The following is a 144179-nucleotide window of genomic DNA, read 5'->3' as shown; positions in this document are numbered from 1 at the left end:
ACTTGGCCAATTAAAAACTTGAAGTGACCCTATGTCACAAGCGACTCCTGTAAAACTACAAAACCGATTAGATATAAAATATCCAAAATCATATGTATAATTAAAGTAATATAATATTATTAATATAAATTATAAATTAATTTAAAACTAAAAGTAAATATCAATCAATTATTATAGCATATTACTTTATAAATATTTATGTCTGTGCATGAGCACGGGAAAATCACCTAGTATCAAAAATATGAAATATCAATACCATTATAAGAATATTTTACATATTTTAATGTACAATACCTGAAATCCAAAAATAATTTTGATATATTGATCTAAATTTGTTAGGATGTATATTATAACCTTTTTTACAAAGATAAAATAGACGTTCTAATTTATTTTATATGTTTATGATTATAATTAATATTGTAAAGTCTTCTCTATAATCTATCCAAATATAGAATATGTCTATCTCAGTTCTAACTAAAGGGTTTTGTTATTTATAAAATATAATATATATATATTGTAGGATTTTTACTTTATTATGGAAATACCTGGAAACTGTTAACTTGTGTTCAATCTTTTACTCTGTTATGTATCTTTATATATAAAGTACACTTTGCTTCACTCCTAAGCTGTCCACCTCAGCAGACAGGTCAGAAATTCGAATTATATGGGCGTGACACGTGGCAAGGAAATCAAATCCGCAGCGTTTCATTAAAGATTGTGTTATGTGGATTTCGTTTTTGTTCTGGGCCTTAATTTTGCTCCAGTCACAAAGCCCATAGCCAGTATCCCTAACTGTAAACCAAATCTAGCGTTGTTTTTGATATTAGGTTTTTGTTTGCTTTCATCTCCGCCATTCGAGATAGATAAACAATCGAGTTCTGCGATCCCTGTTTCATCTTCTTCCTTAAAATCCGAAAGCTACCAGTTACTTTTCATCTTCTTAAAGTCCTTATTAAATCCTTCACCCACCCACGATCTACCTTGAATGCGAACTTCCTCCATGAAAGACGGTGGAACTGCGACTATAAAAAGGTAAGCTTTCCTTCCCTTGAACATCATCCCCTTAATGTAGCCCAAACAATTGTTTAGTTTACTGTAGTAGTTAGATGCTCACTGGATGTATGTACTATTTCATCCACCTTCAAATCTTTTAGGCTTTTTATTTACTGATCCGTGAACATGCAATTCTGCTTAATCATTTGAACATTATATTATTTGCTTTGTTACAAGGTTATGTTATACGTACTTTCTAATATTGCGTATGAACTTTTTGTGGTTCAAAGGAAATGATTTAATCTGTTTTTTCATTCTACGGATTTTGAAGAATGGTCAAGGACGTACAGTAGTGTGTTCCATCCACGAGAGGCTGAAACATGGAGTCATTCATTATACAACTTCAAAGTCTCTTGCATCACAGCTTCCTCTCTCGGTGTTCATCAACAGGTTTTGGTTTTGTTCCTTATATTGATGTATATACCCGGTTTAGTGGTTTAGTTAGAAGTGTGGTTATCTTAACCAATTGTAAATCCTAACTATATATACTTGTAAATGCTCATTTTAATAAACAAGAGATATTTTTATATTGTATCTCCTTCTTCTCTCCCAAGCAACCATGTTCGTAATATGGTATCAGAGCTAATATTGAGCTTGATTTTTACTTGATCTATCTTGCTCGAGCTCGTGCTTTATCGATCTACAAGTTGCGATGGTTTCTGTGAAGAAGTTAACTCGTCGATCGACTCGTTTGACGACCCGTACAGCTCCGATAGCTTCTCCGGCGATCTCTGGTCCGGATTCTCAGGCTTCGCAGGCGATTACCGGTGTCGATCTTACGAACTCGATTCACTCTCCGTTCTTTATGCATACTTCCGATCATCCAGGTCTGATTCTCATTTCCCTGAAGCTTGATGGATCGAACTTTGATGATTGGGAAGCAGCCATGAAGATAGCTTTAGATGCGAAGAATAAGATTGGATTTGTAGATGGATCGCTTCCTCGTCCTCTTGAATCTGATTTAAACTTTCGTGTATGGTCTCGTTGTAACAGCCTTGTTAAGTCGTGGATTCTTAACTCGGTTACAACTCAGATCTATCGGAGTATTCTTCGTTTGAATGATGCGACGGATGTTTGGAATGATCTACATAGCCGATTCCATATGACTAACCTTCCTCGGACTTACAACCTCACACAGGAGATACAGGATTTGCGTCAAGGTTCACTTTCCCTCTCTGATTACTTTACTAAGTTGAAGACATTGTGGAGTAATTTGGAGAACTGTGAAGAACCTGATGATCCTTGTGTGTGTGGGAAAGCTCTTCGTCTTCATCAAAAGGCAGAACGAGCTAAGATTGTGAAGTTCCTGGCTGGTCTCAACGAGTCATATGCAGTCATCCGTCGTCAGATCATCATGAAGAAGACTTTACCTTCTTTAACAGAGGTGTATAACATTCTTGATCAGGATGATAGCCAGAAGAGCTTCACCTCTGCTATATCACCTGCTGCATTTCAAGTCTCTGAGTCTCCTACTCTACCTCAGAATACTTCGACCATATGCTATGTCCAGTCTGGTGCTCACAAAGGGAAACCAATTTGTTCTTTCTGCAACAAAGTTGGTCACATTGCTGAGAGATGCTACAAGAAGCATGGTTTTCCACCGGGTTATAACATGAAAGGAAAGACACCTGAGAAGTTTCAGAAACCTTCAACTTCTGTGACTCCTCAAGTGAATGTTTCTACTCAGTTAGACGCAAAACCTGCTCCACTTGACAACTTGATTGGGAATCTTTCTAAAGATCAGATTCAACAATTCATTGCCCTGTTTAGTTCTCAACTTCAGAGTAATGCAGTTGCTGGTTCAGGTGATGCTTCTACATCTCAGACACCTACTGATCTCCCGGGTATCACTTTCTCTCAGTCTACCTTTTGTTTTGTTGGCATACTTACTGTATCTCGGCATACTCTTAATACCAATACATGGGTTCTTGATTCGGGTGCTACACATCATGTTTCTCATGATAAAGCATCTTTCATTTCTTTGGATATGAATGTGACTAGCTCTGTGAATTTGCCTAATGGTTCTTTTATAAAGATCAGTGGAGTGGGCAATATTCAATTAAACAGGCATATTCTTCTCAAGAATGTGTTGTTTATACCGGAGTTTCGGTTAAACCTCATCAGTATAAGCTCCTTGACTACTGAACTTGGTTCCAGAGTTATGTTTGATCCGTCTACTTGTGAAATACAGGATCGTATCAAGGGCTCGACGATTGGTCAGGGTAGAAGAGTGGGTAATCTGTATGTGATGGATGTCAATGAAGCTTCTGTGATGGTGAATGCAGTTGTTGATATTGGTACTTGGCACAACAGACTCGGACATGCCTCGTTCTCAAGACTTGATTTGATCTCTGAAGCTTTGGGAACAACAAGATCCAAGAATAAAGGGAATTCTTTCTGTCATATATGCCATTTGGCCAAGCAGAAGAAACTTTCTTTTCCTTCACCAAACAACATATGTAATTCAAACTTTGAGCTTTTACATATTGATGTTTGGGGACCATTTTCAGTTGAGACAGTGGATGGATTTCGATATTTCTTGACTATTGTGGATGATCACTCCCGTGCCACTTGGGTTTATTTACTACGTACAAAGGATGAAGTAATCAGTGTGTTCCCTGCTTTTGTGAATCAAGTAGAGAATCAGTACAATGTGAAAGTTAAATCTGTGAGATCAGACAACGCTCCAGAATTAAAATTCACTAAGTTCTTTCAAGAAAAAGGGATTTTTGCTTACCATTCTTGCCCGGAAACACCAGAGCAGAACTCTGTGGTCGAGCGAAAACATCAGCACATCCTCAACGTAGCCAGAGCTTTCATGTTTCAGTCTCAGCTTCCGCTTGCCTACTGGGGTGATTGTGTACTGTGTGCGATCTTTGTCATCAATCGTACACCGTCTCCTCTACTTGGTAATAAGACTCCACATGAAGTTTTAACTGGTAAGATTCCTTCTTATGATCAAATGAGGACTTTTGGCTGTTTGTGTTATGGCTCTACTTCTCCGAAACAGAGGCATAAGTTCCAGCCAAGATCAAGAGCTTGTGTTCTTCTGGGATATCCGTCTGGTTACAAGGGTTACAAGCTACTTGATTTGGAGACTAACAAAATTTCTATCTCGAGAAATGTCATCTTTCATGAGGAGATATTTCCATTGGCTTCGTCTCCTATGAATGAAGCTGCGCTGAAACTCTTCACACCATTTTTGTCTTCCGGTAACATTCCTTTATCATCACCATTCTCTTCAGAAATTTCTCCATCTCCTGTTCTTCCACCACAAATTTCTTCCAGACCACGTAAACAACCTGCTCATTTACAGGATTATCATTGTTATACGTTGGATTCTGATCTACAATATCCTATTTCGTCTTCTCTTTCATATTCTAAAATCTCTCCATCTCACTTATCATATATCAATACCATCACAAAAATCCCAATTCCTCAATCATTTTCTGAGGCAAAGGATTCTAAAGAATGGTGTGAAGCGGTTGATAAGGAGTTTAATGCTATGGAAGATACAAATACTTGGTCTGTTGCTACTCTACCTGCTGGAAAGAAACCGGTTGGTTGCAAGGTTCTTTATTCTCTGAAGTTTAATGCGGATGGTACTCTTGAAAGGAGGAAGGTTCGTGTTGTTGCTAAAGGATACACACAGAAAGAGGGTTTAGACTACACTGAGACATTCTCACCAGTAGCTAAGCTCACTACTGTTCGGTTTCTATTGAAGGTAGCTGCATCTCGAAAATGGTTTCTTCATCAACTTGATATTTCAAATGCATTTTTGAATGGTGAGTTGAATGAAGAAATTTATATGAAGATCCCTGATGGTTATGCAGAGCGGAAAGGTCTTATTTTGCCTAAAAATGCTGTGTTTCGTTTGAATAAATCGATTTATGGGCTAAAGCAGGCATCACGGCAATGGTTTCTGAAATTTTCCGCTGCTTTGTTGAGGTTGGGTTTTACCACAGGCACTGGAGATCATACTTTGTTTCTGAAGTCTTGTGCTGATGGTCATTTTCTGGCAGTGTTGGTCTATGTTGATGATATCATTGTTGCTAGTACTAATGAATCTATCTCCAAGTCTCTGATTCAAGACTTATCTCAGCAATTTAAACTCCGGGATCTTGGTGTTTTGAAGTACTTCTTAGGGTTGGAGATCGCTCGTTCAGGTGAGGGCATTTCTATTTGTCAACGGAAATATGCTTTAGAGATCCTCACCTCTTCGGGTATGTTGGGTTGTAAACCTACATCTACACCTATGATTCCTAATCTTCATCTGTCCCTTAAAGATGGTGAACTGATCTCTGATCCGGCGATGTATCGAAGTCTTGTTGGTCGTTTGATGTATTTGACGATCACACGACCAGATATCACTTATGCGGTGAATCGGTTATGTCAATTCTCTTCAGCACCACGTTCCCCTCATCTTCATGCTGTGTATCGAGTTTTGCAGTACATTAAAGGAACGGTGGGTCAGGGGCTCTTCTACTCTGCTTCTGATGACTTGACTTTGAAAGGTTTTGCTGATGCGGACTGGAATTCATGTCGTGATAGCAGACGTTCAACAACTGGTATGGCTATGTTTCTTGGTGATTCGTTGATCTCCTGGCGTTCAACAAAGCAAGACACGGTCTCTTGTTCTTCTGCTGAAGCAGAGTACAGAGCATTGTCTAATTCTTCTAAAGAGATGGTTTGGCTTATCAAGTTATTGAATGATCTAAAGGTTCCTCAGATTCACACTCCTATATTATTCTCTGACAGTACAGCAGCTATATACATCGCTACTAATCCGGTTTTTCATGAGCGGACTAAACATATTGAGAATGATTGTCATTTTGTTCGGGAAAGGCTTGATCGTGGAACTCTCAAGACTCTTCATGTACGGACTGAAGATCAGGTTGCTGACCTATTCACGAAGCCTTTGTTTCCTTATCAGTTTGAGCATCTTAAGTCCAAGATGAGTATTCATAATATCTTTGGAAGCTCATCTTGAGGGGGCCTATTGATGTATATACCCGGTTTAGTGGTTTAGTTAGAAGTGTGGTTATCTTAACCAATTGTAAATCCTAACTATATATACTTGTAAATGCTCATTTTAATAAACAAGAGATATTTTTATATTGTATCTCCTTCTTCTCTCCCAAGCAACCATGTTCGTAATACCTACTTTACTTTCTCCCTGGAAGTTGGTGTCTTAATAGCGTTCTCACGGTCTTCTAGCTGTCAATCGAAAGATGTTCAGTGTCTCTTGGATTTTGTAAAGTGATGGTTTTTGTTCTATTTTGGTGTAACTTCTAACCCGAGGCTGAGAGTTTCTAAAGCAGTTCACTTTTGTTGATCTAAAACCCATTACCATAGAATCTCAAGATTAAGACTTTACATGGGACTAGGTGTTTTTAGTTAGTGGTTCCTATAGGATATATAAACTTTGCTTTTTTTATTTGGTGCTAGCTTCGTATATATGGTCTTAACATATTTTTGATTGAGTTTCAGATGATAGCCGTCAATGGGCAGTTTCCAGGAACTCTGTTTAATGCTACGACCATCTACAATGTTGTTGTTAGAGTCTAAATTGGATGGGCCTCTTCTTTTAACTTGCTGAGTCCAAGAGCTTTCTTTCTATACCAACTGATCAGTTATCAATAAAATGTATTGTTCTCATTTGCTATGTGACTACTAATATGCTTCTTTGAGTTCTTTTAATTTGTTTTTTGGAATAGGCATGGGCCACCTGGCATCCAAATGCGGCGTAACTTGTGGCAAGACGGTCTTCAGGTGGAAGATTAAATTGGAAGCTTCTTCTACTCTCCCTGACTCAACTCTCAGAGAGCATATGGTAATTTTGTTCATGTTGTGATTAGTAACCGGAAAATTAATCTTATCCTTTTCGCACGGCCTGACTGCGAAATGGTACACTCATGACCATAAAGTATGTAATCATCACTTTGGTCTTTTGTCTGCGTTTCATCATCATTGCCCTTTTTAATCTATACCTTTACTTTTCTGGTTTTAAGGAGAACACATGACTATGGGAAAGAACTTGGGATGCCGGATGGAGTCTCATCATTGGGAAGGGCCCTTAAAAGTACAACAGCGGTGTACCTGTTGGAATTGATCACTTATCCGTTCATGTTGAACTAGGTACTAAGAGTTTTTCTATCACTTTGTCTCATGAGATGGATGACTGTTCTAATGTGACTTTCCCTTTGTGGGAAACCCTTCAAAGCTTGAAGCTCACATCGTTTACTTTCTCTACAATTCTAGATTTTAGTACAACTTTATTGTAGCAATAATTTTGTTTCGACTAGATTCATATAAAATATTTTTCTGCTAATTTTTCATTCTCTGTAGTTTGACACCATAGAAAATGATGGTAAATTTGTGCACATGCAAGAATAATCAAACTTATTACTCTAATTACTCACAGAACTTAATAAAATATTCATGGTTGTGAATTTCATTACATACAGTACATGTGTTTGTAGATAGCCCGAACTTGACGTATCGGCGAGTGTGTTACTATAAACTGCAGACTTTTGTAGATTGTCTCTAAGCTTCTCCACCGTTAGTCTGATTGGTAAAATTATGAATTTTAAATTCTTCAAGTACAAACTTGCATGAGTACTTAGAATGTTAATGGTGAGAATGAGATTACAACAATGTGCGTCGTAAATAAATTGGTATTTTAGTCTACGAATTTCTGAGTATTAGTTGATTTTATTTTACATTGACAGTGTCCTAAAAAGTATTAAAATGCATTCTACTTATTATCAAAGTCTAAGTAGAACTAACAATGACAATTAACAATGGCAATACAGTGAAACATTACATTTTCACATATTTTTAATGGTTAAACAAATATATGATTTCAAAAGTAAAAAAAAATAGATAACAAACAATGAAAAATAATTTACTTTAAATTCAAATTTTTTTTGTTGGTCAAAATTTTTAGATTGAAAAAAAATTAAAATATTTATTTTGATGATTTGATTACCATCCCATAGGAAATAATATCAATTTAAAATATTTCATGTAAAATTTTGATAGTTGTAAAAAATTCGTCTTCGTTACATGTCCAAATTTTTAATACTGGTAAACGAGAAGATGTGATGATGACTCTTGGGGTAGTGGTGCTAAGATATAGTACATGCTTTCATTTAGTGCTTCCGCACATAAGAACATCTGGTACAGAAGATACTATATTGAAAAGACTGAAGAAGTCGCTAACAGATTCACAAGAAAGTAGCAACAGAAAAGTAAGAAAAGGGGGATAGACCAGTAAGGCACACTTGATCACACCCCTGTTGCCATTAAAATTTTGAAACCTGCTGGGAGCTTTAAGGAAAGACTTTCAAAATAAATTACAATAAGTGAAAATTCACAGTACAATTACAAATTATTAAAACTAGATCAGATTAAACTCCTACAACGTAGACACATTTCCCATAACATATTTTTTTGTAGTCCATTTCCCATAACATATATACTCTCTTCTCGATAAATGACATCTGCTAACCTAATAAAAAAAACTCAGAGCGTTTGACACATTTGAAAAACATTTCGTCCAACCGCACCTCCTATTTCGGATATAAAAAATTAGAACTAATACAATATGAATATAATAGTTTCAAAAAAAAAAAATCTTACACAATTAATAAAGCTGAATCCTTCATTTTCGTGATGACATTTCATCAAGAAAAGTTGTCTAAAAATTCAACACTATAATTTTTAAAAGTTTATTAAATATTCGACATTTTCATCATCTTATTGTCTTAAACCAAATTTATTGGTAAAATATTTATTAATACATAATATGTTTTTGATCAATATTTTATTTAGATCTAACAAAACACTTGATGTTAATTTAAAATAATATTTTAGCACATAATTAATAATATATTATCAAATACATAAATTATAAAAATATTCATAAGAAAAAAAAATAGTCCAAGATTTTTTACTAAAATAATTATTTTACTTCCTCTAAAAATTATCATAATTACAGTAGAATAAACAAAGAAACTATGTAAAACTTTTAGACAAGAGTATTTTTGATTAACAACATAACATCCTAGGCCAAGAGTATTTTTGATTAGACAAGAGTATTTTCTTTTTTATTCATATGAGTATTTTTGATTCATTCTAGGAGTCCTAGGCCATAACAGTCATAGGCCGTGATCTATATAATTGTATATTTTCATTCATTTTTCACATTATCCAAATCAATAGGTTTAAAAATGGATAAAAAAATATCAACGCATTCAAAAACAAATATATAAGAATGAAAAGTATTTCATAATTTGTATTGAATTTCAACCGTAGTGACAAGTATTTTTCTTTTACTTACTTTTATAATAAAGATATAACAAACACTAAAGATAAAAAATAATTACATTAATGAAAAAAATAAAATCTTTTTATTAATTTATCAAACCTTTGATTTCTAATAAGAACAAAATAAATAATAGAAAAAATTAAAATTATTCTTAGTTTAGAATAAACTACATATTTTTACACGTATATGAAAATACAATAGATCTTTTAATTGATGTTCACTTGCTTTACAGAGATTAATATAGGCAAAGATAAGTTAATAACAACATCAATTATAATAATTGATGTTAAAACAAATATTTGTATCATTTATTAATAAGTGTCTCAAATTGATATCATTTGTTTTTCTAATACTATTTATGTAATATAATACGCTTTTTTTAGTGTTATCATACACATCTCTTACAAATCTATACCATTAAAGCATAATTTTTCTTAGTATTATGACCCTCACTTATCCAATTAATTACAAAAATTGACTTTACTTTTTGAATTTTTTAAAATGGTTTTCGGAAATGGAAAGCCCAACAAATTAGAAAGTAGCATGTTTGAGTCCAACTAAAGAAGACTGCCCAATAATTTAGACAATTTATCCATCAAATTTTTAAGTCCATTTCGTGTATATTTAATAACCCATCGAAATCGGTTTGTGTTCTAACCATATACCCTAAAACTCTATTCAAACTTTAACTCTATTCAAACTCTATTAACACCATCAAAAACCTGTTGTCCAAAAAACTATACTAAATATATTGGAGTTCATTATAATGCCTATGTCTTATTTAAAATTTTCTTATATGAAGTTGCCAAAATATATTTAATATATCTTTCAATAATATTAATTATACTATTATAGTATAGGGTTAAAATAATTTGAAATCATTGGTTTTCAATGTTATTGACCTTTTAAACATGCAATAATATTTAAATATAAATATATACCAAATTTGGTATGTAAATATAAAACATAATAAATAGAAACTCATAAATTTTTGGATTCAAATCAAATAAATTCCAAGAATATTCTCTATAACATCCATTTTCGTAATTGCTACATACAATAAATTCAAAAGATAATATATAGAAACAAGATTTTCCGATTTAACTAAATTAACTTGATGAACACGCATAGAATTTATTTTGCTTGACATGGTAACTGAATTTTCTGAATACTAATCTTAAAAGGTAGAGATATTCGATAATAAAGAGAGGATCCCACAACTTTCTCCCAAAGTTTCTCCTACAACCTAAACACCTCGCTTTAAAACAGATAGATATTATAAATAGGCAGCACCATTATCCTATTCAAACCCACACAGTTTAATTTAAATAATATTACAATTCGTTTAAATTTTTAATAATTTTACAAGCCAATGTACAGATTAATTTTACTGCAAATAATTTTAAATTTAATTTCTTACTGTAGTTTCCGATAACAAATTAATTATTTCACAATATTAACATTTCGTATAGATGAAAAATGAACGTAAACATAAAAAAAAAACAACTGCTAACAAAAATCATTAATACACTTGATATACATTTTATGTATAAACACATCTGTTATAATAATAAATATGTCAAAGGAAACTTAAAACACAAACCACAAAATCATACAAAAAATAATAATTTAGATCATAAGTAAAATATATTCCGCCCGTAGGGCGGGCCGACCCTAGTTGTAGATAAAACAGTGAGTTCATACTTGTATGCTATGTTTTAAACATGGTGGAATTTAAATTCTAACATTTTCTCTATTTCTTATCTTTTTATAATATGTATTCTAACCTTTTGTTTATGTTCTTTTTTACAATGTGCATTCTATATTTTTGTATATTCTATGTTTTTTAATTAGAGAAAATCTAGGAAACAATCCTAACTGATATTATTCAAACTTATCTTGTTCTTGATGAGAGTTGTATCGAATCACGCTGAATTCAATTTTTTTTATTCAACAATCTTTTTCCTTTCTTCTTCTACCATATCTCTTTTGAGAGAGAAAACTCGGATGAAGACGAAGAAGAAGGAGCTGTGATACCCGGCAAAGACAACACTGGAGAGGGCGTCAGTGAAAACACCGGAGTGATTGCCGAAGAATCACTTTGGTCTACTTTTTTTGTGAGGAGATATATTGTAAAAAGGCATAATAAAAAAGGGAAACTCGTAATATAGGCCGTAATGTGAATATTTTTGTCCCTTTATACATTTGCATTAATTTGTCACTTTTGGACATAATTTCCCTCATCATAATGAAAATAATTATTAAAAATTATATAGAGTTCAGAAAAATATGAAAAAAATCAATACAATCATGAGAATATGAAAAATATGAAAAATTGAATTCCAAAAAAATTTGGATGTGTTGATCTAGATTTGTTAGAATCTATTCTATTAAAACGGAAGCAGTTTTGAAAAATCTACTTATCCAAGGTTACTGCACCATTTCATTTTTACTCCAACCTATTATATATAACTAGATATTATAACTGAACTCCTATTATATAGCAACCAAATAATATTTTCCAACATTTAGAAATATATTGTAATCTCTCTTTTAATTCTTGGATCCACTTTTTTATCTACATATAATACCAAACGTAATTGACCTTTATAGGATCTACAACTTATAACATCTACCATTAACTAACGTGCTATACCAATATCAACACTATTAACAAAACAAATTATATCAGACACTGTGGACAATATAGAAGGTTTCATATTATGTTATTAGATTATATATTTGGGACTGCAATACTAAATTAAAAAAATATGCTAAATAAATCTTAAGTCTTATCAACTCAACAAATAAAAATATTATAAAATGCACACCAAATATAATGAGAGAGAGTAAAGTTTAATATTTGGGTCTTCGGGCCGAGTTGGATCGATTCCTTTTATGTCCTAGACATTTAAACCAACTAGATATTTGAAAATTTCAGTTCGGATTCGGGTTGGTTCCGGATCGGTTCAGATTCGTAATTCAAATAACTATAATTTTTGGTTACATGACGGGTCTGCCGATTTGAATATTTAAAACCCGAAAAGATTTGAAATACCCGAAAACACAAAAATACCTGAAACATGAAATTTTTTGAAAACTCAAACAAAACTCTTAAAAGTTCAAATAGTTTATATAACCCAAAACTTTACCCAAAATATGAACTAAAAAACAGAAAATATCCAAAATTTTACTTGAATACCTGAAATATATAAGTAAATTTTGATAGCATCACCTTTTAACTTAAAATATCCATAATACCAATCTTAAATATCCAGATATGCCTAATATACACCAAACAATTGGGTACTTTGTTTAGCCGATCGAGTTTCAGATAAAACTCGGACCTAACCGAGACCCGCGGGTTCAAAAGTATACCCAGTAAGTACTTTGTTTTAGAAATTGACCAAACTGAATGTATATTTTTGGATCAGTTTTGGTTCAAATTTTTGGGTTCGGATAAAATACATATGCCTAATAGAAATTTACATAAAAATATACATAGATAATCTCAAATAAGCTAATTAAATCTAAATAAATATCATTCTTTGATATAATACGAATATGTAACGTAATAATGTAAAAAAATCTCAAAATGATCATTCATATCAAATTGTGTTTTTTCTTTATAATCCAAAAACCTGCGTTTCAGAGCGCGGGTCAAAATCTAGTATGTATTATAACCCTTTTTACAAGGATAAAATAGACGTTCTAACTTGTATTCAACATTTTATAAAAGTAAGTATTTGTATTATATCTATCTAAATATAGAATAGGTCTACCTCAGTTCTAACCAAACCAATTTGTTATTTTTACATAGAATATATATTGTAGGCTTCTTATTTTGTTGTAAAAAAAATCTAGAAAATATTTACCTTTGTTCTATCCTTTAGTTTATCATATATCGTAGATAAAAACAACTATTTTTACCTTTACGCTATGTTCTAAAAAAGTTAGAATTTATATTGTAACCTTATTTCTGTGTTTTATTCTATTTAGAATATGTATTCTATATTTTCGTGTATTTTATGTTTTTAAATCTGAGAAAATTTAGGAAGTAATCTTAGCTAATTTGAGTCAAATTTATTTGTTCTTGGCGAAATTTAAATTGAATGGCTTTGAATCCATCCCTTTTTTTTATTCAACGATCTTTGTCGTTTTTTCTTCTTCACTATCTCTTTCTTATCAAATCAAATGGTTCATATCTATGTAGCATGTGGTGTTTGGAGAAGGGATGCAAAGAACGAGTGGCGGTTCATTGTTGATAACGAAAAAAGAGGTAGAATTCCCCTTGGAAGCGAGTAAGATGTTAGAGCAATTGAAGATGATGGTTTTGGAGGAATTTGGAATGGACCAGAGGATTGTTAGTGCTAAGTTTAGTTATTCTCCAAATTCTTTGACTAGTAACTTAGGAGTTCCCCCGATTGTTATTTACAATGATCGACAAGTTAGCAGCTTTATTAGATACTAGCTTAAGACCCGCGTAATTACGCGGGATGAATGTTATATATAAAAATAATTTTTATCTATTATTATTTATTTGTATTCATTTACGTATTATGTATATAATTAAATTAGAGTAAACACATAAATCAAAACAATACATCTTGTTTATTTAAGATACCTTTTAGTAAATAAATCAAAACAATAATTATATTTATTTTATATGGTATATAACTAAATTTCAATAAAATGAACATAGATATATAGTATATTTTAATATAAATATTTATTATTGAGAATTCATACTCATGTGATAAGCACAAAATTTCTAATGTGTGATTTTTTTAATGCAAATTTCAAAATTAAAATATTAAGGTTTCAATACTTTTCCAATACAAATTTTGAAATTATCATATTTAAGTATTTTTCAATGTTATATAGTTTAATTTGAAATATATTAATATAATATGAATGTCTAGTAAATAAGACGTCATATTCATAGATTTATGATCATTTGCATCTTGTTGTTAAGAAAAAAAGTTAAACCAATGATCATAAAATTTTAGTGTGAGACATTTAACGTTTTTAGTAATTTATAGTCGTTTTAAAAATTCAAAATATAACATATAAGAAAAAAAATTAATTTTGTATTATATGGTTAATGTGGTTATTTAATACTTTTTAATAATATAAAATTAAATAAAAAAGATCAAAGATAAAAAAATTATTATCAAATATTTATTATTCATAATCCTTAATTGTCATATATACGTTAACCATATTAGACAATTCTGTAGCTTTTATTTAAGGAAAGTACGAGAATATTCTTTTATATACTATTTATCAATTTAATAGTTAGTTTAATAAAAAGTATAATATAAGTTAAGATGAACCAACCTATTTCTCTATGAATTCTGAATTGCATTCTCATGATGACACGTGGCTACAAAAAAATATTGTAGTTTCTCAATTAATATATAAGAGATGCGAAGAAGAATTCGTCAATCTACTTATATGTGTCATTTGTGGATATGATTGAGAATCGAAACAACAAATTTGATCTGAATAAGGAGCCTTCTAACTCAAGTCAAGATGATTGTAATGTTAGGGAAAATCATGATGAATTTTTCCATTTGTCAAATATGAATGATGATTTCAAAGGCAAAGCAAAAGACATTAACTTTCACGGTGATTGTGGTGCTGATGGCTTGGGTTCAGAAACCAAAGAATACCATGGAAAGAAAGGTGACTTTTGGTTGGCTGGTTACATAAAGAAGGAGCAAGTTTTCAAAAGTAAAGACGTACTGAAATTAACTGTGGAAATTTATGCTATGTAATAACTTTGACTAGAAGGTTGTAAAATCGACAAGAAGATGGTGAAGTGGTTTCTGTAAAGATCGCAACTGTCGTTCGAGTCTTCGTGCAGAATGTTTAACTGGATTTACAAGCTACATAATCAATAAGTGTGTGGGAAAACATACTTGTGCTCCTTCAAACTAAAAGCATATATGGAAAAACAACTTATGCGAAAACAATTGGGAACCGGATCATGCATAAATGTGAAGGTATTAAAGAATGGCCAATACCAAACGAAATTATAGAGTTTATGCGCAACGAGCATGGTTGTGAAATCTCGTATTCCCAAGATTTGGAATCTCGTGAGTATGCAGTTGCAGCAGTAAGAGGAATGCCAGAGAAAAGTTTTGGTAAAATACCAAAATACGCATACTCACTACAAAACTGAAACTGATGGTAGATTCAAGTATTTGTTTCTTTCATTTGGTCAATCTGTGAGAGGGTTCTACAAGGAAATTTGGAGGGTGGTTGTAGTAGATGATAATTTTCTTAAAAGTAAATACAAAGGAGTTCTACTCCTTGCTATAGTTGTAGACCCTGTTCTAAAACTCGGACGCCTAGCCGAGTAGGCGTCCGGCTCGGCACTCAGCGGCAAGCAACCGCAGCGAATAAGGCCAATACGGCTCAACTACTCGGTTGACCAACAAGTCGGTCAATTAACCGATTAATCGGTTTGATTAACCGCCTAAAAGGCCAAACAAATTTAAACTATTGGGCTTCTTGTGGACTTGAGATTGAAACCCAGATGCAATTTTCGAAGCCAACCCTGAATGACTACTTACAGGCGTCTACATTAGCTTCCCTCTTTATAGTTTACCGATGTGGGACTCTGTTTCGTGTGTTTCTAAAATTTTTTTACCTAAAATTGGATAAGCAATACCCGAGGTTTGAACCCGGTACCTTATACAACATCAACATCATCAAACACCAGCAGACCAAGGCGTGTTTTGAAGTTTATGCATATATTTCCTTGTATATAAACATTGCTTCAATAAAAAATAAAAATATGACACTCATCTTTGCTAATAATTAGTCTTTGTTAAACAAAATAAATATAAATTTCGATAATAACATACCAAAAACTATTACATTCTACTATATTTATATTATATATCTAATTTAAATATTATAATAAATAAAATAATAATAAAACCAGTCTCCGCGTATACCCCAATTAATCTCCGAGTTTTCGATAAATCGCTAGGCCCGGGATTGCCGCCCGACTAGCACCTAGCGTATTTCCGAACAGGGGTTGTAGATGGTAACTCTAATCTTTATCCAATTGCATTTTTTGTTGTTTGATTCAGAGAATGACAATTTTGTGGGAGTGTTTTTTCATGTAGTTGAAGGTTGTTATTGGTGATTATCATGGTTTAGCATTTGTTTCAGATGTAAACTCATCAATTGTCAAATCACTCAGCAATGTTTATCCACAAGCTAGACATTGAATTTTCATCCATCATTTGCTAAGAAATGTCGTTAAAAACTATAGGGTAAGAGGAGTATCAAGGTTTGTTGAAAGATCTTCAAAAGCATATACGGTTGTCGATTTTTTGGAAATTTTAGATGAAATTTGTAGAATGAGTCCGACTGGTGGAACATACCTTCGGAGCGCAGATGTGAGAAAATGGGCTAGTTGTCACTTTCATTGATTCAGGTATGACATAAGGATGAATAATCCAACATAATCAATAAATTATGTATTGAAAACTTCTATGGAGTATCCTGTGATTCTTCCGTTAGACAGTATAAGGTAGAGGCTAACAAAATGGTTTTTGATTGTAGATTGTTAACTTCAATACATAAGGATCCTTTAACAATAAAGGTGGAGAAAAAATATTGATAGAAGGATACAAAAGGCTAAAGGATATAAGGTGTTCCAATTAATGAGTGCATCTCTCTTGTTAAAGGTGACAAGTATGATGGTGTCGTTGACTTGGCTAGAAGAACTTGTACGAGTAGAAAGTATGATTTAGGAAAAATTCATTGCAGATATGCTATTCCAGCTATTTTCAAGAGGTATGGAGATACATCCATTCATAGATGAATCATACACGACTACTGCTTGGAGAAATGCTTACGGAGAAAGCATTAATCATATACATGTCCCAAAAGATGAATGGTGTGTTCCTTAAAGTGGTGAACATTCAAAAGTACTACCACTTGAAACTCACAGAAGTGCTGGTAAAAGAAGTGCTGGTAAAAGAAGAAAAAGAACAAATGGTAAAAGAGTACAAGTGTAGTCGTTGTGGTAAAGGAGGACACAACAGAAGGTCATGTGATGTTGCAATCTAGTTGTCATTAGTTTAGTTAAAGCATGGTAATGATTATTGTTGACTTTTCGGTTTCAGGAGAAAGCTGTCCGCCAACCACGTCTTCATCGACCATAAGATGCTTGTCATTGCGAGGCTTCGACCTGTCTCTCTTCGTCTGAGGCACATATGGAATAAACCCATCCATACTAGACTCCGACCCTTCTTCGATCGGCAGGTCCGGCTGAAACTGAGAACGGTAGAGCGCGACAGCACGACAGACCCGCTTTGAGGAAAAGTACGCCCATAAGCATGGACGTCCGTGTAATAACTCTCGAACGGTGAGCAATCCCTCGGGCACTGGATAGAAAGAGGCGGACACTAAAAAACAAAAAACACAAGTGAAGATCAGACATCGTCGAAACCAAAGATAGAAAACGTTCGAAATCAAGAATACCTTTTTTCTCCCATCCAGTCCTAAACATGGGGATGGCGCTCGCTTCCACCGAGGCATTGCTAACACGGACAAAGAAGAACTGCTCCTTCCAAAAATGGTATTTTGATACGAACTCCGAGATGATCGCCATGTTCGTACGAGGCCTCACTTGGACTATGAGTGAAGTAGACCATCGGGGCTCGACTAAGGCCTCGAGATGATCAGCGTCAAGGGTGATTCCCAGTTCGTACGAGGTGCAAGATTCCAACAAGGTGATGTAAAACGCATGGATTAACTTGGCTGATCGACAAGTTGAAACGGTTAAGAAGCTGTACGATAAGCTCCTGGATAGGGAAGCATAGATGACACTGCATCAAGTACACCTCATAGCACGTGAAATAGCCTTCGGGCGGAGATTGTGCATGTTCCCCACCTTCTGGGATGCGAAACTCGACTGATTCAGGAATCCTGCAGAAACGTCTAATGGCCGCAAGCCCATTTGGACAACTCCTGCTCGGATAGCCGGCCATAGGGTTTGTTTTAAAAGGGGGAGGAGCCCATAGCACAGCAATGGGAGGTTTCACTTCACCCCTAGCCGTCCAGTATGCATCCATCTCTTCAGGATCGATCGAGTCAGCCGAGAATTCCACCTTTGGCACAACACTGACATGCTGCGAGCTAGAACCATTAGGAACAGAACGATCGCAACGAGACTTGGTGGAAGATTTTCTCTTTGAAAGCATGATATTTCCTTCTCAAAAAGAAAAAAAAAGAGAGGAAAAGGAAGAGATTTTTTCAAAGGACGAGAAGAGAGCAAAGAATATTCTTTGGGAGAAAATTTGTGGGAATGAGAAAGTAAAGAATTTGACAACTTACTCCAACTATTTATAGGCAAGAAGATTCACTATTCATCTTCGGATTTTCGGATAGTCGATTTCCTCTAACTTATTAAAACATGTCTAAGCCACTCGCAAGAACCTGACGATCCTCTGGGGGCCTAATTGTTGGGGTCAAAATCGGTTACGACGAAATCAACATCGGAAAAACTTCCGATAAAAACTTATCTTCCATAAAAACAAAAAAGAAGTCAAGAATGAACGGAAAAAACAATCAAAGGTCTAATGATCAGTTCGTTGAATCGAACAAGCTAGATCATCTGTGGAATTCAGCTCGGCCGTTCGCTTCACCCCGAGCTGGACCAAGTCTAGTTCGGCGAACGGCCGAGCTGGATCAAACGCGGCCGAGCTGGAACAAGTCTAGTTCGGCGAACGGCCGAGCTGGATCGAACATGGATTAAGCTCGGCCGTTCGCCGATCTGGATCGATCGAACTCCGTCTTCACCTCGTCCTTGTAACTCCTCTCTCGAGATTGCATCGAACTCATTATTGTTTCGTCTCGATCGGACGTATCATTGGAACTTTACAATTTAAAAACCGCAACAAATTCGTTTTTTCTTGAAGAACATTCAGATTGATCGTATAAAACAGCAATAGTTAGCTGAACACCCAAGGTTGCCTACTCTATACGAGGAATTTGAATGTTCTTCGGAATTGACGTCGTTTCTGAAGCATTCTTATTATAAAATCATAAAAACGCCAAAGTCAGAAAACGGCCCACAAAAGGCCAGAACACGGCAAAGAGCCCACTTATGATTTTATGAAACCAAGCCCAGTCGTTATGATGGTTTATCATTTGTCGCCCAAAAGAAGATAAATGTCAAGTTTCTGAAGATAAATGTCAAATTTCCGAAGATAACTATAGAGATCGAAGAAAAATGGAATATTTCCCGCGAAGCGATAAACTGTCTTAGAAGGAGTATATAAGGGGATGGAAGCTGAAGGGACGAGAGGACACAAGAATTTTTACTCAGAGCAATACTTAGAACGATTTAGGCAAGTTTTCGTTTTTGTTATTCGAGCTGCGATTCAATTAGGTTTTCTGCAATCTTAGGTGCTAGAACTAGGGGATTTCGCCGACAGCTCTAGCAGCCAAGATCTTTACCTTGTTGTAACGCTCATATACAGATTCGGAATAAGACCAATTTCCTTCTCTTTTCGATTCTCATATTTTTCCCGTCTGTCTTTTGGTGTTCTTGATTGCTTGACGTGTGGTTTAGCAGATATTCGGGACCTCTGGGAAATTGGGGCTTTCCTAACTTTCCTAATTCAATAGAAATCGACGTTGCGAATTTCGGTTCCCACACACGTCCCAAGTGAAGTGTGGCTCGAATATCAGTCTTAACTTGACGAGTTGGTCGGGAAATAACTCATGTGGGTCAGTCAGTTCCATCGTCAGGTCGTGGATCAATCCTTAGCTCCATTGCGGTAGACAGCATGGTTGGTACGGTCGGCCTGATCTGAAGAGGAAACCTCGGTAGGGCTGAGATGAGCAACATGATCGCCATCCTGGTTCGGATCTATGTACTGAGGCGCATCATTCCCTTCCTCTTCCTCTTCAAAAGGATTTGTCCACAAATCTGGATCATTTGCAACAAAAGGAGATATATCAGAAAATTGAAACTTGGAGAAATATCATACTTACCTTGCAAATCAAGCAGATAAGCATTGTCACTGGTTTTCCTAAGGATCAGAAATGGTCCATCAGTTCGAGGCATGAGTTTGGACTTTCTCTCTTTCGGGAACCGTTCCTTCCTTAAGTGAACCCAAACAAGATCACCTTCCTCAAAAACGACCTTGTTTCTCTTCTTGTTTGCGTTTCTCATATAGATCTTTGTCTTGGCTTCAATGTTGGCACAAATCTTCTCATGCAGCTTCTGAATAGTCTCCGCCTTCCTTTTACAATTTGTACTAACTCTTTCACTCAAAGAAAAAGGCAAAAGATCAAGTGGAGACAAAGGATTGAAATCATAAATAACCTCAAATGGAGAAAATGTAGTAGAAGAATGCATGGAATGATTGTATGGAAATTCTACATAAGACAAATATTCTTCCCAAAGCCTAAGATTTTCTTAACCAAGGACCTAAGCAAGGCTGACAAGATCCGGTTCACAACCTCAGTTTGACCGTCGGTCTGTGGGTGACAAGTGGTAGAAAACAACAACCTGGTTCCTAGCTTAGACACAAAGTCTTCCAAAAATAGCTTAGGAACTTAGAATCTCTAACTGAAACAACTGTCCTAGGCATTCCGTGCAACCTAACAACATCTTTAAAGAATAGTTCAGCAACATGCACAACATCATCGGTTTTATGACAAGGTATGAAATGGGCCATCTTAGAAAATCTATTAACCACCACAAAGATAGAATTTCTACCAGCTTTAGACCTAGGCAATCCAAGAACAAAATCCATAGATATGTCGACCCGAGGATATGATGGAATGGGTAGAGCTAAGTACAAACCTTGGTTTAATGCCTTTGATTTGGCTTTCTTGCAAACCACACATCAGGCACAAATCCGTTCCATGTCCCTCATCATCTCGGCCAGTAGAATTGCTCATGAACCACCTTGTGTGTCTTTTTGATTCAGAAATGTCCCTCAGGCTTCCTCCATGTGCTTCCCTGACAAAAAAATCCATCAAAGAACATTGGGGGCATACACAAGCGGTTATCAAATAATAAAATTCCAGACATTTGATAATATTTTCGAGAAGCCGCCTTGGAACATTTTCTGAAAATGTCTTTAAAATCCTGATCAGTTGCATATAAATCCTTGATAAATTCAAAACCGAGCAACTTAGTCTCAATAGCTGAAAGAAGAAGATACCTCCTAGAAAAGGTATCAGCCACCACATTTTCCTTACCTTGCTTGTACTTGATAACATAAGGAAAGGTCTCAATGAACTTGACCCAACGTGTGTGTCTCTTATTCAACTTCTGCTAGCCCTTGAGGTGTTTCAAAGGTTGGTGAATTGTGTGAATCACAAACTCCTTCGGCCAGAGGTAATGCTGCCATGTTTGAAGAGCCCTTACCAAAGCATACAACTCCTGGTCGTAAGTGGGGTAATTGAGTGTGGCTCCTCCAAGCTTCTCACTGAAGTACGCATTGGACTTCTTTTCCTGGATCAAAACAGCACCAATACCCACGCCTGAGGCATCACATTCAATCTCAAAAGTCTTAGAGAAATCAGGAAGAGTAAGCAAAGGAGCTTGAGTTAACTTCTCTCTAAGAATTTGGAATGCCTCCTCTTGAGCTTGTTCCCACTTGAACCCAACATTCTTCTTGATCACTTCTGTGAGTGGGGCTGCTATAGTACTGAAGTTCTGGACAAACCTACGGTAGAACCCAGATAAGCCATGAAACCTTCTTACGTCACAAACGGGCGATGGACTAGGCCTGTCACGGATGGCTTTGATCTTATCTTCATCCACTTTGAGTCCATCAGCACCTACAACAAAGCCTAAGAAAACCACGTTATCTGTTCCAAAAGAGCATTTACCAAGATTTGCAAACAACCTTTCTCTCCTAATGACTTCAAGAACAGATTTCAAATGCAGTTTATGATCATTAAAAAAAATTTTGTAGATAAGAATATCATCAAAGTAGACAACAACAAAATGGTCAATAAAGGACCGCAAGATATGATTTATCGAAGGCATGAATGTGCTAGGTGCATTAGTAAGATCAAATGGCATGACAAGCCACTCATACAACCCTAGTTTAGTCTTGAATGCAGTTTTCCACTCATCACCTTCTTTCATGCGAATTTGGTGATTGCCACTTTTCAAATAAATTTAGAGAAAACAGAGGAACCATGCAACTCATCTAGCATGTCATCAAGCCTAGGGATTGGATGCCTATACTTTACCGTAATGTTGTTGATGGCATGGCAGTCAACACACATGCGCCATGAGCCATCCTTCTTAGGTACAAGTAAAACAAGCACGGCACAAAGGACTAAGTATTTCCCTGATGTAGCCTTTCTCAAGAATCTCTCAAATCTGCCTTTGAAGTTCCTTTGTTTCCACCGGGTTGGTTCGATAAGCTGGACGGTTTGGAAGAGAAGCACCTGGAACAAAATCAATCTGATGTTCTATGCCTCTCACCGGTTGCTATCCCTTAGGATTCTCATCTGAAAAAAAATCAGAAAATTCCTGAAAAATATCTATCAAATCACTCGGAATCTCTGGTGCAAGGTCAGAAGAAGCCATTAGAGTTTCTTTATACATAAGTAAAAGAAATGGCTGCTGAGAATACAAAGACTTCCTTGCCTAGCTTTTCTCGATAAAGAAATTAGACTTCTTAGGAGAAACCTCAGGTTCGGCTATTTAGGTTCTTTCCCTCGAATCTTCTTCAACTGGATCTGATCTTGATGAACCTCCAAAAAAATTAAAGGAATCAGAGTGGTTTTATTTTCCTTATAAAGGAGTGGCGGTTGGTGTAACCATCATACATTGCTTTCTTGTCGAACTGCCATGGCCGTCCTAGAAGAATGTGGCTTGCGTCCATGGGAAGGACGTTGCATAGGACTTCGTCCTCATAGCGGCCAATGGCAAGAAGAACTGTGACTTGCTCCCTCACGTACTGCTCACCAGTATCATTTAGCCATTCTAGCTTGAAAGGTCGCAGATGTGGTCGGGTCTCCTTTGCTTTGGTCGGAAGCCGCTCAGTCCAACTGGCGTTTCGGGCTGGCTTAAAGGGCCAGATCTTTTATTTTATGGGCTTTGCAGAGGGGTGTAACCCATTTTCTATGTATATGTTTGGCCCTGTTCGTTTCAGAACCGCTGCGGCAGCAGCAGCGACAGAAAATATAACAGTGATTCTATTAATTAATGGAGTGAAACGTGGGTGACGGAGCTATTTAGTGTCGCAGCGGCAGATCTATTACAAACAAGAGACGTCGCTGAAAAAATTGGCGTCCATAAAAAACGTCACGGAGTTATCCGGAGATCACTTCCAGCGACTATTTCTGTTCCACCATAGTTACTTCGCTCTTCATTAGTGTTAATTTTCTGGTCGCTGCCGCTGCCGCAGCGATTCCGTAACGAACAGGGCCTTTATCGACTTCTTCTGAAGATAAGAAAGTGCACAGGTTGGGCTTTGTTCACGGCGTATTCTAGATAAAAAAATAAAAAATAAAAAAGAGAATCCGTGTGATTCCGTGTTGTAAGGCATGTGTCGTACTTCTTCTTTGTTCCCAAAATGGCTTTTTTCTTGGTTCAAGCTTAAAGGTTGGTTTACTTCTCTTATACTAACTAATTCATTCCAAAAAAGCATAACGTAAATCATATTCGGTAGTTATACTGCATTATTCCAAGGATACATATACTAATTATGTATATAAAGTGATACTTGAATGAAAAATTACACATCTTCATATTACAAAACACAAATTATTTGTTGCTGCCTTCACTTCACTTCGAAGAGTTCTTTGCTACACCAGCTTCAGCTGTAGATTCTGTATACTATCTGACCGGCTACTCAGTATTGTATTGAGATACCTTTCGTCAAATCGATCTCAGCAACATTTGGCAAAGATAGCAAAGTTCAGACAAAAGAAAGAGTGGTTCAGATCAAATGGTAACATCCTCCCAATAGGTAACGGGCAGATCTGGTGAAACAGGCATGGTCGCAACACACTCGAACTGTAACAAAAGGAACAACATTAACGATCAACAATGCTTATTCAAATGATCTTGTTGAAAATGCTGTTATCACTTTAATGTTGATTACCTTGTGGTGCTTGTATTTATCTCTTACAGCTTGTAAAGCACCTCCTCTTCTGCTCAGATACAAGTCATGTATGATTCCCACACACACTTGTAGATCAGCCGCTTTGTACTTTGTGTATTCTTCTAACATTTGATTCTGTTGTACATCAATCAAAACAAAATAAAATTAGTATCTAATTCAAGAGACTTAAATGTAAGACAATGAGAAGAAAATGCTTACCCAAGGATGCTGTTTTGGACGGATGATGAATCTAGCAAGAAAGACAGCAGAAGCAGCCAACATAGATGGCACAAACTTCACAGCTTTGTAATCTAATAGACTCAGTTCTGATAAATAGCAAGCGAGTGGCTCCAGCTGCAAGTGTGGCACCTGCAGCAAAGGCGTGGAAGGAGAATACTATTAGCAATTGACTCTCTACAAGTTACAAAGCGCAGGTTTCAAATCTTTTTATGTTGAGCTTACTTTGAAATCTTCTTGTGCAACCCTTGTGAATCGTCTGCACATAAAAAGGCAAAACACACACAAAATGAGGACAATGAATCATACAATACAAGCCATCGAAAGCACAGTGTCTCATCACCAATCTAACCTTATAAATGAACTGATTGTAAGTCTTCCTAGTTCAAACTGGAGTGCAAGAAGTATACCTGCCTCCATCTTCACCACATCTTGTTTTGAAAATGTATTATCAGTGATGTAACAGAAATCTTCCACTTTAGGAGGACTTATCTCTTCATACTTCCTACTCATTCCGATAACAAGAAAAAGAATAAGCTCATAAACTTCATACAAAGACAATGACTAGCAACAAGAGATACTTACGAGGCAATAAGCATTGCAGATACTCCCACAAGCTGAAGCCTCTGCTTGTTGACAGTCTTCAAGGACAAGAATCTATCAATGTAAGAGACAGTGAGATGAAGAGTTTCAGACAGGAGTTTGTACTCCTCAGCGACTTCCACTAACCAATCCACCAAAACACCTCTCATGCTTGGTGTTACGTCTTTCTGAACCTTTTCAATATAATCAGGTAATGGTCTTTGTTTTGGCTTCACCTTAAAAATTTCACCAATTCAAAAAAAAAAAAAAAAAAACAAAAGCTCTTTCAACTTCACATAGCAAACCAATAATAATCATCATCAATTTAAAGAAAATCTTGAATTAAGACTCTTCAGACCAAACCCACAACTTCAAAGTGAAACTAATCTATGCTTAAGTCCAAACAGAGAGTTGAGAATACCTCAATTTCACGTAGATACTCGTAGATGTCGGAGACACAAGGCCCACACATCTTAGGATCATCAGATCGAGCATCAATGTCAGATCCTGACTCCACCGGGGCAGTCTTTCTCTGCTTTGCTGGAGCTACAAGACTCTTTGTGGGCTGCGGAATCACTCTTTTCTGATTGAGATTAGCTACATTGGGAAGCTCACCAAGGACCACTCTCTTCTTGGTGACCCGTTCCTCCTCCGTGGCCATAGCCTTTCTTTTGGCCGCAGCTCTCGTCATCCTCACACAAATCTCTTTCTCCATCATGATTTAGGGATTGGAGAGATTCCGAGAGAAGAGAAAGTAATTGAGAGAGAGAGAGAGATTGAGATTTGGTGGGGAGGAAGAAGTGAGGGTGTGAGAGGGGGATGTAAAAGGAGAGAGCAAAAGCGCCATTTCTGAAAAACTTTCGAGTTGAAATTCTCGCGCTCAGTGTGCTATTTTTAGTTTAGTTTTGGGAGACGCAAAATTTTGGTGAGGTACAAAAATTGATTGGCGGGACTATTTTCATCGGATTTGTCTCTGATTTTGTTTTTACCGGCAAGATTGCTAATTTGCTATGGTGGTGCCACTTCTAAAACATATTTCACCTTTTTAAAACATCTCTCGTCTATTATTTTCTTTTATTATTGGGAAAATTATTATTTTAGACCCAAAAAATAAAGACATTGTCCCATTAGACTCCATTTAGGTCCATTTTTTCCTATAATGCCCATTTTTATTTATAAAAATAAACCAAATCAATAGTTTTACAAACAAAAAAAATAGGAAAAATAGGAATTGCATCGTAAATACTTATACCAATTTAGAGGTATTTTTTTTGTTCTAAAAATGTTAAAATAAAAATTTTAAATTTCGTTCTACGAACTGTAGAATGTATATTCTACAAAGTAAAAAATGAAATCCATATTTTTCATTAGATCTACAATGGTTAGAATATGTCTTCCACGTTTTTCACTAAATCTACTAAAGTTAGAATACATAATATACGGAAATAACATTAATCTAAAAATATTTAGAATACACATTCCGCCCTAAGCGTGCAATTCTAAAGTATGTACAACCTACAATCTACACATTACATAAAATCTAAAAGCTATAGAAATCAATTTCTAACGGATTAACTATATTCTACACATAGTAGAATGCAGATTCTACGGATAAGTATGAACAGTTCCGAAAATATGGGAAGTAGATTTTGAAAATATTTGAAAAGATTTTGTTTCCATTTTTTTAAAAATTGATTTTTTGCACAAAAAAAAACTGGCTACGTCTTCTTCAAACACGTATCTGCCCCTTCAATAACCCCTTGATTTTGACAAAACATTTCACAAAAAATTCTCAAAGTGTCTTCCATGATTCATATATATGCCTGTTATGGGGTATGAGAATTGGTTTTGTCTATTTGGTTTTATTAGGCCAAACAAGAGACAGTTGAGAAAGTGTCTAAGATCGTCAAGAAGCAGCTATCACTCAAAGATGATCAAAGGGTCGTTGCAGAAACCAAATTCACCGATATTGGAGCTGATTCTATCGACAAGGTAATTCATCGAACATTCTCTTATGTGAATACATAACTTGTTGAGCTTTTTATTTTAAATACTCATTAACTGAGTGTTTTTCTGCAGGTTTAGATAGTGATGGGTTAGAGGAAGAGTTTCACATCAAAATGGCTGAATAAAAATCACAGAAGATTCAGTGGAGGAAGCTGCTGAGCTCATTGATGAGCTCAAGCCAAGAAGCAATTTAGTATAAGAGATCCGACTATCTGAGGCTTTGTGTTTGTTGTTTTCATAATCTTTCTGTCATTTTCTTTTAAAATGTCAAGTCAAGCGACTCTTTGCTAGTACTGTATGCCATGGATCTCTCTATTTGTCGACTGAAACTTTTGGTTACACATGAAGCCTTGTTCTTTTCATTTCTTAAATCGAAATGCCAAATGCGAAATTAGGCAAAATGCGTGCAAGAGAGAGAGAGATAGAAGTTACTTATATCACTCATGTATAGGGAGTCTTGTATTAACACCTACATAAGTCAAAGAGTAGGCCCTAATATGACAATTTGTAAACAATCCTTTTCACATTGTATATGCAGGTTCTTATTATTCCCAATCGGGGTCAAAGAATCCAGCATCCTTCATCTCTGAATAGTAGACATTCTCCATGTTCAGATCTTCCTCCTGCATCAAAACCAGCACCAAATCATTTGAACATTGCAATAATCACATGCCTAGAGGGATGCTTTGGTGTAAACGAGTTAAGAAACATTTTGGGATAAACATGAAGGGACATGAGTGTAAACGAGTTAATAAATTGTCCTAAGCTACAGAAGGTGGGATTAACAGAGATCAAACACGGTTCAACAACATACAAAGAAGACACAACATTGTGAAAAATCTAATCTTTAAACAATCCCGAAAGGTAACAAGAACACAAACATACATAATAATTAATAATCAAGAAACAAGACACAACAAAGCTAACAGAGACAACAAGAACACAAACACATTAAAAAAAAACCTACATTCTTAAATCGATTCACAAGAACACAAGAACATATACATAAACACTAATCTATATGCTTTTTACAGAGACTAACCACGATCAAAACACATGCAAAGAAGAATAAAAACAAAATTTCATACCATGAAAACAAATTAGGACTGAGAAGTGTGTATGTTAACTTCGATTTGGATGGGAGAAGAACTGAAGAATAGATTACGCCGGAGACGAAGAGAGTACGCCGGAGCCGACGAGATTATACCGGAGAAGAAGAGACTTATGTCGGACCCGGAGAGATTTGAGTCGGTGTCCGGTTGACTAGTGACGATAAAACCTGCGATTTTGATGGGAGAAGAAGAGATTAATAATAGATTAGGCCGGAACAAAGCTCAGTGATTTTGATTTCAAGGAAACAAAGCTTTTGAATCTTAAGGAACTTATCAAGGATATAAACTGGAGAAGAACGACGTGGATGTAGATTCCAACCGACAGAGGAGACGAAGGAGGCGATGTTGGATGGCTCCGAGCTCGACGAGACAGAGGAGACGCGAAGGTGATACGGAGGAGACAACGCCATCGAGAAGAAGAGGAATTAGGTTTTGATGATTTGGGAATTTTCTCCTTTTCTATTTTTTTTTGCAACGTATAATAAATAATAAACTAAATTAATTTGTTACCTTTAATTAAGTTAATTTAAGGTTATAATAGGCAATTATAAAAATATTAGCCTAATGAGACAATTATATTTTGGGATTAGTCTAATGGGACAATGTCCCTATTTTTTTGCTCTAAAAAAAACAAGTTTCCCTTTATTTTTTTGTCGACATCTTTGTATTAAGGGTCAAAACCGTTGACAAAAAAAAGGGAGTCAAAGCCCAATTTTTTTCAAGCAGTTACAAACCCCGTGATCCAAATACTTAAAGCCCAAGGATGGCCTAGTTTAAAAGATAAGATTAAAACGCGCGTCATCATACAAAGGTAACTTCGTTTACTAACTCCTTGCATGAGGTACACGTGTCCTCTACTGTGACCATCGAACGTTCTAGAGATAGTGGTCGTGCGACCAGAGGCTTCACCAGAAACTAGCTGGAAAAGTCTTCTATTTCCATCTCCGATCTGAACTGCTTACTTGCCTTTCCGTTCTTCATTGCTGCCAGCCTGAAAGCTTCTTCTTTTTTAACTCGCTAGAGTGTAATTCCAGTAAAAAACTTCAACGAGTCAGTAATAAAGTCTCGCCAGAACATCTTCATAGACAAACTCCGACTAATCTGAAATCTACTCTGGCTCACCATCACTTTCACTTTCCGTCTTGGTTCTTAACCCTTGGAGATACTCCGCTCAAAAACTAAAAGTGAAGATTGATTCTTACCTAAATTAAGAAGCAAGGATGAATAACAAGTAACGATAGAGAATCAAAGCCTCCAAGCTTAACGGAGCAAGAGTCACCACCAAGAAGGAGAAGGCGAACAAACTCCGATTAAATAACCAGAGACTTTATTCATCTTCACTCAAATCAGAGAAAAATGAGATTGATACGCAGAAACTACTCTGATTTAGATTAGAGAGGAACACTTCAAAAGCTCGCCTTGCAAAGTAGATAATCATGAGAAAACAAGTAAAAAGGAAAGAGATTCATACAACAATATTTTTTTGCTTTAGAAAAGAAGGCTTGTACAGCTCTTTCTTTAATTTCTTGGCTTTAGCTTTAAAAACTACATAAGGTAATTTTTATGGTTGAAGATAGAAACTAAAGCTAAAGTCCCTTGCTACATCCTAACCAATCACCACCAATGTATTACATTTTTTTGGTAACAAATTACTACATATATTCAAATACTCTTCTAGTTATCTATAACTAAATTTGAACAACTGCGTCTGACGGCTAGGGCTTTGGCGATCAAGATGGCGATTTCCAGATCGTGCCACCTCTGTACCGGAGATCTCCTCACGACGGACGTGATACTGCTTGTCCACCCACAAGGAGACTATCCTACACTCCTTGTGGTTCTCGATCCAACCTCTCTCCTTGGAAGATCTTCAGTTGGCCTCTTTCACAAGCTTCAATGGATTGATCTGCTGTTTCATCTCGCGGATTGTGGTTTCAATTGAAACCTCGATTCTCACATAATCATAACTCCCAGTGACGTCGTGATTAGCCGCTCTTTGTTCTTTCATCCGCTCTTTTGAATCGCTATACTGCAACACTGACGGACAATCGCTCCAGTATGGGTTCAAGGTTTCAATCTAGGTCTGCTCATATGGCAGATTTAAAAGGCAAGAGAATATGCTACGAAGATGACGAAGCCCCGATCCAGTTAACTGAACAGGGTGATTCATTTGTCATAAAATAGTATCGTATGTCTCTTATCAGCAAGATCTTAAATCCAAAGAAACAGAACGTTGAAAAACTGATTCAGGCGATGCCTCATCAGTGGGGACTAGAGGATCGTATCACTGCCAATGATTTAGGGAATGGAAAGTTTCTGTTTAACTTTTCATCTGAGGAGGATCTTAATTCGGTTCTCAGGATGTGTCCATTTCATTATAACTATTGTATGTTTGTACTGGTACGACGGGAACCGATAGTCCACGATGACTACCCTTGGATCATTCCATTTTGGGTTACTCTTACTGGTATCCCTCTGCACCTCTGGACGGACAAAAACTTGATGAATATTGGGGTGAGGCTAGGTCATGTCGATACAGTTGAGCTAATGGAAGGACGTATGCTAATTGACATTGACTCTCGGGTTCCTTTTAAGTTCAAAAGGAAAATTCAGTCACCTGAGGGAGAGGAGGTTACAATAGAGATTAAATATGATATGCTTTTCAAGCATTGTACAACGTGTGGCGCTCTTTCCCATGAGAAAGGCTTTTGTTCGACTAATTCAGTTAGCTCGCAAACGCAAGGGCAACATCAAGGGAGAACTGGTGTCTTCGCTCGGGTTCAGCTCCCATATCAGTCTTCTCGCCAACCTTTGTTGGGAGAAAAAGGAGCTTCTGATTATCACTCTCGCTCAGCTTACATGGCGAGACATGCTGATAACCGAAGAGGATATGATGATCGCGAGGGCTTGAGAGATTCTTATCATGTGAATCGAAGTCATCACGAAGGTGCGACTTTTCATGCTTGGTCTCGGGATGGAGCTAACCAATACAGTCACTCTGATAGGATAATGCGAAGGAGAGATGGGAATGGAAGGACACACTCGTATGGTGGCTCACGACAATATTCAAAACCTTATCACCGTAACGTTGAGCAGAGATGGTGTGCTAAGCAATACAATGGTTCGTATAATATGAGGAGGGAAGAGCCAGAGCGGGGTTCTCAAGCTACGATCATCCCTGATGGTTCAGATATAAACGGCAATAGCGGTAATGATCAACACGTAGCGCAACATAGTGAGGATGATGGGAAAGATGCTCGCCATGGAAATAAACTTGCGAGTGAGATTGTCACTCCAACTTCTCCACATTCACTTCATATGAGTGATAATGTGACTGTAAGAGATAGAGGTGTATCAAAATCTCTATCCTTCTCGCCCAAGGCTGGTGGTGATGATGCCATAATACGAGCCCTAGGTGATATGGACTTAACTGTGCCACAAGATGAACATATGATAGATTGTGAGGTCAATGATGATGATATTTTGGGGATGGATCTTATGGAAATGGAGAATGGTAACTCATCAGTGATGTGGTTTCTAAGGTGGCTACACGAGATTCCCTTAATATCTCCAAGAGTCTAAAGGCGAGTAAAAAATGGGAGCTCCTTTGGGTTTTCATAATAAGAAGGTTGAGGTCCTCCGTAGAGGTTCTCCACGACAAAGATCACCTAAGCCTACTGATAGATCAAACCACGGAGATGCTGGGAAGGAAAGGAAAAAGCGACATGGATCTTCAAAAAGGGCAAGGACAAGTTCATCACACAAGGATGTTTGATGGGTTCCAAAAACCCATCCAAACATCATTAATGCGGACAATCAGTTAGAACTGTCGAGGGTTAGGGAACAACTCACAGTTCGACGCCTTACGAAGATGTGTCAGAAGCGTCGCCCATGACATGTGTTCCTTTTTGAGATGAAGAACAAGAGGCTGCTGTTGCAAAACATTCAGGCCGACTTAGGATTTAATCATGTGTTTACTGTTGAGCCACTTGGACTCAGCGGAAGTTTAGCTTTATTTTTTATGGATGAATTTCAAGTTAATGTTTTATTTTCGAATAACATAATGATTGAGACAGTCATTGATGGAATAAATGTCTATATGACATTTTTTATGAGAATCCTGTGTTAGAAAGACGAGATCAAGTTTGGGAACTTCTTACGCGTTTCTCAACAACAAGAAATGGACCTTGGTTCATGATAGGAGATTTTAATGAAATCACAGGTCATAATGAGAAAGAAGGAGGGAGACAACGAACGGATAGCTCATTTATGCCCTTTAAGTAGATGCTTAATGACTGTGGGATGTTAGAGTTTCCCGTCACGGGGGACATGCTCTCATGGGTAGGGAAGAGAGCAGGTCAGGACACTGTTCGCTGTCGTCTAGATAGGGCAGTAGGAATGCGGATTGGCATGAGAAATTTCCTCACTCTAATGTAAAGTATTTGAGGTTATGGGGATCAGACCATCGTCCGATTATTGTAGACATACTCATAAAGCCAATGAGGAGATAAAAAAAAATTCAAGTTTGACAAAAGATGGTTGGATAATGAGGAACTACGGCAATCATTCTAGACGGTTGGAAATCTCCCGATCTCCCACCCAATGCGACCATTATCGAACATATTTCTAGCTGCAGAAAAGCTTTGAGTGAGTGGAGAAGAAAACATAATATTAACTCGGGAAAGCTAGTGGAGGAGCTTAAAGAAAAAGTGGAAGGTCTATACGCAGATGATAATGCTACCACTGAGGAAACTGGAGCAGCATTAAAGGAACTTTCTGATGCTCTTAAGGCAGAAGAAATGTTCTGGAAACAGAAAAGCCGAGTGTTTTGGCTGAGAGAGGGGGATAAGAACACAAAATTCTTCCATGCCTTGACAAAGCAAAGACGAGCACGAAACAAGATCACGCCACTTCTAGATGAAAATAGAAATATTATTGAGGATGAAGAAGGGTTAGTATCCATTGCTACTAGCTACTTTAGACAGATCTTTGAGTCCTCTAATCCAGAAGACATTGAAGAGGCACTATCTGAAGTTCCTACGAAGATCACTGCATCAATGAATGACAGTCTCACAGCTCCAGTCTCTGAATGGGAGGTCAAATTAGCGCTCTTTGCTATGCATCCGAAAAAAGCTCCAGGTCCAGATGGGATGACATCGCTCTTCTACCAGAAATTTTGGGATATAGTAAAGGAGGATTTAACTCTTATGGTTAATAAATTCCTTACTGAGGGAACAATGCCGAATCGACTGAATGAAACAAATATTTGTCTCACCTGCTAGGCCAGCTACACATGTAGCACCAGTTATGCATCCAAATATGAGGGTAAGTGATCTCATTAATAAGGAATAGAAGGAATGGGATGTTGAGTTGCTGGAACATTATGTCATCCTGTTTATATACCCTTTATAAGGAGTTTGACCATAAGCACAACTCATCGGCGAGACATGTTCTGTTGGAGCTACACAAGGAATGGCCAATACACGGTTAAATCTGGATATTGGGTGGCTCAGAATCTATTAAGGACAGATGAAGAAAAAGAAATGTTGGAGCCAAGTATCACTAAGCTCCAAGCTTTTTCTTGGAAATTAAAGGCGCCTAAGAAAATATGCCATCTTATATGGCAATTGTTAACCAGTCATGTGGCAGTAACGAGGAACTTAATAAGGTGTAATATGAGGTGTGATAACTATTTCCCAAGGTGTGGTGACCAAGAGGAATCTGTAACTCATGCCATTTTTGAATGCCCGCCAGCTCTACAAGTTTGGTCACTATCATCAACTTCAACAAGTCCTGATGTTTTTCCAGTACCAAGCATCTACGCAAATATGTATTACCTGTTATGGAGGAAGAACAATATAATCGAACCAGAACAAGACAGGGACTCTTATCCATGGACAATATGGTATATTTGGAAGGCTCGAAAAGATAAACTCTTTAGGGGGATAAACAGAGACCCTTTGGAGCTTGTGCGGTATGCTGAAAGTGAATGTCAGGAATGGTTCAATGCGAATGAGATGGTACCACCAATCATACAAGAAAACAATAGGGAGGAACCCCAAGACATAAGCATGGGTAACATTTGCTTGCTAGATGGATCTTGGACATCCTCTGCTCAATTCAGTGGATGTGGATGGGTCTGGATGGACAGTGGTGGGAACATTCAACTTATGGGGACACGGAATTTCCCTCGACGGGAATCAGCTTTGCATTCTGAAGTAGAAGCACTACGATGGGCGATGGAGAATATGCTTCAACATTTGTCATGCCAGAACTTTGGGACATACTGCAAGGAGTTGATTGCAATGATTAAGGAACCTCATGCATGGCCAAGCTTTGCAACGGAATTGGAGAGGATAGAGACGCTACATATATGCTTCCCGGATTTCAATATCTCTTATGTTCCACGAGCGCATAATCAGATTTACGACTTTATAGCTAAAACAGCTAGATCCTTCCATAGGAAGTTACATTTTATTGGTTGTTCTGTTCTGGTATGGCTACCCAGACCACCTCAAGTTTTAGTAATATAATAGCCGTTCGACGAAAAAAAAACACTAAATTTGAACAACTTTAAAGTATTTTTTCATTTCATATCTTCTGTTTTATAATTCTTCGTATGTAAATCTTTGATATCACTCAAATTACACTATGAACAACTTTCTCTCTCAAATAAGAGGTCCAGTTGTAGTATTTAGGGATCAAATCCACATGGAGCGTGGACACAGAATAGACTCAACAATATCAAGATTAGGCTAGGCTAGGCAAAAAGTTGTAAAGCTGTAAATAAGAGCAAACAGTTGATTGATTGGTAGTGAGAATATTAGACAAAATATCTAGAATTAGGGTTTCAGGCAATCCAGATTATAATACTATAGATGCCAAGGATGTGTGAATAATCATCCTAGAACTCGAATTCTAATACAAAGATATCTAGCTCTCGCTGCGAGTCTAACCAGATGACTAAGTCCTATGTTCTTGCTCTCGCATGTGAACAAAGATCAAATGTCGATACTATTGACTAAGTATCAATTGATACTTCCTTAGACAAGCGTTATCGTCCTAATCGATATGTTCACTAGATTCCTAAACCATCTCTCGCATGCATCTAACAACCTGGCTCAACAAGATTAACTTAGGGTATGAACTACTCTCGTAGTTGTCAACAACCTAAAATAAGGGTTTTAGTTAGATACTCTAGAACACAAGCAGTTCGCACAATTCTGATGTAGGAAACCTAATAATTCACCCTAGTTGATCTATGGTTCATTAATACATCAAAACCTTAATTAATCCTAAATCTAACATGGTGAATCAGAAATAATTAAGCATAACATAGCAATAGTCTGAATATAATGTATAAAATAGATAAGGTTAGAAAACTGGAATTCCACTGCAAATCTCTGAATGAATCTTGGATCTTCTCTCCAAATCTATTAAAAACCCTAGAATAATAAGTTATGGAAAAAAGATGTGTGTGTTGCCTAAACAATGGGAAAACACATGAATAGTAGGTATTCGGTCGGTCAGGGGCAATCTTGTAAATATGTGGATTTTTTGGGTTTCAAGTCGGTCACGAAAAAGTCGGTCCGTCTACTTGCGTCGGTGTTGAGTTACACTAAGGGATCAGTGTCGATTGACACTACTTTTGAATATTGACTCTAGCTGGTTTCTTGAACAGCTACAAGTTTCTTCATTTTTTAGTTCAAAAATACTCTATAATCTCCACATTGCTCCAAAACATACTTGGACCTGAAAGACCCTAAAATGGACTCCAAACATATATAATAGACTCTAAAAATTTTATATATCATGGCTGAAAACTGGTAAAATTTGTGGTCTATCACTCTTATTTGAGAAATTTATATGTACAAAGATAATTACAATTAGAGTAATTAGATAAATACCTTTTTCATCTTATATACATTGTTACGCTTTATAAATCCCAATTTTATCCGTCATAGCATACTGACCTATAAGATCTATGCTAGGATTTGATATCAGTGTGTTTCTCTCCCTACAAACACGTAAAACAAAAACATACTAGGTAGTAACTCGCGCCGTGCGCGTGCGCGGAGTAAGATCCTTATTTCAAACTTATAAACAAATTTTTGTGTTACATAAAATATTTTTATTAGAATTTAAATTTTTGTATATTTCATAATAGTGGTTCACAAATTTAACTTTGTGTTAGACAATATTGTTGTTGTACATTTATTTGGCCAAAGAGGACATAAATCAATGAAATGGACTATTATGTCCATCTTCCTTTTAGAGCTATATGTCGAACATGCATCTCATCGGTTCATAAACGTTAATTTTTGAATAGATTGATTTATAATTCAGTTATACTTGCGGTATTTAGTTGATGAGAAGCATACTGAGTTTATATTGTTTTATGTCAAAATGAAAAGTCAAGTTAGAATTAATGAGAACCATTTTAATGGTTATATATACCACCCGCAACAAAAAAAACTATTATTCCCAAAGACGTATGATTTTCACCTGATCTTCCACATTATTTTTTGAATGGTTTCAAATCGGAAACAAAGATGAAGCCCGCCATTAGTGAATCTAGAATGAACTCGGATATTGATATGTCTGTGAGTGTGAATTATGATGAGGAGGTGTCTTTCACGACACATATATACATATACATATATATATATTGAGCAAAGAGTATATAGGGTTTTGATGTGAAAAAAATAGTTTTAATGTCAAAGATATTTATCCCCATAACAACTTTTACTTACATAAATCGGAAAGCTAAGCAGTTATTTCTGAAATTAATATGCCTAAATTAGTGGAAGTACGTATACAGACTTTTCTTAAAACATATTCAAATCATTACACGATCCACAAGAATCCACAACAGTATATCACTGTATTAACTCAAATGCTTAAAGTTAGGAATCATTCTAATACCTACTTATCTTTTATTCAAAAATTGATGTTGTAAAAGAGAACTTGGACACTACTCCAAGTAATCAGTAATTAATAAGATCTCAAATCACGTTACGGGTCATTATTATAGTGCACCGAATAAAACTCCTAGATTTATGATTTTTGAAATATTTCATACAAAATTATTATATATACTATATTTACGCTAATAAATATAAATTTAACAGTTCGTTTGAATATGTGCTACCTAACTACAGAAACTAACATAATAATTTCTACTTAAAAAAAAAAAGACCGAGTGAAACTCCTAGGTTTATGATTTTTGAAATATTTTATATAGAACCTATATATAATAAATTTACACTTATAAATATACATTTAACCACATTGTCGGTATGAATATTTGTGCTACTTACTATAGAAGCTAACATCCCTTATATATTAATTGAGGAACATTTGAAAAGATGTAACCTCAATTTTGTATTAATTAAAAGAGGCCCCAATGCATAGGTGGCACTCAATTAGGTAGTCAATTACATTCAATTGAAAAATAAGTAGGTCCACATTCGATTTTTATATGTTGTTAGATACATAAGTTGGTCAAACTATATGATATAATGATATGATATGATATTTTCTTTCCTTAAATAAAACCTACGGAATTACCTTAAATGACTAATATATATATGACAATTAATGAGTTTAATAATAAAGATTTGATAACAATGTATATCTCCTCCATCATTTTTTGTTTAATTTTATATTATTAAAATAAATTAAACAATCAAATTAGCTATAAAAATAAAATTTAGATTTTTTCGTATATGTTATATTTTGAATTTTTAAAAACGACAATAAATGACTAAAACTATTAAAATTATTATGTTAAAAATTAATGATCAATTGGTTTAACATTTTTATTATAAGAAGATACACATGATTTTAAAACCATATGAGTAAAAAATATCATTTAATAATAAAATAAATAAATAAATATATATATATATATATTAAACACTATATACCATAAGATTACATAAATATTTTAATATTAAAACTTTCAATGAATTTTCAAGAACATTTATAAATTATAAATTTATTAAAGATTTCAGATTGAAAATTTTGTTATCGATGATTTAAATATTTTGTTATAAAACGATATGAACGATCATAGAACTGTATGATTATAAATTCTTATTTAATAAATAACTATACAAAATATACTATTCCTAGAAAAATAGGTTGGTTCATCTTAACTTATATTACACTTTTTATTAAACTAACTATCGAATTGATAAATAACGTACCAAAAAATATTTTGCACTTTCCTTAAATAAAAGCTACGAAATTACCTAATATGATTAACGTATATGTGAAAATTAATTATAATGAATAATAAATATTTGATAACAATTTTTGTATCTTAGTTCTTTTTTTAATTTTATATTATTAAAATATATTTAAAAATCACATTAAATATATAATAAAAACATTTATAATTTTTCTTATATGTTATATTATGAATTTTTCAAAACGTCTATAAATTATTAGAAATTTGAATATCCCCACTCTGAAAATTTTGTGATCAATAGATTATTTTTTTGTCATAATAAGTTACAAATGATCATAAAATTGTATTAATATGAACTTTTATTTAATATTATAAGAAGATACACATTATTTTAAAACCATATGAGTAAAAAATATCATTTAATAATAAAACATATATATATATATATATATATATATATATAGATTATACTATATACCATAAGATTACATAAATATTTTAATATTAAAACTTTCAATGAATTTTCAAAAACATTTATAAATTATAAACTTATTAAAGATTTCACATTGAAATTTTTGTTATCGATTATTTAAATATTCAGTTATAAAATAATATGAATGATCATAGAACTGTATGATTATAAATTCTCATTTAATAAATGACTATATAAAATATACTATTCTTAGAAAAATAGGTTGGTCCATCTTGACTTACATTATATTTTTTATTAAACTAACTATCTAATTGATAAATAATCTACCAAAATTTTTTTTGCACTTTCCTTAATTAGAAGCTACGAAATTACCTAATATGATTAACGTATATATGAAAATTAATTATTATGAATAATAAATATTTGATAACAATTTTTGTGTCTTAGTTCTTTTTTTTAATTTTATATTATTGAAAGATATTAAAAAATCACATTAAATATATAATAAAAACATTTATATTTTTTTAATATTAAAAAGTGTAATATAAGTTTGGCTGATCAATTTAGTCGTCCAGTTGAAATCTTTCAAAAGTATGTGAAAGACTAAAGTCAAAGTAAATATTGATTTAGAATAGTAGTTATATTTTACTAACCAAATACCGAAAAAAACCGAACCGAACCGAAACTAACCCGATATCCGGGTTGAACACCCGTAATCCAAATGAAGCCAAACTATTGTTTCATTCTCCAAAATATAATAAAAATAATAACTTAATCCCGCGCAAGGCGCGGGTCTTATCCTAGTAATAATTATTCCTTTAAACCAGTATTGTCTAATTGTTCATAAGTAGGCTTACTTAAAAAAAAAGAATATTTTTTTCTCACATATGTTAGGAAGCATTTGAATACATGTAAACGAAATGTTAGGAAGAAAAAAAATTCAGAAAAGCAAAAATTGAATACTTTTAAAACATATTATTGACGGATTGTTCATGAGTAGGCTTACTCAAATAGAGAAGATTTGTTTTCTCACATATGTTACAAAGCATTTGAATACTTGTAGACGAAATGTTAGAAAGATAAAAATTTAGAGAAACTATTTTAAAAAAATCATTTTGTAAATAATAACTATATTTGAAAGTTTGTTTATCTATGAATTATTCTATCTTTTGTATATGCCATTCCTCTATGTGTTAGTCATGAGTAAGAGGTTGACATTTGAAGAGCTTTTCATGTTCAATTATATGTTTGGGGGCAAACCATTAGACAAAAAGTATACGTTAATGGGGACTCTTTAAATGGTTTGAATTTTTTTTTTTTTTTTTTTTTAAGTTTTATGACAGTGTACATACCAACCAATAACTAAGTTATATGTTTTTTATTATGGCTACACCAAAATTGGATGGTAATGGAATTTTATATAATTAATCTAGTGAAAGAGGATATTTTATTTAGGGCTTATTTGCTAAATAGCCAAAAAAAAAGTGAAATTAGATTTTTAGAGAGAGAGTAGAGAGAGATGGGAAGAGAAAGTAGGAGAGATGGGGTGTTTTTAGTTAGTTAGTGAATTTTGTTTTTTTTGTGTCTACTGGATGCAATTTCCCTTTTATTTAAGCCTATAAAAAAGATTCTAAAGATGACACCTAAGTAATGACATTTTGGTTAATCACATATGAGGATAAGGTTATTTAATAAAAGTGCTCGTCAAATAATATAAAGGGATAGATATACATATTTAGAGACTCCCGGTATTTAATTTATGTTAAAATTTCATTACTAGTTTGAAGATAAAATGAAAAGTTACGAGTGCAAATTAGCTAAATCCTATTCAATCCAGGAATTTGAAAGAATTCATAAGGAAAAACTTTTGCAGTATTTTCAAATATTTGATGAGATCTTCATGCATTTATCTAATTCCTATGCTTACTTCTATTATTGATTTTAAAAGAATATACATAAATTTGATAGAATACTAATTCCTCTAAATTCTATGAATTTTCGAATCCTTGTATATTTAAAAAGGTAACAAAAATTATTTTATTCTTAAAACTGAAAAAATAGTCATTAGTACTACATAGTTTACGGATTGTAGCAATTTTATTAAAATCATAATCTACTAATAAATAAAATATATGGATCATCTAAACCCATAGCATCTCTCCACATATCTTCTAAGTTCTGCTATAGTTTTTCTCCAAGTATTTGCATTTTCTTTATCTTGCTCTAGTGTTCGTAAAGGCTCTTAACAACGACCGAAAGTCTAAGAAAGGCATCTTGATTTGGTTAACAGACACTGGGTTTCTTCAGCAACAAGACAACATTGACTTTATATTTGTTAATTCTTGTTCTTTATATTTGCTGGTAACTCATTAATTATCATCCCCAAAGGTCTCTTCATATTGTCCTACGATTCATTACAAATCTCTACATAAGAGCAAAGAATTGGCCATTTACATTTATACATGACATTTTCCATTAAATTCTTATCAAATACCATTACTACAAAATCTATCAAATATTGAATAATAACAGAATTTAAAGTAATTAAAAGAATGATTCCAAATGATTAATTCAATAACAAAAGAATTTAAAAAAATTGATGAAATCCATAATTGAATAACAGTGAAATTTAATGGAAACTATAATTCCTTCTAATTCTATCAAATTTTTGAATCCAATACCCCCACCAATTGTATCTGATACAAGAGTGTAAATTAAAGAGGTCTAAGTAACTTAATCATTTGGATCAATTTTGTTGCTTCTGATATCTCTCTTCTATTAGTTAACAATTTTCAACTGTGTCCGATTCACCATCATATACGGAAAAGTTTTGCTTCCCAAAACGCCTCTTTGCCGCTGGAGATGCACTTTAAGCGGAGGAGATGAAATTCATGCACAACTCACTTTTTGGAAAAATCATATCTACCATTGGTAGTGCTTATATTTTATTTGGTAGAAGAAACAAGTTCTATAGCGATAATTTTTTTAATTAGATAGTAACTTGTATTATAACAGTAGCAATTTTGCCTTATAGTTAAACAATGATAATATATGTTGTTATATGTCGTAGTCGTGAAGGTGCTGTAGAATAAGTTCTGTAGACGATAATCCATTGTGTAATGGTAATAGTAGTGACTGTAACATCATAATATGCGTTAGCTTAAGGCGTAGCAAGATGTCAATGGAGAACCTGTGGGATGTGATGTTCTGCAACGCATCTCTTAAAAATGACAGCCTTATGAAAAGGAGCCTAATCTAATTCTGAATATGCTACCACACATCCTCAATGCATTTTGATTCATCAAACAGTTACAAATTCTTCACTGTATTAAAGATGAACAGGATTCCCCAGAACCACACTCCTACAGATTATGCCGTCAACACTGCATTTCTCGTCCAGGCTCATGCATCTTCTGGTCTAGTCATCTGCAAGCTTATCACTCAGTCTGCTTTGCCTGGTGCTGCAAAGCATCCAGTGGCAATGGTGTATCTAGATGCCACTGCTGCGAGATTGGAATCATATGGTCCTATGATTAAGACCGTGTCCGTTTGGTCACCTCCTTTGTTTGGATTTTCTCAGTAAATTATCTATGTCATAACCTACTTTTTTATATATATAGTCTTGCTATGTTTTATACATTCCATTGCCTCAAACTCCTTTTCCTAATTGCAAAACCATATTGAACTTCTTTAATGGTCAGGAATATCCTCGTAGTATTATTGTTAGTTCACATATTGTGATCGTAAACTAATTTGTAATATGTCACCACCACCACCTCATTTTTGTTTTGTATTCTAATAATTATTGACAATCATAATAATTTCTTTGTTATAAAAATTGCAGATGACATCTAATAGTAACTTCAACATTTTCTAAGTATCATGGAAACTAATGTTATCAGAGTTATAAATTTGCTCATATTTACCTTTACATATCCAATATAATCTCTATTTTATATATTAACAACTATGTTTTTCACTATCAGATACATTATATTTTTTTCTCTTACCCCTGTATATTATAGAAAAATATTTAAAAATTGTAACCTTAAATTTGTATTAATTAAAAAATAACCTTGCTTAGGTGTCAATTAATTAGGATGTCAAATATTTTTCCTTGCAACATAATTAGGCAGATATTGTTCCTTCCTCGCCTACATGAATTTATATAAAGAGTAATACATAAATTAAGCTGTTTTGTTATTACCAAACAAACTTATATATCAAATATTTTTTTTTGCAATACAATTCTTTAGAACTTAAATTATGAAATTTATATTGAAGATTAAGAAAAATTTTGGCACCTGCCTAATTATTTTCCTTAGTCTAGGAAAACATTAATAATGATATTTCATAGTAGTACTACAAGAAAATGTTAATATTGCTACAGATTTTTGTGTCAAAATAATTTATCACAATATTATGACGATTTGCTGACAAATTTGTCGCAAAACTATCATGTTACAAAATAGTAACTATTTAGTCAATATAATACTGGAACATAATAAAAAGTAACAAAATAATGTCATAAATGATGACAAACTAGTGACGAAAAGTTCTGTCTTACATATTGTTAGTAATTGTGGAAGCACCCTAGCCTACTGATTAAGGTTTAAAGGCTTCTACACCCAGGTCTGGGGTTCGAATCCCAGACTATACAATTTATTGCAGATTACAGGAAATCCAGGTTTCAAGTCCCGGAGAGAACGGTTTATTAAACAATTATGCAGACTACAGAAGAAATGCTTACAAGGGATCTTCAACATGGTGCAAATAAATCTGGCCAGGCGTGGATCTTCATAGGACGGCTCAGGTGATGCAGTTAGGCGTAGGTCTTCATAAGGCAGGTAGTATTGTCGGTTGTCGAATCGTCTATGTAATCTTTTTCATATCGTAATTGTAATATCTTAATAAATCAGCGTAACAAAAATACATATTGTTAGTAATTATGCGACCATAACTTGTCACTAATTCGCATATATTTGTTATTAAGTGATACAACGCCATCAAATTTTCTGACTATTTTTGTTAAAATTAGTTTCTTTATAATAAAACATGTAAATTTTATTCACGTGAATATAACATGGTGGAGAGTCATCGATTCTTACTCTAAAAAGTTTTTTTTTCTCAGTTTCAAAAACTAAACCGTTACTTCTATTTGCAAACATGAGATTTGATTCTCTATATATGATCAAATTATAAAATTTAATCAAACCATTATATCTGTGTGTGTTTTTTGCTAAGAATCTTAATATCATCGGTGATTGAGATTTGCTACAAAGTATTTTAACCTTTTGTTTTTGGTACAATGTTAAAGTATTATACCAAATTTTAATTTTTTTTACAGACAACATAAAAAGAACTTGTAGCAGATGAAACATAAAGAGCTATTCTTGAGTTATTTGTAGATTCGCTAACCAATAGGAATTATTTGTTTTATGTTTGATATCTTTTAAAAAACGAAACAAAATATTGTTAATTTATATCATAATTTTAAAATAAATAAAAATTAAAAAAATAATACTAGTTGCAAAAAAAAGAAGTATATTTTTAAAAACCGTCAGCAGAACATTAAACTCTAAACCCTTGGGTAAACCATAAACTCTTGGATAAATCTTAAACCCTAAATAAAAAAACACTAAACCCTAAATCTTAAAAACACTAAACCCAAGAATAAATCTTAAACTCTAAATCAAAAACCTTAAACCCTAAATCTTGTGTGTGTTTGAAGTCGGTCACGAGGATTTGAGGTTCATAAAAAAAATTGCAAAAAGGTTTATAATAATTCACAAGAAAATCCTCTTTTTGTATTTTATAATTATCTTTTATTTATTTTCTTGGCAATATTATGTATTTGACAAATCATTGTATCTAAGTTTATTTGATTACACTAGACGTACACGTATACGTTTTTTTTTTTTTTTTGATAATTCAGGTATCCGGACCTCTCATTTAGCCTGACTATCCCACCGCGTCCAACCGGAATTGGCGAGGAAAGTCCTGAAGGCCAAACGGAAACCATGTTAAATCCGCTGTGGCCGGAGCTCGAACATACATTTACGTGCACATATGTCTCTGTAGAAACCCCATAAGTAATTAGCTTAAGAAAAGATCCCTCCGTTGAGAAGTAGAGGGAGTCTTACGACTCAACCAACACTAGCAAATTATTTAGTTTAGCATAAAATTTATTTTATCGTTTGTGCATTCAAAAGATCAAGCCGACAAGCACTTCCCAATGAGGGGTATTTTCCTTGTCAAAATTACTCAATGTAAATAAGTAAATCAATACTATTAAAAGTGAATGAGTTTTAATAAATCTACTTAAAAAAGTTGTTTGGACCCTTTTATTAACTAATAATATTTTGGTCTTATTTTGATTTGGACAAACAATATGTTACCTTATATTTCTCTAACAATCATTTAGTCAAAGCTTTTATTTATTGGACCCATATCTTTTTGTAAACGAAAAGATTATACCATATATATACTACCACATAAATTTGGTTCACGAAAATATAATATCACATACACTTTATTATATTCTTCTCTAAATATGTCTCATTAACTTCATAATTAAGATAAGTTTAAAAATTATATATTATGTTAATTTTATTTTATTGATAAATAACAATTTAATATTTAAGATATCAATACTATTAAAAGTGAATGAGTTTTAATAAATCTACTTAAAAAAGTTGTTTGGACCCTTTTATTAACTAATAATATTTTGGTCTTATTTTGATTTGGACAAACAATATGTTACCTTATATTTCTCTAACAATCATTTAGTCAAAGCTTTTATTTATTGGACCCATATCTTTTTGTAAACGAAAAGATTATACCATATATATACTACCACATAAATTTGGTTCACGAAAATATAATATCACATACACTTTATTATATTCTTCTCTAAATATGTCTCATTAACTTCATAATTAAGATAAGTTTAAAAATTATATATTATGTTAATTTTATTTTATTGATAAATAACAATTTAATATTTAAGATAAGCTTAAATTATCAAAAACCAAACAAATCTTTTTTTACTGCTCAACAAAAAACCTACAAATCTATGCTATTAAATTAGTCAAAAACCTCTCAAATAAATCTTAAGCTTCACCAACTGAACAAATGTAACTTTTATAAAATGCACAAAAATATAGTGAAATGTTAGATTTGGTCATTTGGATCTTCGGGTCAAATATAAATCGGTTTCTTTCAGATCCAAGTTCTTTGGGTCTTGGGCATTTATATCCAACTAGGTATTTGAATGATTTTTGTTCAGATCGGTTCCTTTTACTTCCAGGTCAGTTTGAGCCAATAATTCAAGTATCTATAAAATTTACTATGTAATTTGGCTACGTAATGAGTCTAGCTCGGTTCGAATATTTCACACAAAAAGATTTAAAGAATCAGAAAAGTCAAAAAATCAAAACATGAAAAATACCCAAAATAAAAAAAAAATACCAGAAATAACTAAATATCAAAAGACCAAAATCTTACCCACGAACCAAAAATATCCAATATTTTAAATATATTTTGAAATTTTACCCAAAACCTGAAACTATAACAGAAAATGCGAATCCAAATTTTACAATAATATTTTTATACTAAAAACATATATGAATTACTCAAATATACATAATATGAACAAAACATTCTAGATACTTTAGGTACCCGACAGAGACCCACAGGTCCAAAAAAATCTAATAGGTAACTTTTTCCCAATCCCGAACCTCAACCTGTATTTCGTATTGGTTTGGTTCGTTTATCAAATTTAGGTAAAATGTTCATACTTAAGAAAGATTTACAGAAGAGTGTATATAAAAAATCCCGAATAAACTTATACATAAGTTATATAATTTTAAACAAATTTATGTATTCGATATAATACTAATTTATAACATAATAATACACAATATACTCAAAATACTATCACATTTTCAACTTCGTATATAACCTATAAAACCCGCGCTTTCGAAGCGCGGATCAAAATCTAGTATTTTTGTTAAAATTAACACACAGCTTAAAATCAGGTAGTGGGTTTCTAATTTTTTTTAATAGACCGCGTTAAAAATTTTAAGTGTTGCCAAGTATTTCACGAACTCAATTATAACACCCAAAAAAACCACAAATACCTGAGGCATTTGATAACTTCTGCCCCTAACAAATCTATAAACGAAATTATCTTTGTAGATTTCTCTCTTATTTGTTTCTTTCTCTGTCGCCTTCAGTTAGAAAGGTAATTTCTACATGATGTTGGATTTTGAGAAGTTGGTTTGAAGTTGAATTGCTAAAACTGTATCAAAGTATCGTATCCTTGCTAAACCTGTACCAACGTAACGTATCCTTATAAATTGGTTTTCTAGATGGCTCCACCAACAATAGGTGGACGCTCTTATGGGAGATCACCGAAAGCCAAAAAGACAACTGCTAGTGCACGTGCTTCTCGATTGTCTAATCGCAATGGTTTAGATCTACATCAACATAGAGCTGGTTTATGTTCATATGCCAAAGTTCAGGATGTGCTGGTAATGTTTATATTTCCATTCTTAGTTTCTCTTGATAATTTTGTATTATTTATTCTCAAAGTATTTTTTTAATTGTTTGTAGGAAGCAAACAACGAAGACTTCTCTTTTATTGCTGTGATAAAGAAAATACATCAAAAATCGGACGGAACTTACGTTGATGAGCGAGCTCGATTGGTTGCAGAAACTTATGAAAAGCATGTAGAAGAACGCCTGGGACAACTTGAATCTTCTGGTCTACAGAATGTGACACCTGAGAATCTTGATCAGTGTGAGAAAAAAGAATTTTTTATCAAGGTAACATTCTAACCTCTTGTACTACTGTAATGTTTGAATAATGTTTTGTGATATATATCAATGCCAAATATTTACAGTTAGTTATATTATTTATTATTTCTCTTATTTGTCCTTAATGATAAACAATATATAATTGACGTACGATTATAAAATAGTAGTAGTGATATGTGTTTCTTAAATGTCAAGTCATTGTGGTTGTGGTTTGTTTGTTACTCACTAACTGAACCTGGATTTTTTGTGATGTACATAGTGGTAAATATTACTACTCATTAATTATTACTACAATTTTGCATGGCTTTAGTTTTTGTTCACATGTTTGTTATTTTTATTAGGATGCTGGAACATCTAAACAAGGACATGTCTTTGGACTTGGAGCACTACACAGTAAGGTTTTACCATCTATTGAAGCTCCATCGAATGAATCACATGCTTCTGAAGAAGTGGAAATAATAACAAAAAGATTGTAAGAGGTGGAAGCAGAGCTTAAACAGAGCTGTAAAGAGAATCTGCAGTTTGAAAAAAAAAGACTTGAAAATATGGAAAAGCTGTTCAGTCAATCACAAGTTTGAATGTCTAGGTCTGGATCCACCACCAACGCTATCCAGTTTCCATGGAGTACGTTCACCACATGTTCTTAGTATCTTTTATTATGTATTTTGTTAAGGCTTTTTTCTTCTTGTTATCTTTGCAAACCTACTTTGTTCTTTGATTTGGATGCTAGTTCTTATTGTATATATTTGGTGGTAATTTAACGTTTTATTATGTGTTTCATTGTATGTATTATAGATATTTGAATAATAATTACGTAGTCACAATATATGACTAATTTGCAACAGTTTTCAGATTATTAATAATCATGAACTATAGTAGTATCAACAAAACAATATTATTACTATCTTTTGGTCACCATTCGTGACGGATTTGTGACTTTTTTCGGTCGGGGGTTTGTGACTAAGGGCAACATTATCGGTGGTCCCATTTTTTGGTCCTTAATTTTTTTTTTTTTCTGGTTTAAAAAAAAAAAAATCTAAATAATATAAACTTAGTGATGGGATCCTTATATTAAGACATTGATAAGGTTGGTCTAATAGGTGACACAAATTTGGTAACAACTTATCTGTCACTAATTTTTTTGTCACGACTCGTGACGTATATGTTACATTTTAACCATAACAAAATGTGTCATTTTTCTGACTTTTATATTTCGTCCAATTGGTAACAAGTCTGCTACCGTAGTAGATCGTCACTTTTAGTGTAAAATTTTTTTATTCAAAACATGATTTGTGTCCATTTTATTGTGACTTTTTTGAAATTTTCACACATTAGTCACAATAAAAAAATTGTGACAAAAATCTATATATTGTGACAACAATTATAGTTGCGATAACATTATTTTCTTGTAGCGTTAACCTAACTTTCATCATATACAAAGTATTTGTTGCAAAAAAATAATATTATTATCTTTCTATATTTGGGCCTTAACTATAATAATAGTCGGACTTCAAAATTTTATGTTTTCGTAATGTGGCCTATAACCAAACTATACTTCAAATTATAAGCTTAATCCAATTTGTAATTATCTTTTTAATATTTTAATTTTCCATCTTATGTTGTCAAAAAGAAAGTAAAAATCTGATATTCTGAAAATTAGTGTAACTTCAAAATCGAAAATATATATATTTTATTTACTGATAAGTTAGTAAAATAAAATATCCAAATGTATCGACCTAACATATAGATGATTATATAAACAATCAAAAATTGTATACATATAAAAACAATTTGATCATATATAAATCTTAAATTTGTCAATACAATATGTTTAATTAGAAAACAACTACTTATTTCGGATTATCTATAACTAGTACTGTGCCCGAAGTACGGGAAACAAAAACTGATAAACTCTTATGTTAAAACAGTGTATTTTGTAGCAAAATGTGTTGTAATATTTGTAGACAACATATATATAAATATAAATATATATATATATATATATACATATGTATATATATGTACTTAAGTTTTATTAGAATAACAGAAATATTCTTTTCTTTTTAGAACACACAAAGTGATTAATAGTTTTTTTTCTTCTAAATTTCCTTTTAATTTTTAATTCATTTTACTTGGTTGCAATGTTTGTGTTAGATTTTTTATAATTGAGATAGCTTAAATGTTCTTTTTAATTTCAATTGAGCCGAATGAGGACAAAGAGTAAACTGCCGGTATTATTATCGTAGGAAGACAATAAAAATCCTAAAATTTGAACTAAATTTTTGTGACACAATTTTAGAATCAAGCTCTTTTGGTAAGTTTAAATTAATTGTTTTTAAACCAGGCTGTTTAAATAAATAAGAAACTTTTCCACCAAGCTGCTTCCACCGAATTTTCAAGCTTGGTACAAAATCTTGAAGAAGTTCTATATAGTATGTTTAATTTAAGATAATGATATGCTTTGTCACCAAGTATATTATTTTGACCATTGAAAACAAATTGCCAAATATGTTTGTAGTGGTTATTGAAAATTTACATAAATATTGGTTGAGTGTATCACTTTAAAATATGGTTTCTAAATAATTAATGCTAATTATTTTAACTTTCCAAACAATCTGAAAACCTACCTATGTCTACTATATATATGCGGTTGAGTTTTTTCTTAGAAATACCATTAAATTTTTTCACAACTTTTAATTTATGATTATAGGAGTAGATGATATCACATTTTAACTATTTGATTTTGCTTTCTATACTTTTTTTATGTGTGCCAAATATTTATAGTTAGTTAATTATTTTATATTGAGAAAAACATAAATGCCAAACATATTTTGACCACAAGAACACATGTATTCAGAAATTATCAGATTTTACAATATGAAAACATAAGTTTATTTAATAAATATTTCATCCCAGTATATATATAAAATCCACTTTTCCCCTAATCATGGTCACACATGTCCCCTAATCGGTACACGCACCCTACGACTAATGTTTATGTTGGTGAGGCTATCTAAACCTCCAATTGGTGATTAAAAAAAGGGAATGCATTACCAGTTACAACATATTTTAAAAATCTATTTATTATATAACAACGCCATTATACATATGTCAAAGTCTATTAATACTGTTATAACTGATATCCAGAAAGTTAACCTCAACATATCTTGGATTATGACAATCCGCAGAGTCCACGTCTATCCATGTTGCTATAGTTTGTTTAGTCATAGTACCCTATGATGTTAACCTCAAAACCTTTCAACATCAATGGAAGACTAGTACCTTTCAACTTATGTGAGTTACGTATTTAGCTAATTTTGACTGCTTCCGAATGTATCCACCCAATTGACTCTTAAAAATATTAGTGTATATTTAACTTTTGGTTGTCTAACATATTTATCATTCTATTACAGATTTTTCTAAAAATAATTACAAAAATCTTCTAACAAATTTTATATTTATTTCAAAAAATCAACGGTGCGACATCCAATACTATGTCGGATGATGACAGTGGGATCAAAATCCTTGAGTTTTATTCCAAAGAGATTAGCAAAGGATGCTTGACAGGGTGAAATGAATATTTTTTATAATATTTTAACTGTTTTTTTTTACACTCAATCTATTTGGATCAAATTATCGACGAACTTATTCCGAAAAACGGCTCTATCCAACGAAATCTGATATATATAAGAAAAGTGTTTTATTACATCTTCGCTTCCTTGGCAAGAGAACTTATCCGCGATTTTTTTTTGAGCTGAGGATATGAGTATTGCTAAATTCCTCAAAACCCTCATGTAGAAGCCGGAGAAAAAACTAATTCGGAGGCGAAACCTAGTAAGTTAACTGGATTCATAATTATGTCTACCAAATCTAAACAATCCATCTTAAAAGGAATCTGAGGAACCGTAGGTCTCCTAATACTTTTAACCGACTTAGGAATGGTCGTTTGTATATCTGAAATATGCATCAAGATGGTCCATTTCTAGATGTTTTATCCAGATGAGTGTTGTTTGTTTTTGTATTTCATCTTTGCATCTAAATAAATTATCTGAATGCAACTATGTTCGTTTGCATTTTATTTTATTAACTTGCATCTGCATCTAGCTGGACTTGTTAATAAAATGGCTAAAATATATTTGTTTTTACATTTTGGCAAGAAAATAAAGTTTTTACGGCTTTGGCGAAAAATGTGTTTTTACGATTTGTCGAAAAAGTGTATTTTATGGTTTTGGCAAAAAACTACGTTTTGCGGTTTTTCACGAGAAACTACGTTTTTACAGTTTTGACTGGATAGCGTGTTTTTTTAGATTTTACGGAAAAGTGTGTTTTTACATTTCTAACGAAAAAGTGCGTTTTTACAATTATAACTGAAAAGTGCGTTTTACGGGTTTGGCCAAAATGTACATTTTTTGTGGTTTGACGGAAAAATGTGTTTTTATGGATTTGTCCAAAAGTGCATTTTTGTGGGTTTGGCGAATAATACTTGTTTGCGAATTTTGCTGAAAATGTGTTTTTGACGAAAACGTGCGTTTTTGCGGTTTTGGCGGAAAAGTGCGTTTTTGTGATATACCTTGGATTTGACCCATTTTTATCCATGGTATATAAGTATTTTACTATATATATATATCTATGTTTTCTACTCTTCTAGGTATGTTTTCAGGTTCAGGTGCATTTCAGAGTAAAGCTATGACTTTGGAGCATTTTGAAGCTTAAAGGACATTTCACCCGAGCTGACCACTTAGAGGTCGACGAGAGGAAGAACAATCGATCGATGCACATCAGTGCTGACGATCGATATCAGGAAATGCCTCGACAGATGAAGATTAATATCGATCGATGTACACAAGTACCATCGATCGATGTCGAGACACCCGACGCGACATTTTGGATTCAGCAAACTTAAAAACCAAGGCCAAGCCAAATTACCAAAATGCCCTGACGAGTTTTTAACCTAGTAGAATATATACTGCCTAAGTGTTTTGACGGCAAAGAACAGAGCTTTTTCTAGACCTAGTTTTGTTACAAGTTTCATTTGGGAGAGAAGATCACTTGTGATAGGAACTCCTTGTTTCTATTTCTTTTCATCTATACTATTAGTTTCTATTCTTTTATTGTGATGAATTGCTTTGCTATGTCTGAGTAGTTCAACTGTTAGATCCAGGGTTCAGATAGGTTTGTGGGATTAGCCCCAAACTATAGATCTGCCTTGTTGTGATATTCATGATAGATTTGTATTCATTGCTTGTTTTAGCCTTGCTAACTAGAACTTGATCATAGGATTTCATACTCAAGCACCCTTGTTATCCCATCCTGACATCTATCTATCATATTAGGATTGCTAGAGAGGGCTAACCGCCAATTTAGCATCTTAGTAGGGCATTTCATACTCGCGCATAGGCCTGGCTAGAACCCGTCGATCGATGTCCTCAACTGACAATCGATCGACGTTGGCAAAGGTGTATCGGTCGACGTCTTAATACACCATCGATCGACACTCTCTCGTTGTCTGCATACTAACCGTTGAGACACGAGATCTAGTCTGTTAACCAGTGGTACATGCGACAGCTGATCACTGAGTTAAGCGAATGAGCTCTAATATATCATGCATGCAACAGTTAGGCATCTATAGGTATTATAATCTCCAACACCTGAATAGTGGCCCTGCATCTAATATCATTTACAACCAAGTTACATTTATTATTTACTCGCTTGTTACTATTGCTATTTCATTTAGACATTTACAACCTTTAGAATTAATAAACACTAGATTTAATTGTTCCCTAGCTCCTTGTGGATTCGATCCCTAAGTACTATACATCTGAACCTCTTTTGATGAGAGTAACACTCCTTAGGGTAATTTGAGTGGTATCATTTTGCGATTTGACGGAAAATTACGTTTTTGAGGTTTTGGCGGGAAAATGTGTTTTTCAGTTTTGTCGGGAAAATGAAATTTGCGGTTTTGGCGAGAAAACGCGTTTTGCTATTTTGGCGGGAAAATGTGTATTGCTATTTTGGCGGGAAAGTGTGTTTTACGGTGTTTGTGCGGTTTTGCAATTTTTGCGGAAAATACGTTTTTAGCATTTTGGTGGAAAAGTACATTTTTACGGTTTGATGGGAAAATACGTTTTTACGGTTTCAGCCAAAAAGTGCAGTTTTACGGGTTTGGCGGAAAGGTGCGTTTATATGGAAATGTGCGTTTTACGTTTTTTTTACCGAAAATGTATTTTACGGTTTTGGCAGAAAAGTGCATTTTGAAGTTTTGGTGAGAAAGTGTGTTTTTCGGTTTTGACGGATAAATGTATTTCCAAAAAGAAAATAGGATTTTTAGTTTGAAAAGAATATTTTGATTTTAAAAAGTTATTTTTGTCATTTATCATTTTTGAGATGAGTTTTTAAAAATTCAGTTGGATGATTAATTTAGATGTATCATTTTAATGTACAAAACGAAAATTAATTTGCATATTCATCCAGATGTATCACCTGAGTGAGCAAACGAACAACCCCTTACAATACATCAATAAGTTATTTACTGTATTTCTGGTTATTCTACTCTTTTAGATTAACTTGGAAATTTAGTGATTTATTTATTTTTATGTAGTTAAAATCCTTTTAAGCTTTTTAACATGAGATTTTTGCAAATATGACTCAAAACTTGAAATCAAACACAAAACTAACCCATGTTTTTTTTGGAACTTTGACTTGTCTCTTTCACCCCCAAAGTTCAGACTATTCACGAAAATGCCATCACTTTTATTTCTTTTCCAAAAATGCATATTTTACTCTATCACCCTCATCTTCCTCAAATATTCACAATATTGCCATTGCCATCAATACACCAACCACCATGAACAACCAATTTGAAGCTCTTAATGCACCTAAAAATCGATTTACACTCTTTCTTTCTTAATTCTTATGAATTAAAAACAACATCTCTTTCACTTTCTCTCCATATTCATCCAAAAAACCAAAGATTTTTATTCTAAAATATTTATGGTTCATAGAGCCATTGAAGCTTACGATTCTTGATGGGTCACTTTTGTTTGAGATTCTGGGTGCTTGGAGAAGCCTTATGTGTGCTAAACAAGTTATCTCACTAGTTGAAACTATGAAATCAATTTTTTATCTAGATCTGTTTGTCCAGACGACTTACAATGCAGATGTTTGTTTTGCAATTGACTTTTAAATGTGTCTTCATAGATGACTTACATGAAAGTCGTCCATCTTTGTTTGTTAAAAAAAATTTTGAGACGACTTCCATGTAAGCCGTCTAGAGTCAACGGGTTACTTTTGCATTTGACCGGATTGTGTCAGAAATTTGACTTTTCCTGGACGACTTACACGTAACTCGTCTAGTAGAATATTAAAAAAAAATCAATATTTTGTTATACCTAGACGACTTACATGGAAGTCGTCTTAGGTTAGTTTTGCAATTGAAAAATAAAACAAAAAAAAATATTTTTTTCTATACGACTTACATGGAAGTCGTCCGTCCGACGACTTAAATTGAAGTCGTCCATGATTTTATTCCGAGATTTTCGTCAAACGTTGCTTATCTTAGACGACTTCCATGTAAGTCGTCGGACGAATTCCGTGCAAGTGTTTTACATTTTTTGCGGAGAAAGCATTTTGCGGTTTTGGTGGGAAATTTTTTTTCAGTTTTTGCGGGAAAATGCATTTTTTGGTTCTGGCGGAAAAGTATATGCAAAAAACGGAATTTACGGTTTGAAAAAAAATATTTTGATTATAAAAAGTCATTTTTTTCATTTATTATTTTGGACTGAACTAGATGCATCTGCATCCAGATGCACCATCAAGACTCACCTTCATTTGGGTGAGAATTTGAGATGAGTTTTTAAAAATTCAGCTTGGTGATCCATCTGGATGTAGCATTATAATGCACAAAACGAACATCGATTTGCATCTTCACCCAGATGGATCACCTGGGTGAGCAAACGAACAACACCTAACTCGTTCTTTTAAGAGTATTAAGTAATTTCAAGATATGTAAATTCATATTTTCAAAATATGTTTTCTGCATTAATTTTACTAAATTTGATTAATCTTTTCAACACAAACTTGTAAAAATTGTGATATGCTTTTTTTTTTGTCAACTAAAAATTGTGATATATTTTGACTAGTTAGTATTGTTTGTTTTCATCTCTTAAGTATGCATTAATGATGATTATTGCTATGAGTGGGTAAAATACTTGTTTCTTAAAATGTTGTATGAATGACTTATGTATCATTATTGTTATATGCATTAATGATGTTTTTTGCTATGAGTGAGTAGAATAGTTAAAATGATTCTAAATATGTTGTATCAATGACTTAAGTATCATTATTGTTATATGAATCAATGCTATTTTTGCTAGAAGACTTCCCAGAAGACTTCTAATGAAAGTGTTATATTTTTGAACGTATGTAATGGTTTATCTTTTGTTAATTTGACTAAGTTTTCTTGAGAATTTTTTTCTCTTAATTGTAATAAATTTGATTAATTTCTTATGCTATTGTGTTTTGCTATTGAAGTTTTATCAATAACTTTAATTTTGTCAAGTAATTTTGGCAAGATAATATTGTGGAATATGAACATATTTACCAAAATTTTTATTAATATTTCTTCAAATTTACAAGAAAATCACAACTAAAAGAGTACATATGCAAATCACAAAACAAACCAGAAACAAAACTATTATAGATCATTCCTCTACAAAGACAAGCTTGGATCCCACTTAATATGGAAGAAGACTTCCTGGATTTCTTCCATAAGACTTCCGAGAAGTCTTATAGCGCATTATATTTTAGAAGACTTCCGAGAAGACTTCCCATAAATCTTCAAGGCCTGCTCCAGATCTGAAAAACCTTCATATCAAAAAATTGTTCAAATGGCTTTAAAACAGAGAAAATGAGTGGAATATTATATAGATCTACTTTTATAGAACACACAAAGTACATATCCAAATGGAAGATTAGAACCATCTTGTTAAAAAACTGCAACAAAAAGATAGATTAGTGAGAAAGACATGAGAAAAAAATGAAAAATTCATATAAAGTTTGGTGTTTTCAATTCAAAGAGATTAGAATGGGTTTGGAGAGTTTTAGTTTGGAAAAAAGGTAAGAACTTTATGCAACATGAAGTTACCAAATGAAGAAAAATCAGACATAAAAACTTACCAAAACACTCAGATCTGTTATGAAAGGGATACATGTGAGAAGACTCCGTCATAAGACTTCCAGGTAAGTCGTCCTAGAAGTCTTCTAGCGCATTATATTTTAGATGACGAACAAGTAAGTCGTCCCAGAAGTCTTCAAATCTGAAAAACCTGCATATGCAAATCCGGATATGAAAAACCTCCATATCAAAAAACATTTAAATGACTTAAAAACAGAGAAAATGAGTGAACGATTAGATAGATCTACCTTTATAGAACACACAAAAATACATATCTAAAATTAAAAGATCTACCTTTAAATGAATGGAAGATGAGAACCATGTGATGAAAAACCTGCAAAACAAGATAAACTAGTGAGAAAGACATGAGACAAAAACAATAAATTGATATAAAGTTTGGTGTATATAAGTTCAAAGAGATTAGAGAGAGGTTGAAGAGTTTTAGAATGAGGAACATACCATTTTTGTTGCAGCTATTTGAGAGAAGGAAAGATAATGTGTAAATTTTTGTTTATTTATATAGACAAAAATTCTAATAAGGTTAAATATTTTCGATTCAGAAGACTTTCAAGTAAGTCTCTAATAGAAGACTTACTAGACGACTTACTTGTAAGTCGCCCAGAAGACTTCAATATTTTTAACGGGAAACTAAAACATTTTTAGCGGGAGTTAGAAGACTTTCAGAGAAGTCTTCTATCGCCAAACGACTTACCTATTAGTCGTCTAGACCCTAAACATAACTCCTAAACTAAATTAACTAACTAAACAATTCATAAAATCAAATTAAACTTAAAAAAATGTTTACTTTACACATAAATAAACAGATATAGGCAAACTTTTAATTTTTCAAAAAAATATTTAAACTTTTCAAAATCTAACCCTAAGACTACATGCAATACTACAACATATGTTGTCAAACCCTAACGCAAAAGATATCATGATTAACTACTTTCACTCATCTATGTTGAAAACTATTCAATTTTATTATATCTTAATTTATAGGGCTTTTTGCAAAATTAACCTACAACTCAAAGTCAAACACAAAACTAATTTTTTTTTTTTTTGAAAATTAGTTTTGCCCTATTCACCCTACAAGTTCATATAATTCACGAAAATGCCATCAATTTTTTTTTCCAAAAATGACATTTTTACTCTCTCACCCTCATCATCTTCAAGTAATTACAAGATTGCCATTGTCATCAATACCCTAACCACCATGAATAACCAATTTGAAGCTCTTAATGCTCCCAAAATCGATTTACCCTTCTTCTTTCTCCATTCTTATGAACTAAACACAACATCTTTCTCACTTTCTCTCCACATTAAGCTGAAAAAACCTAAGATTTTGATTCTACATTTTTTATGGTTCATAGAGTCATAGAAGCTAACGATTCTGGGTGGGTCACTTTCGTTTGAGATTTTGTGTTCTTGGAGAAGCCTTATGTGTGTTAAGGAAGTTATCTCACCAATTTAAGGTATGAAATCGAGTTTTTTTTCCAGATCTGTTCGTTGTGGACGACTTACCTGTAAGTCATCTGGTCAACGCAAAGGTTATTTTTGCAATTGACTTTGAAATCTGTTTTCTGAGACGACTAAAAGTTAAGTCGTCTGCTTTTGTTTGGTTACAAAAAAATCTCCAAAGAACCTAGACGACTTATATTTCAGTCGTTATAGGTTAGTTTTGCATTTGACTGGATTATTTCAGAAGTTTGACTTTCCTGGACGACTTAAATTTCACTCGTCGAGTGAAAATTGAAATATCAATATTTTATTAAAACTAGACGACTTATCATTAAGTCGTCATAGATTAGTTTTGCAATTGAAAAAAAAACTTCAATATTTAATTATACCCACACAACTTACAATTCAGTCGTCTGCCCGACGAGTAAGTCGTCTAGGATTTTATTCCGAGATTCTGGTCAAACCTCGTAAATCCTGGACGACTTACATGTAAGTCGCCTGACGGACAACTGAATTGTAAGTCGTCTATGTATATTTAAATATTGAAGTTTTATTTTTTAATTGCAAAACTAATCTATGACGACTTAATTGTAAGTCGTCTTGTTTTAATAAAATATTGATATTTCAATTTTCACTAGACGACTGAAATGTAAGTCGTCCAGGAAAGTCAAACTTCTGAAATAATTTAGTCAAATGAAAAACTAACTTATGACGACTGAAATGTAAGTCGTCTAGGTTTTTTGGAGTTTTTTTTAGCTAAACCAAAGTAGATGACTTATTTTTCAGTCGTCCAGATAACAGATTTCAAAGTCAATTGCAAAAATAAACTCTGCGTTGACCAAACGACTTATATTTTAGTCGTCTGGAAGACTTAGATTGAAGTCGTCCTTGTCGCCGTAAATGGACGACTTCTCTGGAAGTCTACTAGACGACCTCCGTGGATGTCGTCTGCGTCAATGTTTAATAAAATTGCATTGACTCTAAAACTATAAAGAATTTTTAATATTTTCTTGTTAATTCATGTTTATTAATGAATATTTAGGCTACTGAATGAAATTTATAACTTAATTGGTGATATTTATGAGGTTACCAACATTCACGTTAATTAAAGTTTATAACTGATTCGAGAAGACTTCCACGGAAGTCTTCTACGCTAGTTTTTAAGTCTTCTACGCTAGTTTTTGAATAACTTGTATTTTTAAGAGTGATAAGTAACTTCAAGATATATAAAACTCATATTTTCAAAATATGTCTTCTCCCTTAGTTTTACTAAGCTTTTCAACACAAACTTATAAAATATTTGATATGCTTTGAGTAGTTACTATTTTTTGTTTCCATCTCTTAAGTATTATTATTATAGACACTAATGATGATTATTGTTATGAGTGGGAAGAAGGGTTAAAATGCTTCTTAAAATATTGTATCAATATGAAGCTACCAACATTCTTGTTTATTAAGATGAAAAAGGCCATTTGAGTTTATTATTGCATATGAGAGATCCAAAGATAAGAAAAAGGCTATTGAAGTCTATTATTTCATTGATTTGTAAATGTGTAAACACATTGTCAGCACATGTATTACATCTTGGGAAACATTATTACTGATTTTACAAAAAAAATCACAACTAAAAGAGTATATATATGCAAATCACAAAACATACCACAAACAAAACTATTATAGATCATTCCTCAATAAAGACAAACTTAGACTCCACTTGATATGGAAAAAGACTTCGTTAGAAGAGTTCCAGGAAGTCCAGACGACTTTCAGGAAATAGAGACGACTTCCAGACGACTTCCAGAAGACATCCAGGAAGTCCAACGACTTCTAGGAAGTCCAGGCGACTTAAATGGAAGTTGTCTGGAAGACTTCCTGGAAGTCATCTAGTGCATTATATTTTAGACGACTAACATGTAAGTCGTCCTAGAAGTCTTCCAGATCTGAAAAACCTGCATATCAAATCCATATTTAAAAAACCTGCATATCAAAAAACGTTAAAATGGCTTAAAAACAGAAAAAATGAGTGGAAGATTAGATAAATCTACCTTTATAGAACACACAAAAATACATATCTAAAATTAATAGATCTACCTTTAAATGAGTGGAAGATGAGTACCATCTTATTAAAAACCTGCAAAAAAGATAGATTATTAAGAAAGACATGAGACAAAACTGAAAAATTCATATAAAGTTTGGTGTTTTCAAGTCAAAGTGATTAGAGTGGGTTTGGAGAGTTTTAGTTTGAGAAAAAGTAAGAACTTTATACAACAAGAAGTTACCAAATAAAGAAAAATCAGACATAAAAACTTACCAAAACGCTCAGATCTATTATGAAAGAGAGACTTCGTCAAAAGACTTCCAGGAAGTCCAGACGACTGAAATGGAAGTCGTCTGGAAGACTTCCTGGAAGTCGTCTAGTGCATTATATTTTAGACGACTAACAGGTAAGTCGTCCCAGATCTGAAAAACCTGCATATCAAATCCAGATCTGAAAAACCTGCATATCTAAAAACGTTCATATGGCTTAAAAACAGAGAAAATGAGTGGAAGATTAGATAAATTCAACTTTATAGAACACACAAAAATACATATCTAAAATTAATAGATCTACCTTTAAATGAGTAGAAGATGAGTACCATCTGATTAAAAAACCTGCAAAAAAGATAGATTAGTAAGAAAGACATGAGACAAAACTGGAAAATTCATATAAAGTTTGGTGTTTTCAAGTCAAAGAGATTAGAGAAAGGTTGGAGAATTTTAGAATGATGAAAATTACATTTTTGTTGCAGCCATTTGAGAGGAGGAGAGAGAATGTGTAAATTTTTCTTTATATAGGTAGACAAAAAATCCAATTAGGTTAAATATTTTTGATTCAGACGACTTCCTAGAAATATTTTTAGCGGGATATTAAAATATTTTTAGCGGGAAACTAAAATAGAAGACTTCTCAGACAACTTCTAAGTAAGTTGTCCGGTTTAAATTATTTAAGCGGGAAAATAATTTTTAAAAAAAATTTAGGCGGGAATATTTGGACGACTTACATATAAGTCGTCTGTTTTAATTTCTTCACCAGACAACTGAAATGTAAGTCGTCTAGACCCTAAACATAACCCTAAACTTAATTAACTAACTAAACACTTTATAAAATCAAACTAAACTTTCAAAGTGTTTACTATACACAAAAATAAACACGTATATGTAAAAATTTAATTTTTCAAAAAAACATTCAAGCTTTCCAAAATCTAACCCTAAAAATAAATACAATACTACAACATATGTTGTGAAACCCTAGACCAAAGAATACTATGATTCACTACCTACACTCATCTATGTTGAAAACAATTCAATTTTGTTATATTTTAATTTATATCACTTAAAACCAATGTTTTTAAACCCGACCCGGACACTGAACCGGACAACTTACCAGGTCGCTGGGTCACTGGGTCGACCACGGGTGAACCGCGGGTTAATATGTGAATTAATTTTATCATCAAATAATATATTAGCTATGAAAATAAATACATAAAAACTAAAATAATGTAAAAACAATATAATATTTTCTAAATGTTTTTTAAAACATAAAATAATAGTTTGGGTATGTATATATTTTATGTTTAAAAAGTATTTAGAAAATACTTAACTTTAGTTTTTATATTTTTATTTTCATTTGACATATAAAATATCAAAAAATAGTTTAGACTATTTAAAATTTTCTATAAAAAAGTAAGAGTTATGATATCAAAAAAAAATCAAGATATAAAATTCATATATATTTAAATATCTAATGTGAATAATAAATTAAACTTCAAATTCAAAATAAACCAAAACTAAAATATCATTGTAATAAATTGTCAATAATAGAAATAAACTAACACCAAATCACATCAATTAAATTTGGTTCTCTCTACGATCGTTCACTTCATTTTCTCCACATGGCATAGTGAAATCTTCATCAAAATATAAAAATCACAAATTTAAAACTGAAAAGGGAAAACCTAACTTTTTTTTGTCAACACCTAACTTCTTAATTGGAAACTTAGAATATAAAACATAATCTAAAAACTAAAAAAAAACTAAAAGTTATTTATTGGTTCAACCGTTGGTTCAACCGGTATCGGGTTCCGGGGTTTAGTGGGTTTTTGCGGGTTTCTAAATATTGGGTTTTTACAAAACCCAAACCAGATTTTTTTCTGGATCACCGGGTTTACCGGTTCAACCGCGGGTCGGGGTCAGGTTTCAAAACACTGCTTAAAACTATTTATAATTATATGATTTTAATTTTTTCCTTATGAAAATATATTTTAAAAAATTTATAAATTATTTTTAAGATCAGTTACACCAGAAGACTTACTTTGAAGTCGTCCAGACGACTTCCAACATCTCAGACGACTTACTGGAGCTATATTCGTAAAAATAGTTTCTGGTTTTTTGTTTGGTCACAAGGGGTTGGGATGTAATTTCACAAGGCTTTTAGGTTAATTTTGCATTTGATTCAAGTTTGGGTATAGGTTTGGTGTTAAAATCAAGTTGTGGGTTATGTTTGGTAAATTTTCCTGATTTATATTACTTAAAACTGTTTATAATTACATGATTTTAATTTTTTACTTGTCAAATTTTTTTTTTTAAATTTTAAAATTATTTTTAAGATCAACTACACCAGAAGACTTTTCTGGAAGTCGCCTAGACGACTTACAACATCTCAGAAGACTCAGAAGACTTTCCAGTGCTATATTCGTAAAAATGAGTTATGTTTTTTTATTTGGTCATAAAGGACTGACTGTAATTTCACAAAGTTTTAAGTTAGTTTTGCATTTGATTCAAATTTGGGTATAGTTTTGTATTTAAAATCAAGTTTTGAGTTATATTTGACAAATCCCCCTTCTATCATTGCCTTTTGTTAGTGACTTTTTATAAAATAAACGAACTATAGTCTTTTGTATTCAAAGAAAAATTCAAACTCTTTACATATGTATAACGACTTGTGTAAACAAAAAGCCTGTAACTAAGCCTGTAATTCAAAGCCTGTATACGAATTAATCAAGTGTCCTTTTTTTTATACTTTTGAGAACTTAGTATACACAGATCTTTACATACTTTGTAAAGTCAAAAACGGAAAAAAGAAAAGAAAGAATTAGTGTTCAAAACTAAAAGAGAAGAACAATGTGTTCATTAGTGTCCAGGTCCTCTCTTGCTCGGCCCAGACGCTAATCGGAAAGTCAAGCTCCTCATCAAACGAATCCTCGAGCTGTTCGCGGCAACAGTAGGCGAGATCAAGTTAAAGGCACCGCCGTCTACGGCGGCCAATCGATTACAGCCGTTAGTCTGCTCTTTTCGTAGGGCTCGGCAATCAACTCCCGAAATAATCGAGGACATCTCCACTGAAAAGATGATGAATAACACAATCAGAATCTTTTTCTCCATATTGATCTTTTACTTCACTTCAGAATCTTTTTCTCTAAGAATGTTGGCTTTGTGAAACGAGTTGTTGTGTTATGAGATGAAGGGCTAGTGTGTATGTATTTATAGTTGTGTACGTGTAGCAAAGGGCATTTACTGACCAGGAATTAGATAATAGACTAATTGCATTTGGACTAATTAGTATATATAGTATAAGTATTCTTTATGGGCATTGAATATTTCAGATTTCATGTTTTTAAAATGAGTATTACATAATTCTCCAACCTACTTGTCTTGGCTAGGAGATATTGTTGGACTTTTGACTTACGAAAAATAAATATAACGAATTTCATAATAGTAACAAAGAAAAAATCGAGAAAATTACAAAACGTTGTATAAAGTTGAATTTTATTTGTAGTTGTGTCTAATGTGAAGAGACAAAATGTTATTGAACGAAAGAAACTAACAAAGAAGCGTTGAATATAAAGTATTGGGAGGGTGTGGTCTTGAGTTGTCACTTTTTGACTTTTATCCGACGTCGGTTTTCTTGCTATTACGGTGAAGCCGCGTACGTCTGGAGGGGTAAAAGGGTAATTAAAGCGAGTCCCTTGTTTCTTTTATGCGCTGTCTAGAGATGACATGCCACTCGTTAACGTGTTTTCCAATCTTTGTGCTCTTCCATTTTGTTTCTCCATCCGTCTGAGCTTACCACTTTTTCCTAAAAAAATATATTTCAAATATAAACTTAAACTACAGTTTTTTTTTTCTTAACAATGAACGATTATTTTATTATTCAAACTTGAGTCGGTCTGAATAACCAGACCGGAATAAAACAACCACTAAAACAAACCTCACTAAAAAGATTTTGCAGTAAAGAGTCATAAATTCCATTTCGCACATTGGAATATATGATATCTTGAAGTCCAGAAAGCATATCTGTTGCAAAACTTAACCAAACATGATGAACTCAGGTTGGCTCAAGGAGAAGCTTCTATGGAGTTTCAGGATCGGGAACCAGCACCGTGTACTGCAGATGCCGAACAGGACGATCACGGACTTTGATTACAGTGTCAATTGACTCCGGTTCCTCCCCGATGCCCAGCTCTTCCGCGATCTTCCGGCCATTCCGCGCAGACCTCCCGAACTGCGTCGAGCCAGAGCTACACAGGGACCAACAAAGGCACCTCTTCCTGACTTCCCAAACATACCATACATCCCTATGCGCGATCAGGGAGACTTTCAGAGGGTAGTTGTGGATGCTCTTCGTATGGTCTAGAGTTTCTTGCACGAGCATGAGGACAATCAGAGCTTACTCACCAGCAGCAGCAGGACACTCTAGGCAGCGCAGAGACCCCTCATCCGAGAGCGACGACGACGCGACCAGCGAGGACACCGACTAGTCCTCCCATTTCGATCTCTTTCCCTTATGCACTTGTTTCTTTGTTTTTTGAACTTGTAGGATTTATTCTGTAGACATATCTATGCTTTGTGTTTGAGACTGTTTATTTATTTCTTATGTTTGGAGTGTCTAACAGAGCTAACCAAACTGACATATCATGTGTATTAGATTCCAGACATGACGCAGAATTTTCTGTTCTACGCCGTCGATCGATACGGAGAGGATGGTATCGATCGATGTGCGGGACAGAGAGGTACGACACTTTACTTTAACATCTCAAACATCTAGCTTTGCTTATCACCACCTTTGGACACTTTACACCGAGACGGTGTAATTTAAGTCTCGGGGAGGTAGTACTAACACCATCTTCTTGAGTTTTGTCAAAATCTTTTCAAAAACAATTTTATTGAGTCAAGAAGGGGACTATGAACTTCTGATTTTTATTTAAATGTCTAACCACTTTTTAGCACCATTCTAGATTTACTTATTGCAGATAGTACTAAGATGCTAAAGTGGACCAACCTGTCAACTATACACACTTGCCTTGATTGTTTGAAGGAACCAAAGCTGACCTCCAACACTAACCTGACACTACTGCTTGTCTTGGGACCTGGTATACATGGGATCGGATTCTTCAAACAAATCTGGAAGGTAAAGCCTTATGTAGATTTATTTATCACAATTTTCTCTCTCTATTTCGACCCTAGAGTAGCTTTACATAAGGCTTTATCTGGAAGGTAAAGCCTTATGTAGATTTATTTATCACAATTTTCTCTCTCTATTTCGACCCTAGAGTAGCTTTACATAAAGCCTTATGTAGGCTTTATCTAAACATAGTTATCTAAAAAAAATTGAAAATTATCATTTAAATAGGACTTAGGATCTAGTTAGGTGGAAACCGAACAAGACTTGGTGGCTACAACCAATAAGGCTTCCAACAAAAAGAAATCGAACGAGACTTGGAGGCGGCAATCTTCAAGGCTCGCTTCACAAATAAGTCTTTGGATATAGGTAAAAAAGAAGTGAACATGACTTGGTGGCAACCACCATTAAGTCTTGATTCATGGATGCCTGTCCAATCTTGGTCAATGATCTTGCAATATAAGCAGACTTTGACTCAAGAGAGAAATTAGAGAGAGAGAAATTATGAACTAACTTTTACCTGCATATACAGATACTTGTTTGAGAATCTTTGCATCCTGTGATCGATACTCCCAAGGTACTGCACTTTTATTTATGCTAAGAAATGAGGTTGGTCAAGGAGAATATCAGATAAGATTTGCTAAGTTGTGGCTAGATGAATTCGGTTGCTAAGCTAGGATATTGCATAATGTGCTTTGTGATTAGGACCTTTTAGATGTGGATTGCAATATTGTAGAGGTGATGACTTCTATGTTTTAAATCTGTGAGTCCTTGATGTTTTCAAACCTCTTTCAAAGAGACTGTTCATTTGTTTTGCTTGAGGACAAGCAAAATGATAAGTCTGGGGGAGTTGATATACCATGAATTTCACCCATTTTTAGTTATGGTATATAAGTGTTTTAGGATCTATTTACTATGTTTTAGAGTCTTTTCAAAGAAATTACAGGTTCAGTTGCTTGATAGAAGGAAATGATGCTTTTAGGACGCTTTGGAGTACTTTTACGCGTATAGCATCGATCGACGCTAGACGAGCAATATCGATCGACAAGAGCAAATTAAAATTGATCGACAGCCGCTGAGCGCCATCGATTGATGTTGGATCACCTGAGGATTAATCACGAAATTAGAAGATTTCATTTCCTAAAAGTTTATTAATTGCAACTTAAGTCCTTAGCCGCCTGTGAGGCTATATGTACGAGGGTTTTATATCATTTTAGAGGCAGACTTGCCTAAAGACCTAGTTTGGAGAAGAAGCATTTTGGCTACCATTAGAAGAGCTTAGGATTGGAGAGATAGATCTGAGACTGCATAACATAGAAGATCTTGAACTCCTTTATTTCTATTACTCTTAATTTCTGTGTTCAATATTTCATTTGAGTTTTATTCAAACCATCATGACTTTGTCTTTCATGAATATGTCTGAGTAAACCCAATTGTTAGATTTAGGTTTCTCATAAAGGTTGAAAGTATGTGCTGCTAATAAGATTTTAAAAAAGGTGTTTTGATGGTTCTTTCATGTTTGTTAAGCTTAATGCTAAAATTAGGATTGATCACCCTTATTTTAGATCTTAGGATTAATTAAGATAACTAACCGTTAGCCTTAATACCTGAAATAGCCAGCGTGATCTAACAGACTAGATAACAATGAGAGTTGGTCTAGAAGGTTAGAGAACATATCCAAACCCGCTTGCAAGGCTTGCTGAAGAACCGTCGATCGACGTAACGACAGTGGCGTCGATCGATTGTTTGAAAGGTGTATCGAGCGATGTGCATTAAGTCACATCGATCGACTCTTTCTCGAGATCAATAGACGACAGTTGAGATCCGAGATCTAGTAAAGAAAATCTATCTAGTTTACCATTGTTTGAGTTCACAAGTCGTCAAACCCTTTAGTCTGAACTAAGTTGAATGCTTTTCATACCTGAGAATTTGCCTAAGTCTAGCTGTTTTCCCATCCTAGAACAACGTCAACTTAAACTGCCAAACAATTACCTTGTTTGACTCATCATTTACTGCTTTTAAAACAAATAAATCTCTTAGTCTATCTTTATTTCTAATCTCTTAGATCTATTGAGTAATCCTAGAGTCCTTGTGGATTCGATCCCTAAGTACTACATCTGAACCTCTTTTTTGAGCGAGTAATTCACTCCTTAGGGTAATTTGAGTGATATCACATGGCTACCATGCTTGCCAACCTCAACACCAAAGTGTTTCCTTAAACTCATGTCCTCTTAGTGTCGATGGAGGATTCTTCTGTAGCCATCCAATCTCTTCAAGGAGACCTTCTCCGGGTAAGAAGCAATATTCCCTTTCCCTTGTTTTTATGAGATGCTCCGACTGGGGTTGCTAATTGAGTCCATTTGCGTAGGTGATGTCCGAATTGCATCATCTCGGTAACAATATGTAGGGCCAGTCCAAGGCTGATCTGGATGCTCTGACTTCTCAGCTGTGCGAAGAGAAGAACAACGCCTTGGCCATGGAGAAGGAGATCAAGGCTTTGAGGCTTAAGGTGAAGGCTCAAGATGAGGCAGGGAAGATGGCAGCATCAGAGAATGAAGCTCTGCGGAAGGAACTGGAGGGCCGAGAAGAGGATGTGGTCGAGTTGAAGCTCGCTAAGGAGACCTTTGGTGCTGAGAAGATGATACCACTCAAATTACTCTAAGGAGTGTTACTCTCATCAAAAGAGGTTCAGATGTAGTACTTAGGGATCGAATCCACAAGGAGCTAGGGAACAATTAAATCTAGTGTTTATTAATTCTAAGAGTTGTAAATGTTTAAATGAAATAGCAATAGTAACAAGCGAAGTAACTAGTAAATGTAACGTGGTTGGAAATGATATTAGATGCAGGGCCACTATTCAGGTGTTGGAGATTATAATACCTATAGATGCCTATTTGTTGCATGCATGATATATTAGAGCTCAACCGCTTAACTCAGTGATCAGCTGTCGCATGTTTCACTGGTTAACAGACTAGATCTCGTGTCTCAACGGTTAGTATGTCAACAACGAAATAGTGTCGATCGATGGTCCTATTGGGACGTCGACCGATACACCTTTGCCAACGTCGATCGATAGTCAGTTGAGGACATCGATCGACGGGTTCTAGCCAGGCCTATGCGCGAGTATGATATGCCCTACTAAGATACTAAATTGGCGGTTAGCCCTCTCTAGCAGTCCTAATATGATAGATATATGTCAGGATGGGATAACAAGGGTGCTTGAATATGCAATCCTATGATCAAGTTCTAGTTAGCAAGGCTAAAACAAGCAATGAATACAAATCTATCATGAATATCACAACAAGGCAGAACTATAGTTTGGGGCTAATCCCTCAAACCTATCTGAACCCTGGATCTAATAAATGAACTACTCAGACATAGCAAAGCAATTCATAACAATGAAGAAATAGAAACTCATAGTATAGATGAAAAGAAATGATAACAAGGCGTTCCAATCACAAGTGATCTTCTCTCCAAAACTCTCTTCTCTCTCAAAGTAAAACTTGTAACAAAAAAGGTCTCTCTGCCGTCAAAAACCTTAGGCAATATATAATCTACTAGGTTAAAAACTCGTCAGGGCATTTTTGTAATTTGGCTTTGCCTTGAGTTTTAAGTCTGCTGGATCCAAAATGTCACGTGTCTGATGTCTCGACATCGATCGATGGTACTTGTGTACGTCGATCGATATTAATCTTTATTTGTCGAGGTATATCCTGGTATCGATCGTCAGCACTGATGCGCATCGATCGATTGTTCTTCCTCTCGTCGACCTCTACGTGGTCAGCTCGGGTGAAATGTCTTTTAAGCTCCAAAATGCTCCAAAGTCATAGCTTTACTCCGAAATGCACCTGAACCTGAAAACATACCTAGAAGAGTAGAAAATATAGATATATATATAGTAAAACACTTATATACCATGGATGAAAACATGTCAAATCCAAGGTATATCAACTCCCCCAGACTTACCCTTTTGCTTGTCCTCAAGCAAAACATACAGGCAGTCTCTCTGAAAGAAGTTTGAAAATATTAGGGACTTAAGATTTTAAAGCAAGAATTATTTTCCTCAACAATTTTGCAACCACATTTAAAAGATCCTAATCACAGAAGCACACTATGCAATATCCTAGCTTAACAACCATTTCTAACATAACACAACTCATCAATTCACGTCTGACATCCCCTCTACTGACTTCATTTCTTTTCATAAATATAAAGTGAATGCTTTACCTTGGGAGTATCGATCATAGGATGCAAGGATTTCAGACAAGTATCTGGAGCTGCAGGTAAAAGTTAGTTCCTAGTTTCTCTCTCTCTAATTTTCTCTCTTGAGTCAAAGTCTGCTTCCATTGCCGGATCAGTGACCAAGATTGGACAGGCTTCCATGAATCAAAACTTAATGGTGGTTGCCACCAAGCTCTGTTCACTTCTTTTTGACCTATATCCAAGAGTTCTTTGTGAAAGCGAGGCTTGAAGATTGCCGCCTCCAAGTCCCGTTTTGAACTCTTTTATTGGAGTCTTTATGAATCAAGCCTTAATGGTTTTAGCCACCAAGTCCTGTTCAGACTCATCCTAAATAAACAATAGATCTTTTTTTTTTATATATATTGTCTTTTTTTTTTAAATACTCACTAACTATTCTAGGGTCGAAATTTAGAGAGAGAAAATGTGATAAATAATCTAAACCAGGCGTTACCTTCCAGACCTGTCTGAAGAATCTGATCCCATGTATACCAAGCCCCAAGACAAGCGGTTATGTGAGGTTTAGTGTTGGAAATCAGCTTTGGTTACTTCATACGATTCAAGGCAAGTGTGTAGTTGATAGGTTGATCCGCTTTAGCATCTTTAGTGCTATCTGCAATCAGTAAATATAAAATGGTGCTAAAGATTGGTTAGATATTCAAGTTTAAATCAATTTAATATTATAGTCCTTATTTTCAATAGTTAAGCATAATTTATTGAAATTCCTTTTTATATAAGAATAAAATAAATTATATCAGTAAATCTCCCCCCAGACTTAAATTACACTGTCCCAATGTAACTCAGCCGGAGTTATGATGAAATAGTTCATGATGTACGAAATGTAACAAGTAGGGAAGATACATCTGACCGGATTAGATATCGATCGATGGGAATATGTTACATCGATCGTCGTGTGGTTCTCCATGTCGAGCGATGTCGACGTCTCGTTGGCGGTCGATATTCAGGTCCTCCTACTTGGGTCTCCTAAATCTGAAAGAAATAAAGCAAAAGTAAATAAATGCTAGCTAATAAAACCAAACTAAAATACCTAATAGTGGGTTGCCTCCCACTCAACGCTTGGTTATAGTCATTTAGCTTGAGTGTGGTAGTGATTGGCTATTTGGTGGAGAAACAACTGCTTGTTGGAAAACAAGCATCCACGTCATCTCTGCACATTCTGGACCAAGATGCAATGAAACTTCTTGTGGCCTCATCATTTCTTGTCCATTTGTCATCCATCTCTTCAAGTACATTGGAGATGTTCTGTAGCCTATCTTGAATGTTGTCAATGCTGACCTTGTGCCAGCCGATGTTGTCATAGGCGTATGCTGAAAGTTCTGTCAGTTCCTTTTGCATTGACTCTATCGTCTTGTGTATCAGCTGCTCGCCGGCTAGTGTAGACTCGGCGTCGATCGATGCGATTATGTGTTCGTCGGTCGATCTCGGCGACTTACCATCGAGCGATTTCCTCGCGTCTTGTTGATCGATGCTTGTGGGAAACAAAATTCGCACTGTCGATTTCCATTTAAATAAGGAAACTAGGAAAACCCTAATTTCCCAGAGGACCCGAATATCTGCTAATTACCACACGTCAAACAATCAGAACACGAGAACAACAACGATAATAATTAGAAATCGAAAAAAGAGAGCAAAGTAGATCTTATTCCGAATCTGCGTATGAGCGTTTACAACAAGGTATAAGCCTGGGCTCGAGAGCTGTCAGCGAGATTCCTAGTTCTAGCAACCCTAAGACGGCTAAACCTAATTGAGTCGCAGCTCGAAATAACAAAAACGGAAAATTGCGTAAATTGCTCTAAGTGCTTAGTTTGCTCTGAAAAAGTTCTCCCCCATGCTCCTCGCCTAGGAATCCTTATACACTAGCTCCAAGGTCGGTTTACGCCTTTACTCTTCTGCCCTTAAGCCGTCATAGCATAAAAATGGAGATATTCCGTTTTTCCCGATCTTCACAATTATCTTCAAAACTTCCGTATTTATCCGCGGAAACCTGACATTTATCCTTCCTTGTCGACCAAGCGTAACCATGCTGTGGTTTACGGGCCTTTGGTTTAAGAAATCGTAGGATGGGCGTCGAATCGTGTCTTAGGTCCCTATGGGCCGTCTTCCGACTCGACACGTTTATTACGATTTCTTTTGATAAAGAACGAACTTTCTGCGGTTTTTAATCCGCAAAGTGTGATCGATGATTTAGAATAGCGGAAAACATAGGTTGAGCTTGCTACGGTCTTCGGGAGATAGCATTTGAAGGTTAGAAGAGATTGCATGGATTAGTGTCGTATCGACGTTTCGGAAGAGCTCGGTCGCTATGCAACGACCGAACTTTGGCTCGAGCCCGGTCGCTACGTAGCGACTGAGCTTGGCTCGGGATCGGTCGCTACGTAGCGACCGAGCTTTGGCTCGAGCTCGGTCGCTACGTATCGACCGAGTGAGACGAGCGCTCGGTCGCTACATAGCGACCGAGCTTTGCCTAGCTCGGTCGCTACGTAGCGACCGAGCGGGACGAGCGCTTGGTCGCTACGTAGTGACCGAGCTATGGCTCGAGCTCGGTCGCTATCGACCGAGCGGGACAAGCAATCGGTTGCTACGTAGCGACCGGACAGCGTGTATGTGCGGTAGTTACGCAATGACCGAGTTTGGTGTTGTCCATTCCGAGTCTTTCAAGGATACTTCTTCGTAAAAACTTCGTATTTGTTATTTTTTACGAAAGTCGTATTTTTCTTTTACTATCTTCTCGGAAATACGATTTCCGAGGGTTTTCGGATGTTAATTCCGTCGTGACCGTTTTTGACCCCAACAGTTAGCCCCCCAGCCTGTTAGGACCATGCATCGTAGGGTCCTAGCGTGTGGTTAGGCATGTTTGGCAAGTTAGGCGTGTTGGATGGAGTTAATATCCGAAAGTCCGAGTTTGAATAGTAAATTCTCATGCCTATAAGAAGGGAGGTAACTTGTTTCATAATTTTTTCACTTTCTTGTTTTCTCTAAGATCTTTCTTAAGAAAAACTATCTTTCTTTCTCTCCACCCTTTTTCTCTATTTTCTCAAGAGAAGTGTAAAATGTCGAGCAAGAGAAAGATTGCGAAAAAAAGAACTTCATCCGCGAGTGCTTACGAAGAGCTCATTGTTCCGAAGATGGAGTTCGTGCCTCACTCGGTAAATTCTGCCGAGAATGAGGCATGGTGGGTTGCGCATTATGGTTCGATGACTCCTCCCAAAGAGAAGTCGTTCCCGGTCCTGAACCATCATGCAGTCGAGAAAGAGGATCCAAGCAGGAGTACCGACGAGTTTCTCGCGATCATGCGATCGTTTTACCATATCCCGGATGCTGTGGAGTTTCGGGTTCCCCATCGCGAGGAGTGTGCTAATAGCCCCCCAGAGGGTTACTTCAGTTGCTACGAGGCGTTTGTACTGCGTTGTCGCTTGTGGTTCCCAATCCCCGAAATCATCGTCCGAGTGTTGGATCGTTTCGAGGTTGCGATAAGCCAGTTGACTCCCCTCGCCATTCAGCATCTTATTGGGATCCTGATCCTGAGCTACGAGCATGGCCTTTCCCTTTCCGTCGATCATTTTGAAGCACTTTTGAGGCTTCAGCTCGTCAAAGATACGGACAAGCATAGGCTGGTCCCTCGGAACTTTATGTCCGTGGTTAAGAAGTTCATCTCAAACTTCAACTCGTGGAAGAAGTTTTTCTTCTTTGTTCGTATAGATGCTGCGTCTATCAAAGAGAGTTGCATTCCACTGTTCCGGAGGTTGCCGAACGATCGTCCCTTCATCAATCCTCTTGCTCCGTTCCCTGAGGACATCATTGCGGTGAGGGATCTTCTTAGGAACGGTCCCTTCTTCTGGACTTCCTTTACGCCGAAGAGGGTTCAGAAGGCACTGAGGTTCTTGCACCCCGGTCCTGCTTCGGTTGCGGACACGGGAAGCGACTCCGAACCTGACGACCAGAATCCCGTTGTAGCTCCAGCAGCTGTGCCGGAGTCGAGCTCTTGGAAGGGAAAGGATATCGACCTTGGCAACATAGAATTTTCGATGGATGACTCTATGCTTCCAGGATGGGATCCGGACCTTGCTTATGGCGACGGGAGTGACTCGAGCGAGGTCCCTATTCTGGATTTTGATGATTTCTTTGCTGGTCTGCCACCGGGTTTCGATGCTCCTCCACCTGCGAAAGAGACGGCGAGGCCGAAAGTTTTCGCGGAAGGATCACGAATCATCAATGGGGTATGATTTTATTTATTTATTTGTGATTGCCTAGGTATTTCTTTTTCTGCTTATAATGCGTTGATTGGTTTCGCAGGGCCTCAACTTGCTTGGCTCGGCCATTGAAGCGAGCCATAGGGAAGCTATGGTTTATCGTTTTAAAGCGGAGAAAGCGGAACGAGATCTCGCTCGCGTGCAAGGCGAGATGTTGGAGCGAGAAGCGCAACTTACTCGTGATCATGCGCGGGCTGTCCGTAAGGCGGAAAGGAAAGACAAAAGAGAAATCGTCGAGGTGATGAAGACTCGTGCCTCTCAGTTCCAGGTTGAGTATGGGAACCTCAATAATGCCTTTACCTCGGTGGTGATTTCCGTGAGTGCCGCGGTTCAGTCGGAAGTCTTTGGAGGACGCAAGCCGATGACTATGTGTTCGAGAAGGAAATGAGCTTGATGAAGAGTGGCATGAACGAACGTGCCCACGCTGAGGCGCTCATTCCTTCGATCGACGAGCAGATTCAAGGGTTCTGGGATTCCATCCCGGTTTCCCCTGATACCGAGGAGGTTCCGACCAGGTTTCCTGATGGTGGCGAGGAAGTGGATCATCCCGCGGACGTGTTCGGTGCTTCGTTGTCCGGGGACTTTGACTTTGGACTATGAGAGGTGGAATGGTTATCGACAGAAAGATGCTCGTCTTTCCGTTTTATGTTTGTGGCCGAGTGTGGCCTTTATTTCGAGAGATTTGTATGGGCATGTTTTTGCCGTTTTTATTGCTTATCGGGACTGACCGTTGGTGGATTTGATTCCCTTACCGCTTTACGCGGTTTTATATATATGATGAATTTTTTGTTTCGAGTTTTTCCTGAGTAGGTTTTCGAAGTAGAAATGAGTTGTCATCTCATATTTAATTCTGATGAGACGTTTAATCTGTTGGTTCGTTCGTAATTTTCGTAAAAAATTACTTATCTTTACGATTTTCGGGAACATTGAGATGTGAACGGAGAGACATGGTTTAGGAACTCGTATCTTTTAGATATCATGTCTTGAGATGTTTGAGACCAGAGGGTTGGGTTTAGGGCAAGACCTAGGTTTACTTTCGGTTAAGGTTTGTGCGGTGACTAGCCGGCTATCGTTTTTCCTTTTGCGATTTCTTCCTGACTCGTACCGATTTAAAGTCCGCGATAGGGTCTCGGCTTATATGACTTGTATGGTACGAATCGAGAATCTTATCAGAGGCAATTTTCAAGCCAACTGGAAGTGCTAGACCAAAATTTCAGATTTTTGTTGTATCGCGCTTTTGTCCTTCTGTTGGACGTTTTTGAAAATCAAAAGAGTGATCAAATTGCGTTTGTTTAAGACGGCTGGCGTGTTCGTCGGGGCCAATCGACAAACGGGGTGTAAGGTTTTTGGTGGTCGCGTTCGGACAATTTGTTCGTATTATCTTCGAATTTTAACTTTGCGACGTCTCGCAGTTGTTTTGAAGATTATACGTGTATCTTCGAATGTTCGAAAGATGATAATTTTGCGATTTTGGGCCGGATGAGGCCGTAGACAAGAGTCTTAACGTTTCCAAGTGTGTCCTGAAAGTTTTTGCGTTTAACTGAAGCGTTACTCGTTTTCGATAAAAAGGGAGTAACATAGATTGTAGTAAAAGTTTTTGAAGTTTCTAAAAACTCGATTACAATAATGATGACTTTTCTAAGTGGGAGTATACGAGTATACGCACCCACTCCTCCCCTTTTTAGAGAGGGGGATAGCTGAACTCGTCTTTTGACGAGCTGCCTACGTACCCCTTTCGAGGATCAAGCCATCTCATAGTTTTGTTTCATGCCGCGAGCGTTTTTACTCGGCGGTAGACGTCGCGCTGTCCGCCTTGACCGTGTTGATCGTGGCTGGGGCAATGCTATTTTCCGGATGTTCCGGTTGAGTTGTAGCGTCGGCTTCGGACTCGTGTTGAGTTTCGACGTCCGATGCGTTTGCATTGGCAGACTATTTAATTCGTATTTCCTTGGGGCGCTTTTGGCCGAAGATCGATCTATCTTCGTGCGTTTGCCGTTTGCAGTTGTAGAAGTCGTGATTTGCCTTAACTTGTGCTCTGCGAGGAAGCATAGCCGCGACTGTTTTTGGCATCCCCAGATAGCCGCGACTCCGCTTGGGGTTGGGAATTTGAGACCCAGGTGGTAGGTCGACGGAACTGCCTGCATGGCGTTGAGCCATGGGGTTCCCATGATCACGTTGTAGATAGCGGGATGATCGACTACCGCGAACTCGACGATTTTCCTGATTTCCTTGGCCATGACTCTCAACTGGATCGATCCAAGAGTCATCGATACTTCGCCTGAAAAACCCGTGAGCGGTTTTGGCGTCGGAATTACTTCTCCGAGTTCGATGCTCATCCGTTTGAGAGTGTCGCGGAAGATTACGTTGACCGTGCTTCCCGTGTCGACGAGTACCCTTCCGACTTCTAAGTCTCGTATGACGAGATCTATGACGAGCGGGTCGCAGTGAGGTTGATCGATGCCGTCGGCTTCCTCCTTTGTGAAGGTGATAGAGCAATTTTCGCCATCTCGGGGAGGAGACCATGTAGGCCAATTTGCACTCGACTCTGCCTTCCGTTGGTAAGCCTTGATGGCCGACACAGTATCGCTGCAGTATTGTGATCCTCCGATGATCATGTTGACTCTGCGATGATTGTTATCGTTCCCCTTGTCATCCGGCCTCCTACCATGTTTATCCCCAGGCTGGTTTCGTTGAGGGGATTTTTCAGCGGGCGGATTCCTGTCCGTTTTTGGAGGGCGATCAGAATCGAGGATGAGATCCTTGACGCTAGTTACTTCCGAGAGCTCTCCAGCGAGTAGCATCGCGGCTAGTCTTGCTCCCAAGACTTTGCAGTTGGTCGTGGAGTGTCCTCGGGACTGGTGGAACTCGCAGAAGGTCTTTTCGTCATACCCTTGATTGCGAGTCCACGTGTTGCCCATGGTTCGGCCATGATCCGAATTGGTCGCATAATTATGCGCCCCTTGGAGATCTTCCCCCTCGTGATGGACGTACTTGTCGTTACGAGAGTTCTTCTTTCTCGCTTTCGGATCCACGTCCTTCGAGGATGGTCTTGCCGCCTTATGTTTTTGCGATAAGACTTTAGTTTCTTCCTCGACTATGATGTAGGTCGTTGCTTTGTGGAGGGCGTCCTGGATCATTCGCGGTTTGTCGAGGGTTATCCACTTTCTGAGTTTTGACTTGTACCAGAGCATCTTTCTCAGCGCGTCAATGGCCACTTTGTCGCTTATCCCGCTGACCCTGGACATTATCAGCTTGAACCGACTGATAAACTCGCGGAGGGGTTCGTCGTCCCTCTGGGAGAGACTCCAGAGATCAACATCGGAAGTTTCTCTGTTTATGAACACATAGTATTGTTTGAGAAATTCCGATGCGAGCTGTCGGAAACTCCCGATGGTGTTGCGATGAAGGCGTGCGTACCATTCGAGCGCCGCTCCTTCCAGATTTTCTTCGAACAGGCGGCAGTAGCCGGCATCCTTTTTGCCGTCCTTCAGTCTAGCTCTTTCCATCGCGATGTGCAAAGCCTGAAGGTGCGCTTTTGGATCGGCCGTACCATCGTACTTCGGTACTCTGATTTTTCCTGGATTGGATACCCTCATGTCCGAAATGCGACTGGTAAAAGGGGTCTTCCGAGCTCCTTCCAGCAGTCGATCGATTTCGGGAGCAGCACTAGTAGCATGATGGATTTAAGACTTTACGGCCCTCACTTCCGCCGCAGTCTTGGTGATGTAGTCGCGAAGATCGCGGATATCCGATGTCTCGTCAGTAGATTTCCGAGCCTGTCGGCGTTTACTGCGAGTGAGCTCGGTTTGCCTTTCAGCCAGCTCCTCTTGTTCGTTCCAATAGGCGATATCCTCTTCTTCCGTCATTGGTTTTTCGAACGGGGAGCCTTCCAGAGCAGATCGGCTTCTGGTCCTTCTTGGATGTCTGTCGACGTCCTCGTCGGTGTCGTTGGAGACATCGCTAGGATCCAGGTCAATGCGTTCGGCTTCGTTATCCTCTGAATCCTTTGTGGGAGGCGGAGGACTTTCAGGGTTCCCCTTTTCGATGGGAGATTTCTCGCTAGGGTTTTGACCCAAAGGTCGTTCCCGTGAGACTCCAGGTCTGTCGAGTGGGGTAGTGAAGTCGAGTCTCTTCCCGCGGATTTTGGTGGTTTTGCGGAGACGGATTGCTTGAGTTCTTGCCGTTAAGGTTTCGACCTGTTTGGTCAAGGTACTCACGAGCTTATCCTGTTCTTCCGACCTTTTCTCATAGGTGGCGAACATCTTTTTAAACTCCTCGAGCGTCGCGGCGTTGGCTTGTGCGATGGCCGCGGATACGTCCGCTGCTGGAGTGTGGAGATCAGTGCCGCTGCCTCCGTTAAGAGGAGTCTGCACGTTATCCGCGTCGTTAGTTGACATGTCTGATTGAGCGTGATGTGGCTTTTGTGGGTTAGATTGATCCGTATATCCCCCTCCTTCTAGCGCCAAACTGTGGGAACCGAAATTCGCACTGTCGATTTCCGTTTAAATAAGGAAACTAGGAAAACCCTAATTTCCCAGAGGACCCGGATATCAGCTAATTACCACACGTCAAGCAATCAGAACACAAAAACAACAACGATAAAAATAAGAAATCGAAAAAAGAGAGCATAGTAGATCTTATTCCGAATCTGCGTATGAGCGTTTACAACAAGGTATAAGCCTGGGCTCGAGAACTGTCGGCGAGATTCCTAGTTCTAGCAACCCTAAGACGGCTAAACCTAATTGAGTCGCAGCTCGAAATAACAAAAACGGAAAATTGTCTAAATTGCTCTAAGTGCTAAGTTTGCTCTGAAAAAGTTCTCCCCCATGCTCCTCGCCTAGGATTCCTTATATACTAGCTCCAATGTCGGTTTACGCTTTTACTCTTCTGCCCCTAAGCCGTCATAGCATAAAAATGGAGATATTCCGTTTTTCCCGATCTTCACAATTATCTTCAAAACTTCCATATTTATCCGCGGAAACCTGACATTTATCCTTCCTTGTGGACCAAGCGTAACCATGCTGTGGTTTACGGGCCTTTTGTTTAAGAAATCGTAGGATGGGCCTCGAATCGTGTCTTAGGTCCCTATGGGCCGTCTTCCGACTCGACACGTTTATTACGATTTCTTTTGATAAAGAACGAACTTTACGCGGTTTTTAATCCGCAAAGTTTGATCGATGATTTAGAATAGCGGAAAACATAGGTTGAGCTTGCTACGGTCTTCGGGAGATAGCATTTGAAGGTTAGACGAGATTGCATGGATTAGTGTCGTATCGACGATTCGGAAGAGCTCGGTCGCTACGCAACGACCAAACTTCGGCTCGAGCCCGGTCGCTACGTAGCGACCGAGCTTTGGCTCGAGCTCGGTCGCTACTTAGCGACCGAGCGAGACGAGCGCTCGAGCTTTGCCGAGCTCGGTCGCTACGTAGCGACCGAGCGGGACGAGCGCTCGGTCGCTACATAGCGACCGACCTTTGGCTCGAGCTCGGTCGCTACGTAGTGACCGAGCGGGACGAGCGCTTGGTCGCTACGTAGCGATCGGACAGCATGTATGTGCGGTAGTTACGCAATGACCGAGTTTGGTGTTGTCCATTCCGAGTCTTTCAAGGATACTTAATCGTAAAAACTTCGTATTGGTTATTTTTTACGAAAGTCGTATTTTTCGTTTACTATCTTCTCGGAAATACGATTTCCGAGGGTTTTCGGATGTTAATTCCGTCGTGACCGTTTTTGACCCCAACAATGCTGATATCTGGTGTTGAGCTGCGAGTTGACTCTGAATAGCTTTGACTTCTTTTTGTAGCCATTCTGCGTGGCTGTTTAGTCGACTGATGTTGTTGTCGAATGGAAAGTAGATGTCATCGCAGTGTTTGTCAAGTCGTTCCTCCATGGTGTCTATAGCAGTGTAGATCTTGGATGTGATCTTGTCAACCTCTGCTGCTGTGTAGGGAAGTAACTCCACAGGATTCTTGCCATCGATCCAAGGCCCTCGTAGCCTGTCGATCAATGCTGATTTTTCCTGCAAAATTTTTTGATTAGTAATGTTATCAATATCCCTTTGGGCATGAAGTAATTTACTAGACAATTTGTTTAAATCTATTATGACTGGTGATATAAAGCGGTCATGAATGTCCTTGTAAGTCCTAAACCTCTCATTCATGGCTGAGACCTTAGCGTCGAGCGATGTGATGGTACACACGTCGATCGATGTGGCTGGTTGTTGGTCCTTCTTGCGAATGGTATCCAGATCTTGCTGTAGTAGCTCGATTTTAGTGCTCAGCCAGTCCACGTTGTTGTTGAGAGGGTAGTACACGTCGTTTATCCTTGTGTCGATGTATGAGACTTCCCATTCATCCTTTTATTGTGCTGAACATTGCGGTTCTGCAGGGATCTGGGCTGTAGGAAGACTGACGTCGATCGATGGTGCATTTGGTGCGTCAATCGATGTTGAGGTCGTGGCTTCCTTCTCAAGTTGCTGACGTAAACTCTCAATTTCTGTCCTCATTTCTGCCATACTTCTGAAAAGCTTATTGTAGCCTCTATCCAAAGGTTGATGTGTATCTTCTACCAATGATTTGAGCTCCTCTCCCAGTTTTTCCTGAGCTCCACAAATACCAGTCACCATCTCGTTGATTTCATCTTTGGTGTAGAGTTCTGGTGCCAGTCTTGTGAGTGTGAAGAAAGTGGCATGTTCTAGAAGACAGATGTGGCTCTGTTCAAAAAGAGATGCTCTTCCCAGTAATTTCCTGATGTCGTCCTTTGTGATAAGTATCATCTCACCAGCTACACCTCGTGCATGTCCACACTCATCTCTGTAGACTCCATACTCGTCCCTTCGTTCCCAAGTGAACTTTCTGGCTCCGTACATGTCAAAAGCGCGATTTCCAAATTCATAACGTCTATCGATCGACGTCGGGTCATCCCTATCGATCGATGTTGGTGTTACTCTGTCGATCGATATCTCAGTTGTCCCGTCGATCGATGCTTGCCCTTTTGGTTGGCGTGATAGATCTGGATTGATTTCTGTTGTGGCGACTCCGACGTGGTTGTTAGGATCTGTTTGAATGACGTCTGGAGTGCCACGTTGTTGTGAAAATAGGTTGTCAGGTCCATTGGCTACTTGAAGGATATCTGCTATGTCCTCTCTGGACACTTGTAAGATCCTTCCATCCATTGCACGTGCGTTGCCAACTGGGTCCCTGAAAATACCAAATTCATCATGTGTTAGAAAACCGTAATCAATGTTTGCATTATCATTCAATTTAGAAATAGAAAGATTAGGGTTTAGAGTAGTATCGATCAATGTTGATACATATGCATCGATCGATGGCAGAGTAATTTCTGCAGAACTTGTGTTTTTGAGATGATTGCTCTTCATGGATTTTCCTGTTGATGTAGAAGGAAGAGTGTTCATCTTTTTTGCTTGTGTATCTGCTCTGGTGTGTTGAGGTGGTTTCGGGGGTGCAAAACGATTTATATAGGTATCTATAAACCTAGTTGGAGAGGGAATATTCTCTTGCTCCTGAATTTTCGCTGCGGCGCGAATAACGATCGATGTTCCTGTATGAGTGTCGCTTGATCTAAGCGGTTGTTTTGCTGGATGAGGGTGGGTATCGACCGATGTGGAGTGCATTTCGGCGTCGATGTTGGAAACGTGTTTGTGAACTTATGTGTTTCAAATCTTTCATCCTGCAAAGACATTTCTATTGCACGTTCTTTCCAATAATCCTCATCGTATTCCTCTGTATGTTCCTCGTTAGATGAAGTAATTACAGTGTCAACTGCAAAACTTTCATGGAAACCACTGTCTGCCCAACTGCCTATGGAATAGTCATCACGTCCTCTCTTGCTTGGAGGTTGGAAGGCAAAGTGGGGGTAACAATGATTAGGTGGAGTGGAATGGTCAACCGGCTGCTTTATGTCGAGTGACGTGTTGTTGCGGTCATCGGTCACAATTGACTCATTGGAATCGATCGATGGAAAAGTGGGGGTGTCGATCGAATCCGAGTACTCTGTTTCGTACTCCAATTCATACTCTGTTCCACAATGGCATGCGCCAATGAAGCCAAGTTCTTTCCCGTAATCCAGAACATTAATAACCTTCCTCTTAGGTCGGATAGGGTCGTAGTGGATGTTGGGGTCTATCATCGTCAGACACAATTTGTTTTTTTTTCATGTCACATACGGCTCCTACTGTAGCTAGGAAAGATCTTCCAAGAAGAAGTGAAGAGTTCCATTTAAGCTCGATTTCTAGGACATGAAAATCTACAGGGACAAGGACATTACCAATCTGTACCTCCAGATCTCTTATGATACCTCCTGATCGTTTTTCTGAAAGATCCACGAAGGTGAAGGATTCTATTGAAGGCCCGATGGTCAAACCAAGCTGGTCTGCCATGATCCTAGGGAGGATACTAACTGATGCTCCTGTGTCACACATTGAATGGGGAAATTCAACACCCTTGACTACGCATGGTATTGCAAACTTCCCAGGATCACTCTTCTTCGCCAATGTGATCCTGTGTTTCATCTTCTCTCTGACTTGATGAAACATTCTCCTAATGTCCTCCTCAGTTACCTTTGTTTCTCTAAAGAACATCCACAACCGGTGTGTGAAGTAAGCTTCATTAAAAGCTTTTTCGATTGGGATTCTGAGGATTCTTTTAGTGAAACCATCCATCTCCTTCTCGTTAGATTCCCTCTTAAGGTTCTTAGGAATTTTCTCGTTTCTTTTCCTTAACCTTCTCCCTTCAGTTTCCTGATTTTCTTGAACTGGTTCTGGTGAACTATTTAAAGGGTTGGGTTTTGGTTCGGTTATGTTAGCTAATGGTTTAGGTGGTGGTCTGAGTGCGTTGATATAATCATTATCGATTAAGGGTAACCGCACTCGGTATGTCAGAGGTGCCTATCGATCGATGGGAGGTGGGGTGTGATGATCGACGTCGGACTCACTCTGTCGATCGATGGTTGGCTCAACCGATCGATTGATTTTATCATAGACAGGGGAGGGTGGGTGAGGATGCTTAGCTGCGAATTCCTCATGAGTTAGAATTCGAACTGCATTGCAGTCAGTCGATTTAGCGGACGACGTCGATCGATGACTGGAGTAATCTGTCCATCGATCTTCGTCATGGTCTGTTGATCGATGCGAGTTCATCGACATCGGTCGACACCATTGGGATCCGCCGAGATTCATGGAGCTTTCGATTTCGAAGTCTCCTTCCTCAAGCTTTTCATTTCTCACCACTTGCCAGAAATCATCATCTATGATGGCATTTACGTAGTGTTTTCCTTTATCAGCTCCTGCCTCTCTAGCGAAAGCTTCTTGCCTTTTTATAGTCTCGCCCGTCTGAATTACTTGGGTTTCAAGTTTTCTCACCTGAGTCCCTAAGGTCTCGATTTTGGTGTTCAGATTGTTGTAGGCGGAGTCTATTTTACCATTGAAATCCACGGTGATTTGTTGTTGTCCCAACAGTACTCGATCAAGCATCTCTTCGATCTTGCTTTCCTGAGTCTGGGGTGGTGGATTCTGGTAGTAGGAGTTCGAGTAGCTTTTGCTGTTGTTGAAGGGTTTTTGAAATTGTGAACTCTGGTTACTTCTTTGACCATTTCCAAAGAAGTTTCTGTTTCCGCCATGGTTTCCAAATTTCTGGAATCCAGTACCTCCGATGTAGTTCACATTTTCTTCTCCTTCCGTAGCTACTACTTCTCCTTCAGCTGAACAGACTTGCTTCCTAAGAAGCTTGTGCACAACATCTAACTTAGCTCTTACTTCGTCCATCTGTTCCTTCCCGATAAAGGCTACAGATTTCTTCCGTTCAGAGTCAGTGTTTTTCGTGCTGCTGCTGTTAGCAAGGTTTTCGATAAGTTTCACAGCTTCCAACGGATTCCGAGTAGTGAAGTTTCCTTCACTCGCCGTATCAAGAGCCATTTGATACTGTAAGGCGAGACCTCGGAAGAAAGTGCTTAGCAGCTGCACTTCGTTAAATCCGTGGTGTGGACAGTCTCGCTGGAAGAACCTAAATCTAATCCACGCATCTTTGAAGGATTTTCCAGCCTCCTACGAGAATGTGGAAATTTTATTCCGAAGTTCTTCAGCGCGTGCCTCATCAAAGAAGTTTCGTAAGAAAGCATTCTTGATGTCGGCCCAGGATGTTAAAGATCCTGTGGGTTGCTGCCTAAGCCAATGCATCGCTTCTCCATTCAGCGTGTATCTGAAGAGCTTGCACAGCAGGTAGTCTTCGGGGACTCCTTCCATCCGAATAGCAGCGATTAGATCCTCGAACCGTTCCAGATGGTCCATATGATGCTCGTGCGGTAAGCCAGAGTAGGGTATCTGCGACACGAGAGTGTAGGATTGAGGCTTCAGCTCGAAATTCTGCTTCTGGATCTCCGGAAGTCGAATAGCTGATCTGTTGGAATAGTACTCATCTGGGAGATTGTAGTCGGCCAGTGGTTTCGATCGAGCGTCCTCATCTACAGGTTGAGTAGCTCCTGTAGCATTAGCATCATGGATTACAGTCCCCTGAACGTCTATTTTCTGACCTGTTGCATTACGCAGATGACCGTCCTGGTCATACAGGTTTCCGTTCTCGTCCTGTGTTAGAATAATTATGTTTACCATTTTTGACGACACGGTATCGATCGACGTACGCGGTGTAGTATCAATCGTTATCGAACGATTGGGATGGATCGACGATGAAGGTCTGGTGTCGGTCGACGGTTGGTTGTGCGTATCGATCGACGATGATGTTGTTGCGTCGAGCGATGTGGAACGTTGACCTCTACGGATGGTGCGTTCCAAGTGAGCAGGATCGTCTGAGAACAGCAAGTCTTTCTCCTTGTTGCTTCTGGTACCGCTGGGCATGCACCTGAAAAGGCAAGAAAAAGATTATTAGAAAGGGGGTAGAGAAAAGAATAAGAATCAATAAAACTAAATCTAATGGCGATCAAAGCTCCCCGGCAACGGCGCCAAATTTGATACCACTCAAATTACCCTAAGGAGTGTTACTCTCATCAAAAGAATCCACAAGGAGCTAGGGAACAATTAAATCTAGTGTTTATTAATTCTAAGAGTTGTAAATGTTTAAATGAAATAGCAATAGTAACAAGCGAAGTAACTAGTAAATGTAACTTGGTTGGAAATGATATTAGATGCAGGGCCACTATTCAGGTGTTGGAGATTATAATACCTATAGATGCCTATTTATTGCATGCATGATATATTAGAGCTCAACCGCTTAACTCAGTGATCAGCTGTCGCATGTTTCACTGGTTAACAGACTAGATCTCGTGTCTCAACGGTTAGTATGTCGACAACGAAAGAGTGTCGATCGATGGTCCTATTGGGACGTCGACCGATACACCTTTGCCAACATCGATCGATAGTCAGTTGATAAAATCGATCAACGGGTTCTAGCCAGGCCTATGCGCGAGTATGATATGCCCTACTAAGATACTAAATTGGCGGTTAGCCCTCTCTAGCAATCCTAATATTATAGATAGATGTCAGGATGAGATAACAAGGGTGCTTGAATATGCAATCCTATGATCAAGTTCTAGTTAGCAAGGCTAAAACAAGCAATGAATACAAATCTATCATGAATATCACAACAAGGCAGATCTATAGTTTGGGGCTAATCCCTCAAACCTATCTGAACCCTGGATCTAATAATTGAACTACTCAGACATAGCAAAGCAATTCATAACAATGAAGAAATAGAAACTCATAGTATAGATGAAAAGAAATGATAACAAGGAGTTCAAATCCAAGTGATCTTCTCTCCAAAACTCTCTTCTCTCTCAGAGTAAAACTTGTAACAAAAAAGGTCTCTCTGCCGTCAAAAACCTTAGGCAGTATATAATCTACTAGGTTAAAAACTCGTCAGGGCATTTTCGTAATTTGGCTTGGCCTTGGGTTTTAAGTCTGATGGATCCAAAATGTCGCGTGTCTGATGTCTCGACATCGATCGATGGTACTTATGTACATCGATCGATATTAATCTTCATTTGTCGAGGTATCTCCTGGTATCGATCGTCAGCACTGATGCGCATCGATCGATTGTTCTTCCTCTCGTCGACCTCTACGTGGTCAGCTCGGGTGAAATGTCTTTCAAGCTCCAAAATGCTCCAAAGTCATAGCTTTACTCTGAAATGCACCTGAACCTGAAAACATACATAGAAGAGTAGAAAACATAGATATATATATAGTAAAACATTTATATACCATGGATGAAAACGGGTCAAATCCAAGGTATATCAGAAGACCATGGCTGTGAGCAGCGCCAAGGTAGTGGCTCGTTGGGAGTTAATGAGGGAGTGGCTCAATCATCAGACCGATAGCTGGGATCCTGCAGTCACGCTGGAGCAGTACAAGACGGTGAAGACTATCGAGGCCGAGCTCTTGGACTTCCAGCTCCTTCATTCAATGATGAGCATGAGATTCCCGGGCCGGCTGAGGCAGAGAAGACACCGGAGCCTACTGATGATGATCCTCCCGCCGAATAGCTCCTATCTGCTTGTTAAAAATTTCCTATGTATTTTGTTGTTGTATGCGCTTTCGATGGGGGTTTAAAACTTTGGTTAGGCCTTCGTGCCTTTTTGTATTTCTTTTGAACATCGGTCCCCTGTGGCCTCCTCTCTAAACTCTGGCCTATTGGCTTTTAAAAATTATGCTTCAGATTTCTTCATTCTGTTTTTCTTTAAATCTTTCGCATCCCTGCTTTTGGTTTCTTGAAATCAAACTTGTGGTGAAGAAAGGTGATCTTGAGGACTTGGTCTTAACGAGACTCATGAATTTCCCTTCATCTTCCAGATCTGCTTCTAGGCTTGAGGGTTTAGTCGAAAAGTTGCAGGATCTTAAATTGGACCATAAAGGTATTCGTCCTCAATGCTTGGAGATCCGTGAGTCATTTTGAATGTCCGAACAGGGGACTCGTGAGTCCTTCAGAGAGGTATCGGACCCGTGTGAGGGTCCAGTTGGCTTTTGACCCCGAGATTCGTGGGTTCTTGATGCCCCAGCTTAACTGTAGAACACATGGACCATGGGTCCGTATTTTATTAGGTGTTGGACCCTAGGGTCTTTTATGATTACGAGAGCTCTTTGGGATTTTCCACGAGACTAAAAGCTTGTTAGAAGGCCTGTGGGCCTGGATCCGGGTTTCGTGTTAACTCGAAATTATAGTTTTCACAGGGACCGTATTCCGCCTCCCTAGGAGAGACTACTACCGGTACCTGTTGGGATTTCCCATTCTACCGCTCGGAAGCTGGTCACTATCGAATTCCTGTGCTGCATGCTGCTTCTGCAGAAGCCACTATCAGACTTATTAAAGTTTTGCTGGTGTGGATGAAAATCCAAGTGCCAGACTTTACCACTCTCCACGTCTGGTCAAGCAGTCGAGTGATCCCTGTATGTCACAGTACTTTGGCACTTTTATATAGCGTCCCATGTATCGTATAGCCTGGAGCGTTTTAATACAGGTACTCGCGCATATGATTTTTGGAGAGCCCGATATGCCTTAGGCTTTACAGGGGTTTTAGGTAGTATCAACAGTATACTCAGGTTTGCGCATACCCATTCCTGCTTTATGTCTCATACCCATTTGTTTTCACGTGGAAATACCACGTATCAGTGAGGTTGGGCAGGGATTCGAAGGTTTTGTGGAACCTGATCCAGCCCTGCGATCAATGTCAGAGGCCCGCTCTAGTTTCCAAACTCCCTCCGGAAAACCTCAAGTCCATAAGCTCACAGTGGCCCTTCAGAAAGTGGGACATGGGCATAGTGGGGAAATTTCCTATGGCGCCGGGGCAGAAAGTCTTCCTTCTGGTAAATACTTACTACTTCTCCATATGGGTCAAAGCAGAAGCACCCAGCCGCATAACAGACCTCAAGATCCGCAAATTAATGTGGACGAACGTAATCACTCGTTTCGGGGTCCCCCAAGAGATCGTCACCGATAACGAACCCCATTTCACAAGCCACAACTTCAAGAGCAAGGACTGGGACATAAAGCTTGCCTTCACCACACCCCGATACCCCAGTCTATAGGACAAGTTGAATCCACGAACAAAACCGTGGTCAACATGCTTAAGAAGCGACTGGAGGTTTCTCACGGGAAATGGGCAAAAGAACTACATGGAGTCCTCTGGGCGTACCAGACCAGTCCAAAGACAGCGATGCAGGAAACTCCTTACTCGCTAGTATACGGCACTGAGGCCATAATCCTTCTCGCCCCCAGGTGGGAAGGACCCAATAAGGTAATCGAGGTTCGGAGAGCAAGAGCCTACAGGCTACAAGATAGCAAAGGTATAATACAACCCAACCACTGGAATGCCCTGCACCTCAAAGCCTATCATTTTTAATACGGTCTTCGGACCATGATTTCTACTATCTTATTATATATTATTTAAACATTATGATTTCGTACTCCTATGTATGCCAAACCTCTCCCGACAAAGCTTATAATAAAAATAGTTCCGACTATAAGGGTAGTAGGAAAATCACTATACTTAAAGGGACATACAAGCTGGATCAGATCTCTAGAGACCTTCGATCCTTGCCAACCCTTATTAAACGTGGCACGTCCACAGAAAAGCTAAATGGGTATGAGACATAAAGCATGAATGGGTATGCGCAAGCCTGAGTAAGCTGTCAAAACTACCTAAAACCCTGTGCAGCCTAAGGCGCATCGGGGTCCCAAGAGTACCACATGTGGGAGTACCTGTATTAAAACGCTATGTGCTATACAATACAGGGAACACTGGTATACTTGCAATAGTACTGTGAAATACATGGAGCAAAAGTGCAAAAGTCCGGGAGCACCTCATAATCTCTGCTTATCCAAACGTGGAAAGCAGCAAAGCCTGGACCTTGGGTCATTACACCCATACCAGCATGTTAGTGACTTCCTCCAGAAATAGAATACAACATAGAAACTCGATAGTGGCCAGCTTCCGAGCTGCAGAATCCGAAATCCGAACATGTTCCGGTAGTAATCTTGCCTAGGAAGGCGGAGTAGGTCCCTGCGAAAACAAATATTCCGGGTTCCCAAGGGAACTCCGGGCCCATATACAATCCCGTGATCTAAAGAGGAAACCCACGGTTCCCCATACGATCTCGGATTCTCGGGTCCCATGTATAAAAACTAAGGAAGAATCTTGGGGTTCCCATAGAGCCTCCGGGTCCTAAACGTGATCCCATGATCTAAAGAAGAACCTCTGAGTTCCCGATATGATCTCAGGATCTAAAGGAGAGCCTACGGGTTCCCCTGCGACCTCCGGGTCCCAAATGTGATCTCAGGGTCTAGGAAAACCCCTGGATTCCCAGATGACCTCCGGGTCTTTATGCAACCTCCGGGTTATGAAAAGCAATCTCCAGACTCCTAGAGTCCATATTCTAGAAAGCTTGAAACCTCCAGGTTCAAAGCCTATCTCTCAAGTCCTAGCTGTAACCTCCGGGTTCCTCAACAACCTTCTGGTCCTTATGAAATCTCCATGTCCGGGGCAGCCCCAACATCCAAAGATGACCTACAGATTTTCACAATATTTTCTAATGCAAGACCTAAGATCAATCAAACACCCATGGTCCTATTACCTACGAAGAGGATCATCCCATGAGTCTCTCCTAAAACTATAAACATGCGGAGAGGGTCCCTTTTAAGATTCGAGTTACTACCATCAAAGCATACAAAGCAATTCAACAGGAAAGGGCGCGTAAAAGGAAAAAATACGAAGAGACATTATTCCAAAAACCAGAGGCGGCTACGAATAGCCATTATTCAAACAAAGAGATTCAACAAAAGCAGAGTTTCAAAAACAAAGAAAAATCATTCATAAAGAAGGATCCTCCGAGAATCACGACCCCACAACAGATCTCGGGGTGGCGACAAGGGAGAAAGTCCCCGATTGTTGGTCGATTCCCCGGGACAGGAACAAATGTCGACGATACTCTTCTTCAGGATCCCAATGCTCCACCCGCTTCTCCAGCCATTCCTTCATGAGCTCCCATCTGGCCGATGCCCTCACCTGCTGAACCAACAAATCCCGGCGAGCCATCATGTCCTCCACCTGACTATGGCGAAAGAACACCTCACCAATCAACCTACGGTGAGCATCCACCAATGGGTCATGATTAGGTACGGATGAGGTGGAAGATAAACCATTAACCGATGAAGCAGCCCTTGCCAACCTTGGCAGAGGGGTATGAAAAGGACGCCTCTTCCGTGTTTTAGCCTTCTGGTGCTCATCATAGATGGCTGACACCGAGAGCCTCACCATGTTCCCTGGGAAGAAGCGACGCAAGAAGTAAGAAGACGGAGTCCTATCCAATTTAAACTAGAAGGGGAAGGCTTACCCCAAACATGGCTATGACGCAAGGCCTCCTTGCTCACCAGAAAAGTCACCCATCGGAATCATCGAGGAACTCCCATTATAAGCTTCGCTACTGCTTCTCCAGCAAAGGAAACCAGACGAGACACATCTGATAGCAAGAACCAAGCATCAGTAAAAAACGAAGTCTCAAAGGAACGGTAAACTCAAGGTTCGAGTAAAAGAAGAACTCACCGACAGTACGCCATGACGCAGGATAGCCGAATGGCTCTAGCACAATGTAAACTACATCAGACAAAGGATGACGCAAACTGTGGAAACCGAAATTCGCACCGTCGAATTCCGTCTAAATTAGGAAACTAGGAAAGCCCTAATTTCCCAGAGGTCCCGGAGATCTGTTAATACCACACGCTAAACAATCAGAACACAATATATCAATGACAAAGTATAGAAATCGTAAGAAGAGAGCAAAATAGATCTTATTCCGAATCTGTGTTTGAGTGTTACAACAAGATATAACCCTGGGCTCGAGAGCTGTCGGCGAGATTCCTAGTTCTAGTAACTGTAAGACGGCTAAACCTAATTGAGTCGCAGCTCGGAATAACAAAAACGGAAATATGCCTAAATCGCTCTAAGTGCTAAGTTTTTCCTGAAAACGTCTCCCTCCATGCCTCTCGCCTAGGATTCCTTATATACTCGCTCATAGGTCGGTTTACGCTTTTCCTCTTCTGCCCTTAAGCCGTCATAGAATAAAAATGGAGATATTCCATTTTTTCTGATCTTCGTAATTATCTTCAAAATTTCGTATTTATCCGCGGAAACTTGACATTTATCTTTCCTTGCGAACCAAGCGTAAACCGTTATGCGGCTTACGGGCTGTTGACTAAGAAACCGTAAGTTGGGCCTCGAGTCACGTCTTGGGTCCCTTTGGGCCGTCTTCTAACTCTAAGCGTTTATTCCGGCTTCTTTCGATAAAGAACAAACTTTCAGCGGGCTTTACCGTAAAGTTTGATTGATGTCTTAGAATGGTAGAAAACATGAAATGGGTTCGCTACGGTCTTCGGGAGATAGCATCGAAGGATAGACGAGAATGCACTGACTAGTGTCGTATCGACGTTTCGGAAGAGCTCGGTCGCTACGTAGTGACCAAACAGAACGCACGCTCGGTCGTTACGTAGCGACCTTTTTCGAGCTCTTTGTCCGATGTCTCGTGTTTCCTCCGCAAAGCTTTTCTTAAGAAAGAATCTATTTCGAAAAGGTATTTGTCGAAGAAAGTTCTGATTTTCTTCTTCGGATGTTTTGAATGTTAACTTCGTCGTAACTGTTTTTGACCCCAACACTTCCGCTTGCTCCCTAATATCTATACACAAAGTCCTAGTTAGCTTCTCTAGAACACATGCATTAAAGAACAGTTCAATTGATTGATATCCTAACACTTAACAATTTTATATTTTGAGCTAATCCCTCATGAATATCTGAATCCTAAATCTAACAATGAGAACTACTAAGACATGGTTGAGCAATTCATAACAAGATAATAATAAAACTGCATAAATAGATAGGAGTAGAAAAACTTGGAGTTGTAATCATAAATCTCTAAAGGAGTCTTAGATCTTCCTTCTAAACCTAATACACTAAGTATTTTGCTGTGTGAAAGTTGTTGGGGTCAAAATCGGTCACGACGAAATCAATGTCTGAAAGTCCGTAAAAATCAGCATGAACATTTTTACGAAAAATAATCCTCGTAAAGATATCTTTACGAAGAGCCTTGCGGTAAAATATTGTTCAAATCTCAATCGAACCACAAAATAAGATTATCCGAAGGCAATGGACATGTATCCGAATCGGCCGCGGACAAGCTCGAGTATGGCAATCGGACCGCAGACAAGCCAAGCTTGATCGATACGCGGCGACCAAACATGCACAAGTGACCGAGCCCGAGCCTAGCTCGGTCGCTACGTAGCGACGGAGCTCTTCCGAAACGTCGATACGACACCATTCCATGCATTCTCGTCTATCCTTCGATGCTATCTCCCGAAGACCGTAGCGAACTCAGTTCATGTTTTCCGCCATTCTAAATCATCGATCAAACTTTGTAGTAAAAACCGCGGAAAGTCTGTTCTTTATCGAAAGAAGTCGCAATAAACGTTTCGAGTCGGAATACGGCCCAAAGGGACCTAAGACACGACTCGAGGCCCATCTTACGATTTTTTAACCAAAAGCCCGTAAACCGTAGGACGGTTTACGCTTGGTTCGCAAGGGAAGATAAATGTCAAGTTTCCGCGGATAAATACGGAATTTTGAAGATAATTACGAAGATCGGAAAAAATGGAATATCTCCATTTTATGCTATGACGGCTTAAGGGCAGAAGAGTAAAAGCGTAAACCGATCTTGGAGCGAGTATATAAGGAGTCCTAGGGGAGAGGCATGGAGGGGGAAACCTTTTAGACTCGAAATGCTCTGCACTTAGAAACTTTAGGCTTTATTCTCGACAAGTTCGGTTTCTATGACTGGCACTCAATTACTAGACGAACTCGCCCAGGTAGTTTGAACTCGTGTCCAGCTCTATCAATTGAACTACGTTCGGCTTGATCCTCGAAAGGGGTACGTAGGCAGCCTTTAACAAGGTTCAGTCCGAAATCAATCAAAAACGTTTTCTGTATCTATTTCGTCTTTTGTTATCGAGCTGTGACTCAACTAGGTGTGAGCTATTAGGCCGCTAGAACTAAGTAACTCGCTGACAGCCTTTGCGGCCAAAGCTTTCATGATCTCTTGTAATGATCGCAACGCTCTTACGCGGACTCAAAATAAGATCTACTGTATTCTCTAAACTCGTTTGTTATCTTTTCATGATTTTCGCATATATTTGGTCACTTGACGTTGGTTCTCGCAGAGATTTGGGACCTCTGGGAAATTAGGGTTTTCCTAGTTTCCCAATTTAAACGGAAATCAACAGTGCGTATTTCGGTTCCCACAAAAGTACGAAAGCCTGCGTTGCTTAGAACAATGACAGAACACATAAACATTAGGTTAGAACTCGTTAGGGGCAATTTGGAAATTCATGTGGGACTTGGGCTTTAAGTTTGCTAGAACCAAGTCTGGTCTTTACACGCTTCACCGTCAATCTACAACACAAGGTGTGTGTCGATCGATTATCATCTTCAATCATCAACCGCTGGACTGGTTCGATGGTCAGCTACAGGTCTTTCTCATTTTATCTCCAAAATGCACCAAAATGATCAACTTCCTCCAAATCACTCCAAAACCCGAAAACATACTAAAAAGACTCCAAAACAACTATAAAGTATTTAAAAACACCTATATACCATGGCCAAAGTGGGTTAATCCATGGTATATCAAAGAGCGGTCTATCTGAAAGAGGTTTGAAAACAGCAGGGACTCACACAATTTAAAAACTCACAATCATCCCCTCAGAAATATCGTAAACTACATCAAATCAATCTCAACTTCAGAAATACTTTATATGCAATATCCTAGTTTAGCAACAAATTTCTGACCTCATTTCTTATATAAAATAAAAGTGTAGGCTTTACCTTGGGAGATTCAGAGAAGAGAGAGGGAAAGAACCAGATATTTACATGTAGGTCCAGATACTTGCTTTAGTTGATTCCATGTGTCCCTTGATCGATACTCCTAATATGTAGCCTACACATTTATTTTTATGCAGAAATGAAGTCAGTAGAGGGGTATGTCATGCGCTATCAGTGGAGTTGTGTGATGTGCAATATGGTGACTAAGCTAAAGTGTAGTACATTGAATCATATCTGAGGTTAGTAATGATTCATTTCCCCTATTTATATTTTCAGAAGTGAGAGTAGTGATTTTCAATTATGTGAGTTCCTGCTGTTTTCAAAACCTCTTTCTTTGACTACTCTTGTGTTGCTTGAGGACAAGCAAAAGGGTTAGTCTAGGGGAGTTGATATACCATGGATTTTACCAGTTTTTACCCATGGATATACGTGTTTTAGGATTTAAGAACTCGATAACAATGATGCATCCTTTAAAACGTGGGAGTATACGAGTATACGTACCCACTCCCCCCCCTCCCATTTTAGAGAGGGGGATAGCTGAATTCGTCTTTCGACGAGCTGCCTACGTACCCCTTTCGAGGATCAAACCATCTCGTAGTTCTGTTTTATGCCGCGAGGGTTTTTACTCGGCGGTTGTCGCCGTGCTGACCGTCTTGATCGTGGTGACCGTGGCCGGGTCAGTGCTTTTTTCCGGATGTTCCAGTCGAGTTGTAGTGTCGACTTTGGAACCGTGTTGAGTTTCGACGTCCGAAGAGTTTGCGTCAGCAGGCGATGTTAAATCGTCTTTCCTTGAAGCGTTTTTGGCCGAAGGTTGATCTATCTTCGTGTGCTTGCGATTTGCCGTTGCGGAAGTTTCGATCTGCCTTAACTTGTGCTCCGCGAGGAAGCATAGCCGCGACTGTTTCTGACATCCCAGATAGCTGTGACTCCGTTCTGGGTTGGGAATTTGACACCGAGGTGGTATGTCGATGGAACGGCTTGCATGGCGTTGAGCCATGGGGTTCTCATGATCATGTTGTAGATAGCAGGATGATCGACCACCGCGAACTCGACAATTTTCGTGATTTCCTTGGCCATGACTGGCAGCTGGATTGATCCGAGAGTCATCGACACTTCGCCTGAAAAACCCGTGAGTGGTTTTGGCGTTGGGGTTACTTCTCCGAGTTCGATGTTCATCCGATTGAGAGTGTCGCGGAAGATAACATTGACCATGCTTCCCGTGTCAATGTGGACTCTCCCGACTTCCAAGTCTCGTATGACGAGATCTATGACGAGTGGATCGCAGTGAGGTTGATCGATTCCGCCGGCTTCCTCCTTCGTGAAGGTGATCGAGCTGTTTTGACCATCTTGGGGAGGAGACCACGTAGGCCAGTTTGCACTTGACTCGGCTTTCCGCTGGTAAGCCATGATGGCTGAAACCGTGTCGTTGCACTATTGCGATCCTCCGATGATCATGTTTACTCTGCGACGATTGTTGTCGTTTCCTTTGTCGTCCGGCCTTCTTCCACGTTTATCCCGGAATGGTTTCTTTGAGAGGACTTCTCCGCGGGTGGATTTCTGTCCGTCTTTGGGGGGGCGATCAGTCTCGAGGATGAGGTCTTTTACGCTGGTTACTTCTGAGAGCTCTCCAGCTAGTAACTTCGCGGCCAGCCTTGCTCCTAAGACTTTGCAGTTAGTCGTGGAGTGGCCTCGAGATTGGTGGAACACGCATAAGGTGTTTTCGTCATATCCTTTATTGCAAGTCCATGTATTACTCATGGTTCAGCCTTGGTCCGAACTGATCGCGTAGTTGTACGCTCCTTGGAGCTCTTCCCTCTGATGGATGTACTTGTCGTTACGAGAGTTCTTCTTTTTCGTTTTCGGGTCTATATCTTTCGAGGATGGTCTCGTCGACTTATGTTTTTGCGACGAGACTTTTGTTTCTTCTTCGATTATGATGTAGTCCGTCGCCTTGTGGAGGGCGTCCTGGATCATCCGCGGTTTGTCGAGGGTTATCCATTTTCTGAATTTCGACTTGTACCAGAGCATTTTTCTGAGCGCGTCAATGGCCACTTTGTCGCTTATCCCACTAACCCTGGACATCACCAGCTTAAACCGGCTGATGAACTCGCGGAGGGGTTCGTCTTCCCTCTGGGATAGACTCCAGAGATCGACATCGGAAGTTTCTCTATCTATGAACATAGAGTATTGTTTGAGAAATTCCGATGCGAGCTGTCGGAAACTCCCGATAGAGTTTTGCTTAAGACGTGCGAACCACTCGAGGGATGCTCCTTCCAGATTCTCGACGAATAGACGGCAATAGCCGGCGTGTTTTTCGCCATCCTTCAGTTTTGCTCTTCCCATCGTGATGTGGTAAGCCTGAAGGTGGGCCTTCGGATCGGTTGTACTATCATACTTTGGTACTTTGATTTTTCTCGGATCAGATACCCTCATATCAGAGATGCGAGCGGTGAAGGGGGTCTTCCGAGGCTCTTAGTAGCATGTCGATCTCGGGGGCAGCACTGGTAGCGTGATGGATCTGGGATTTTACGGCCCTTACTTCGGCCGCAGTTTTGGTGATGTAATCACGAAGATCGCGGATATCCGATGTCTCGTCAGCAGATTTCCGAGCTTGTCGGCGTTTACTGCGAGTTATCTTGGTTAGCTTTTTAGCCAGCTTTTCTTGTTCGTTCCAATAGAGTATTTCCTCCGCTTCCGTCATTGGTTAATCGAACGGAGAGCTTTCCCGAGCAGATCGGCTTCTGGTCCTTCTTGGATGTCCATCGGCGTCTTCCTTGGAATCGTTGGAGACGTCGCCGGGATCCAAGTCGACGTGCTCGACTTCAATATCCTCTGAATCTTTCACGGGAGGTGGAGGACTCTCAGGTTCCCTTTTTCGACAGGGGATTTTTCGCTAGGGTTTTGACCCGAAGATCGTTCCCCCGTGGTCCCATGCCTGTCAAGCGGGGTTGCGAAGTCGAGTCTTTTCCTGCGGACTTTCGTGGTTCCACGGGGGCGGATTTCTTGATTCCTTGTCGTTAAGGTTTCAACCTGTTTGGTCAGGGTGCTCACAAGCTTATCATGTTCTTCCGACCTCTTTTCATAGGTGCCAAACATCTTTTTAAACTCCTTGAGCGCCGCGGCGTTGGCTGGTGCTTTGGCCACGGATACGTCCGCTACTAGAGTGTGGAGATCAGTGCCGCTGCCTCCGTTGAGAGGAGTTTACACGTTGTCCATATCGTTAGTTGACATGTCCGGTTGAGCGTGATGTAGTCACGAGATAGATTGATCCGTACCCCCCGTCCCTCTAGCGCCAAACTGTGGTAACTGAAATTTGCACTGTCGATTTCCGTTTAAATAAGGAAAGTAGGAGAACCCTAATTTCCCAGAGGTCCCGGATATCTACTAATACCACACGCTAAGCAATCAGAACAAGAGATAACAACGATAAAGTATAAAAATCGTAAAAGTAGAGCAAAGTATATCTTATTCCGAATCTGCATTTGAGCGTTACAACAAGGTAAGAGCCTGGGCTTCCAGAGCTGTCGGCGAGATTCCTAGTTCTAAAACCCTAAGACGGCAACAACCTAATTGAGTCGCAGCTCGAATAACAAAAAATGGAAAATTGCCTAAACTGCTCTAAGTGCTAAGTTTGTTGTGAAAAATTTCTCTTTTATGCCTCTCGCCTTGGACTCCTTATATACTTGCTCCTAGGTCGGTTTACTCTTTTCTCCTTCTGCCCTTAAGCCGTCATAGCCTAAAAATAGAGATATTCCATTTTCCCAATTTTCGTAATTATCTTCAAAATTTCGTATTTATCCGCAGAAACTTGACATTTATCTTTCCTTGCGAACCAAGCGTAAACCGTCCTACGGTTTACGGGCTGCTGGTTAAGAAATCGTAAAATGGGCTTCGAGTCATGCCTTAGGTCCCTTTGGACCTTATTTTGATTTGAAGCGTTTATTACGACTTCTTTTGATAACAATGATCTTTCCGCGGTTTTTATCGTAAAGTTTGATTGATGACTTCAAATGACGGAAAACATGAAATGAGCTCGCTACGGTCTTCGGGAGATAACATCAAAGGGTAGACGAGAATTCATGGATTCGTGTCGTATTGACGTTTTGGAAGAGCTCGATCGCTACGTAGCGACCGAAAGGAACGCATGCTCGGCTTGAGCTCGGTCGCTACGTAGCGACCGGGCAGTGTGCATGTTCGGTTGTTGCGTAGTGACTGAGCTTGGCTTGTCCGTGTTCCGATCGTCACACTCGAGCCTATCCGTGGTTGGTTTAGATATGTTTCTGTTGCCTTGGGACAGCTTGTGTTTGATCCAATTTGGACTCGAACGAGGTTTTTCCTCGAGATCAATGTATAATCTGTTGCAGAAACAGATTCACACTTTTTTTTGCGGAGGTTTGGATATTAACTTCGTCGTAACCGTTTATGACCCCAACAATGGTGTCTAGCGCTACGTAGCGAACGAGCGGGACGTCTGCAGGACCCATAATGAACTTCCTGATACGCCTTAAAAGGATCACTCGACCGGATTTGGAAAAGATATGAACTCCAAGAGGAGATCTGATGGAATAAGGGGTCGCACAAAGGCTGCGGAGTGGCCTTTGATAACTTTGATACGCCTTAAAAGGATCACTCGACCGGATTTGGAAAAGATATGAACTCCAAGAGGAGATCTGATGGAACGAGGGGTCGCACAAAGGTTGCAGAGTGGCCTTTGATATTCCCGAACCAGATTGTTGCTGGATGTGACTTACCGGTCCAGCAAAGAGGCGATCTTGAAGCGTTGCTTGATATGACTCACAAGACCAACAGACAAGGGCGTTTGCTTGGAGCTAACCACACCAAGAAAACTAGAAAAGTTCTAAACAAAGAACAAAGAGTAAAGACTCAAAAAGTTGAAAGAAAATGGAATGATTTTATTGATAGAAGTGTTTGCATATTTATAGTAGAAAAAGACATGAAAAGTATTAATGATAGATCTAGAGATCTGGATCTGAAAATTAAAGACAAAGTAGAAAAAATCTTGAGATCCAGATCTGGCCATAAATGAATAACGTCCAGGTTCGTCTGAACCAGGTGGTTCCTTCGCGGTAAGGAGCAGGACGGACAGGGCGTGTTCTGGACAGTCGGCCGGGTCTGGCTCATGCATCATTCTGGTTCCAGCACGTCCCAAGTCCTTAGACAGTTGTAGAATCCTTGCCTTAGATAAATTTTAATCATCAAAGTTCAAGAACTGATCATACTGGCCGACTGATCCATCAGTACGCTCGTCGGGACACTCAGCTCGGATCAGACGGACCAAAAGGGAAAGACTATGGTTTGTCTCGGTTTCCACTCGACCCAAGTGAGTTCTGGCTCGACCATCAGTCTTTGCTTGGCGAATTGGTCGGGGAAGACGGGCTCCAGTACTGTCGGTTCGATCATATGGACGTGGTTCCAGCCTTAGCTCCTTTCTGGCTGCGCGCGAGTCGATCCGGTACACGGCTCGGTCTGTCTGTCTGGAACGATCGTCTGTCTGAACCTCGGTTGGAATGACCTGATCGTCCTGAACTCCATCCTGGCCTGGTTCCATGTACTGAGGCGCATCATTCCCTCCCTCTTTAAAAGGATTTGTCCACAAATCTGGATCATCTGCAAGAAAAGGAGATAGATCAGAAACATTAAAGCTTGAAGAAATGTCATACTTACCTTGCAAGTCAAGCTGATAAGCTATTGTCATGGATTTTCTTAAGGATCTGAAAAGGACCATCGACCCTTGGCATGAGTTTGGACTTTCTTTCTTCCGGGAATCGTTCCTTCCTAAGATGAACCCAAACAAGATCACCCTCCTCAAAAATGACCTTCTTTTTCTTCTTGTTTGCCTTCCTTGTGTACACTCTGTCTTGGCTTCAATGTTGGCACGAACTGTCTCATGCAACTTCTTGATTGTATCAGCTTTCCTTTTGCCATCTGTACTAACTCTTTCACTCAAAGGCAAAGGTAAAAGATCAAGTGGAGATAAGAGAATGAAACCATAAACAACCTCAAAAGGAGAAAATTTAGTAGAAGAATGCAATGAGTGATTGTAAGCGAATTCAACATGAGGCAAACATTCTTCCCAACGTCTAAGATTTTTCTTAACCAATGACCTAAGCAATGCATACAAGGTCCGGTTCACAGCCTCAGTTTGACCATCAGTTTGAGGATGACAAGTAGTGGAAAACATCAATCTAGTTCCTAGCTTAGACCATAACGTTTTCCAGAAATAACTAAGGAACTTAGCATCACGATCAGAAACAATGGTCATAGGCATTCCGTGCAATCTAACAATTTCTCTAAAGAATAGATCAGCAACTTGCACAGCATCATCAGTCTTATGACAAGGTATGAAATGAGCCATTTTAGAGAATCTATCGACCACAACAAAGATAGAGTCTCGACCAGATTTAGATCTAGGCAATCCAAGCACAAAGTCCATAGATATGTCTACCCAAGGATGAGAAGGAATGGGAAGAGCAGAATACAAACCTTGGTTTTTGGATTTAGACTTGGCTTTCTTGCAAACCACACATTGGCCACAGATCCGTTCCACATCCTTCATTAAGCTCGGCCAATAGAAGTGCTCATACACCACCTTGTGCGTTTTCTTGACTCCAAAGTGTCCCATAAGGCCTCTTCCATGAGCTTCCCTGAGAAACAACTCCCTCAAAGAACATTGGGGCACACACAAACGGTTATCAAAGAATAAAAATCCAGAAGCTTGATAGTAATTTCCATAGGCCGTCTTGGAACACTTTCTGAACGCTTCTTTGAAATCCGAATCAGTTGCATAAAGATCTTTGATAAATTCGAAACCAAGCAACTTTGTTTCAAGAGCTGAAAGAAGAACATACCTCCTGGACAAGGCATCAGCCACCACATTGTCCTTACCTTGTTTTTACTTGATCACATAAGGAAAGGTCTCAATGAACTCGACCCAACGGGCATGTCTCTTGTTCAGCTTCTGCTGGCCCTTAAGGTGTTTCAAGGACTGATGATCCGTGTGGATCACAAACTCTTTTGGCCAAAGATAATGCTGCCATGTCTGAAGAGCCCTCACCAAAGCATACAACTCCTGGTCATAAGTGGGGTAGTTGAGCGTGGCTCCTCCAAGTTTCTCACTGAAGTAAGCAATGAGTTTCCTATCCTGCATCAGAACAGCACCAATACCAACACCCGAAACATCACATTCGATCTCAAAAGTCTTAGAGAAATCAGGGAGAGTAAGCAAAGGAGCATGAGTTAACTTCCCTTTTAGAATCTGGAATGCTTCTTCTTGGGCTTGTTCCCACTTGAACCCCACGTTCTTCTTGATCACCTCAGTAAGCGGAGCGGCTATGGTACTGAAATCCTGGATGAACCGTCTGTAGAAGCCAGCTAGACCATGGAAACTTCTTACTTCGCCCACGGTCGTTGGACTCGGCCAATCTCGGATGGCTTTGATCTTTTCCTCGTCCACTCTAAGTCCATCAGCACCTACAACAAAGCCTAAGAACACCACGTGATCTGTTCCAAAAGAGCATTTTTCAAGATTTGCAAAAAAAATTTCTTTCCGTAAGACATCAGTTTTCAAGTGTATCTTATGATCATCAAGGTTCTTGCTGTAGATGAGAATATCATCAAAGTAAACAACCACGAAATGACCAATGAAAGACCTCAAGATATGATTCATCAAACGCATAAAAGTGCTAGGTGCATTAGTAAGACCAAATGGCATGACAAGCCACTCATACAATCCTAGTTTCGTCTTAAATGCAGTTTTCCACTCGTCACCTTATTTCATTCTAATTTGGTGATAGCCACTTTTTAAATCAATCTTAGAGAAAACTGATGAACCATGCAACTCATCTAGCATGTCATCAAGCCTAGGAATGGGATGCCTATACTTTACCGTAATGTTGTTGATGGCACGGCAGTCCACACACATGCGCCAAGATCCATCCTTTTTGGGCACTAGGAGGACAGGAACGGCACAAAGGCTGAGGCTCTCCCTGATGTGTCCTTTCTCCAGAAGATCACCAATCTGCTTCTGAATTTCCTTGGTCTCAACTGGGTTGGTTCGATAGGCTGGCCAGTTCGGTAGAGAGGCTCCCGGGCAAAGTCGATCTGATGTTCTATGCCTCGAACTGGTGGTAATCCCTTAGGATTCTCATCTGGAAAAACATCAGAAAAATCCTGCAAAACATCTAGCAACTCACTCGGAATCTCCGGTGCAAAGTCAGAAGAAGGAGAAGCCATAAGAGATTCTTTATATACAAGTAAAAGAAATGGCTTTTGAGAGCGAGACCTCTTAACCTGACTTTGTTTGATGAAGAAGTTGGAGTTTCGTTGAGATGACTCTGGTTCATCCGGCTTAGGCTCTTGGTCGCGGTTCTTCTTGAGTTGGACCTGATCTTGGTGGACCTCTAATGGAGACAAGGGCACTAGCGTGATCTTCTTTCCTTTATGGTCAAAGGAGTATCGGTTTGTGAAGCCATCATGCATGGCTTTCTTATCAAACTGCCATGGACGGCCCAGAAGGATGTGACAAGCGTCCATAGGAAGAACGTTGCAAACAACCTCATCCTCATATCTTCCAATGGTAAGAGGGACCGTGACTTGTTCCTTAACATACTGTTCACCGGTTTCATTGAGCCATTCCAACCTGAAAGGACGAGAAAGAGGCCGAGTAGCTAGCCCTAGCTTCCTAACAAGAGTATCACTAGCAACATTAGTACAACTCCCACCATCAATGATCAAAGAACAAACTTTTTCAGAAATTAAACAACGAGAATGAAAAAGATTCTCCCTTTGTTCTTTTTCATTGGTTTTGGGCTGAACACTCAAGGAACGTCTAGTGACCATTAGTGGTCCGTAAGCAGGATAGTCAAAGCGGTCCTCCTCATCAAAGATCGGCTCAGAATTAATGTCAAAGACCAGGCCAAGGTTGTCGTCCGTGTGGCTGTTCGCGTGGCCGTCCGTCTCATCGAAGATGGAATCGTTCCAAGCCTTCCTAGCAACAAGCAAGGGTCCATGATGTGGGTAGTCAAAGGACTCCTCTTCCTCATCAAATATAGGACCAAAGTCCTCATTGTTCTCTTGCTCGTCCTCGGACTCAACCTCTCCATTCTCCATGAGAATCATTACTCTTTGGTTCGGACATTTGTTGGCATAGTGTCCTAGGCCTTGACACTTGAAGCATCTGATGTCTCTTGCACGGCTAGGATTCTCAATAGCTTTTCCTTTGTCAACACGAGCAGGAACATCAGTTTTTAAAGCTGTATTTGTTGTGGCGGAAGACTTACCTTTGTCTTGATAACTTGGCTTAGGAGCAAAGGACGGTTTAGGAGAAAAGACCGACTTTGAGTAGCTCTTTCTTTTGACCTGTTGTTCGATCAGGATGGCTTTGTGCAACATTTGCTCCAAAGTTCCATACTCTTGAAGCTCCATGCGATCTTGGATGTCTCGGTTAAGGCCAGAAAGGAACCTAGCCATAGTGGCGTCCACGGGCTCGTCTACATCGGCCTTGATCATCAAAGTTTCCATCTCCTGGTGGTAGTCTTCCACGGACTTAGTGCCTTGAAGCAAGCGTCGGAGTTTCAGGTGGAGGTCTCGGTGATAATGAGCAGGAACAAATCGTCTCCTCATCAGCATGGAAAACTCATCCCATGTCTCAATCGGTCTCTCACCTGTTCTCCTCCTGTGGGTCACAACTTGATCATACCAATTAATAGCATAGCCAGAGAATTCAGTAACAGCTAGTCTAACTTTCTTAAGTTCAGAAAAGTTTTGACAATCAAAGACATGTTCAATTTTTCTTTCCCATTCAAGAAAAACATCAGTATCATTTTACCCTCAAAAGGTGGGATTTTTAGTTTCAATCCACTTAAGCTATCATTAGCACGTTCATTTCTAGCAAAAGGATTGGCATCACCTGGTTCCTGGTTTCTGTGACCTCTCCTAGGTCGGTTTATGGATCGGTCCTCGTCCTCATGAGAATCCTCCTCTCGGATCTCATCATCAGACCGGTTTGGCCTCCTTGGGCGATCTCTTCTGGCTCCAGTTCGAGGACGCGGCTGTTGACTGTTCTGGATCTCATCTAGCCTTAGATGGATCGTCTCAAGACCTGCGTTCATAAGGTTAGTAAAAGAATCATTCAAGGCTCGCATCTGCAAGTTAGATAGACCGGCCACTGAGTTTCCGGGTCGGCTCCTTTCGTCTTCACTACCCATGGTTCCTGAGATTTCTTAAACACAAAACTTTAGATAAAAATCCTCACTCTCTCAAGTGTTTGATCTCACCCACACACGTGTTTTGCTCAGATTTTTGGTGATCACTCACAAGCCTTATACTCAAGGTTCTAAGAGATCTAATCAAGGAATTCCAAGGGACAAACTTCAAGCAAACAAGGGAATATATTTTTTTTTTTTGAAAAGAGAGAAAGATATGAGATTTAGCTTTTGGAATCCGTTTTAACCACCTCAAAGGCTGGATTTCTCCTCAGCCAGCAGGCTTTCTCTTCCACCACCAATCCACAAATCAAACTTGAGACTTTTTTCTTTTTTAAATCGTAGATCTTTTTTTTTTGTTTTTTTGTTTTTTTTTATGAAGAAAATGATAGATGGGAACGATGAAATGGAAAGAGATACCGGAAGAGTGGCTCTGATACCATTTTGATACGCCTTAAAAGGATCACTCGACCGGATTTGGAAAAGATATGAACTCCAAGAGGAGATATGATGGAATGATGGGTTGCACAAAGGTTGCGGAGTGGCCTTTGATTACTTTGATACGCCTTGAAAGGACCACTCGACCGTATTTGGAAAAGATATGAACTCCAAGAGGAGATCTGTTGGAATGAGGGGTCGCACAAAGGTTGCGGAGTGGCCTTTGATATTCCCGAACCAGATTGTTGTTGGATGTGACTCACCGGTCCAACAAAGAGGCGATCTTGAACCGTTTCTTGATATGACTCACAAGACCAATGGACAAGGGCGTTTGCTTGGAGCTAACCACACCAAGAAAAAACTAGAAAAGTTCTAAACAAAGAACAAAGAGTAAAGACTCAAAAAGTTGAAAGAAAATGGAATGATTTTATTGATAGAAGTATTTGCATATTTATAGTAGAAAAAGACATGAAAAGTATTAATGATAGATCTAGATCAAGATCTAGATCTGGATCTGGATCTGAAAATTAAAGACAAAGTAGAAAGTATCTTGAGATCCAGATCTGGCCATAAATGACTAACGTCCAGGTTCGTCTGAACCAGATGGTTCCTTCGCGGTAAGGAGCAGGACAGACGGGGCGTGTTCTGGACAGTCGGCCGGGTCTGGCTCATGCATCCTTCTGGTTCCAGCACGTCCCAAGTCTTTAGACAGTTGTAGAATCCTTGCCTTAGAGAAATTTTGGTCATCAAAGTTCAAGAACTGATCATACTGGCTGGCTGATCCATTAGTACGCTCGTCGGGACACTCGGCTCGGATCAGACAGACCATCAGTCTTGGCTTGGCGAGTTGGTCGGGGAAGATGGGCTTCGGTACGGTCGGTTCGATCATATGGACGTGGATCCAGCCTTAGCTCCTTTCCGACTGCGCGCGGGTCGATCCGGTACACGGCTCGGTCTGTCTGTCTGGAATGATCGCCTGTCTGAACCTCAGTTGGAATGACCTGATTGTCCTGAACTCCATCCTGGCCTGGTTCCATGTACTGAGGCGCATCACTTCCTCCGTAACTTTTCTCGCCTTCTCTCCTTCCAGACACGTCATGAGTGGCCGGAGATTCTCCATTTGTAAATTTCACCGTCAACAGTTACATTGCGCGCGGCCTGCGTTCGGATTTTGCAGGCTGCCCATTTTTCGGGTGGTAGTTTTCCGTCGGTGATGTAGGCTTGAATCGTTTGCAGCCATGGGGTATCATGTTGTGGTCATCAGATCAGCAACTGAAGCGGAGGTCAACCCAAAGCCCTACTCAACCAGCCAAGGCGCAAACCAGGACATACGTGCACTAAAAATGCCATATCTTACAAACCAGGAGGGCTTAAATCACGAGGCTAATTTTAATGGATTCTACAGTCAAGAAGGAGCCCAGTACAATTGGAATTGGGTCACAATATTCACGGAGGAAGAAGTTATGAATTTTACAACTCAGAGGTTTCTCAGCCCGTCCATCTGCGAGTATCCGACTTTAGAAGGAGATTTAAGCTCAAGTAAGGAGCGGCCTAAAGCAAAGCCCATCATAGGAGTCAATAGGAGTTTATCAGATTTCCAGAAAGCCCAAGATCAGGAGAAATGGCCACGGAATTATGACGTTATGATCCAATCTCCAAAACCGGCCAAACCAGTTCTACACTTGCCTCAATTGGAAGCTAACCGGTTCAATCAGCTTCAAACCAGACATTGGCGACCAGAAGATCATTTCAACCAATCAGGAGATATTCTAGGAGTCCAGGAGGATTTCTCCAAGTTTATACCATGCACCAGCAACCATTGGATCATGAGGATCCTCATTTACTCAAACCTGCCTTATTTGGAGCAAACCGACATTAATGTCGAACAGCTCTTTTCTCTTCAGATCAGACATGAGATCAGAACCTATCAAGCACCCAGTAAGGTCCCAAGGAAGCTCTCTTATCCATTAAAACCGTCCAGGTTCAAGAAGAATCAAGTTTCTCACTTGGAGCCAAAATCCCATAAAAGGCTCCAACGGCTAGTTTCCGATTTTGTTACTTTCCTTGATTTGTTTCCTTTTCTATTTGTTTTAGAACGTTAGGACCTTTGTCTCTGAGCCTTATATAAGCTCCTAGATGTCCATTGTAAAGATCACCCTTAATCATCAAGTTAATAGAAAGTTTATTCAGTTTTATCAAAGTTGTTCTTTGTATAAAATATCGGTCTTTAGGATTCAAAGAGAGATTCTTTGTTGTCTTATTGATTTCGTGAGTCTAGTTTGTTTGTGAAAATCAAACAAGCTCAGTACACAGATTGAGAGAGTCAATCACTTCGATCCATCATTCCATCAGATTGAGAGATTCAATCAAACCTTCCTCCGCAAATCCACTTCAGTTCATCTTCTAATCAAGCTAGGAGTGATACACATCCAGCAGCTTGATTCCGCCATATCTATCCCTTCTCTTTGTTTATTTATCTTGTTTTATTATCATTATCATTATCATCTCATTTGTTTTCATAATTGTTTCTGTTTGCATTATAAAACTCTAAAAACTCATAAAAATCGGTTCTCTTTGTTTTCAGGTTGAAACCTTGGTTCCACCATTTTAACCAATTCGTGGGTTACCCCCCCCCCCTCCGTGCCTACAACATATCATAGCCGTAAAAGGATTGCTTTGGTTCTGGCCGTATCGTAACTTCCTCTTCCTCGTCGTCTTGATCCCCAATGAGGTTGACGGTCCGATACTTTGTTCGATGAATTCGACCGGAATTACTCTTTTAAGACCTGGGTCGGAACTTGACGCCAGGGCGGCAAGAGCATAGGCCTGGACGTTTTCAGAATAGGGAATTCGCGTAAGAGCGAAGCAGTCAAATTCTTGGGCTAGATTTTGGACCAGTTTGAGATACGCATCCATTCTTTCGTCATGTGCTTCATATTCTCCTATATTGACTTGCTACTAGCTGGGAATCGCAGTAGGCATGGATGTTGCGTATCTTCAAGCCATGAGCTAAACGCAGCCCTGCGATGAGCGCTTTGTACTCGGCCTCGTTGTTGGAGGCGTGAAATTCCAGCCTGAACTATTGTTCCAAGATCTCGCCGGTCGGAGATGTGAGGCGGATTCCGATGCCCGATCCTTGCTTAGATGAGGATCCGTCGACGTGAAGGAGCCAGGTGGAATTAGGTTCCTCGTTGGTTACGGTCCCCGTTGGTAGTTCGACTAAGAAATCTGCGAGCACTTGTGATTTTGCACTCGTTCTTGGCCGTTACTCGATATCGTACTCGCTCAACTCGACTGCCCATTTGGCTAGTCGGCCTGACTGACTCGGGCTATGAAGAATCGTCCGTAGGGGGAAGGTTATGAGGATGACGATCGTGTGGGATTGGAAATACGGTCTTAGCTTCCAGGCCGATGTTACGACTGTGCATGCCAATTTTTCCATTAACGGATACATGGATTCAGCATTCAGCAAGGTTTTGCTTATATAGAAAATAAGTTTCTGTTCGTGGTGCTCTTCCCTGATCAGGACGCCGCTCACAGCCGTTGCTAATACTGCGATGTATAAGAACAAAGGTTCCCCTCCACGGGTTTTGCGAGGACTGGAGGAGTAGCTAAGTATCGTTTCAGCTGTTGGAAAGCGTTTTTGCACTCTTCACACCATTCAAATTTTTTATTTCCCCGTAGGATATCGTAGAAAGGCAAAAACTTGTCCGTTGACCGTGAAATAAATCGGTTAAGTGCTGCGACTCTACCAGTCAACCTCTGGACTTCCCGGTTATTCTTGGGTGAAGCCATCTCGATCAATGCATTGATTTTTTTTGGATTAGCTTCAGTACCGCGGCATGTCACTAGGTAACCGAGGAACTCTCCCGATGCTACGGCGAATCTGCATTACGGCGGGTTAAGCTTCATGTTATGGGAATGCAGTTGTGCGAAACATTCTTCGAGATGTGATACGTAATCTTGTGCCTGGAGGGAGTTGACGAGCATATTGTCGATATAGACCTCCATCGTTTTACCAGGTTGTTCGGAGAACATACGGTTCACGAGTCATTGGTAAGTTGCACCGGCGTTTTTGAGGCCGAAGGGCATTACCTTGTAGCAATAAGTTCCGCAATCAGTAATGAATGCAGTTTTTTTTTTGCGATCGTCGGGATTCATCATAATTTGATTGTAACCCGAGAAGGCATCCATGAAAGACAGAAGTTCGTTTCCCGCCGTTGCTTCGACCAGCCGATCGATGTGCGGTAGAGGAAAACTATCCTTTGGAAAGGCTTTGTTAAGATCAGTAAAGTCCACGCAGACTCGCCACTTCCCGTTTTTCTTTTTGACTACTACAGGGTTGGCGACCCAGTCCAGTTATCTTACTTCTATTATTGACCCGACTTTAAGAAATTCTTTTGACCTCGTCGTTCACTGCGGAAGCGCGTTCGGGTCCTAGCTTACGTCTTTTTTGTTTGACTGGTTTTAAAGTCGAATCGATATTCAATTCGTGACATGTTATGTTAATGTCAATCCCTAGCATATCCTCCGCAGCCCATGCGAAAGTATTAATGTTCTTTTTCAGACAGGTTATGAGTTCTGTCCTCAAGGGCTAGCGGAGACTGGCTCCGATCTCGACACACCGCTCTGGGAACGCTTCATCAAGACACACTGTCACAACAGGTTCGCAAGTTGGTTATCGTTTTTCTTCTAGGGCCACGATTTTATGGGACTGCCAGAAGAGTTCCGCTAAATCCTGACTTCGGGCGTTTTCGTCGGAGACCATTTTTTTCACCTTTCTAGGAATGGTTTGGAGGTCTGGTCTTTTTCGTTTTTGTTCTGCGACGAAACACACCTGACATACTCTCAGATTTCCCCATATTACCTCGATTCCGTTAGGAGTTGGAAATTTGAGGCAAAAGTGGTACGTTGATGGGATCGCACGCATGGAATTCAACCGTGGTGTTCCCATGATAACATTGTAAGATGCGGGACGGTCTACGACTAGAAACTCTGTGACTCTTGTCACGGTCTCAGCTTTTACTGCGAGATTAATCGATCCGAAAGCTATGGTGGTTTCACCCAAGAGTCCCAATAGTGGGCTAGGGTTTTCCACGATTCGGATGGATCGATCTCCATCTTTTCGAGAGCCTAGCGATATCGATGTCACGAATCGTTAGCTCGATGAAAAGGAGATCATTACGAGGTTTGGCATGATCGACCGTTGCTCCCCCCTTGAACGAGTTGACGTTCGCACAAATCTAGTCTTGCATATCGTTTCTAATCGTTGAGTGGCTTTTACGGGTTAGATTGATCCGTACCCCCCCCCCCTCCTTCTAGCGCCAAACTGTGGGAACCGAAATTCGCATTGTCGATTTCCGTTTAAATTAGGAATGTAGGAGAAACCTAGTTTTCCAGAGGTCCCGGATATCTGCTAATATCACACGCTAAGCAATCAGAACACGAGATAACAACGAAAAAGTTTAAGAAATCGTAAAAAGAGACCAAAGAGAAGTCTTATTCCGAATTTTCGTATGAGCGTTTACAACAAGGTATAAGCCTGGGCTCGAGAGCTGTCGGCGATATTCCTAGTTCTAACAACCCTAAGATGGCTAAACCTAATTGATTCGCATCTCGAAATAACAAAAACGGAAAATTGCCTAATTGCTCTAAGTGCTAAGTTCTCTCTGAAAAAGTTCTCCTTGTGCCTCTCGCCAAGGACTCCTTATATACTCGCTCCTATGTCGGTTTACGCTTTTCTCCATCTGCCCTCAAGCCGTCATAGCTTAAAAATTGAGATATTCCATTTTCCCCGATCTTTGTAATTATCTTCCAAAACTTCGTATTTATCCGCGGAAACTTGATATTTATCTTTCCTTGCAAACCAAGCGTAAACTATCCTACGGTTTAGGGCTTTTGGTTAAGAGATCATAAGTGGGCTTCGAGTCAAGTCTTAGGCCTCTTTGGGCCGTCTTTTGGTTCAAAACGTTTATTACGGATTCTTTTGATAAAAGCCGAACTTTCCGCGGTTTTTATCATAAAGTTTGATTGATGACTTCAAATGACGAGGAACATTAAATGGGTTTGCTACGGTCTTCGGGAAGTAGCATCAAAGAGTAGACAAGAATGCATGGATTCGTGTCGTATCAACATTTTGGGAAAGCTCGGTTGCTTCGTAACGATCGAAACGTGCACGCGCTCGGTCGTTACGTAGGGACCGAGCTTGGCTCGAGCGCTACATAGCGACCGAGCGGGACTCAGTCATTATGCAGCGACCTTATTCGGGTCCTTCTCCGATGTTTTACGAACGTTTTTTCTCCGCAAGGCTCTTCGTAAAAACAAATCTTTTTCGAAAGAATATTTGTCGTAGAAATATTCTCACTTACTTCTTCGGACATTTGAATGTTAACTTCGTCGTAACCGTTTTTGACCTCAACAATGGTGTTTTACGGACGGATCTTGGAAAACAGAGGATAAATATTCGAGGCAAGGATGGTACCGTACCCTGGAAGGTTATGACGGACTAATGAGAGCAAGGAATACGAGAGCGAGTCAGTCGCTACTACATTCAAAGATAGAGGCTCTCATATGGGCAATGGAATGCATAAGGATTCTTCGACAGTCTTGTGTTACTTTTGCAACGGATTGTGCTCAATTGGTGAAGATGGTTTCGGAACCAGAAGAGTGGCCAGCCTTTGCAAGCTATTTGGAAGACATAAAGTTCTTGAAGAGAATTTTCAAGAGCTCAAAGATCATTCATATACCACGGACACAGAACTCAAATGCGGATAGTCTAGCACGCAGTGCAAGGAAACAACTGTCGTTTGTCGTTCATATGGATGCAGAGTTACCGGGATGGTTCGTAGAGTCTATATGAGTCTTTTTTGTTGCTGACAAAAAAAAAACTCCTAAGGTTCCGATTAAACAAGCCGTCCCTCAGCAACATTGACATCGACAGCAGACCAGTCCACAAGATAACACTTCGGAAGTAACTTGGTATTTACACTCTACGTGAAATACAAAAATTTCAAATCAATTCATATCTACAATTATAGAGATAGATTACAACAGAGGAAGTCAGTCCCTACCTTGTTATTCGAGTTTTCACTGACATCAGTTTCTTGTCCCTGATTATTCATCCTGACAATTTGCTTCTCCAAATCATAAACTTGTTTCTCTAGAGACACATGTTTTTTTTCCATGGCAGCCATGAAGTTGTTCTTAATTTGTAAACTGTTTAATTTGGTGATACTAATGCCTCTGCCCATTTCTTTCAACCTGCCAGGTTGATCAGGTCCCAATATCTCAGTTATCAGATCATGCTTTGGATTCGTTGAGGTTGAATCTTCACGACCCTCAAGTTCTATCTCTGACGCCTTTCTTTGGAAACACATGACAAATTATTATATCAACAAGCAGCAGACAATCCAACTTCATAAAATCTATGTGGTCAGATTGATTTTGACTTACTATCTTTTCAGCGCATTCACATTGACATGCGTTCCATCCTTCTTAGTTCGTGATTTGACCCACACTCTTAGCCTTGACACTTTTGATGGGTCTTCGCTAGCCTTAACCAGATCTTCTCTCAATCTCACCATTCCTTTACGACCGCACGTGTGAGGAATCTGCTTCGGGTTCTTTCCCTGTAAGTGTCAGTAACAACCTTAAAGGCAGAACTTGTCTTCTCTCTGTTGAATTTACGCCATTCAGTTGGAGTTACATTCTTGGGTTGCAGCTTCATCCTTGCTTTCATTGTAGGAGCATTCCTGATTGTGGTTACCAGACGTGATTTGGATTCTTTCCACAAACATCCCATCTTCTTAAACAAAGCATCCTTTTTGAACTCTTCGTCCACGTCAAACCTCATTTGTATTCACGTATGGGAGATACATTAGCATATAACCCAAATACATGACGATATACCATGATTTTCACCCGTTTTTATACATGGTATATAAAGGTTTTAAGATGTATTAATCATATTTTAGAGTCTTTTCAAAGCAAATACAGGTTTATTCACCTGATGGAAGGAAATGATACATTTGGGACATTTTGGAATGCTTTTACGCAAGAAAAATCGATCGACGCTTGAAGAGCAACATCGGTCGATCATAATCACTTACCATCGATCGACAAACATACATGTGCATCGATCGATGCCCAGTCACACGAATGAAATCGCAAATTAAAAGATTTCATTTCCCAGAAGATCTATTATTTGCAACTTAAGTCCCTAGCCGCCTGTTAGGCTATATGTACTAGGGTTTTGTATCATTTTTAGGAGAGACTTGCAAAAAGACCTAGTTTGGAGAAGGAGCATTTTGGCTCATTAGAAGAGCTTAGGATTGGAGAGATAGATATGAGACTGCAAAACAGAGAAGATCTTGAACTCCTTTATTTCTATTAAAACATACCTAGAAGAGTAGAAAACATAGATATATATATAGTAAAACACATATATACCATGGATGAAAATGGGTCAAATCCAAGGTATATCAGTACTGTAGCAACCACACTATAGCAGAGGCATTGTAGCATCGATCGACACTGTAGCAAACAAATCGATCGACCCTGTAGCAGAAAATCAGGAGTTACTGTAGCAGAGGCACCGTAGGAGTCACTGTTCATTGAAAAAAAAATTGAATTGTTTTTATTAGTTATCTATTGCTAACTTGTAGTGTTTTATTTATGTTAGGTAAAAGGAAAAAATCCGAGGAAGACGAGTTTGCAAGATGATCGACGATGGCTGCGCAGCATTGATCGACAGAACATCACTAGCATCGATCGATCGCAACTTACCTGTGTCGACCGACAGAGCTTCAACAGTATTGATTGCCACTTAAATGTGTTGGTAGACACTCATATCAAAATCATGTATACCGTTTTTTCTTGTTAAATATTGTTCTTATGATTTATTTCCCCACCAATCTTAGACTGTATAACACTGGAGATAGTGTTATTTAAGTCTAGGGGAGGTTCAACTAATATTGTGTTGAAGTTAGTAAAAAAAAAAAGAAGAACCGAGTAAACGACTGCCATCAGTATCGACCGACGTGAACCTGGTGACATTGATCGACATTGCTTTACCTGCATCGACCGATATGAACATCCTTACATCGGTCGACATTCATTCTTGTCTGGTATATCGTTCTTACTTGTTACATTGAGTCCTTATGATTTATTTCTAACTATAGCTCCGACTGAATTTACACTGGGGACATTGTAGTTTAAGTTTGGGGAGAGGTCTACTGATATTAGGTGTGTTCATGAGTATTATAAAAATGTTTTCAAAAGAGTTTTATTGGGTCAAGAAGGGGATAATGAACTTATTAGATATTTGCTTGTTATCTAACCACTCTTTAGCACCATTATAGACTTATTGATTGCATATAGTACTAAATATACTAAAGTGGATCAACCTGTCAACCATACACACTTGCTGAGATTGTTTGAAGGAACCAAAGCTGACCTCTAACACTAAACCTGACACAACTGCTTGTCTTGGGGCTTGGTATACATGTGATCGGATTCTTCGAACAAGTCTAGAAGGTAAAGCCTTGTGTAGATTTATCACATTTTCTCTCTCTATTTTGACCCTAGATTTATAGGTAGAGATATTTATTTTCATAAAAAAAATGAAAAACGAAAAAGAAAGAAAAAGAAAAAGAAAAAGAAAGAAAAATATAAGTAGTTAGTTAGGTGTTAGCTATTGTTAGGTGGAATCCGAACAGGACTTGGTGGCTACAACCATTAAGGCTTGCTTCATAAGGATTCCAACAAAAAGAATTCTAACGGGACTTGGTGGCGGCAATCATCAAGGTTCGATTCACATGAATTCTTGGATATAGGTCAAAAAGAAGTGAACAGGACTTGGTGGCAACCACCATTAAGGCTTGATTCATGGAAGCCTGTCCAATCTTGGTCAATAATCTTGCAATATAAGCAGATTTTGACTTATGAGAGAAATTACTAGAGAAAAAAAGATAGGAACAAACTTTTACCTGCAGATCCAGATACTTGTTTGAAAATCCTTGCATCATGTGATCGATACTCTCAAGGTAAAGCTTGGACTTTGATTTATGTTAAGAAATGAGGTTGGTAGAGGGGAATTTCAGACAAGATTTGCTAAGTTGTTGGCTAGGTGAATTTGGTTGCTAAGCTAGGATATGGTATAATGTGCTTTTGTGATTAGGACTTCTTAGATGTGGATTGCAATATTGTAGAGGTGATGATTCTAAGTTTTAAATCATGTGAGTCCCTGCTGTTTTCAAACCTCTTTCAAAGAGACTGCATGTTTGTTTTACCCACTTTTAGCCAGGGTCTATAAGTGTTTTAATATATATATATATACTACTATATAGAGTCTATTTAGAATATTTACATGTTCACGTACGTTCTGGAGAAATATGGTGATTTTGAAGTCTTTTGAGGTGCAGAACTGCGCAGACGTGTCATATGTCTAGCTATGGATGGAGACCTTCCCACCGTAAGATTGAGCCCATCTTTTGGCACAAGATGGGGCTTTGAGTTATCTTTCAAATACCACCAGTTTGAGGTCAATCTGTATCCTGTAGCAAAAGTTATGTTTGTTTTACTGAAGAGTTGTTAGTCGCGAGAGGAAGCTATCGAGAAGAGAAACGTATGTCGATCGATGCATAACTCATGATATCGACCGATATTGATGCCAGAATGCGGGCCGAGCATATTCTATGACTGACTAAAGCCCAGAAGCAACCACAAATTATCAGAATACCCTTGGACGACTAGAAATCCTATTTATGTGTTTTCTAAGCCATTGTTGACGGCTAAGCTTTATTTTATTCATAGTTCTAGGTTAGGAGAGAACGGAGGAACTCCTTCAGAGTCTTCTTGGAACTCCATTGTTTTGGTTTTATTTATATTTTATGTTATTCATATATTCATTTATGATTTCTGTGAGAAACATCATGCATGAGTAGATCCACCTGCTAGGTTTATGATTTCTAGGGTTTTGAATGAATTTCTGAATTATATGATTGTTAGGGTACCTAAAGATCTCTACATCAAGATAGCTTGTAATACTAGGACCTAGAGAAGTTGGATAACCATGAGAGTGTGACTAATTTCTTGAACCTAGAATCATAGGACAATTCAGAGGCACGAGAGTGCAATCAATTAACGCTACCCGAATCCTGCTGGATTAGATACTTAGGCGCATACGAGAGTTGGTCTAGGAATCTAGTTGAACATAATCGATCAGATCAATAACGCTTGCCTAAGGCATTGTCCATCGACGCTTAAACCATAGCATCGATTGACACTCAATCCGTAGCATCGATCGACACTCAATCCATAGCATCGATCGACGCTCGATCTATGTTAACATGCGAGAGCTGAAACACTGAACTTAGTCAATAGATTAGACTCGCAGCGAGAGCTGGTTGTCTTTTGTATTAGATATCGAGTTCTAGAATCAATACTTAGCATCTATAGTTTAGAGTTCTAATAACCTGAATGAAATCCTAGGTCTAGTAACCATCCTTCCATCAAACAACTCTTTGCCAAGCTGAACAATTGTTTTGTTCAACTTGTTTCATGTTTACTGCTTTGCATATCTCTATTTACTGCTTTAAACCTATTAGCCTAGCTTAATCAAACTGATTAGATTTAATTGGTTCCCTAGCTCCCTGTGAATTCGATCCCTAAGTACTACAACTCGACCTCTTATTTGAGAGAGTATAAATCACTCCTTAGGGTAATTTGAGTGATATCACCAACGGAAATGGACAGGTCCACATAACCGAGTTTCCCTTCCTAGATGAACTACCAAATGCACCATTATATCGAAGAAACTTGGAGGAATAACCTCTCAAACGTGCATAGAGTTTCCACAATTTCTGTTTCCATAATCTCAATTTTCTCTCTATCAATAACTCGCTGACAAAGGTGATGGAAGAAAGCACACAGGCGTCTCATAGCTATCCTAACACCTTTAGGTAGTAGCCCTGTAATAAAGAACCATTGGAGATCAGACTGAAGAGATCTACTTCTGGACAAATACAAATTTAAAAGAGCATCAGTTGATACCTCTAATCGCAACCGGAAGAAGCTGTTGCATCAACACATGGTAATCATGTGATTTCATTCCTGATATATTACATTCCTCCATCTTCACACACCTTGATATATTTGAGCAGTAACCATCCGGACCACGAAATTCAGATAGACGCTTGCAGAATATTTTCTTCTCTTTGCTAGACAAAGACCAAGGCGCTGGAGGAAGGTAAGTTCTTTTCCCACGGGGTTGAGGATGTAAATCCTTCCTAATGCCAAGCAGTTCAAGATCTTTTCGAGCGTTAAGTCCATCTTTTGATTTTCCACAATGCAGCAACGTTGCGATAAGGCTTGCAGCAATATTTCTTTCGACGTGCATCACGTCAAAATTGTGTTTACCCGGGAGTTCCTATACAAAAAAAACACACATAAGAGTGCCAACGAAAGCTAGAGATAGAACATTTATGGAAAAAGTTGACAGATAACTATATAAGAAACATACCTCCCAATAAGGCAACTTGAAAAATATTGACCGCTTTGTCCATCTAGATAGCTCCTCCTCATCTACTGCTTCTTCTTCTTCCTCTGATTCACTGGATTCATCATCCGACTCTGATCCAACAGGCTCTATAATCTTCCTCTTGCTTCCAGTTACTTTCACATTTCCAAAATCATTCTTGTAATTTCTGAGTATTTGGCTTATGTTATGACCACTCAGAATCCTACCCTTTTTCCATGCTCGTCTTTCCCATCAAACCATGATTTCTTTCCATGACAAGCATGTCTCGGAGGTAGACCTTTCCGATGGGACATATATACGTGCTTCCTGCAATTAGTTAGCCACATACTATCTGTGTTTTTCCCACACACAGGACATCCCATTTTGCCCGTTACCTTACACCCTGCAAGATTTCCATACGCAGGAAAATCCTGAATGATCCAGAGAAGCATTGCTCTTAACTTGAAAGTGGTGTGACTGAATGCATCATACGTGACCTCTCCTTGCTCCCACAGATGGTTTAGGTCCTCTATAAGTGGTTCTAAGTACACATCAATATTTTTTCCAGGTTGGGTTGGACCAGAAATCAGCAATGACAACATGATGTTCTCCTCCTTCATACACTTCTCAGGTGACATGTTGTAATTCACTAGCAAAACCGGCCAAGCACTGTAGTTCACATTCTTCATGTTAAAAGGATTTAACCCATCAGTGGACAGTCCAAGCCTAAGATTCCTTTCTTCAGCAGCAAATAATGGGTATTTGTCATTCATTTGATGCAAAGTAACATAATCTACTCGATGTCTGCTTTTTCCATCAGTGCTCTTATTACTAAAATGCAACCTTAAGTCCTTCGCCATTTCCTCCAACCTGAACATCCTCTTCAGACGTGGAATTATCGGAAAATATCTCAGAACTTTCTGTGGAATACCTTTCTTCACATCACATGTGCACATGTTAATCTTCCATCTTGAAGCATTGCATTTCGGACAATTGTCTAGCTTCTCAAACTCCTTTCTGAACAGACAACAGTCGTTCACACAAGCGTGTATCTTCTCATAGCCCATGTCAAAAGATTTCAGAAACCTTTTCACTTCGTACAAGGATGTGTGCAAGACATTCTCCTCGGGTAGCATCTGTGGCAAAATCTCCAGCAAAATATCGAACTTCTATCAGACCAACCACTCTGTGTCTTTATCCTAAAGAGTGAAACTATCGCCGACAGCTTGCTGTGGTTAGCACAACTTGGATGCAAAGATGTCTCTGCATCTGCTAGCTTTGCAAGAAACTCATCTTCTTCCTTATCTTCACCTTCAGCAACCTCACTTAGATTACACTGCCTAATAAATCTTCATCAAGAAACTCAGCTGCTTGGTATAACCCTAAAATCTCTTTGTTCCTCTCACTTGCATTCTTTCTACAGTCAGCCCCTGATATTACTTCTCCATGATGATACCGATCCTCCCGCAGCTTGAAACTCAAATCCATTCCCCTAGTTACTAGATAATCAACAACAACATCGGCTGAGTGACGATCTACATTGCGACAGTCTATGCATGGGCAAATGATCAACTCACACTCTGCTAAATCTGCACCAACACACCTCACAAACTCCCACGCACCTCTCTCATAACGAGGATCAGCTCTTTGGTTAAGACACATGAAAGCATAATTTAGACCCTTTTAATCACACAAAAAAACACAAAAAACAGTAACTATAATATATATTATATTTCCTTACCTGTTTAGATGAACCGATGACTTTTCGACAATTTTTATATTCTAAGTTTCTAACCGATAACCAACAAAATAAAACAAACCCATAAGAGTATGTCAAACACCAAACACACACATTGTCATTCACATAAGAGCCAATAAACAATCAACTACTCAATCGTCAAACAATCAGATACTAAAACTCACACAATCAACACACAATATAAAAATGATCGAAAAAGAATCACCTCAATAAGATTCTTCAGATTTCAACTCGACTTCACTCCAAAAATGAACAATCAAAAGCCCAAACCTGCAAATCAAAAGAGAACAAACAAGAACCACAAATCAAATTGTATAAGCCCCAAAAAAATCAAACTTCAGTAGTCACGATATCAATCCAAAATAGATTTGATTATCTCTAACCTGTCTTGTCTCCTCCTAATCTTTGTGTCTCAAATACTAATCAGAGAAATCGAAATTGTAACAGCTGAAAGCAATCAAAGAAATTAATCTCAGAAATTAGAGAAATCGAAAAAATGAATCTAGGGTTAATACAGACAAAATCAAAACTGGGTTTCGCCTGCAATCTGACCGCCGGCGACGGCAATAGCATCGGCAGGAAGATCTTCGTGAAATTTTGGAGAGATGGAGGCTTCCAACTTTTGGAAATGTCGGAGAGATGGTATCGATGAGAAGGAGAGGAGGAAAAGACCAAAAATAAACCAAGTCCTTTACACTTTACCGCTATTAATGTATTTTTATTCATTTTATTTCCCAGGTTAATGAAATTTTTCACTAGCGAATAAATAATGCTACGAAAAAGTTGGGTTTCGGATTTAACAACTTTTAGTAGCACTTCGTGAATTCGTGCTACCGGGGACTACTACCAATACACATATTTCTTGTAGTGCAACAAACGAAAACTGAGATATTAGACTTAATCAATAGAATTGATTCACTGCGGAAGTTGGATACCTTGTGCATTAGACTTGAATTCTAGGATTGACCACCTAAGTGTTTTATATCACTATAATCATGATTACGTGAAACCCTATATCTATTTCTTTCTCGTATTGTTTACAACCTCAAAAGCAATCAACTGAACAATTGCTTGTTCACCATGTTTACATTATTTACTGCTTTTAAGTTGTTTGCCTAGCTTAATCACAACTGTTTTAAATCTATTGTGTGTCCTAGCTCATTATCGATTCGACCTCTATGTACTATAATTGAACATCTTATTTGATAGAGTAAAAGTTACTTTTTAAGGTAATTTGAGTGATATCACGTTTGTTGGGTACCTTCATGGGAAGACGGGATGAAGTTATATATATGATTCGGAAACAAACAAGTTTTTCGTGTCACGTGATTGTATTTTGAGAAGATGAGTTCCCTTTCTCTGTGGCTACACCTGATAAGGTATCTGATCCTAATGTTGTTGAAAGATTCTATGGTGAAGGCATCTATTACTTTATCCCACAGGGGGAGTACTGACATCACCCCATCTATTACGTTATCCCACAGTCAACCCATTTAATTGAGGTGGTGAAATCAAAAATGTAAATCAAATATAAAATTGTGAAATCAGTCTTAAAAGATCAAGGATTTATACTAGAACTTTCGATGTAGTAACAATCTATCCAATAAAATTGGAAAATTATGTTTTATATATGTTGCGAGTAGCGAGGCAGGTACTCTCTCTGCCAAAAAAAAAAGAAAAGAACCTAACCCTTATCTAAACTCAAAAGGGCAAAAACTTCTCCATATATGTGTTTGGAGATAGCAATCGTGGATCTAGACCGCAGATCTGGTCCGTAAATACGGTATTGGGACAATGTTTTCTAGGCCCGTAAATTTGCAGGTCTTACGGAACGGGTCTTTGCGGGACTGGATCTTTTGCGGGATGGGCCAAAACGGGTCATGCAGGATTATATGGACCCGCATTTTTTTATTTTTTATTTTACAGGAAAAAACGAGAAATAGAGCGAGTAGAAAGTGATTCTTGTGACTTTTCGCCCATAAAACATAAGGAGTTCCGCAATGATGATTTGAGCTCCGGTGATAATGATTCGAGCTCCGGCGATGACGACTCCAGCTCCAGCGATGACGATTCGAACTCTGGTGGTGTTTTAATTTGGTTTTATTATTTTATTATACACAACTATGAATTACTTTATTACAATGTAGTATTTCTTGTTTAAGTTGATTGGTTTTTGATATTACGTGTATACGCACACCAAATAACCTAATGTGCACACTACCACAATCGAATTGTATGTCGATGTAGCACTTTAGGATCGAATCCACAGAGACCAACGATTACACTTTATCTTTATGGGATCAATGCTTAGCTAAAACAATGATGGGGTTTTGAGGTTGATTTCGTAACAATAAAGTAAGAGATTGATTTAAGATTTCAGATAATTAAAATGCTAGCCTAGGGTGGTTTGGTCGGGTGTTAAACAGGTGTGAGCCAAACAATTATTCAAGTTCAATTAAGAGCAAGTCTAGAACTCGGATCACTCAAATAGAACAATCCACTGTCGTGGTACTGCCCCCTATGCTGATCGATCTTGATACCTAAACTCTCGTTTGGATCAAGATGCGACAGCAAGCAATAGAGATCAAGTCCGATATGTTCACAAAACACCCTAATATCTACTTTCGCTGATTAGGGATGCAATGCTCATTCAAGTTATGTCTAGCAACCTATAACACTTTTGATGAATAGATTAAACCTAGAATCAGGCACTAAGTGGTTAACTTGATGCAAGCCTTAAGAACAACAGTGAATGAAGACAATCGATTTATAACTTATTTATGTCAAGCTCGCGGATCTAACACTCTAACACCCTAGACTAAGCAAGGTGACTACTCAGCCATAGCTACTGAGAACACAGAGATAACAGATGAAGAAAACATGCTGAATCAATAAAATAAAAGAGATAGGGTTCAGGATTCTTGTCAAGAGTGTAGAGATCCTTCTCCCTTTACAATAAGCAAATCCAACAATGGAGTTTTTGGGTCTGGTTCCTCTCTGTAAACTAGTGTAGTCTCCTCAGGAAAAACAGAAAAAGAAGATATATCAAAGCCACAGGCGGCTAGGAGAGAAAATAGAGAGATTAGGGCAAATCCCGAAATAGGTTGTAGTTTCCTTAAAAATTTCTGCCGCTGGAACAGTCACTCGGAATAGTCACTCGGAATAGTCACTCGGGTTGCTCCGCTATCCGGAACAGTCATCAAGACTGTTCTGCGTGAAAATCACCAAATTGCACTTTTTGCTGCCTCTTTTGTTCCAGCTGGTCCATCTCCCATCCAATGCAACTCCAGACCTGTAATGACTCAAAAAGGACTAGGAAGACTCGATAAAGACTTGAAAACCAATTGAAAAGCATATATACAAGATGTATAAAACACCATATATCAGTTTTGTTTTCATTACTGTGAAATGGTGTTTTTCTTAAATTAAATTTGGTTACAGTGGTGTTGTATAGGAGAAAAGTTAGTTGTATATCACGTCACTTGTATAATTTGGCAAAGTGATTCACGAATTTTTTTGCAATCCAAATAATTAAAAAGAAAGATGATTTAATGAAGAAATACAACATTTGAGCCAACTTATTACAAAGACAACAACTCAATCTGATTCAAACTCAACAAAAGCTTATGCTGATAACAAAAGAAGGTTTTTAACTCAAGAACGTAAGCACAAACGGAGCTTTGTGGCATTGATTTTGTTAAGGATTTAGTGAAGCTTTATGAGGTCTCTTCAACTCTCTTATACAACTATTCTACTTAAACATTCATGAAAGAAGCTGTAGGAGACAGTTTGATAAAGAGGCGTCTCACGGGATGGCCCGCGAAGACCTATATATTTTGCGGTACGGGTTTGGACCGGCATATTGAAGACTGCAGTCCGCGGAGAACAGGTCCGCCGTAACTCGCCACGATACGGGACGGAACGGAATGGGTAAACCCTGTTTGACATCATGTGTCCTCAAAATAGTAACTGAAGATGTCAAAACTCCACGTGGCACTCCTCCAGCAGATAAAACGCAACGGGGGAGTATCAGCGAAATCCTCTCCGGAGTACCGCCAAAACAGTAGACTTTTTCTGCTCTTCACTCATATCTTAAGCCCTATAAATAAAGAAATCACATCCAAACCAGAAACACATAAATCAGAAACGAATAAAAGAAAACGATTTTTTCTTGTAGAAATGAGAATCATTGAAGAGAGAAGAAGCTTATTGGTTCCAATAGTGATGGTGTTGTTCTTCTTCAACACTTGCCATCTTCAGGTTATGAGTTGCCCCATGCAAACGACGAACTGTACAGATCAAGACAGAAAATTATTAGAGTTTCCGTTGAATTTGGAGTATCTTGAAGCTGAGTTTTTCTTGTTCGGAGCATTAGGGTTTGGTCTAGATACAGTCGCACCAAGTTTAACGATGGGAGGGCCAAGTCCTATTGGAGCTCAGATAGCTAATCTCGATCGTTTGACAAGAGATATTGTTTTGCAATTTGCTTGGCAAGAGGTTGGCCACTTGAGGTAAAATGTTTATTTGGCTTCATAGTGTGTATACACTGTTGTTGTGATCATGTGTGATTCTTGTCAATCAATATTTAACTAATTATAGGTGTTAGGCAGGTAAAATGTTTTTTTTTCTTCTAATAATATATATAAGTAAAAATTAAAAATATCACAGGGCCATCAAGAAAACGGTGAAAGGATTTGCAAGGCCGCTTCTTGATTTAAGTAAAAAATCATTTGCGAAAGTTATGGATGATGCATTCGGACGAAAATTTGTGCCACCATTTGATCCTTATGCCAATTCTTACAATTACCTCATTGCTTCATATTTGGTCCCTTATGTTGGTCTCACCGGCTACGTTGGCGCAAACCCGAAACTGCATTGTCCCGCGTCACGGAAGGTAACAAAACTAAACTACTCTCTTCTAGCGGTAAATATAATCTCATCTTCAAACCAGAAATTTTGGGTTTCTATGTAAATTTTTTTTTATTGCGAAAAGATGAAATTTCAGTTTCTAACATCATGCATTACGTTTCATCACATCAATATAGATAGTTTTGAATTTCATTAATTTGTGTAGGTAATAACGCTGGTAAAGTCTTTTTCACAAAGCATAAAGCTCGTAAAATTTCATTGATGTCTAAAGTCTCATGAAATGATTTTTTTTTATATAATATTTTATATATTCAAAATCTTCAATTGGAAAGAAGTGAGTGATGTAAACACCATGGTTACAAGTAGTGATGAGTTGTTTATTTTATCAATTATTTTCAGATGAAAATTTTGAAAACTTTCGCATTATATATATATATATATATATATATATATTATATGTTAATTACTCAAACATTGTACAGTTAGTAGCCGGACTTTTGGGAGTAGAATCAGGCCAGGACGCGGTGATAAGAACAATGTTATATGCAAGGGCTAAACACATAGTCCATCCTTATGGTGTCTCGGTTGCAGCTTTCACGGATAGGATATCTGATCTAAGGAACAAATTGGGAAAAAGGGGTGTGAAAGACGAGGGGTTGGTTGTGCATAAAGCCATGGGTGCTGAGGAAAATGTGGCTGGGAATGTATTAGTTGGGGATAAGATGTCGCTTGCGTTTGATCGCACTCCGGAGGAAATTCTACGGATTGTGTATGGAACTGGAAATGAGAGTATCCCCGGTGGATTTTACCCTAAAGGAGCCGATGGAGAAATTGCTAAATCTTATTTAGATTAATAATTGTGTTGTTGGAAATGAGGTTTAGCTTTAGCTGGAGTTTAATTTCCTTTGTAGTTGTTAGGCTTTTGGGTTTTTTAGGGACTTGAGCAAAATAATTTTCGTATTTATGTAATAAATGATATGAGGATGAATTTTCGCATTAAACAATTTAATAAGTAACGGTTGCTTATGATCTCTCTCTCTCTCTCTCTCTCTCGCTCTCTCTCTAAATTTTATAACATTTAACTAGAAGCTCCAAACTTCGCATCATAATTTGGTAGCCGCCGAATTATCACCGTCGGTCATATACATGTCTTTTTTTTTTTGTTTTTTAGCTAGTTTCGACTATGATTTGGATCCATTTCCCGTTATGCCCAGTGTTACATTTACTAGTTTCGACTTATCATATTGTTTTTATCTCTCGTGTATTGCATGTGTAAAAAAGGTTTAGGTGAATATTTATGTGTATTGATTCAGCGGATGAACGTTCTCATATATACATTACAAGAGATTGCCGATAACGCTAATACCTATTATACCGACTTAACTGTAAGAGTTATCTCCAACTAATTACATGATTAATATTCAGAGATTCAAAAATTATCTTGTTGCCTGATATCACTCAAATTACCTTAAAGAGTGATTTACTCTCTCAAATAAGAAATTCAGATATAGTACTTAGGGATCGAATCCACAAAGACTCTGGTATTACACAATTGATTTATAGTCTTCGAAATAAAGCTAGATTAATAGGTTTTAAAACAGTAAATGAATTGGTGAGCAAGACAATTGCTCGATTTGTTTGATTTGAGATTGTTAACAGTTGGAAATTAGCTTGATTATTCATGTAAATTCTCAGGTATGATAAATAAATAACTTAATTATGTGTATTGATTCAGAGGATGAATGTAGATGGTATTCATATGAAAGATGGTATTCCAATGATATAGTTTTTCATATGAAAGCAGTCACCAAGATACTTTTTAAACTTCTGAATTGATTCACCATTATCCCACATATTGATCAAATCATCCACATAAATTTATGGGTTTTTTGCAGAATTTGACCTACAACTTAAAGTCAAACACAAAACTAACCTTCCATTTTTTTGGAAATTGGTTTTGCCCTATTCACCCCAGAAGTTCATATAATTCACGAAAGTGCCATCAATTTTTTTTTTTTTTTTGAAAATGACGTTTTTACTCTCTCACCCTCATCATCTTCAAGTAATTACAAGATTTCCATTGTCATCAATACCCCAACCACCATGAACAACCAATTTGAAGATCTTAATGCTCCCAAAATCGAGTTAGCCTTCTTTTTTTTCCATTCTTGTGAACTAAACACAACATATCTCTCATTTTCTCTCCACATTGAGCTAAAAACCCAAGATTTTGATTCTACATTTTTTATGGTTCATAGAGTCATAGAAGCTAAAGATTCTGGGTAGGTCACTTTAGTTTGAGATTTTGTGGGCTTGAAGAAGCCTTATGTGTGCTAAGGAAGTTTTCTCACTAATTTAAGGTATGGAATCGAGTTTTTTTCCAAATTTGTTCTTTAGACGACTTAGATGGGAAGTCGTCTGGCTGTAGACGACTTGCCTCGAAGTCGTCTGGTCAACGCAGAGGTTATTTTTGCAATTGACTTTGAAATCTGTTTTCTGAGACGACTAAAAGTTAAGTCGTCTGATTTTGTTTGGTTACAAAAAAATCTCCAAAGAACCTAGACGACTTACATTTCAGTCGTCATAGGTTCGTTTTGCATTTGACTGGATTATTTCAGAAGTTTGACTTTCCCGGACGACTTACATTTCAGTCGTCTGGTGAAAATTGAAATATCAATATTTTATTAACACCAGACGACAATTAAGTCGTCATAGGTTAGTTTTGCAATTAAAAAAAAAACTTTAATATTTAATTATACCCAGACGACTTACAATTCAGTCATCCACCCGACGACTTACTTGTAAGTTGTCCAGGATTTTATTCCGAGATTCTGGTCAAACCTCGTAAATCCTGGATGGCTTACATGTAAGTCGTATGACGGATGACTAAATTGTAAGTCATCTATATATAATTAAATATTGAAGTTTTTTTTTCAATTTCAATTCTAGCCTATGACAACTTAATTGTAAGTCGTCTAGTTTTTTAAAAAATATTATTATTTTAATTTTCACTAGACGACTAAAATCTAAGTCGTCCCGGAAAGTCAAACTTCTGAAATAATCGAGTCAAATGCAAAACTAACCTATGACGACTGAAATGTAAGTCGTCTAGCTTTTTTGGAATTTTTTTTTTAACCAAACCAAAGTAGACGACTTATTTTTCAGTCGTCTGAAATAACAGATTTCAAAGTCAATTGCAAAAATAACTTCTGCGTTGACCAGACGACGTATATTTTAGTCGCCAGGAGGACTTAGATTGAAGTTGTCCACTTTGATCTTTAATAAACTTTTGTTTTGTTTGTTCTAAGTTTGCTAATGTGTTTTATTTTGACTTTTTCAGATGATGCGTCAGTTACATGTAGTGTATGGAGAATGGTTGTTGAAACATGGATGTTGGAATTTTGTGGTTGATCATTTCAAAGGAGCGAGAATGTTATTTTTGAGTGAAGGTTCGACACATGTTGATGTTGTTGAAATGACTCAAGAAGATTATAACCTGGACATGAACACAGAGTCTGTGGAGTTAACCTACTCATTACAACAGATGGTTCCAGACCTTCCTCCTATTCATGTTACAAGTGATAGACAACTTCGGAACTTGCTCGAGATAACTAAAACGCATGAAGTACGTCTTTGTGTATGAAGCTTTAGCAAGAGATGAAGATCATGTGGGAGATGAGGCTGAGGAGGGGTATTGTAAGACCCGATCCCGGCTCTTAAGCCCAAACTGATATGCGGCCTTAACCATTCAATCTAAGTCCGAGTAATCTGATTTCTAAATCTTATCTTTTTAAGTTCAATTCAAATGAGTTTTAAGACAATCAGTCTAACAAGAACATAAGGGGCAAATCAATTGTATAAATATAAACTTGAGATCCATACATCATCCTTAGGTTCGTCCTAATAAGTCATACACACTTAATCTAACATAAGTTCACAAGTTGCACAATAGGCTATCAGTACTTCACATCTATCTACAATAACCCATTCACCACACATCTTCCCATGGCCTGAGTCTTCACGGTGCTTTTCCCTTACCACGGTCCATGTCCGATCCTGAAACCACACAAGACACATTACACACTCATAAGGCCGATATCCTAACATCAAGTCTAGATAAGTATGGTTCGGTTACTTATTATCTATAATTTGTCCAAAACCAACATACTCAAATAAATTCTCAAAAACTAATTAAAATTCCTGATAATCCCTGATAAATCCCAACTAAGAGATTCCCATAAACAGATTCCCACTCAACACACTAGAATATCCAAATCCGACCAAGAACAGTCCGACCAAAGGCCTAGGACTTGGATGCTGAACCGGCCAAGGCCTTGGTTCAGTGTTCCCTGTATGAACAGAGAAACCAACACAATAATCTGATAAAACAAACAATTCTAAAGAGATAGAGAGAGTAGATGTAGGCGCATAGAGAACCGGCCACAAGCCCGGTCGGATCATCAGCCGACTAGGGCCGATCGCTTGCCGTCCACACCACGCGTTCTCTCCCCAGGCGCCATCTCCTTCTCCTTGTCCTTCTCTCTGTCTCTCTGTCTGGTATCCATCTCTTCAGGCCTTGCTTCCCACGATCCGGTCTCTCCTGGAACAGCCAAGCCTCTCGCCGGTTCTCTCCTTGGATCGTCGGTTCTCTCTTTTCCTTTTGGGGTTTTCTCTCATGATTTTGGCATAGGTTCCCCTCAAGAATTCTGTGTGTAAATCTGGATCCAGGGCTCTGTATTTATAGAGAGAGGGAGTCGGAACTGCCATGGGCCGAAGGGGTGGGAGTTGTAACCGAAAAGGTGTCTCTCTTTCCCTTGCAACCGTTCGGCAATAACTGCCCCCAACCGGTCCTCAACTGCCTCCAACTGCTACTGTCCCTGTCGGTTCTCTATCCTGATGCCAAGGCCAATCCCTTTAACTGACCGTCCATGCCGTGGCCTCACCATCTAACTGAACCCCCATAACCGCCCTTGTAACCGTCCCGGACATGAACACTCGCCCCAGCTGAGTTGAGCTGATTGCTAGCTAGTCCCAGCTGAGTGAGCTAGTCCTTCCAGCTCAACGAGCTGATGCATACTAACTGAGCTCCCATTGAGCTTCCCTGAGCTGCCCAAACTCGGCCGCTGTCCTGTCCAGCTCCCACATCACTCGTCCAGCTTCGTTAAACCCATTCTTTCTTCACCCTGGTTAAGTTTCAACACTTTGATGCCCTTAACCCTATGCCTGAGCCATGATATGCTTGTCTACTGGTCTAATGACCTGACTGGTGCGTCTCCCCGCACCATGGCTCGTCCCAACGATCCTATCTCGGATCGGGGACATGACAGGGATGAAGCTGAGGAGGGGGATGAAGGTGAGGAGGGGGATGAAGCTGATGTGAGGGATGAAGATGAAGAGGGGCATGAAGCTGAGGAGGGGCATGAAGCTGATTATTAAGTCAGCTGCATCGTAGTAGTAAATCCGACAAATTTCGCTATCCTTTTCCCGTAATCTCCACACAAAGACGAATTGTTCGATTTTCCATAGGCTTAGAAAACTTTTCAATTGTCGAGTATTAGAGACGTAAAATGATATAGTATTGTGCACCATAGTGTTCAAAGCTTTATTCGAGAACAAGTAGCACAGCTGAATCTGATGGCTCGACTCACTCCGTAATCATCGAGTATCGACTTTGCAAATTCGTCGTGTGTTTTTTTCTTATTTAAATGCATAACTCTAGACCCTCGAAATGTTGTATATGGATATCAGATGAAGAAGGTAGAAGAAGAAGGAAGAAGAAGATAAGGTGTCACAACATAAACAGTAATTAATTTGAGATTGTCTGTAACGTAAATAATGACATGGAAAATAGTAGCTGATGACATGATAAATCTGATATGATGTCATTTTTTTTCTTATATGACAAGTAAGCCACCAAACAAACACGTAAATCAGCAATCAAGTACAAATGTTACAAGTCGCAACGTGAATACTATTTTAATAATTAAGCAACAAAAAATTGGGTGCGAAAATAGGCCACCAAACGAAAACGTAAATATTAAGTCAGTTGTAATGTAAAAAAGATCAACCGTCAAATGATGCTATTTTAATAATTAATCTTTTCTAGTAAATCAAACATAATTAGGCGGAGTTACCATTAATCCATCTCATTACAACTGATTTACGCTGGTAATACGTAAATCAGGCGTAACTATCTCCCATAACTAACCCGTCAATTTTATAACTCAGCCAGCCGATGATCATTACATGAGCACGAGAAAAAAAAAACTCATTCGTGTCCAATCTACAACTCATGCAATTTTTCAACAAATCAACCAGCCGATGTATAAATCAATTGCAACTTGTGTTCGTAAGCTCAAAAATCAGCAAGTTTCTGTAAATTAACTGTCACTTAAGGCTTGTTTATGTTCGTAAGTCAGCTTGAGCTCATAAATCAGCCATGTTTTTGTAACTACCATATCGTTGGAATTATTTATATGTGTAAATCAGCCAAGTTGTTTAATCATCCGAATTGTATATTAACTCAGTCGTCAATACCGTCTTAACGCTTTACGGCTGAGTTCACTAAAACACGTCAATGAATTCCTGTGGTGCCAGATTTTTCTGTGTGACAACAAACGGCTATTCTATTACTCAAACTTGAGATGGTCCGGGTAACCAGACCGGAATATAATAACCAATGAAATAAAGATCGTTGTAAAATGATTGTGCAGTCCTAGCTAAAGAATCTGAAATTCCATTCAGCACTCTTGTGATATGAGAGATCTTGAAATCCGGGAAACATATATGCATCGTCTTTCTCACTTCCAATTCTGTTGCAAAACTCAGCCATGCTTGAGAGCCATGTATCATCGCAATCAAATCCTTGCGATTTGTTCCAAAGCTCTTACATGTCGAAAACTGAAGCATGTTCTCCATATCCCATTTCTGAATGTAAAGCGGTCTCTCAACAACTTAAATTCCGTGTCCCCAACAGCTGAGTTTTCCCAAACCTATCCTTCCAAACCCAAACGCAACCACTAAATTGAATTGTGGAAGTCCACGAAGTATCCACCATGCACATGTTGTCCAAGCTTATGACTTGCGACTCCTCAACGCTATGCTCTTAAGGGGGGGGAGGGGGGAGGCGACCATCTCGTTTGCATTAAACCATGCTTGACATTCATTTTCCCAATATCAGACTACCTCCAGTTGTTCCTTATCTATCCCCCTAAAACGTTTATCATTCAGAGCCTTTTAGATATGCCTTATTATCCAAAGATAAGGATCCATATCTAATTTTGGTTCAGCAATGTTATTCTTCCTGTAGAACAGATAATCCATATTGGTGTATATACTTGATAACGGGAAGATGTTAGGGTTAGTTGGTGTTGCAGATAGAGACCGTACTTGTAAAGCTGGGGCGCATTTGAAGATGGCATGAGTAACAGTTTCTTAAGGCTTATTTATGTTCGTAAGTCAGCCTATAGTTCATAAATCAGCCATGTTTTTGTAACTCAACCGTATTATTTATACGTATAAATCAGTCATGTTGTTCAAATCAACCGCAATATATATTAACTCAATCGTCTAACCGCTGTAACGCTTTACAACTGAGTTCATTATTACATATCAGCTTTTTTTGTTTGGCGCCAAAATTTTTTTTTCTGATATTTATTAACAAGTAGTGACATTTTTGTAGTTAAAAAAAGAAATTATATACTTGTGGTAATATTACTTAATTTGTGTGCTGTTTAAGTAAAATTTTCTTTAAAAAAAACGACTTGGGATCCATCAACATCCATCGTCCACGGCCACAATAACAATCAGTGCCGGGCACGCTAACCAATAAATCAGACTTGGGATCCTTTCACAACAATCATCCTCTTCTTCTTGGCTTTGCTAAATCGACAATTTGCCAAAACCTCGTCTCCATGGATCCTAAAAACAGAGATTTCCTAAACCACCTCGAAACATACCTCGCCAAAAGAGACGGCGTAGACAAGCTCCTGAAGATCTCTCGTTACACAACCAAGATCATCCTCGCATCATCCCTTCTCCCAGAATCGGGATCCCTAACTCACCGCCTCAAGAGCTTTGAATCAAGCGTCGGAGTCAGCCGCAAAGCCTTCCGTCTCGGAAAATTCGTACAAGACATCAACGCCCTCAGAGCCTCGCCACGTGACTCGAGCCGCGACCTCCTCCTTCTGGTAATCGCGTACGGGGGCGAAGGGTTGTACTACTTCGTCGAGCAGTTCATCTGGTTAGCGAAATCGGGATTGATCGATGCGAAATGGTTGCAGAAGATCAGCGCATGGGCAGAGCTCGTGGGGTATGTTGGGAGCGTTTCGTTGAAGATTAGGGATTTGAGGAAGATCAAGGACGAGATTGAGATGTCTAATGGAGGAGAAGAGGAGAAGATGAAGAAGCTTAAGGAGAAGAAGACATTGAAAGTGTTGTCCATCTTGCAAGATCTTGCTGATGGGTTGATGACGATCGCAGATCTTAGGGATGGTAAGGGAGTGTTATCAGCTCCGAGTGTGATTTCTTCAGCAGGTTTGTTCTCAGCCATTATCAGTACTCACAAGAACTGGGTTTCTTGTTGATCATTCGTTTCCGTAATCGATATACTCAATAAATAGTTTCATTTTTTGGTTCTTGTCTGCTTTATTACATCACTGATGTTTTGTTTCAGTGTTCCTCTCAAATTCAATGTTTTATCAGATATATAAACAGAGTTGAAGAAATACATGATTTAAATCAGTAAAGATGAAATAATTCCAATCTTTGGAAGCAATAAAAACAAGCTTTTAACTCTTGTTCTTGAATAAATGTTTCATTTTTTTTTCTTGTCTCCTGCTTATTACAACACTGATGTTTTGATACAAAGTTTAGATATATAAACAGAGTTGAGGCAACTAATACATGGAAAGATGAAATGGTTCCCAGCTTTGGAAGCGATACAAACAGATTGAAGAATTGTTAAAAGTAACATTTTTTCGAACAACATTACAAAGACAAATGTGGTCGTCTACATTTCTTTTAAGGAACTGCTGTTAGATTTTTATCGTTTTAGTTGAAATGGAGGTAAGCAGCCTCTGAGAGGTGACTGTAGGAATAAGGATGACGTCGAAAGCTGTTTTTGTCTCAGGGAGATGGAAGACAAGCAACTGAATGAGCTCGTAAGACTTCTCTTTTCGTTTTCTTCTTCGGGAATTTGCTCGTCTGGATCATGGCAAACCGCTGTAATCTTGAGTGACTCGGGAAGTATGCAACTACACACAGAACCTGCAGGAAATGCAGAGTTTGTGTTCAAGACAAATCAATCATCTAACAGAGTTCTTCAAACGATTTGCAAATGCAGCGGACCTCTGTTTACCTATTTCCGCAAGCCGGTTCACCCATTGCGGGATCTTCTTGCCTGTAAGCTTGTAGCAAGCGTCCTGGCAGAAGTGGTTGCAGTTCTTAACGATCAAGTGATACATATTCCCATAGTAACTGCAAGCCATGTTCTCCATGAACTCTCTAACTTGTGCCGGGTTTAAGTTCGTGGTTCCAATGAATATCGACTTCTTAAATTTGAAGCCTGGGCATTGCCTTGGTTCAACTTCAAAAACACCACTGTTTGCATAATCATGTGCACCGAAAGCATATTCTGCTCCATGAACTGTGCATTCAACATCAAATCTTCAGAGTTAGCTAGCAGTAACTATAAGACAACAATATCGACAAGAAACACACAAAAGCTTACCTTCTACACCAGAGTGAAATATACCGAGCCCTGCCCAATAGATATATCCGTTAATAGGAGTCAAGTCATAAACATTGAGATAGACTGGTGCACGGCCTGGACCATAGTTGTTCGACTTGATTTTCGAAAAGAAGCAAAACCGCGCAACTGATTTGCTTTTCAGATGAAGGGGTGCAAGAGATTTCCAACGTTTCTTTGGCTCAGTTTTCATCTTTTCCCCTAACCCTGACAGAAACTCTAGCAGCGATTCTGACCAACCTGCTCATTGAGCAATTCATGTTCAGATATTAGAGTCAATATCTGAGTCATATTAAGACAGAAAAGGGGACACAAAACTGAAGTAGAAAACATTTTGATTAATCAGACAAAACTTTAAGTGAAAATGGTTACCTTTCTTCTGCTTAGGCTCTGCCTCTCCCTTCAACATTGGATGCCTCAGTAGAGGTTATTCTGTACGTATGCATCAATCAATGACATTTTCTGAAAGGTGCACAAGCAAAGAGCTCTGTGCCACAATTCTGTTTTTAACAGAACTTAAGAGACTGATACTAAAAAAAAAACAGAACTTTTTTTATAATCTTTGCTAGTTGGCTGAAACACAACAACAGCTCATTTAAAAGTCAACACAGATCTCTTTTGGCCGGCTCAAATCAGTTATACAAGACTTGAGTATAAATATAATAATAGAGCATGCACCTTTAAAATTTAAATAAACAAGTCTGTGGTCACATCTTTCCATCTTAATATAAACAAGAATGGGTCATTCCGAAGATACGTTTTGTGATACTAGAAAGATGTGGTGGCCTAGAAAAGGTGTTGTTAAACCCTTCAAAGTCCAAATTTTCTATGCTACTTTCCAAATATGCAAGATCAAAAAGGAAAAGTGAGCAAAGATGAGTGGTATAATATAAAGCCGCGCTCTTAAAGAGTTGCTATCATGTCAGTACTTGCAATCATGAAGACGAAAGATGTTGGTGGTTTTGCATTAAATTAAGGAGAATAGACAGGAGAAGATGATACAGATAGATTTAGTAAAAGGCTTAGGAGACAAGTCAAAATTTCGACAACTCATTCCAACTAACTTTTAAGTCTTACTAACAAAATAAAACTCAAATGACTCCAATTAAGATGAACAGTTGTATATCATGAAACTTATACTTAAAACAGTATTAGCTCAATATAATTCCCAGTCTTAATTCATACACTTTCTCTATCCGCATAAGATCTATTTAAAACTACAACACTAAGTTTGAAACTGCATTCATTCCCCAAAAAAAAGCAAAACTTGAAAAGTGTAGTATTAATCTTGAAAAGTTATTGCAAAACAAAACTGACCCATTTTGCACTGTCAATTTAGAAATAGATGTACTGTCTTTGCTAGGGTTTAGTGTTCCAGATCTGTAGGAAAAACAGAGCTTTAAGGAGAGCAAAGAAATTCTAAGCTCTTGCTACTATTCCGAGAAGGAGAAGGCGCTATGAATTTTGAGAAAATCAAAACCGGAACATTTACATTAACCAGATAATGTATTGGCGGAAAAGAATATATAAGAGAGAAAAATTTCTGGAGAATGTAAAACTTACCAGAGAAAACCATTAGGCAACGGTCCAGAGAAGTGTGACTCGGCACTAACTGTGTGAACCACCTGAGACCGAATGTTTTCTTTTTCTTTCTTAAAACGGAGACTTAAATTTGTGTGTTTTAATTTTTTTTTTCTTTTTTTTTTATAGAATCACAAGTAGAAGATGATAACGAGGGAGGAGAAAAACCAAGGGTGAATATTGAGGTTGGATGATGATTTCAATGTATCGAGCTTGGAAAAGGTATTTCAGAATAAACATCATCTTATTTGCTAACAGTTAATAGAACACATAGCCGTAACAAAAAAACTTGACATGCGGCCATATGTGATGTGATAATTATTGTCAAAGATGTGAAAGCTAACGAAATTATTATTCATGCTATTTTCGAATGTCCATCAATTTTACAGACATAATCTTTATCAGCAACATCATTTAGCCCGAATATTTTTCGGCCAGAGCATCTACGCTAAAATAATTTATATTTTTTGGAGAAAGAACATCAATGAAGAACCAGAATTTTACAGAAATCCTTATCCCTAAATAATCTAGTATATCAACGAAAGATCGGAGAGATAATCTATTTAGGAGCGTAGATAAAGATCCTCTGGAACTAGTCAAATATGGAGAAAGCAAATGTCAAGTTTAGTTTAATGCAAATGAAATGATGCATTCATTTCCACGAGAACATCTTAATGAAGAACCACAAGCCTTAAGCTTGGGTAACATCTGTATGGTGGATGGCTCTTACTCTACAACTCAATTAGGGTTTGGATGGACAGCATGGGGAAGATTTAACTTACGGAGATGTGAAACTTAAGACTTCGAGAGGCTGCTTTACATACATAATTAGAAGCAACGATGGACTCTGGAGAGTATGATCCAACATTCGACAAGTCAGAAATTTTGGACTGTAAAGATTTGATCACAAGGATAAAAGAGCCTCATGCATGGCCAAGTTTTACAACAGAATTGGATACGATAAAAAATCTCCAGCTATGCTTTTCGGCTTTCAAGATCTCTTATACTCCATGAGCGCAAAATGGAATTTTTGATTCTTTAGCTAAAACTGCAAGGTCTTTTCATGGAGACTCTACTTTATTGGTTGTTCAATTCATGTCTGATTATCTAGATCACCTCAAGTTCAAGTAATAGAATAGCTTTTCGTTGTTAAAAAAAAATTATTTTTCAATCAAAAAAATCATTTCGGTTACTTACTTTTGAGTAAATTCAAGATAGAATACAATATGTGGAGTTATTCCATCAATTGCAACACAAGTTACTATGCTTTTTGTAAAATTTGACGGTTCATTAGAAGACTTCTTTAACGGTCTTCTAATTCGCGGTTAAAATTCACTTAAATTTAAGTTTTCTGCTAAAATTTTAATTTTCCGCTTAATTCGCGTGATATCTTCTGAGAAAGCTGCTTGTAAAGTCTTGTGAGAATGCTGCTCGTGAAGTCTGGCGAGAAGTCTGTTATATAGTCTTCAGATTTGAAAAAAAAATGCATATCTCAAAATGTTAAAAATGATTACAACCAAAGAAAGTTTTTTTTTAAAAAAAAATAAGACTTTAAACTTAAATAAGAAGAAAACAATTAACATAAAGAAACATATCTTACTTTTTTGAAAGAAAGATAGACCAAAGATACAATTTTAAGCTAAAATAATAAGAAAATAATCACATTAAGTTAAATCTATAATTTTATTTAAATTTAGTACACAAAAACACAAAAAAATATAATTTCTGAAAATAAAATCTTACCAAGTTTTTTTTTGTTTCCATAACAGAATTTTCTAAAAAAAAATGAAATTTGAAGTCTTTTGGAAAAGCTTGCTAATAAAGTCCAAAGTCCGATATTATCCTTAGATCTGAAAACCTTCATATTCCAAACGTGAAAATGTCTTTAAACATAGAAAACTTCAAAAATAAATATTTTTAGCTTAAGTAATAAATAAAACAATCACATTAGGTTGAATCTATAGCTTTTTGAATCTAAAATATAAAAACACAAAATACATATCCAAAATTTATAGATCTACCTTTAAAAGAGTGGATGGTGAAAACCATTAAATATAAAACCTACAAAAACAAGATAAAGTTGTATGAAACTCATGAGATAAAAATATGAGAAATTGATATAAACGGTGTCTTCATGTTTAAAGAGATTAGAAAGAGATTAGAGCGTTTTACTATGAGAAACTTTACATTTTTGTTTCAGCCTGTTGAGAGGAAGAGAGAGAGAGAATATGTAATTTTTTTTTATAGAAGGAGACATATTTCCAATTAGGTAAAATATTTTCGTTTCAGAAGAGTTTGTGGGAAGTCTTCTAACATAAGATGCACTAGAAAACTTTTTTTAACCCTAAATTTACTATTCGTTTCAGAAGAGTCACTAAGAAGATTTATCCAGAATCTTGACTTCTGGAGAAGTCTTCTGAAAATGGTTGCTAACGAAGTATGAAGTTTAACTTAGATATGAAAAAACAGTATATCCAAAACGTTATTATGGCTTCAAAATAGAGAAAGTCTCAAAAACAATTATGTTTAAATAATAAATAAAACAGTCCCATTAGGTTAAATCTATAACTTTTTCGAATCTACCATATAAAATAGATAAATACATATCCAAATTAATAGATTTACTTTTAAAGGAATGAAAGATGAAAATCATGAAATGAAAAACCTGCAAAATAATATAAATTAGTGAGAAAGACATGAGACAAAAATGAGAAATATATATGAAGTTTGATGTTTTCAAGTTCAAAGAAATTAGAGGGAGATTTGAAAGTTTTATAGAGTGAGAAACATTGCATTTTTGTTGCAGTCATTTAGAGGAAGAGAGAAAATATGTAATTTTTCTTGATATAAAGAGACAAAAAATCTATTTAAGTTAAATATATTTGGTTCGAAAGATTTCTTGGGAAGCCTTCTAAACCCTAAATTTAATATTTGTCCAAGAAGTTTCGTAATGCATCATACGTATAATCAAATAACTAACCAAGTACCAACAAACACTTCATTAAACATAAGATCAACTTATAAAATGTTTAATATATACAAAACTAAACACATATATTTCAAATTTAATTTTATAAAAAAAAGGATTCGAAAATCTAACCCTAAAATACAAACAATACTTTAACATATGTTATCAAACTCTAAACCAAGGAAAATCATAACTTACAACCTATATTCACTCATCGATATATTGATGTTTACCGTATTGTTGGTACCATTATTCATTTTTACCTTCACTAAAAATATATTTTCACAAATACCTTCATATTTAAAGAAGCAAAAGACTTTTCTACCATTTCTTTAAATAAATATATAAATAATTATTTAAATTAAAATAATATACAATATTTTTTATAGTTTTCAAATTATACGTTTTCAAATTTGAACTTTTTTATAAATATTTTTTGTACAAAAAGTTTTTTTTTTGATACTCTTCAAAATTTTTTTTTGAAATTCGAAATTCTTTTTGAAATTCTTTTTATAAATTGTTTTTAACTATTTATTTATGTATATAAACTAGAATCATAAACTCCACATTCCAAAACCCTACCATACTCCTCAACTCTAAACCTAAATCTAGATTACTCTAAACTCGAGTGTTATAATTGTTTTTTACCTCTTTAAAAATGAGGGTAAAAATTGTTAAGATAAACATGAAAATGGTATTATGAATGTGGTAGTTTAGGCAATTTTTCTTAAATTTTTATCATTTAAAATTGTTTATGATTTCAATTTATTTTCTATCAAAATATTTTTTTTTATTATTTTTTAGATTAAATACATGAGAAAAGTATCAAAATATTTTTTTTTCTAGAAAAGTCTTCACTTGCCTCAAAAAAATTCTTAGAATTATAATCGTAAAAATGATTACTTTTGCATTTGACCGAATTTACGATATATTTTTGCATTTAAAGATCATTTTTGGCAAATTCCCCTAATAAAAATTACATTCCAAATTGATCGTATTACATTGATAATAATACATATCTAATAAAATAAACAATATAAAGAATAATCTTCAAAGTTCAACCTTATTTCATTTTATATTTTCATTAAAATATCATTATCAGAAAATACATCAAAATTTAATAACAAAAATGTTTAACAGAATTTAAAATTGCTAAATTAAATAGCATAAAATTTAATGTATTTTAGAAGAAAGATTAAAAATCTTTAATCTAATAATACATGTATTTGAAAAACTGATGAAATACATAACTAGAAACCACCAGACTTTTTAATAATTTTAATTCTTTCAAATTCAATTGAATTTTAATACTGCCTAGACTTCTACTATTGTTCCAAATCGAACAAAATAGTCGTAGTCTCGCAGACCAAAAAGTGAAACGCAACATCTCAAACATCATTCCGTCTAACTGATGATTGGTCGACAATCAGCTATAAAACATTCGATTCTTTTTTTTGTCTACAAAACATTTGAATATACTTTGGCATTTGTTATAACTGTCGAGTACTGTTAGGGCCTGACTGGCTCAAACGCAGCGATTGTGGTTGCGGCTGCAAGCGTTTGCGGATGCGGGTGGTTGCGGTTTTTAGCGGTTTTAAGAGATTTGTACGACTGGTTATGAGGTTAGAAATTAGTGTGTTTGCGGGATACTTATGACTGGTTAACTACCAAATATAGCAACGGTTAAATAATAAATTAACAATATTTACATTTTATATGATTATAAAAATATCAAAAATTATAATATTATAATAAATATGAAAATTATATTTAGAAAGTTATAGTTTTAAAATTTTAAAATTATAGAAAATATTTTTATTTTAAAATTTTATAGTATTAATTAAAATATAATAGATATATTTTAGTATTTTTATAATCCCATATTAAAAAATTTATTGAATACTTTTGTTTTTGTATTTATATGGGTTTTTAAAAAAAGAAAAAAAAATTATCCTCCCGCAACCGTCCGCAACCGCAAACGCTAGCTGGAACCAGCTTTTGATTTTAAGAGATTCGGAGCGGTTTGAAGCGATTTGTAGCGGTTTGTATGATTGTTTCGAAACGCTGGCAACCGCTACCAACCGCAAAAGTTGCGTTTGCGGGTGGTAGCGGAAAAACCAATTAAGCTCTTAATTAAATTAGTTTTAGTTTTTTCTTTTGTTTTCAATCATCCAAATAACTTTTATTTAGTTACGCAGTAAGTCTGATTTTGTTCACATAAATTGCGATCACTTCAGATTGGTGTATATCCGCTGACAAATAAAAAGCATCACATAAGTTGCGATCACCTAAGATTGGTGTATATGCACGTTGACAAATAAAAAAGTTAGTGTATATCCGTTTTTTTTTATTTAATCATCAACAAACATATTCAATTAAAACTCTGCAAACCATACTGGTAACTCAGAATCCATGTGAACGAGAAAAAACGGTTGTTTCCTCGCACTGTGTGCCAGATTGTCCGCTCTTATATTATGCGTTCTTGAAATATGGATAATCTCCGAGTGATTAAAACTTTCCTTCAAATGTTGAATATCTTTTAGGTAAGTTGCAAATACAAGCCATTCTGCTGGTTTCGAAACCATCTTCACCAATTGAGAATAATCTGTTGCAAACGTTACATACACTACAAGAAAACACATACTTAGCGAGGAAATTTAACGCGGAAAAACAATCCTCGTAAATTTACGTCGATTTTACGAGGAACTTACGTGGAAAACTAAAGTCATCGTTATTTCCTCGTAACGTAACGACAAAAGTGTTTCGTCGTAAAGTGGATGTAATTTAACGAGTATTTTACGAGGAAAAACAATTTCCTCGTAAATACGACGTAAACTTTGCGTGTTATTTACGAGGAAATAGTTTACGTGTATTTAGCGAGGAAATTTTGAATCCACCAAGTTAGCTTCCTTCCATACCCTCGGATGAGAGATTCAAGTATAAATTGGTTAGCAGTGATCAAAGTTACACCTCGAGGACGAATCATCAGTGGAGAAGAACCACCATTGCAAGAAGAACAGATAAATGAAGTCGAGGAACCTGAACAAGAAATTGATGACATCCTTCTCATTGATCCGCATAATCACGAGTACGAAGATCTTACCGATGATGCCACAGACGAAGCTGTTGAAGACGAGTTTAATGAAAATGATGATGTTTCTAGTGATGACGAGAATGTCGATGTATCCGATTGATGTATTTGTTTTATGAATAAGATGAGGGAGTTTGTTTTATGAATAAGATAATGTGGGGTTTGTTTTATGAATAAGGTAATGTGGGAGTTTGTTTTATGAATAAGCAAATGTGGGAATTGTGGTTTGGAATAGAAATAAAGATGGGGTTTGGAATATATGAAGTAGAAAATAAGGAATATGGGGTTTGGGGTTTGGGGTTTCGGATTCTAGAGATTTAAACATAACACTCGTTAATTCCACGTAAGCCAACGAGGAAATAACGACGAAATATTAAAATAAAGAACGCATGCTCGTTAATTCCACGTAAGCACAAATCGTCGTAAAGACCACGTATAAGAAATCGTCGTAAATTCCACGTAGGCAGAAATCGTCGTAAAGACCACGTATAAGAAATCGTCGTAAATTCCACGTAGGCAGAAATCGTCGTAAATACCTCGTAAGCCAACGAGGAAATAACGACGAAATTTAAAAATAAAGATGGAGTTTGGAATATATGAAAATAAGGAATATGGAGTTTGGGGTTTGGAATATGGGGTTTGGGGTTTCGGGTTTCGGATTTGGGGTTTAGAGGTTTCGGGGTTTGAGGTTTGGGGTTTGGGGTTTCAGGTTTGGGGTTTGGGGTTTGGGGTTTGGGGTTTGGGGTTTGGGGTTTGGAGGTTTCGGGGTTTGAGGTTTGGGGTTTGGGGTTTCAGGTTTGGGGTTTGGGGTTTGGGGTTTGGAGGTTTCGGATTTTAGGGATTTAAACATAATACTCGTTAATTCCACGTAAGCACAAATCGTCGTAAAGACCACGTATAAGAAATCGTCGTAAATTCCACGTAGGCAGAAATCGTCGTAAAGACCACGTATAAGAAATCGTCGTAAATTCCACGTAGGCAGAAATCGTCGTAAATACCTCGTAAGCCAACGAGGAAATAACGACGAAATTTAAAAATAAAGATGGAGTTTGGAATATATGAAAATAAGGAATATGGAGTTTGGGGTTTGGAATATGGGGTTTGGGGTTTCGGGTTTAGAGGTTTCGGGGTTTGAGGTTTGGGGTTTGGGGTTTCAGGTTTAGGGTTTGGGGTTTGGAGGTTTCGGGGTTTGAAGTCTGGGGTTTGGGGTTTCAGGTTTGGGGTTTGGGGTTTGGGGTTTGGGGTTTGGGGTTTGAGGTTTGGAGGTTTCGGATTTTAGGGATTTAAACACGTAAGCAGAAATTGTCGTAAAGACCACGTTGGATGAAATCGTCGTAAATACCTTGTAAAAGGATTTAAACATAACACTCGTTAATTCCACGTAAGCAGAAATCGTCGTAAATACCTCGTAGTGTAAAAACTAGAAAAAAAGGGAAAAGGATAAAAATACCAGATTAACATGTGCCAAGACTTCCAGCAATTATAATACGTAAGTCTCGCCCACATGAATTCTAATATCTTATCATTTTCCTATTTTTTTCAAATATTTATAATTTGAATAGGATTTTACTGAGGAATGTGATTTCAGATAGGATGTGATTTGGGAGTTTGTGTTTGGTTTGAGAATGAGAGTTGTGGGTATATTTATAGGAAAGCAAGCAAAATCGTCGTTAATACCTTGTATATAAAAACACGGGCCTTTGCGATTCCTCGTAATTTCCTCGTATTGAAAAACACGGGCCTTTGTAACTGCTCGCTATTTCGTCGTAATTTTACGACGAATTTGCGACGATATGTAATATTATATATACCCCCGAGCGCTCACTCTTTCTTTCCTCTCTACTTCCTCTCCACCTCCTCTCCATTTCGTAGCAATGGTAAGTCTCTCTAATTCCTCTCTAATTTGGTTAGTTTAGGATAGATTAGGTGGTTAGTATAGGGAATTTAGATATGTTTACGGATTTTATGTTATTTAGTGTTCATTAGGTGGATAATGTTGGGAAATATACTATTGATGTTAATTTTAAAAATTTAATTGGGCCTTGGGGATCACTGAGAGGGTGAGGAAGAAGTTTAACGCGAAGGCGAAAGTTCGCTTGTTGGACACGGTCTCCAACTGGAAGGGTGACTGGATCGTGAAGGGGTATGAGCGTGGCAAACCCGCTGAGCTCACCACGGATGTGTGGGATGGCCTCATCCGTTATTGGCGCCTTCCTGATTCCATTAGAATCGCCCAGGCTTGCTCTAACTCCCGTAACACGGTCGATGAGCACGGAAACGGGCCGATGCTTCACACTACGGGCCAAAAACCCCACGCCGGTGTCCGTTTGGAAATGGTAATTAAATATTTTATTAAATAAATTTTTTAATATATATATTTTTATTCTAACTTTCTTAAATGTTTTTTAGGCCAAAGAGACGAGACATCTCCCGTCTCTTATGGAACTTTACGAGAGGACCCACAAGAACAAGGCGGGCGTATTTGTAGATGGCAAGTCCGAGCAAATCTACAACGATGTGGTTGCTCGGGTTGAAGATCGCCAGACTCAGCTGACCCAGCAGTCTACCGACGGATTACCCGTCACCTTATCCACACTTGAAGTGGATAAGATTTACGAGGAGGTAAATTTTCAAAAATT

The 144179-nt window shown here is 37.7% G+C and overlaps 6 protein-coding genes and 1 non-coding gene across 9 annotated transcripts; 4 read left to right on the top strand and 3 right to left on the bottom strand.

The window, feature by feature from the left end:
• Positions 1 to 24038: 24038 nt before the first annotated feature.
• On the bottom strand, positions 24039 to 26246 carry LOC106426410 (cyclin-A3-2). The gene is made up of 7 exons (XM_013867133.3): positions 25742 to 26246; positions 25324 to 25556; positions 25091 to 25243; positions 24964 to 24997; positions 24721 to 24870; positions 24502 to 24636; positions 24039 to 24413 (listed from the first exon to the last, which is right to left on the bottom strand). Exons 1-7 carry the CDS (start codon positions 26036 to 26038, stop codon positions 24342 to 24344), a joined length of 1074 nt encoding a protein of 357 aa, XP_013722587.1. The 5' UTR covers positions 26039 to 26246; the 3' UTR covers positions 24039 to 24341.
• A 21193-nt stretch (positions 26247 to 47439) lies between these two features.
• LOC106426414 lies at positions 47440 to 48363 on the top strand. The gene is made up of 3 exons (XM_013867138.1): positions 47440 to 47601; positions 47684 to 47896; positions 48229 to 48363. Exons 1-3 carry the CDS (start codon positions 47440 to 47442, stop codon positions 48361 to 48363), a joined length of 510 nt encoding a protein of 169 aa, XP_013722592.1.
• A 36091-nt stretch (positions 48364 to 84454) lies between these two features.
• LOC125588169 lies at positions 84455 to 84560 on the top strand. The gene has a single exon (XR_007324563.1). It is a non-coding gene; the product is annotated as a small nucleolar RNA R71 (small nucleolar RNA).
• Positions 84561 to 99555: 14995 nt separating this feature from the next.
• On the bottom strand, positions 99556 to 102078 carry LOC125587202. The gene is made up of 4 exons (XM_048757400.1): positions 101264 to 102078; positions 100487 to 101011; positions 100032 to 100303; positions 99556 to 99974 (listed from the first exon to the last, which is right to left on the bottom strand). Exons 1-4 carry the CDS (start codon positions 102076 to 102078, stop codon positions 99556 to 99558), a joined length of 2031 nt encoding a protein of 676 aa, XP_048613357.1.
• Positions 102079 to 123407: 21329 nt separating this feature from the next.
• Positions 123408 to 125176, top strand: LOC106364961 (desiccation-related protein PCC13-62-like). Its single transcript, XM_013804433.3, has 3 exons — positions 123408 to 123794; positions 123952 to 124177; positions 124635 to 125176. The coding sequence occupies exons 1-3, from the start codon at positions 123463 to 123465 to the stop codon at positions 125004 to 125006; spliced, it is 930 nt and encodes a 309-aa protein (XP_013659887.1). The 5' UTR covers positions 123408 to 123462; the 3' UTR covers positions 125007 to 125176.
• A 6520-nt stretch (positions 125177 to 131696) lies between these two features.
• LOC106426409 (peroxisomal membrane protein 11A-like) lies at positions 131697 to 132947 on the top strand. The gene has a single exon (XM_013867132.3). It carries the CDS (start codon positions 132066 to 132068, stop codon positions 132735 to 132737), a length of 672 nt encoding a protein of 223 aa, XP_013722586.1. The 5' UTR covers positions 131697 to 132065; the 3' UTR covers positions 132738 to 132947.
• Positions 132936 to 135677, bottom strand: LOC106426407 (deSI-like protein At4g17486). Of its 3 annotated transcripts, none has more exons than XM_048759128.1 (5): positions 135464 to 135677; positions 134273 to 134332; positions 133883 to 134140; positions 133511 to 133798; positions 132936 to 133419 (listed from the first exon to the last, which is right to left on the bottom strand). In XM_048759128.1, the coding sequence occupies exons 2-5, from the start codon at positions 134307 to 134309 to the stop codon at positions 133196 to 133198; spliced, it is 807 nt and encodes a 268-aa protein (XP_048615085.1). In that variant the 5' UTR covers positions 134310 to 134332; positions 135464 to 135677; the 3' UTR covers positions 132936 to 133195. The 3 variants fall into 3 exon arrangements, with proteins under 3 accessions (XP_048615085.1, XP_048615086.1, XP_048615084.1); XM_048759129.1 differs by lacking the exon at positions 135464 to 135677 and adding an exon at positions 135218 to 135417; XM_048759127.1 differs by lacking the exon at positions 135464 to 135677 and having other exon boundaries at positions 134273 to 135416.
• Positions 135678 to 144179: the final 8502 nt, after the last annotated feature.

Source organism: Brassica napus, chromosome C5, assembly GCF_020379485.1.
Source record: "Brassica napus cultivar Da-Ae chromosome C5, Da-Ae, whole genome shotgun sequence".
Classification (NCBI taxonomy): Eukaryota; Viridiplantae; Streptophyta; class Magnoliopsida; order Brassicales; family Brassicaceae; genus Brassica; species Brassica napus.
The sequence above is the reverse complement of the archived record's forward strand: the minus strand, read 5'-3'. Positions and strand labels throughout refer to the sequence as shown.

Excerpts from the sequence above, each read along its gene's own strand:
- LOC106364961 (XM_013804433.3), top strand. The coding sequence starts at position 123,463 with ATGAGAATCATTGAAGAGAGAAGAAGCTTATTGGTTCCAATAGTGATG. Across the intron at positions 123,795-123,951 it reads CAAGAGGTTGGCCACTTGAG|GGCCATCAAGAAAACGGTGA; the intron begins GTAAAATGTTTA and ends AAAATATCACAG. Across the intron at positions 124,178-124,634 it reads ATTGTCCCGCGTCACGGAAG|TTAGTAGCCGGACTTTTGGG; the intron begins GTAACAAAACTA and ends AACATTGTACAG.
- LOC106426414 (XM_013867138.1), top strand. The coding sequence starts at position 47,440 with ATGGCTCCACCAACAATAGGTGGACGCTCTTATGGGAGATCACCGAAA. Across the intron at positions 47,602-47,683 it reads CCAAAGTTCAGGATGTGCTG|GAAGCAAACAACGAAGACTT; the intron begins GTAATGTTTATA and ends AATTGTTTGTAG. Across the intron at positions 47,897-48,228 it reads AAAAAGAATTTTTTATCAAG|GATGCTGGAACATCTAAACA; the intron begins GTAACATTCTAA and ends TATTTTTATTAG.
- LOC106426410 (XM_013867133.3), bottom strand. The coding sequence starts at position 26,038 with ATGATGGAGAAAGAGATTTGTGTGAGGATGACGAGAGCTGCGGCCAAA. Across the intron at positions 25,557-25,741 it reads AGTATCTACGTGAAATTGAG|GTGAAGCCAAAACAAAGACC; the intron begins GTATTCTCAACT and ends GAAATTTTTAAG. Across the intron at positions 24,998-25,090 it reads ACAATCAGTTCATTTATAAG|ACGATTCACAAGGGTTGCAC; the intron begins GTTAGATTGGTG and ends TTTTATGTGCAG.
- LOC125587202 (XM_048757400.1), bottom strand. The coding sequence starts at position 102,078 with ATGCCATTTGGTCTTACTAATGCACCTAGCACTTTTATGCGTTTGATG. Across the intron at positions 101,012-101,263 it reads ACCTTTCCTTATGTGATCAA|GGAAGCTCATGGAAGAGGCC; the intron begins GTAAAAACAAGG and ends GTTGTTTCTCAG. Across the intron at positions 99,975-100,031 it reads TTATCAGCTTGACTTGCAAG|ATGATCCAGATTTGTGGACA; the intron begins GTAAGTATGACA and ends CTTTTCTTGCAG.
- LOC106426409 (XM_013867132.3), top strand. The coding sequence starts at position 132,066 with ATGGATCCTAAAAACAGAGATTTCCTAAACCACCTCGAAACATACCTC.
- LOC106426407 (XM_048759128.1), bottom strand. The coding sequence starts at position 134,309 with ATGTTGAAGGGAGAGGCAGAGCCTAAGCAGAAGAAAG. Across the intron at positions 134,141-134,272 it reads AGAGCCTAAGCAGAAGAAAG|GTTGGTCAGAATCGCTGCTA; the intron begins GTAACCATTTTC and ends CTCAATGAGCAG. Across the intron at positions 133,799-133,882 it reads ATTTCACTCTGGTGTAGAAG|TTCATGGAGCAGAATATGCT; the intron begins GTAAGCTTTTGT and ends TTGAATGCACAG.